Below are 144,179 nucleotides of genomic sequence, written 5' to 3'. Positions count from 1 at the left end.
GCATCTCACTCCAGCTAATTTCGCTCAATGTGATGGTTTCCAGTGGCACCCTTTTCCCAGCCAATGGCATGATTTCATTCTTCTGTGTGGCTAAGCAGCACTCCCCTGTGTATAGACCACATTCTTTGTCCGTTGCTCCATGATACAGACAGCAGGCACAGCTTTGCGTGGATCTCCGCTGTTTGATGACTTCGGTTTCTTTGAGCATACCTCACAGCAATTCCTAAGCCTGAATGAAATGGAATCTGGTGCCATTTCCACAGTGGCCACAGCCATTTACATGTCCCCCAGCAATGTTGTGAGTTTTCTTTTCCCCACACACTCATTGCCAATTGTTACTATGCATCCTTTCCCTTTAGGGAGTGGACAGGGAGGGGATTTTGAGACAGGGTTTCACATAGTATAGCTTGGCCTCAATGAACTCCTGATCACTGGGGGGTCCTCCCCAAGGGCTGGGGTGACAGGTGTGTCCCACTATGACTGATCCTCGTTTATTTGTGCTAGCCAAGGTTGAGATGAAATCTCAAGATAGCCTGAATGTGCACTTCCCTGGTAGCTACAGAAGTTGAACTTTTTTTTTTTTTTCATTTTTCTTATTGGTGATTTGGAATTCTTCATTTCAGAACTGTTTCATCTTTTGCTCATCATTCTTTGAGTGGTTTGAGAGTTTGCTGTTGAATGTGTGCAGCTGCTTGCAGGTTCTACACACTACCTTCCAGATGTGTTACCATCTCTTTGCTCTGGTAACTGCTTCCTTTCATGTAATTCCATTGATTGGGCACTGATCTTATTTTCAGAAAGTCCTATGGCCATATCTTAACATGTAACCTATGTCTTCCTTTATCAATTTTGTGTCAGGTCTTACATTAAGGCCTTTGATGCACTCTGGAATGATTTTTAATCAGGATAAAAGATGGAGAATAGTTTCCCTCTTTGGCAGAGGATAGCTAATTATCCCAATAATACTTGTTAAAGAGCTGTACTTCCTCCAAGGTATGTTTTTTGTTTGTTTGTTTGTTTGGGTTGGGTTGGTTTTTATTCTTTGTTTTTCCTTCTTTGTCAAAAACTAGCTTGCTGTAGCTGTGTAAGCTTGTTTCTGAGTCCACTGTTGTATCAACCTCTGTGTTTTTGTGCCAGTGCCATGCTGATTTGATTAATTCAGCTCTGCAATAAAATCAAAATCAGGTAACTGTGATGCCTTCAGCATGGTTCTTTCTACCTACGACTGCTTTGGATAACTGGGTCTTTTGTACTTCTGTGTGAATTTTGTAGTTGTTTTTTTTTTTTTATATAATTCTATGAAGAATGGAATTAACATTTTGATAGAAACTGAATTCTATAGATCACGTTTATATTATTCCTGTTTTTTCTAAAGTAATTCTGCCAATCTACAGCATTGGATATCTTTCCATCTACTAGAGTCTTCTATTTCTTTCTCTGGTATCCTAAAGTTTTCATTGTGAGGTCTTTAATCTCCTTGGTTAGATTTATTCCCGGGTGTTTGAGGGGTTGTTGGCTTTTTTTTGTTTGTTTGTTTGTTTGTTTGTTTTTGTTTTATATTTGCTAATGATTTGTTTCATTTGTTTCACTGAAAGGTATCTTTTCATGCTATTTCTCGTGTGTTTGTGTACAGAGAAACTCGGTTTATATATGCCTCCCCCCATTAGTGCTGTAGGTGGGGTGGGTGATAGCATGCAGCTTTTTTTTTAATTATAGGCAGCTAATCTGAGTCTTTTAATTGGCACATTGAGACTATTTACACTTAACATTATTATTGAAAGACATTTGTTAACTCCTGTAATTTTGATGTTTTTCTAGTTGGTTAAATTATTGTTTTCTTTTTTTCTCTATTGGTATTTATAGGTTTGCAGGTTTTCTGTTTTCATGAAATTAGCCTTTCCTGAATTCTCATGATCTGTAAACTCTTTTTCCCTCCTCTATGTCTAGGATTCCTTGAAGCTTCTTCCATTCTAGGTTGGTGGTCATGAATTCTTCAATTTGTACATTTCTTAAAATGTCTTTACTTCTACTGATTTTGAAACGTACCTTGGGGGATAAGCAATCTTGGTTGGCAGTTATTTACTTTCAGGGCTTGAAATATATTATCCCATGCTTTCCTGGCTGTGAGAGGCTCTCTTGGGAGTTCTGATGTTGTTCTGACGTATTTCTTTTTAAATGAGTTGCCATTTTTCTCTTCTAACTCTTAATAACATTTCTTTGTTTTGTGCATTGGGGATATCAACTGCAATGTGTCACGAGGAAGTACTGTGGTCAGGTCTGTTTGGGGGCTGGAAAAGCCTCTTGTGGTTGCGTATATATTTCTTTTTACTAGATTTTAGAAATTTTCTGCTGTACTATTATTGAATAGGTTTTCTATGCCTTTTGTATTTATCTCAATTCCTTCCTATTTGCATTTATTTATTTGAATGCCACAGCATGCTTGTAGAGGTCAGAGGACAACTTAAAAGAGTTAGTTGTCTCCTTCTACCATGGAAATCTACTCCTGCAAATCAAATTCACTTCACTAGGCAGCAAAGACCCCTACCTGCTGGGCCTCCTTGTCTCATCAGTGCGAAGCCCTTCATCTACCTCATGGAATCTCAGCTTTTGTCTCAAGCACATCTCAGAGATCTTGTAAGTCAAGGGTTATTTATTTATTTATTTATTTATTTTTCTCTATTGATATTTAAGTAAAGCAGTTTCTCAACATGGTCCTTCACCCCTCATAGTCTTGGTTCTGAAGAGTTAATTTTTGTGCTGTACTTTTCTCTTGTATTTATTTGCTGTATTGTTTTTAATTTCCAACACTTCCATTTGGATTTCCCTTTATAATCTTCATTTCCTTGCTAAGTTGAAAAAGTTCATGTTGCCAGATCTCTAGTCCATGACGCGGATTCCTTCATCAATGTGTCTTTGTCATCAAGGTAGGTTACTCGGTCATCCATGCATGTCACCGACTGTCACCCATGTCCCTGACTGTCACCCATGTCCCCGACTGTCACCCATGTCACCGACTGTCACCCATGTCCCTGACTGTCACCCATGTCCCTGACTGTCACCCATGTCACCCATGTCCCAGTCACCCATGTCACCGACTGTCACCCATGTCACTGTCACCCATGTCACCGACTGTCACCCACGTCCCTGACTCCCTTATCTATGTTGCTGTCCCATGTGTCTTGCTGAGCTTCTCATCCACTTGGCTGAAATTTTCATCCATGTCCCTGTTTTCTTCTACCATTTTCTTTCCTATCCGCTTTTCTGACTTTCTCATCCATAGTCCTGACTTTTTTCTTCAGGTCCTGAGTTTGTTTATTTACTTTTTTTTTTAAAGCCATTTGCTTGTTTGTATTTCTTTTGAAGTCACTGTTAGTTTTTACAAGTAACTTTTGGTTCTTTATCACTTATCCATTTTTCTATATCTTGGAATTCAGCAATTAAGAAAGCGGGGGGGGGGGGGTTGTTGCCTTACTTTTTGTGTTTCTTGAATTCCTGTGTTGCAATTTGTGCATCTGTTGATAAAGATCTCCTCCAGTTTCATTTGGATAATTTTATTGAGGTTCATTTCTCAATGCCACTCAAAAAGGAACCAACAAACTTTAATATTTTTTATGTGTATGGGTGTCTCACCCCCCATACACGTCTATGCGCCTCCCCTACTGTGGAACAACATGGCTAGAACATGGCTGTCCAGTCATCCTTCTCCCCCCCCCCCATCTTCCGGCTGTCCTGTGACTCCCTTTGTGACTCTTCATGTCTCCCACTCTGTCTGGCTTCTATTCTTTGTTAACCCGTCTCTTCTTACTCACTGTGTTACACAGAGATAGCTATTAATCCACCATTTTACCAGCAAGCCCTAAAATAGGAGTTCAATAAAGAAGACAGCAATAGGCAAGGATAGATATAAAACCTTTACTTGGAGCATTCCAGTCTCTTTATTAGCTATCAAAAGACAAAGGGATAATTTAAGGATGCTGTCAGAAACAAGGAACACGCAAAAAGCTAATTCAGAAGAGTTGCTTTCCAGGGTAGAACCTCAAGCTGTATCCAGTGAAGCAGTGTTATGTCAACTCAAACAGCTAAGCAGAAGTAAAAGGAGTAATGGGAATCCTTACCCATTTGTCTCTTACATGTCCATGCTGCTGAACCTTTCAGTAGGTCTAACCTCTGATGGAGTTTTCGGGGTCAGGGAATCATGGCCACTTATCAGAAGGGGCTCACCATAAGCCAGACTTTCCACCTTCACCAGATGGAGTGGGAGTAACAATAGGAAGATTGGGGAAGTGTAGTAACTTGATAAAGTTAACATCTGCTTCGGGCTGGCTGTGGCTAACCTCTACTGTGTGCCCTATAGACATCATCCCATGGGATGCTCACCACCACGCTCCGAAGGAGGGAATCACAGCCCTGTTTTAAAACAGAGGATACCTACTTTAAGAGAAGTTAGTAACTGGGTCACAGAGTGTCGAGCAGAAAGGGAAGTCCAACATATCCTCTCTACCCTTGCAACTCCAAAGCCCGGCTTGAACCTCAAAACATATACCACCTCTGAAAAGCTCCCTCTGGAGGAGGAGGAGGAAGCAGAGCCCCTTGGAGGGTAAAGGTACTTCCATGTACCACCACCTGGTTTGGGAATATATATGTAGTTCTCAGCCATCCTAATGCTTCGATCCTTAAATACAGTTTCTCACGTTGTGGTGACCCCCCCCCAGCCATAAAATTACTTCATTAATTTTTCTTAATTGTAATGTAAATATCTGTGTTTTCTGGTGCTTTTAGACAGTCCCCGTGAAAGGGTCATCCCAACCCCAAAGAGGTCACGACCCACAAGTCGTGCATGCAATATGCATGCAATAGCAATCAGTGGAAACAGATGCTGTGAATTTAAAATCGAGAGGAAGGGATGATGGGGGAGGGTTTGGAGGGAAGAAAGCAAAGGGAGTAACATTACAATTAGAATCTCAAAAACTAAAAACAAGGAAAAGGGAGAAAAAAGAAACGTATAGTGTTACAGTTTAGAGAGGCCGGAGGCCCATGTCGTCACAAACGTCAGTCAGTTTGACCTGTGGCCTATGGTGGAAATGTCTTTATGTGTCTTTTGATGTGACTGTCATTCAGTTCACTTCAACTAGATGTGTAAACCAGAACCATCTAAAACAAATCGAGTCGGCCCCTCTTCATTCAACATAATGAAGCTAGCATGGAACAGCGTAGAACCTAAGCTTTGCTTGCGTCGTTGGCTGTATCCGCTCGCTCATTCTTCCTGGTTCAGGTTTTGTTTCATAAGCTTTTCCTTTGTTGGTGTTTTTACAACTTTCAGAACCAATTTGGCTGCTGGCTTCTAAGGTTAGCAACATCACCCCTTCAGACACCTCTCCTCTGCCTCCGATGAGATCTTTCACTATCTATTCCAAATCACGTTTTTTGCTTATTGTGTAAGTTGCATTCATCACTCTAAAGGGCCTTGAAACCCCTTGACTGCTTTCTTTTATGTGGATCCTGAAATGCATCCATTTCTGTTGCTACAGCCACAGCCCCATGTTCATTACCTGTCAGTTCGAGTTTACTCAAAGTTGCCTGTATAAAACCCAGCCATCTAAAAACTAGCTTACCATAAAGAGAACAAGAGGAGATCAAGGGTCATCAGTCACTCATGTGTTGACACTTAACCATCTACTCATAGTCCCACACAACATGCTTCTCTTGGGAAGGTCCCTGGCACCCTTGGGTTCCTCTCACTTCAGTGGCCAAAAAGGATTCTCCTGCTGCTCCTCTGAGCAAACAAATTTGTTGCTTATTGTAATCAAATTCATGGCATCCTACCTTCACAGTCCCTATCCCAAATACATCCCACAGCAAAGATAACTAAGTTGCAGTTTCAAGTAAAATGAGGAAATATTCATTTCCAAATGGGTGTAAGACCACTAGCTCTGGAAGTAAAACTAAAGAACTGGACAGACTTCGTAATCAGACGGAAGTTGTGTTAGGGCAGGCATGGTAGCCTTTAATTCCAGCACTCAGGGAGTTGGATCTCTGTTTGAGTCCAGGCTGGTCTACCGAGTCTAAGACAGTCAGGTCACATCTCTTTGGCATCAGTAACAGTACTGGGATGGCAGCTTTGTAGGAAGGCTTTTAATTTTAACCGTTACACACACGTGCATATGTGTTTTCTGTAGATTTGTCTTAGGTTTTATTTTGTGTGTATGGCTGTCTCACATGCATGCCTGTATGTGTACTGTACCATGTGTGTACCTCATACCCTTGGAGATCTGAAGAGAGTGATGGATCCCTGGAACCGGAACTACAGATTGTGAGCCACTGTGTGAGGACTAGAACCCAAACTCATCCTGTTCAAGGGCAGCAAGCGGTCTTAACCGCTGGAACCCTCTTTGGCTCGCACGTTTTAAGTGGTCAGATGGAGTTGTGCACCTTGCTATTAGACCACTATTACTCCTATAGTTAACCCTCCTTCCCACACCACAGTTACACAAAACTTCTGTTGTGTTGTTTACACTTTCCTAGGCTCATGACTTCTTCGACTCAGGAAACTTTCCATCCACATTCTAGCTGACTTCTTCAACTTTCTCTTTGTTGAAACTAAAGCTGAAGACTGATCATGTTCTAAGCCAACAAGAAAACTGGATTCTCCTCCTAATGACAAAAGATTCCTAAATTAGCACGGTGCCCAAATAAGCAGAAGTAGGAACGGCTCATGCATGTGTGTTCGTCTGTCTGCCTGTCCGTTTGTTACACATAGATATCATAAGTAATAAAGTCAGAAGGATTAGGGCAGACTCAGGGCTTCTCTTTCTAGAATTGCAGGTACAAACCTCAAAAGTCACAAGAACCCTCAGTTTGGGTTTGAATGAAGTGTGTCTTGAACATTTGGAGGTGCTAATAGATTTAACTTAACAAAACGTTATCACCCACCTTCCAAGATATCTAATATTACATGAATGTGCTGGAAAGAAACCAGAGATGACCCTTATGGGTTGAAATAAAGATGATATGGGGGTTGTTGGATTTGGGTTCTTTTGCATTTTTTTAGTAATTGGGGCATTTTCGGGTCTTGTCACATCTCACAGTAATCACTGTGAACATGGGTTACTCTGCTCTGTGGACTTATTCAGAAAAGGCTGTAAGATAGAAAGCTCACTCAGCAGAAGACTCTGCACTCCCATGTCATTCCATCCCATTCAGAACTTGAAGATCTCTGTTACAGTAATCCAGGTCAGAGTTCCTGCCAGTGATGCCTGGGGTACATGTGCTCCATCCTGGGGTATGTGTGCTCCGTCCTGGGGTACATGTGCTCTCCTGGGGTACATGTAATCTGTCCTGGGGTACATGTGCTCTGTCCTGGGATACATGTGCTCTAACCTAGTGCTCCGTCCTGGGGTACATGTGCTCCGTCCTGGGGTGCATGTGCTCTAACCTAGGGTACATGTGCTCTCCTGGGGTACATGTAATCTGTCCTGGGGTACATGTGCTCCATCCTGGGGTACATTAATCTGTCCTGGGGTACATGTAATCCGTCCTGGGGTACATGTGCTCCGTCCTGGGGTGCATGTGCTCCATCCTGGGGTACATGTGCTCTGTCCTGGGGTGCATGTGCTCCGTCCTGGGGTGCATGTGCTCCGTCCTGGGGTACATGTAATCTGTCCTGGGGTACATGTAATCTGTCCTGGGGTACATGTACTCTGTCCTGGGGTACATGTGCTCCGTGGCCGGGGCTGAATCTGTCCTGGGGTACATGTAATCTGTCCTGGGGTACATGTGCTCTGTCCTGGGGTACATGTGCTCCATCCTGGGGTACATGTGCTCCGTCCTGGGGTACATGTGCTCCGTCCTGGGGTGCATGTGCTCCGTCCTGGGGTGCATGTAATCTGTCCTGGGGTACATGTAATCTGTCCTGGGGTACATGTACTCTGTCCTGGGGTACATGTAATCTGTCCTGGGGTGCATGTGATCTGTCCTGGGGTACATGTGCTCTGATCACCTTTGCTTCTAAGTATGTAATGTGGCAAAGCATGAGATGCACACTCAGTGGATGCACAGAGACTAAAGAATCTCTCTCTCTCCTCTCTCTCTGTTTCTCTAGAAAAGAAACAGGCGAAGTTGTTGCCGAGAACACTATTAGCACTCTGATGCTATGAACTAATGGTTCTCAGAATTGTGTGATTGCTACCGCAAGTAATTTAACATCAGCCATGGCTGAGGCAGGACTGACTAAAAATGACCTTGTGTCCCAAGTCACTGTTTCCCTGGAAACGCTGGAGTAAGACAAATGGGAAACAGTTGTCTTTCCCTCCTTATTGTGGGAAACAAAAAGCTGGGTAAGGGGCTCTGTGCGCTGTCAGACACGCCTCGGGGTTGATGCAAACCATACACGAGGCTGGTAAGGAAGGGACTGTGGCCTCTAGCTCAACGTTACCCCAGTTGCCTGTGGATAGGTGGGGGATAAAATAAGCTATTTCTGAGGAAGCTACAAGGCCTTCCCACGATGGAACAATGCTGTCTTCATGTTGTGATGGAAGCCTGTGTCCTTTGAAAGCTGAGTGCGAGCCATGTTAGATTGGAGCCTGCCGTGTGTGCTGGGTGTAACTAGTCCACAAAACCCATAACCGCAACTGAGTCGCCCCCAACCACAGCTGAGCCGCTACTCATGGCAAACCTCATCTTGCTCTCAAATAACACTCTTAATACAGAGAACAGAAAGTTCAGAAAGAAAAAAGGGGGGGGGCAATCCTCCACCTTTCCAAGGATGAAAAACAAAATGTTTTTCAATGTCCTGGGGTGCCATGACCCTCAGGCAAAACTCCAAGAAGGCAACATATGTCCCAGCAGTCAGATGGATGGAGGGGATTAAAATTAATCCAAGAGGCTCTGTCTGGAGTAGGCACCACACAGTTTAAACTGCATCTCCTAAGAAAGGCCATTTGGGAGAGGAAGTGCCCAGAGTAAAGGCAGGATGAGGGTAATTGCACAACTTGGAAAAGGTCAAAGGGGCATATTCGCTGAAGGTCCCCCTGGACCCCTGAAATGAGGGGAGAAAATCAGATGCGTGCTCACCGAAATTAATAGCCCTTTCAAGTTTTCCTCAATGCCAAATCCTACGGGTTGGGAATAATTTTAAGACGCTTCCCTTCTGAGTGACGGTTCGGCCACTTAAAGATGTTTGGCCAGGGAGTCTGTTGTGTGCTTTAAGACACGAAGAGAGCTTTGCCAGAGCCTAGCCTTCCATGCAGGATTGTGTAGGTAGCATCAAACAAGCATAGTGCTAGCAAGATACCCGGGCCATAAGGGGTCAGCCGAGGGAGGACAGCACCTCCCAAGGCTCCTGCCTGAGTCCTCAGGGCTCTGCCCATCAGATTGACTATTTTCAAAGTCAGTCATTATGGCATATTTTAGTATAGTGAGAGCCCATGGTGGACAAATCAAGTCATGCCTAAATTTCTCTGACATCAGTAACTACGTGTTAGTTACAAGAAGTGCACCATGGGCTCTTTTTCTTCTTGTTTTTCAGGTGTAAACAATCTCCAACGACTCAGTTCTAAGGATAATGGTAACTGGATAGCTTCACAGCTGTACCAACAGGGAACTAAGAAAGATGTCTCTGAAATTCTCATCTTCCCCCAAAGCATCCTAAACTCAGAATATTTAAAGTAGTCTATACATACCACTATTCTTTTTAGTAAATTGATTGTATTTAAACAATTTGCCAAAGCTGCCTAATTTGTTTTTCTCAATATCCCTGTGCTATGATGAAGCAGATATTTCAGAACCACTCAGCACTTAGAAACACAAAGTAATTTTGAAATAATGAGAATACATAAAGTTGTTAGAAGACTTTGAGCAACAACCTGTAGTCTAACTTCTGGCAAAACTATTAGTTACAGAACTTACTAGAATTCATGCCAAATGTTTTTACAGTTCACTTTTACAAAACTTCAGCCAGTTAAAAACCAGAAAAGGTCGTGAAAGATATCTCTTTCCCACAGTAACTCCGAAGTCAGGTAATTAGCGTGTGTGCTATTCATGGTTAAAAATTCAGACTTTAAAAAACACCTGGACATTGCTATGAAGCCCTCAGGTGCAAAGTCTTTCTTAGACAGACTCAAAGTTTAAAAATCCGCATGGCTCAAGAGCAAGTTCAAAAAGCTTCAGTTCCATAAATATAATATTTTAACATCCTGAATTAAATCCAAACCCAAAATGTCGACTCCATCCCTTCATGGCGTTTCTAATAGTTCAATAATGTCTACGGTTTGTTTCAAAATCTAGACCGTGGGTGTTTTGCCCTGCTGAAGTAATCTGCAGATTTGCTGTCAATTCCTCTGGAAGGTGCACACAACTATAGCTGGGAAAGGAAATTAATGACTTCTGTAGAGGATGGAAAAAATGTTTATAATAGGACTTAAGGACAGGAGGTTTGCAATTAAAAATACCATTTAAACACTTTACCTAAATCCAACCAAACTGAAGTGTCAGCACAATCCTATTCGTTAATTTTGACATGATTTACTGCACATAATCCCCTTAGCTCTGCAGCTGACCTCCGAAGCATTCAAACTTCCCGTGGGATCAAAGGGAATAATAAGAAACATGTTCCTACTGTAAAATAAGCAAGTGTGGTGCTGTGTGCAGGCTCGTCAGCACTAACAAAATAAATGTCCAGAGACCTTTCCCACTGACAAACGGACAACTCAGCAGCTTCAAGCAGGTTTTTCCCCAGTTGGAGCCAATCCACTTGCAGTATAGGCTGATAAAGCAGTATTAATCTCCGGCTTTATATCAAGTCTCTGTCACTGGGCTCCATTAATCTCCCCCTGTTATCAAGTGTCTCCGTGGCAGGAAATTATATTTCTAAATTGAATTTTGTTCTGTTTCGATGTAGTAAGAAATATTTCCCAGACTGCTAATAGGACGCATAAAGATTGTGACTCTGACAATGCCGTTAGACAAATAAAAGCTATAAATTAAAGCCACCTTCATTCACTAGCCAGCATAATAGCAAAATAGAGAGCATTGATTACTGGGAAAGAGTAATCAAATAGAAGATTTTAAATGAAAAGTGAGGTAGCAGATGGTTAACTTTTTAATTTACCTTTTTATAGCAAATGCCCATAAAGGTAAAAAGAAAAAAAAAAATCAATCCACCGAGTCTCTTGCTGCTAATAAAACACATATTGATTCTGAGTGCATATGCCCACTCTACAAAATGCTGCACCATGGCTGTACTGCAGGAAATGCAAACAGGTACTGTTGACGAGCTCTTCAGAGAAGACAGTTTTACTGAAAAGGGGTGTCTTTGGGTTAGATTTACTATGCAAGACTGAATACTTACAACCACGAGCAACAAAGAGACTTTACGGGGCAAAGACACACTTTCAGGGCCAGGGCTATTCAGTGAATGGCAGTTCAGACTCTGGAAGAAGTCTCCAAAACAATACTCACCTTTCTTGTTAGTGAACAAATTAGAAACTTCAATAACTGATGATTTGTTTGTTTGGTTTTTTTTTTTTTTTTTTGCATTGATGAAATTTCTTTGTATTGTCTTTCCTCCTTTAGCACAAGTCTTGGTTCTCTCTGACACTAGCAATTTGGAAAAAGTCTCTTCAACGTGCTATTGAAAAGCAGGGTCCCTGACATCCACTTAAAACTTCTATTAGAACTTAAGAAACATGGCACAAAAGACGCTTTTCATTGTACATCAAAGCAAAAGGCTTGGGGAACACATAATTAAGGCTGTCAAGGGATGAGGATGCTCAAAGAGAGGGTGGGAAGGGGCAATCGCAAAGAGTGGAGGAAACAAGTCTTCAGACAGAAGGGAATTCACACCTGCTCACCTTCCCTCTCTGACCAAGAAGAGATAAGATGACATAGATCAAGCCACAGCCTTTCGTTTCACAATCCGAACAAACGTTTCAGACTCGGCATGAGGATGGCAGACTGGAACCCCATGCTGCCGAAGGTTCCAGCAGACTGAACCCACATGCTGCCGAAGGTCCCAGCAGACGGAAGTCCTAGGGGATATTTATATGGGACAAATGAACTATAATAATTTGAAGTTCTGTTTACAAAAAAAAATAAAACTAATACATTGATGGATATTTAAGAAGCTCTTCAAAATGATAAATGGATATTCATTTGAGCTGCACAGCACAATGGAACAGAGCAAGGCACTCTCAGATGGGGTGAAGGTGTCTTCTTGAGACAACTCACAGCAGGAGGAAAAGGAAGTCAAAACTTAACATATACCTACCTGTTCATCCTTTGAAATGGCCTTACCCTCTGCACAAGAAAGACTCTGCTGCATCCCAGAGGAAAGATTATAGGTCATATGCCTTAGGGGCAACCAATCAAGAATGTTTAGAAATCTACAGCCCCTTTTTTTTTCTGGATTTTCCAAGACAGGCGTTTTCTGTGTAGTCCTGGCTGTCCTGGAACTCTCTCTATAGACCAGGTTGGCCTTGAACACACAAAGATGCCTCTGCATCCTGAAGACTGGGATTGAAGACCTGTGCCACCCCAGCCCAGTAAGGACTATTTTTGATAACTTTTTCTGAAACAATTATGACTAGAGAACAGACAATAATATGCCTCTGGGAGAAATGATAGCAAAAAAAAAAAAAAAAAAAAAAGAATGACAATCACATTTTCCATTGTAGTGATATGTGATTTATGATTTATTAAGGCATATCTGAGGATTCAGAAAGCAAAGCCAGCCATAAGCCATAGAAGCCAGGTACACACCTTTAGTACCAGCAGCCAGGAGATGGTGGTACACACCTTTAATCCCAGGACTCAGGATTAAGAGGTAGATAGATAGATCTCTATGAGTCCAATGGCACCCAGATCTACACAAGATTAATCCAGTCCTAAAGAGAAAGATGATCTCAGCACTTGGGATCACACGCCTTTAATCCCAGGACTCAGGATTAAGAGGTAGATAGATAGATCTCTATGAGTCCAATGGCACCCAGATCTACACAAGATTAATCCAGTCCTAAAGAGAAACTGTTCACACAAAGATGATCTCAGCACTTGGGATCACACACCTTTAATCCCAGCATTAGGGAGGTAAGGGCAAAGTCAGTATCAGGCATCCATTCTCCAGCCATGATGGGAATAGGAACCTCCCAGACGGGATAGAGGTAAGAGCTGTCTGGTAGCTTGGCTGTTTTGCTTCCCTGATCTTCACCTTGAACCCCAGTATGTGTCTCTGGATCTTCTGTAATTCATATTGCATTCCTTTACTTTATACTGCAATTTGACAAGGTATTTTGTACAAACAAGACACCAGGTGTCTAACCTCTAGACTCTTTTTTTTTTTTTTTTTTTTTTTTTTTTTTTTTTTTTTTAGGGAACACCAGCCATCTCTTCCAATATGATGTACAAATTGTGGATTTATATCAGGCTATCTTCACTGCCTGAAGGTCTGGTGGGTCCCACATAGAATTCAACTGTGATTCTGAAATCAGGATTCACACAAATCTCAGTCAAACCGAGTCAAGCTGCTTCAATGTTGCTTCGTCTATTACTACACTTGCTGTGACCAATACTCAAAACTGTCTCGTAGTCATGTGCAACTCAATTGTTGTTTGCTAAGAGGGAAGATGCTAAATTACCTAAGTGGGGTGTAAACACAGTGGAAAAGCACCTGCGTCCTGAGAGTTTTAAATGACGTTGGCTGTAGCTCCAGCTTCCGCCACCCTCCAGGCCCCAGGTTTTAAGGTTTTCATAGTTACTACTGGCTGGTCCCTTCAAAAAGGGCCCTTTGAGACAAAAAACACACAGCCACAGACAAACACACACACACACACACACACACACACACACACACACATGCACACGCACGCACACACACCTACCTCCCAAAATACCACTGAGTTTGTTTTGAGGGCCATCTACTGCTGGGCAAAAGGCCTGCCTTTGAGTGTTGTTTGTATACCCAGCAAGTCTCAATTAGAGAAAACTATCTTTTTACTTTGCAAGTTGTTGTCAAGTGGCGATAGCTAAAGACAAGAGTTCCTGTCCTGCCTGGTCCCACAGCCCTTCAGTCCCAAATAAACACACTGAGGCTTATATTAATTATGAACTGTGTGGCCAAAGGCTCAGCCTTCTTATTGGCTAGCTCTCTCTTAATCATTAACCCATTTCTATTAATCTATGTATATCTACATGGTCTTGGCTTACCAGAGAATGCACAGGCATCCTCCTTTCCAGGTGGTTACATGGCTTCTCTCCCACGACTCACCCTCTGCCTTTCCTCTTCCCAGTATTCTCTTACTCTGGTAGTTCCACCTATGATTTCCTGCCCGGCTCCTGACCAATCAGCATTTATTCATCAACTAATAAGAGAAACATATATTCACAGCATACAGAATGGCATCCTCCATCAGACAGCTTCTTGGTTAAGGATGGGAGGTCCTGCACCTTTCTCCATCTCAGGGCTTGGGACCCCGTCTGTCTTGAATCTGTGCCGGCGCTGTTTATGCTACCGTCTCTGTGAGTTCATATGTGCACCAGTCTGGTTGTGTTGTGTCTGGAAGATGCCAGGTCCCAAAGAAACCCAGAGTCTCACTCAGTACCTGTGGGTCCTCCTAGAACTCTCACCCCGCTCACCCCCTATCCTAACCTCTGTAGCCCGGGGCTGGGCATCACTTCCCTTTCCACAGCTCCAGATTCCTATATACACCTGCCATTTCAGTCATGTACTCTTGTGATCCCCAGCAACTCGCGTGGTCCACTTGCTTACTCCTCCTCTATTTCTTTTCTCCCTCTGTCTCCTCTTCAGTCTGGACCCTACCAGATGCCCTTGGCTGTACTCTCCCTCATATCTACAATAGAATCCTTCTCCTCAACTATACCTAGAAGTGGTCATGTCCTCATTTTCATTTAGAAGGCATGATTTCCTTCATTGTTTTTCATTCCCCACTGGCTTATATATTGTGGTATCGTTAATCCCACTGAGTGAAAATAAGACCAGTAATAGAATATTTGAACCAAATCTGTAGCAAGTTTTATTAAATACTGTCCAGGACAATGGACATTGGCAAGGTACATATCCCAGATTCCCAAAATATGGTACCAAATTATATTAGTCAAAAGCTATAGAGGCAAAATCTACAAGGCTATTTACTTCTCAACTTTATCCAGTTAGGAGCAAGCATACATCCTGACATACTTCCTGCCTACATACCTCCCACCTACATGTGACCAAGTACATCTCATGCAATAGGTGCAACCAAGCTTGTTTACAGAAGTGAAAAGACGTGGCTCGTTATCTTTTGTGAATAATAGCCTCAGTAATCTAGGAAGTTATCTGTCCTTGGACAAGTGGGGCTTATAGGTCAGAGGCAATTCTGTGTTATAGACCTTTTGAGCAGAGTAATTAAAGCTTAAAACAAAACTTCAGCCACTGCAGTTTCCAGCAGTTTCCAATGGGTTTTCTGTGTTTCTCTGTGTTTTCTGTATGGGCATATATCTATGCTTGTGTATATGCTTCTCTGCTCTCTCTCTCTCTCTCTCTCTCTCTCTCTCTCTCTCTCTCTCTGTCTCTGTGTGTGTGTGTGTGTGTGTGTGTTGTTCTGATTTATTTGTTCACTAAAGACAGAGATAAAGAAGGTGTGAGGGAATATGGGTGGGGAGGTAAAGAGGAACTGGGTGGAGAAAGGGAGGGGAAAGATGACCAGAATACATACATTTATAACTAAAATAACTTAAAAGTTTCTGTCTTGGTAAAACACATTTATACTTCAAACTATGTTACTTCAAAGATCTCTCGTTGTTCAATGTCTTCAGGTGAAAAAGAGAAGAGCTAGTAACCAACCGTGCTTTGCCTGCCTTTCCCTGGGTCTAAAAATGGTGGCTCGCCCTACTCGCAAGCATCAAGACGAGGACAGGGACAGTTTCTCCAGGAAGGAAGTCTTAAATAAGAACAGTATTGAAAAACTGCAGGCCATGCCAGTGATCCATAAGGAGCTAAAAATACCCAGGGAGCAAATATTCAACCACTTTTTTTTTAAGCAAATAAATAAAATTTTGAGACCAGCCAAGGAAAAAGAGGAAAAAAAAAAAAAAAACCCACAAGGTTCTTTATTAAAAAAGAGCCTATTCTCAAATTTTAAAATATGAGATCTTTAGTAACTTCCAAGTATGACTTCAAATATTGAGAGCACTTCCTCAATAATGGTGCCAGGTTCTGCCTGGGCATGCTTTGCACACCATTCCCCTTGGCGGTCAAATTACCCAGGGTGTTCCTTAATCAGAACCTCACTCTCAAATGACACTAATCAAGCACTTTCCCGCCAGCCTGGCTCCAGAGTTGTGTCAGTCCCAAAATAACACACAGAGACTCTATCAGTTATAAAGCTGTTGGCCAATGGCTAGCGTCTCTTATTGGCTAACTCCGTCTTAAATATTAACCCATTTCTACCAATCTAAGTGTTTCCACGTGGTCTTATCTTACCTTCTCAGGTCTTTGATGAGATTAAAGATTAGAATGTCACAATTATTGTTCTCTCTTCCAAGATAGAAATATTAGGTACAAAACTGAAACTTTGCAGCTAAGAACAACTCTATAGTAATCTCTGTTATGCCTTCACCCTAGGACTAGATGTGTAGTTCTTATCATTTGCTCTTCTTACCTCACTGGCAATAGGTCTTAAGTGTATATATTTTTAATTTTCCCTTTCCTAGAGCATACTTGATATTAAATCTTTTCTTTACACTAAAAGGGGAATTGTAGTGAGATATCCAACCCACCCCAAGCTGTTGCACTGACCATGCCCATTGGGGTATGGGAACAGGTGCGGGTATGACCTGAGGGGGATTAGGTCTGGGATCCAGGACCCCAACTCACTATCTTACTTCCTGGTGAGAGACAGAGAGCATCCAGAAGTATCCTTGGGATGGGAACCTGCATCAGTCATCTGTTTCTGGTGTAAGTGATTTCTCCCTGAATAAACATCCATCAGCCTATCCTTTCCCCGATTCTTATTTACCATGCTTTACACACGCATGGGGGCAAAGAAACAAGGTAAAATGCCCTCCAGATTTGTGTCTACACGACAATGACACGACTATGTTGAAGCAAGTTCAACATAGAATGTCTTGTAGATAAAATAATCCTGAAAACTAAAAACAAGAGACAAGAAGAAGGAATGCCATATTTACCAAATTCAAGAGTCAAAGGAGGATATCGTCAGCAACGTTACAGAAATAAAAAAGATTGTTGAAGACATTATGCTGATAAATTAGATAACTGAGGTAAAATAGCAAAATTCCAAGACCACAAAAAAGAAATAGAAAATTGAAACAGTTTAATCCATTATCATCACGGCAGGAAACATAGCACCATGCAGAAACTGAGAGCCATATGGAGAGAGAGAGAGAGAGAGAGAGAGAGAGAGAGACATACACACACACACACACACAGAGAGAGAGAGAGAGAGAGAGAGAGAGAGAGAGAGAGAGAGAGAGAGAGGCTGACTCTGGGCTTGGCATGGATTTTTGAAGCCTCAAAGCCCACCCACCTCCAGTGACACACTTCCTCTAACAAGGCCACACCTCCTAATCTTTTCATACAGGGCCACTCTCTGTCAAATATACGAGCTTATGGGATCATTCTTACTCAAACCACAATATTCCTCTCCTTGGCACCCATTGGCTTAGAGCCATATCATAATGCGAAAATACATTCAGTTCAACTTCAAAAGTCCCCATAGTCTAGCACAGTCTCAACAATGTTTAAAAGTCCAAAGCTTGGGGCTGGAGAGATGGCTCAGTGGTTAAGAACCCTAGCTGGTCTTCCAGAGGTCCTGACTTCAATTCCCAGAAACCACATGGTGGCTCACAAACATCTGTAATGAGATCTGGTGCCGCCTTCTGGCCTTCAGGGATACATGCAGGCAGAACACTGTATACATAATAAATAAATCTTTTTTTTTTTTTTTTTTTAAGTCCAAAGCTCAAAGTCTCTTCTGAGACTCATCTGTAACTCCCTGTAAAATCAAAATCAAAAAGCAGATAGCATACTACCAATATGCAATGGCACAGGACATATATTATCATTCGAAAGGGCAGCATAGTGAGGAAGTACTGAACCAGAGTCAAACTGAAAACTTACTTTGGCAATGGCAAACTCCAAATTCTGCATCTCCATGTCTGATGTCAAAACACTCTTCAGATCGCCAACTCCTTCCAGCTTTGTTGACTTCAACACACTTCTTTCTCTTGGAAAGGGTCCACACTTAGCCTTCAGCTCTTCATGGGAGGTATCCCATGGGTCTAGCATCTCCAAATTTCATGTTTCACATTCACAGCTTCACACAACGGCCTCTCTAAGCCTCCATGGAGGGGCACCCCGACACAGTCCTGGCCTCGGCATCTTCCCTTATCAGTGGAGAGATTCCATAACTCCTTTCTTGCATCCTTGACTCAGAAGCCAGAGCCATCTGGCCAAATCTATCAAGTTCTTCCGTTTGCTGGGGCTGGAACTTGGTGTTCTTATTCGAGTACTTTTTTTTTTTAACAGCTTTTTTTCTTTCTGCTTCAGCTTTTCACAAGTTGGAAACTTAGCTGGGCAGACTGCTGCCCTGAAGTCATCAGGCTCTTCTTTAAACGTTTTATCTTTGAGCACAGGATGTAGCTCCATGACACCTCTTAGTGCTCCTTTCCTCCGTAAACTGTACATTTTCTAGTTTTCCTTGGTCAACTTGATCCTTTTCCATTACTGCCTACAGAGTTTTAGTCCATTGTCGCCATGGCAGGACATGGTGGCATGCAGGCAGAGACGGTGCTGGAGAAGAAGCTGAGAGTAGAGAAAGTGCTACATCTAGATCCAGCAGGCAACTGAAGATGTTCTGAGACATTGGGCGTGATTTGAGCATATATGAGTTCTCAAAGCAGCCCCTCCACAGGATGAACTTCCTCCAACAAGGTCGCGCCTACTCCAACAAAACCAAACCTCCCAGGATCCCTGGTGAGTAAATATATAAAATGTTCTCTAATCTAGCAATAGATAGTTGTAACTTGAAAAATAAAAGGCCCCAGAGACTGATACTGGAGATTCGAGCTTCAAGCTAAAGACCAGGGAAGCAAAGCAGTTGGCCACTAGCCCTCAGCTCAAGCCCAGACTGAAAGGGCTGATCCATGTACAAACTGTTCACCAAACCTCAAACTGCTATCTCTCCTCAGCATGGCTGGAGAATGTATGCTGAATAAACCTGTTGTGGGAATTCATTCTGCCTATGGCCTTGGGGTACCAGCCATTTGGTGTGGTCTTGTCTGCTATGCGACAACTGGTAATCTGGGAGGGAAACGCTCTCATTCTCTTGCTCTCGCTCACACTTGGCGCAGTCAGAGACCAAGCCATAGAGAGGTGGCCCCGCCGGTACTCCTGACTCTGGCGCAGAACCACGGGACAAAGGAAGCAGGCTCAGTGACGGTGTCTGCTTCGCTCTGTATCTGTGAGTTTGTCTTTTCATTGCACCCTAATACATTTGTTATTATACTTTCGTAGGTTCTCCCATCAGTTGTCATGTAGTTGTCGTGTACCTAGGGCTGGTACCCCAAAACCATAGGCCGAATGAGTTCCCACAACAAACCCCCACAACTGGCTTTTGGTCAAGTGTTTCATCAGAGCAATAGAAACCCTAACTAAGACAGGCTTCAATTTCACTTAACCAGATGTTCTGTGCGGTCTTGTTTAAGAGGATTTAGATTTTTGAGCACTGCTATTTCAATTCCATCAGTGCTACTGTTCCTTATATTAAATTCCTGAAGCCATTCATGAAGGTTAAGAGGAAGATACCTATATGCCAAATACCTTTCATTGTTCATCTCAGAAGACCAGTCCTTTCTGCCCCCAAACTGACATGGTCGACGTTACACAAATACAAAGCACTCATATCACAAATGTTGTAATAACTTAGCACACTGGATGCAAAGGTGTTATCAAAAATAATGTACCCTTGCCTCCTCACACCCTCCATACTGGCTTTCCTTTGGCATCCTTTCCCCAGTGTAGATGCTCCCTCTTGCTATCACAAAACCGCCCCCCTGGATCTTGCTAAGTCAGTTTTGACTTCTCTCCACTGGCTGTAATTTTCACATCAAGGCGTTTCTATAGACTGGACAGAGTTAGAGTTCAGCTTCTTCTAGACAAAGTGTTTAAATTTGACTAGACAGCAGCAATTGCTTTTTAATCTAAGCAAACTGATCTGTCAAAGGCAATCAACTCAAGGAAGTTATTCCAGGAGGATCCTAACGATCCCGGCGAATCACACTGCCCTGGGTGAAACTCAAGCACTGAACTCCTGACATAGCATGTCACAGGTACTTAGAGGAGTAAGTACAGACAGCTGAACTCTGTGTGGACACTCACTCTCCAGCCTCTCACGCGTAGGTTAAAGATCACTGCAGTCAGCCGGTAAAGAAGCTCTCCACAGTGTGAGGTGTTGTCAATTCATGTTTGATGATGTTATAGCAACTAGGTCTCACATCTGCCATGGCTACTGTCAGCGCAGGTGCTGATCTGCTGTATTGCTCATTCCTCTAGAATCTGGAGTTCAGACACGCACAGGGGGTTGCTTTCTGTTCAGATCACTTCCTATCTTTTACACCAAGATCTCCAATGCTTTAGTAACATCTGTTCCAATTTAGAACTTGAGAGTAACCAGAAGTTTCTAAGTGTGTTACCTTGTTTATTATAGCGTAAAGAGGCCGCTGGGTGGTAACACCATTCACAATGGGTATAAGTCACAAGACTGACAAATGGAGTTCTGATCACTTCGAGCTTGGTTTTCCTGAGGCTTTCAGTTGTGTTATTGGGGCTTTTGTTCTAATACTACTGTCACTGGGTTGTGGTTTGGACATTTGTCACCTCCAGAACTTAAACCTTCATCTGCAGTTGCATTAGAGCTGGGAAGTGGGACCTAAAAAGAGGCTTCGGAATTATGAATCTGCTGGTTCCAATATCAGTGCCACAATAAAGACGTGTTCAGGGGGACTGGAGAGATGGCTAACCAATTGGGGACCGTCTTCCAGCTCTTCAGGTGCATGCACTCAATGTGAACATCCCCACATGGAGACACACACAAGCACAATTAGTTTTAAAATAAATCTAGGGGGTCTCGGTAGTTCATCTGCACCCTCCCACTCCTGCATCCTGCAGTGAACAACATCTACCCCTGCACTTTGGAAGTTGAGTGGCCCTTACCACATACCAAACTTGTCGGTGCCTTAATCTTGGAATTACTAGCTCAAGAAACAAATGTCTGTTAAAAGATAATCAAGTATTCTGCATCTTGTACATCAACATCAAACAGAGTAAGATACCACTAGGGGTAGGGAAAATGTTGGTGTTGGAAGTCCTGTCTGTGAGTTAGGAGGTGGTGCTGTCTCCTGCCTTCCCAGAAGCCTAGAAATGAGAGCCAGAATATGAGAGCCAATTAAGAGGCAGCCATGATGAGTGAAGTCTACATGGGGCCTCAGGAGAATGTCCTCTCTGATGGGCCATGAGTTCTTTGATGGGTTCCTTTTATTAACAGTTGGAAGGTGATTTAAGAGAAATAATGCCATGCATTCAATTCTATCAAAGGATGAAGAAAAAGCAGATCACTATCCACAAGGTAAGGCTAAAAGAATGACGATAATAATTAGAATAGCTGATACACTGAACACTTAGTATTTTTCACTAATCTCAATGCATTGTGCATACTTATTTATTGAATTCTCATCATGACTTCATGAAATTGGCACTGTTATTTTGGAGAGAAAAGTAGACAATGGGAATTGGTTAACTTGCCTGCTTATGAATATTAGATAGAAGATTATTCCTACCTGCACAAACTTATTTTTTAACTTGTGTTCTGACTATGATGTGATGATAATGAATAATTTAAAAGGACCTTCTGTTTAAGGAAATGCTCATTTCAGGCAACTTTATAACCTAGAGGCTAATTGAACCTCTTATTGAAAACACCAAAAACTGGGTTAAACTAAAAGGACTTTTTCTTTTTTTCTTTTCTTTCTTTCTTTATTTTTTTTATTTTGTTTATTTTTTTTGTAATGTGTCAATACACTAACAAGAAACTCCATATGGAGTTTGATATCTTTATGACAAAAGCTAGCCACTGGGCAAGAAACTTCCCTTGCCTCGACTGCTGACACTATGCTGTCCAAATTGAACAAGCAAGAAACAAACAAAAGTGATTGCTGAACTTTTCCAAGACAGGGTAGGACAGCCCTTCAGACTATCCTGCTTCATAGAAAAGTCTGGCAAATAGTCCAGGCTGGTAGGCTGAAGATCGATACCCCAATGTTACAGAGGAACCTTGGGTGATTGTCCAGGAAGCCAACCATTTCTGTCATTTCTCACAGTTTTTGGAAAGTAGCTTGCTTGCACTTCCTGCTTAGTCAGGTAATATTATTTCCTTCTCATGTCTCTGAGGAAGACTAGTTATGTAGTTTTCCTTATTAACAAATTCAGAATAGAAACTTAGAAAAGAAATATAAACTATATAAAGTTGAAAGACATCAAAAGATAGGTTTGGGTTGGTTATAGAAGTTAGGATAGAAAGTGGAATTAGGTACAACATTTTGGACTCACCAGGATAGGATAGATAATGGAGTATTTTCTCTGAACTTATCAAATACTAATGAACTGGACATTGCTGATGTACTTATTGCCTGTATATATTGTATATAATTATTGTACTTATTGCACATAGTTTTTCTATGTTAGTTATAACCTTCTCTTTTTATTTTAGACAAAAAAGGGAAATGTTGTGATATTTTGTTTGTGTTCTGACAAATAAAGCTTGCCTGAATATCAGAGGGTGGAGCTAGCCACTAGCTAATCATAGAGGTCTGGAGTTCTGTACAGATAGGAGACAGGAAGTTATGTGGCTGGGTGGAGAGAGGAAGTGATAAGATGGGAGTTGGAGAGGGAGGTGACTCTGTGGCTGGTTCTTTACTTCTCTGATCTTTCAGCTTTTACCCTCTGAGTTTTTATTAAGTCTAATTGGGATCATGCTTCAAGCCCTGGGATGTCACAAGACCCTCTTGGCCTGAGTTTCTCTTGGGAAGACCAAGTCCTCAGAATGACATGGTGGGAATCCCATGGCATCTCATGCACCAGCTTCTGGGGCGCTTTAGCTTACAGCTGACTTCTCCAAGTAGTAAAGGCCCAATGCTTCCCACTGGACTTTTTCTCCAATTTACACAGTAGCCAAACTTGAATTTTCTGGAACGATTTCATCTGAAGAGCAGGAACAAAACTTCTGATAGATTTTGGACCATCACCAGTTTTAGTTGCTGTTTTGGCTTGCACCTGGCCAGATTTGGAGCCCACACTGGAGCAGAACTTGCTGACTTACGAAGAGCAAATTATACCTTTAAAAAGTAAAGTCTACCTAGATAAATTACAGCCCAGGAACAAAACCATAAAACTTTCCCAGCTCAGATCACAGGAAAAATCCAAAAAGTCTGGACATGAACAGACCCAATTACTGGGGGGCGGAGGGGTCTTTTTTGAGGAATGGCACACTCTAGATTGTTCTGTTCCAAGTCTCCATTCCACCTTTATTTTTTATATTTTTATATTTTAAAATTCTAAAACACATTTGCTTCAAGATTAACCAGCTCCAAAGTATCCCCATTTCATCCAGCAGCTTGTGACATTTCATTAAGGGTTAGTAAGAGGGGATGTTCTTGAAGCTTCATTATCCTGAAGAGTCAACATCTCCTTTATTAACACTCACTTTTTGACATGCATGGTGTCTTCTGGATGCCCAGCCTTTGGAAAGCAACCTAGTGTGGCACTGGGTGAGGGTTTCTCAGACAGACTTTTTGGGTTTGAATTTCAGCTCTGTACCTGACGTGTGTCTTCATTAAGCTTGGTCAGTGTGCGCTTTGGTTTCACATCTATAATATGAGTGTTTAAAAGATTTCAATCACATCAACCCACACTCCCATGGACACCTGATTTTTTATAAAGAAGCTAGAAATACACACCAGAAAAAGGAAAGAATCTTCAAAAAATGGTGCTGATCTACCTAGATCTCTGCATGTAGAAGAACCCAAACAGATCCATATCTATTATACACAGAATTAAACTCCAAATAGATCAAAGACCTCAACATCAAACCAGACACACTTACCCTGACAAGAGAAAGTAGGGAATAGCCTTGAACTCATTGGTACAGGACATGATTTTCTGACCAGACTACAGATAGCTCAGGGACTAAGATCAACAATTAATAATAGAACCTCATGAAACTGAAAGCTTCTGTAAGGCAAAGTGCACTGTCAATAGAACAAAGCAGCAGCCTACAAAATCAGAAAAGTTTTTTCCCCAACCCCACCTCTGACAGAGGGCTAATATTAAAAATATATAAAGAATTCAAGAAAGTAGATATCAAAAACCAAATGATCCAATTAAAAACAGATCCAAACAGAGAATTCTCAACAGAGTAAATTCAAACGGTCCAGAAACTCTTAAACAAGTGATCAGCATTCTTAGCCACCACGGAAATGCAAATCAAAACAATGTCAGAATTTCACTTCACACCTGTCAGAATGACTAAGATCAATAACACAAGTAACAGTTTACCTTGGTGAGGGTATGGAACAAGGAAAACACTCCTCCACTGTTGGTGGAAGTGTAAACTTCTACAGCCACTATGGAAAGATGGAAATTGATTTACCTCAAGTCCCAGCTATACCAACCACTCTTTGGCATATATCCAAAGGACACTGAATCAACCACCGGGACACCTGTTCGTCCATGTTTATTGCCAGATCTTGGAAACAACCTAGAATTCCTCAACAGAAGAATGGATTTTTTAAAAACATGGAACAGTTAAAAAAAAAAAAAAATGACATCATTAAATTGGCAGGCAAATGGATGGACCTAGAGAAAATTGTCCTGAGTGAGGTAGCCCAGACCCAGAATGATAAATATCGCATGTATTCACTTATATTAGGATATTAGCCATTAAATAAATAATAACCAAGCTACAATCCACAGACGCAGAGGGGTTAGGCATACAGGATGAGACTATGAGGGGCACATGGATCTCCTTGGGAGGGTTAAGTAGAATAGATTTTATGGGTTGGGATAGTAGAATGGGTAGAGTAGATGGGAGGGGAAGGGAAGATGGGATAGAGAGAGGGGATACGGGGAGAGACAAGTAGAACTGAAGAGCATCTGAATGCTCTTTGGAATCCTCGTGCACTAAAAACATCCTATACTTCATGAAGGCGATCCTAATGAAGCCGCCACATAATGAGGGACACAGAGCCCCCAACCCCCTCCTTGCCCTTCTCTCATCACCAAAAGAAGCTTCCTGTACTGACAATATTGACTGAAAGGGTCCCAGGGAAATCCCCAAACAACCCAACTTGTTGCCAAGAAAACAGGCCGCTCTCCAAAACTGACAACAAGGCCCTAACCCCAGAATCTCCAGAAAGGTTATTATATTCGCTGACAAAGGGGAATCGAAGGGACAGAACTAGAGTGGCTAATGTGCTGAGCCTGACGGGGAGGGATAGTAGTGTAGTACGTGAGTAAATCAAATGTGGAAGAGAAGGACAGCTGTGATAATCAACTGCCATTATTGTTGGCTTTGAGGGCCTAAGGGGACCATGAGCTGAGGAATGTGAGAAGCCAGCAGAAGCCACAAAGGTGGAAAAGATTCCATTCCAGAAAGGGACACAGTCTTGGTGACGCCTAGATTTTAGTCATCTCATACTTCTGAAGTCCACAGCTGATGAGATCATGAATGTGTGTTATTTCAGCCACTAAATTCATGGTGATTTGCTCCTGCAGCAATAAGAAATTAATGTGATGTGCAATTCTCATTTTGCATTTCATTACAAGCTGGCATAGAAGGGTTAGTGATATGGTGTGAATGTAAAATGGCCCCCTACCCTGAAGACTACTTGCAACACTTGGTTCATCTCCGGTGATGTTGTTTGTATAAACTCTATGTCATAGTGTGTAGCTGGAGTTCAGGACTTGGAGCATATATCTTGGCCTGTTTCCTGTCCCTGTTGTACTCGCTGCTCTGTCCAGCTGTGTGCAAGCAGCTTCACGCTCATGTTGGCACAGGTCTGAGCCTCTCCCTCAGCCATGACTGACAGTGGTCTCTCGAACCATATGCCTAAATAATTCTTCCGCCCTAAAATTTCTTCTTGTGGGTGTAATATTAATTCAGCTATGAAATTTCTGAAGCTCACACAGCTAACAAGCCTGCCTCGTGTGTGTGTGTGTGTGTGTGTGTGTGTGTGTGTGTGTGTGAGTGCATGCATACATGCATGTGAGCATGACCACCACGAGGGCTTTGCCTGGGAATCTCTGTTGGGAAAATTGCCCTCCCCACAGCAGCCTGAGCACTGCAAATGCACTGCTGTCTTTGAAATGAGCTGTAGTCTCAAACCAGGAAGTCTGGCCAGCTGTACAAACGCATTCTGTTCCCTACGCACTTTCGTCTCTGATCTTCTAACTTGAGGGCATGGGCAGAGGGCTTTGGGTGCCTCTGCCAGTGCCTCCTCATGAAGAATTCGAAAGAAAAACTTTGAAAACACTTTTCCTACTTGGTCTCAGTCCCTTATAAATCCACTTTTGGAAGCACCATGAATGAAGGCTAGGCATCTGGCTTAGCTCACGAGAACACGGATGGCCACTGGCGGAGCTGCACTGTACAATAGGTCAGCAAGCACCCAAGCCTACGTTAGTCTACCCTCTGCCTTGCACAGCCGCACTGAAGAAGTGAAACCGAGGAAGGCAATGCCATCTCCGCTTTTAGTATCTTACCCCTGATTCTATCCTGTGACTCTGTCTCTGCCTTAGTACCTTTACCGGCCTTTCCTCAATCCATACTCCCCTCTCAAGTACAAACTGGGCAAGTAGGCTGGATCCGACTGCAGCCCCACAGAGTCGGGTTACTACACAAATACCAAGAAAAGTTGATGAGTAAAAAAACAAACAAATCAAGGTCTGTGTATAATTTTTGTGACAGTTGCCACTGCAAATAAGAAGAAAAAGGTCTTTACATAATAATTCTAACTATGTAGTACCCTGTTAGAGTCATTTTAAATTGTGGATCAGATTGAAAGTGTCACTAATAAAGAAAATGAGCGTTATTATAAAAAAAAAAAAAAAATGGGTCACAGGCCATGCAGAAGTCAAGCTGGCGTTGACTAGGATGCTTCCCCCTTGCTGGAAGCTTTTATTACACTGGTGGTGGCTTAGTACACAAGTAGCATGCTTAGTAGGTGGTAAGCAGGCTGCTGGAGGATGGCGAGAAGTCATCAGCAGTCCTCTCCACTACGAACCCTGTCCGTTAGAATAATGACCCATGTGGCAAGAACACACCCTGGCTACAATAGTAGCACATATGTCAGGGGGTAATCAATCATTGTTTGGTTGGATTTAAGGCCCACTTCACAGGAGGAAACACATGCCTGGCACTGTAAGTCTGACCAAGAACCCATGGCTAGGGAGCTCAGAGGGCCCAGGGATGAACCTACTACTTCTACTTTTGCTAAATGGGTACAGGATCAAACTGCCCTCTAAGTTCATATCATTCTCTCGCCATAGATTAATCAAGTTCTCACACCTCATCAGAAAAATTCCTTGTGGTTAACACAATAACTCACAACAGGTCAAAGTGCGGAGTGGTACATTTATATCAGAGCCCCTCTGTCCAAGGTTCAGGGACCATCACAGAAGAGGAGGTAGAAACATTGTAAGAGCCGGAACTCAGGGGAGACTGGAGCTAAACTGCATCTTCCAGACCGGGCATTCATAGCTGCACTCATGCATTCACAGCAGCTGCACCTGCACAGGATCCATGCAAGAACAAGCCGCCCAGCTTCTAGCATGGATGGGGAAAGGGTTTTGGAGGCCCCACCCGTAACTGACGTGCTGTTGACAGTGGGTGGTTCTAAGATGAAGACTCAACTTTTCTTAGTGGGTCATGCTCCATGAGATGGTCCCTCACCCAGAAGTAGGTGGATAGCAGAAGTGATTGTGGCGGGTCTATAAGGACAAAACAAAAGATACCGATACCGAGGTAGGAAAAGGGAGGTGGGAGAGGACCTGAGAGAGAAGTTAGGGAGACAAATAAGAGTAGATATAATCAAAGCATGTATGAAATTCTCAAAAAATAGAACTAGTGGGGTATTTTATATTTGAGAAATCAATGCATTGACATTTGCTTAAAAATTATTATTGTACTTTATTTATTTAGATGGTGGGTCACATGTACCACTTTGTGTATGTGTGTGTATGCATGTGTGTGTGTGGTGTGTATGTGTGGTGTGTGTGTATATGTGGTATGTGTATGTGTGGTGTGTGTGTGTATGGTGTATGTGTGGTATGTCTGTGTGTGTGTGGTGTGTATGTGTGTGTGTATGTGTGTGTGTGTATGAAGGCCAGAGGGAAGCTTGTAGGAGTCAATCTCATCCTTCTACCATGTGAATCAGATCAAACATAGGTTTGGTTTTGGTTGCAAGAGTCTTTTGGTTTAATAGTAGCTGCAATTCTCAATAAGTTCTAAAGTGCTCATTGGATGATTTGATTCTAATTTTACTGTCTTTACCTGTGTGTGGTTTGTATGCCCAGGTGCATGCATATTTACATGTACATAGGCACGTGTGTGCAGGTGCATGTGTGTGTATTGGTGGCCTCTTTGCTCTCTCGCCATCTTTTATATTTGAAGCAGGGTCTCTCACTTGAACTGAGAACTCACCAGTTCAGCTAGTCTGGCTAGCAGCTTCCTTCAGTTTCTTTCTACCTCCCCAGCCTGACATTACAGGCAGACTACTATACCAAAATAGCATATGTGGGCCCTAGGAATCCAGGCCAGAAAAGAGGGCATTGGATCCCCTGGTCCTGGAATGACAACTGCTGTTAGCCACCATGTGGGTGCTGGGAATCAAGCAAAAGTCCTCTGAAAAAGCAGCTGAGCAATTTCTCCAGCCCCTTCAGTAAACAAACACCTCGTGTCTGAACTTGGAAGATACACAGTGGAAGTTACACACCACCCTGAAATGGAAGCCAGATACTAGTCCAAATAGTGAATATTCACTCACTATTTCACACAACACAATTGTGTGAAAAATAATTGGAAAAAAAAAAAAACAAGAAGAGAAACATTTCTAATCCATGTTTTAAGTGAGTTTATGCTTTTGTGTTGGGCCATATCCATAGCCATCCTGAGCTGGGGAGTTGAACACCCCAGAGTCAGAGATATCAGATAAAGGAACCGGAAGAATGAAGTCAGCCTTTACCATGTGAGCAAGGGCAGATTAGGATGAGGTGGCAGCCAGTGGTGATGGAGAGGCAGAACCGTCCCGGCTGAAGGACCAGCAGTCCTGATGAAGTGAATGTTGGCGACAGCATCATGATGGCCACTGTGGGCAGAACTTTGGCATTTGAATATCAACCTTTTTTCTCTATTTCTAGATATCAGGAGACATCTAGGAATACTGTACAAATGCCACCCAAGAGCTCCTCCCCATTCCCGGAGTAACTTCCCATAAAGTCAAACTCCCTCGAGAAAAAGGAGGTGAGGATAAGCCAGCATTTAAGATGGCTACACTGATGCACAGCAACCTCCAAATCAAGACAACTCCATACTATCTGTATTCTCAAGAAATAGCAACTGAGAAACTAATAATTTGCTAATTAAAAATCTGAGAACCATGAAGCTGCCACAGAGTCTTATTTTACCGCATTTATCATTTCCACTTAATGTTTAATCAACAACATTACCAATTTGTTTTTCTCCACATTTAGAGAAAAATTTAAGAATTCGATTAGGCCAGCTATTTGCCTTGGACAATGGGTTTACTCTAACCCCTTCCTCTGCACTCATGCATTAATCTTTAAAGCATATTATTCTTTGATAACTGCACATAAGCATATAATGTGTTTTTGCCATTTTTACAAGTACTGCTCTCTCATACACTCCCATTAAACCCACTTCTCCCTCGCAAGTGTTATGCCCAAATTTTGAACCCCCCAAATCACCAAGAGAGCCAGTCCGATGCAAATTAAAGCCTTTTATTATTTAACAAGTTAACCCCATTTACTGGGGCCCTTCATCCGTCCAGCAGGGTGACTGGCATAAGAAGGACCCCAAGAAACCACGAGGAGGGGAGCTTATTGGGCAGTGTAAGGGGAGTGTCTAGGTGTACGAAACTGTCTCAGGATTGGTGAACTTTAAGGCTCAGGCAACCTGTCCTGTGTTGTCTGGTCAACTGGTTATAGCAACTGGTTATGGCTTACAGGCGGTTGCTATGTTCTACGTGATGCTGTTAGACCACTTTTAACATAATGCATATAAAGCACAGCCAGAGTCCCTCCAGCTAACTTCTGATTGGTTCCTTGCCACATGGCGGGTAACTGATCTCCTAGTGACCAGGGCAGGCCCAGCAAGGTCAGACACGTGCTGAGTCAGAGGCCTACATGTCTTTTCTGCAGCCTGTCATGGCTGCCGAAGCAGGGGTGTGGGTGAGGGTCTGGTCCCTCCACAAGCCCCACCTATTTTCGTATCTTGTGTTTGTTCTGGTTTTTTGTTGTTGTTGTTTTCTTTTTTGTGGCCCTCCGGTTGAGGGTTGCTAGAATGAGACAGATGAGGAGTTACTTCTCGGAGTATGGACAGCTCACCAGCGACTATGCCACTAATAACAATGACTTCCTGTAGAGAGCCACCGGTGCCATTCCCGAAGATGGTGCCGGTTTCCTGTCCATAAGCCAGCAAGGCGCGGATGCGCGATCCACGTCACGGGGTGACCGTTACGAGCGTTGCGGGCTGCAACTGTCAGTAACGGACAAGACTCCTCTGAGCATATATAAGCAGAGCCCTTTTTCCTCCTCGGGGTCTTCCCTCAACTTGCTGTAATGAGCCACGCAATAAACATAGCTGCAGAAGAATCCTGTTGTTGAGTGTTGTTCTTGCAGGCAAGGTGATAGCGCTCGACAACTTCCCTTCTGTCCACCATTGGTGTCAGTAGCTCCTCAGGATGGGGCGGGGTCCCATGAACTGCACTCCTGTCCGTGATGGAAATGCTGACCAGCCCCATATTGTACAGGTTTCCACGGTGCACAGCTTTACACGCTGTTTTGAAATGAAATTTACCAAGTCATGGTTCCTAAACCAGTACTGAATGCACAGGAAGTACTTACTGAAGGGCATTTAGTGGACTGATTTGGGAAGCAAGTGTCTATTTGACTCCCCCTAGGACCACCATGCCTCCCTTTCAGTCCCCTAGACTCGGTCCTCTCAGACAGGCACACACCATTAGTCATCAGGCAGTTCAGACTCATGCTGTTCCAAAACAATGGGTGCCACCAGGCCCTGGAGGGGCCTGCCTATCAATCCAGGCACTTGAGAGGCAGAGGCGGACAGATCTCTGGGTTCAAGGCCAGCCCGGTCTAGAGAGAGAATTCCAAGACAGTTGGAGCTACACAGAGAAACCCTGCCTCAAGAAACCAAAACGAAGAAAAAGCAACACTAGAAGTGTATTGGATGCACAGCACACTTCCAAATACCAATTATGCTTAAAATTGAACATTTTTATAAAGATAATAAAAGTTAATGGCTAGCCATGATCTGTGATCTGACAATACATCTGTTCCTTCTCATCTGGAGATGACAGAATGCCCATCCTGTGTGCTGTTGCATAGCGGGGCAGGAGAAACTTGGTTCTATTAATCAGGATTAACTACCAGCTTGTGGAGTTACAGCCTCTCAACAGGCTTGTTGTACATGGAAGTGGCAGGTGTTTCGTAAAAGTCCTTTTATAAAGCAGCTACGCCAAAAAGAGACAGGGAGGTGTAAGAGGGCACCTGAAGCACTAAGAAGTTAAAAGTCTAGGTTTCAAACTCCAGCTGAGCAGCAAATATATCTGAAACCTTGAGCAAGCTTGTCTGGCTCCAATTTTCTCATTCGTAAAATCAAAGACCAGCAGGCCAGTAGCCACAACCTGAGCCTACTATCTAAAAGATCACCAGGAATAGTCTAACAAAATTCTTCCCACATTAAAACTAACTTCCACCACAGAAGGAAACTGGGAATTCTCTTACTACTGTTAGACCTAAAAGAGAACTGTGTTGCCTAAGCTGTGAAAGCACACAGACGGGAACGTGTTCCATATGAGACAAGAATCCATTATTAAAACAAGCGTGCCTTAAATCTCTCTGAAAATAGATTAATCATTTAATAATGGCAAACATTTAATAATGGCTGATAAAGACAATTATATACGTACACACTCTCCCAGCTGGTAAAATGTGACACTTCAAAGGCTTGGAAGCTAATTTCTGGAAATACCGTCAATGGAGGTGTTTGTTCCCACCAAACCCCCTTCTTTATTTGTATCACATACATCCCACAACCTTCTCTATTATTCCTCTTCCCTTAAGATCTCTTCCTCTGAAGGGACCAGACCATCACCCAGGCCCCTGCTCTAGCAGCCATGACAGGCTGCATTAAAAACCCAGAAAGATGTAGGCCTCTGACTCAGTGCATGCTGCTGAGTTTTCAGCCTTCTGACCTTGCTGTACCTGCTCCAGTCACTAGGAGGTCAGATACACTCCATGTGGCAAGGAACCAATCAGAAGTTAGCTGGAGGGCTCTGGGCATGCTTTATGATAACAATAGCATGCAGCCCATAGCAACCACCCTGGGAGGGCCTAAAGACCATAGCAACCAGTTGACCAATCAACACAGGACGGGCCATCATCCAAGCCCGGAAGTGCACCAATCCTGAAACTGTTGGGACAAGGGCAGACTTGATCTGGGGAAACTAGGTCTGGGGAAGGGGCCCTGGATCGCTCTCCTGCTTGCAGGACTGGGACAGAAGATCATCGGGAGACATCCTTGGGACCAGGAACCTGCTGGTGTTCATCTGTCTCTATTGTAAGTTATTTCTCCCTAAATAAACATCTACTCAGCCTATCTGTTTTTCCTGATCCTTATTAAACCACAATAACTTTGTATGTAGCTCTGTCTGCAGGGCAGTCTAAAGTGGTCTCCTTCCTGAAATGGGTAAAGGCTGTTTAGAAGCTATTTTGGTTCACCATGGAGAGTGCAAGAAAGGCAACATCTTCCCTATGTCTCTCAAGATGGGCTTCATGGGAGGCAGCTGGAAGCTGCCAAGGGCTTGGGTTCTGACAGCCCCATCCTCTCCTCTTGCCTAGTCAGTCAGGCTCTCTCACAGCCCGCTGCAGGCTACTCTTACCTCCACAGCATCCCCACACTCATCATTTCAGCCCTAATAGTCCATACGATCTGTTTTTACCATAAAACCATCACACCCTGTGTAGACTGGATCAACTCAGATACTGCTCACTTTACTCTTGCCAAGAAAGCTCTAGCCTTTCAGGATTATCCCCCGTATCAGTCTCCTGAACATCTTAATGTTTGCATTCACTGACTGCTGAATGGCCTCACGTCTCCTACATCACAGGACTACTATCCAGCTGATAATGATAACTACGTTCCCTTACTCAATCCTGTGATGCTAACCAGTGAATTCCACACTAAGATCATATAAGTCCACTTATGACGGTGACAAAGAGATCAATACCTCTAAGTTTTGGTCAGTCTCTCAGCTTGTGGCCCCACATAGTCTGCACCCTAACCAGACTGACAACAGTACCCTAATTTGGACCCAAACAACAGGACCCCAGCTTTAGAGCTCACCCCTGCTGCAGCACAGGAGAGCTGTGGTCAACTGTGGGGCCAGATTCTTAAAGTACCCCACACAGCAAATACAGAGCTATGAGGACAGCTGCTTCTAGCTCTTTCTGGTACCAACTAGGGCATCATGCAGAGACCACACCAGAGCTGTGGGTCCATGTCCTGGTACTGACAACTGCTGGATTCTAGAATCACAAATAAAAGACAATTACGGTCTCAAAAGCTAGGTCTGTTGTTTTAACAAGGTAGTGAGTGGCCTTCTGTAATTAGAAAAAATAAAAGATTTCAATATTAATTTTAGAGCTACTTATAAGTTTAAAAGAGTTTTAAATGCAATGTTTTCTTATATTAAAAAAATAAAAAATAAACCGGGCAGTGGTGGTGTACATCTTTAATCCCAGAACTTGGGAGGTAGAGGCAGGTGGATCTCTGTGAGTTTGAGGCCAGTCTGGTCTACAGATCAAATTCCAGGACAGCCAGAACTGTTATACAGAGAAACCCTGTGTTGTGAGTGTGTTTCCGCCAACCTGCCTGGTCCCAGTGCTACACCATGCCCAAATAACACAGAGATGCTGTATTAGACAATAAAGCTGTTGGCCTGTTACTAGCTAGCATTTCTTATTGGCTAGCTCTGTCTTAAATATTAACCCACTTTTAACCAATGTAAGTATTTCCACGTGGTCTCATCTTACTGGAGAAAGGGGCTGGCGTTCTGTTCTCCCCGTTCTACATCTTGAATCTCCTCCCTACTACTTCCTCTCTCTTCCTTGTCCCCTGGTCCCGCCTATCTTGCTTTCCTATTGGCCAACAGTGCTTAATTCATTAACCAATACGAGAAACATATTTACAGAATGGCATCTCCCATCAACCTTGTCTTGAAAAAACAAATAAAAATAAAAAAAAAAAATAACAAGATCCCAAATGATACATTTGTTGTGTTCTGAGTTCTAATTTGCTTCTTTTAATGTATCTGTCTCTCTCAAATATCACTGCACAAATACAGTGGCTGCTTACATAAGAAATGTTTCATGTGTCTGTCATTTTATCCAAGATGTCACCAGGTCTTTTACTTGCTTCCCAGTGTCAAGAGTTGTAGACATCAGAAACACATCCACCACCCCATCTGTGTGTGTGTTCCAGCCTCCTCTTCAAGTCAGGCCATAACTACTCATGCTCTTCCTGAGCCAGTGTGACTTTTCCAAAATGCCTGTCCAATGCTCTCTGTCAGAAAGATTCACTTAAACATAGCATTTTAACCATTAAGCAGATTTAAGAAAACACTACACATTTAAATTATAATCTACACATTACATTACCTCTTCAAATGTGCCATCAAGTTTAGATCAAATGATGAAAAGAAATATGATAAATAGATTTCAATTTTATTTTCAATATAAATTAAGGCATAAGAAAAACCGAGACCACACATTATATATACATGAAACTGAGCACAGAAAGATGCAAACAATTCATATAGTGTAAGCTTTAATATATAAATTAGAATGTCACTTTATCCATTGTTAGTCCACCAGTCTAAATTTAACATCATATATATAAAAAGCTAATCAACAACAAAAAATAAAACCCATTGCAATATAGGTGTAGTGTGGGAAAATACATTTTTGTGGCTTTACACAATCTACATTAATCCATTCTATACAGCAGTTTTCCAAAATATAAATGGTACTTTACATGCAATAGGACATACCAGCTGGATGCCCTCATATAATATACAGAAAATACCCTCTAAATGAGACTGGTCCTCAGCAAAGGTGGAATGTAAAAAAAGATTCTGCATTTATACAGTTTCGGGTAAGATTAAAGAAACTTTTTAAAAAAGTCTCTACTTCCGATTAGCATTTTTTAAATGAAGTCTACAATGATTTGATTTTGTATTTTCTAATTATAACACAAACAGGAAAAAAAAAAAAAACAGAGTAGGAAAAGACACAGAGGGGGAAGTCCAACTCTTTAGGAATTTAAACAGGCTCTCCGCTCTGCCTGCGGGCTGCCCTGTGGCTGCGGCGGCCCAGCCCCTAAATGACATCTGCCAGTCTCTCTGCTCCTGCACAGTGTCAGGTGAGCTCTGTGGTCTTCATCACGCCATTGTGTAACCATAGCTGCCACAATGCAGTGCCACTAGGAGTCTGTCCTTGAGAATTTCCTTACTCGGATACTCAGGTAACTTGAGCATATTGATGCTTAAAAGGAAAAAAAAAAAAAAAAAAAAAAACAGAAAAGACTACCATTAAACAGAGCATCTCTGAAATTTCTTGTTTTATCTAGCAGTGAAAACACTGCTCATAATTAACATAAAACCATTCTCTCAAATTTGCATTGAAATTGGAAACCCCTGAAGTGGTATTTAAAAAGAAAAAACTGCTGTAGTGCAGCCACTCTCCGAATGCAAATGTAGTGCATGGAAATAAATGTCAGCTTTAAAAAGTAACGGCGATAACATGAGTAAAAGAGAGGATGCGACTGATATGGCATCTCAACTTCAGTGACACTCTATAGTTTTAGGGGCCTGTGCCTCCCTACCAAATGGCCCCTCCTAACAAAGGAGCAAAACTATGTAACCACTTATTCACGTGTAGTTCCAAAATTCCTTTAGTTACAGCAGAGCGCGCATGGCAGGCAGCCAGGTTCCGGTAGCTCTGCCACCGTCAGGCCCTCCTTTCGCCCCATCTCCTTTGCTGGGGGAGTCACTGAGGCCTTAGACCTTCACTCTACCAGGAACGGCAGCCAACACACGTGGCACAGACCCAGGTTAAGTGCAGACCTCACCCCCCACAGAAGAAGCTTCTTTTTGTTTGGTTGGTTGTTTGTTTTAACAGCAGATGGAGGCCATGGCAGAGCCACTAGTCACAATGCAGGCAGCAACTGACTGCAGGGTACCCAGCCCCAAGTGATAATCTACTGACAACTCCTGCACCTAAGATTCAGGGACTATCAAGGAAGGGGGGCTAGAAAGACCGTAAGAGACAGAGGAACCAGGAAATCTGCTGCGACACCATGCCATACAGCTACAACAAGGAAGCGGGCTGTCGTGAATCTAAAGGACATGGCTGCCTAAACAAGACCCAAACAAGACCAACGACAATTGGCATCCCAAGCAGAGGGGGGAATCTCACAGAGCCCTATGCATAGATGAAGAGCTACAGGCAAGTAATAGCAGCTGAGAAGGAGAATTAAGTCTTCCCCAGGGATGCGTTCCCCGGCTGGTTTTCCAATACCAACAGTCAACCCTAGAAACATACAGAAAATCAATACTGAACAGACCCAGTAGGTTGAAGTCTTCTATATTAATTTATATGTGTATGCAGCAACACTAAAGAGGCTCCATGAATTTGGGAGTAAACAGGAGGTAGTCGGGGGAAACTATGCATTTTATATTTTAATGAAGCAAAAAAAAAAAAATACCTTTTCAGGGATAATGGCATCATCACAAATCAATGCTTTCATTATTTCTTTTTCTCTATTATAGTAAGTATACATAAATTTAACACTAACCATCAAAAAGGAAATACATACAAAAATATGTCATAGTAAAATATACATAAATTTAACACTAACCATCAACAAGGAAATACAGCAATTACCCTTGCTCATTTAAAATTAACAAAAACGTTTCATAATTCACTTGAGTAAGTTACTTTAACTTACCACGTGCTGGAAGTTGGTAAGAGATTTGGAGTATACGGCACAGCAGCAATTGTGAAGTTTTGCAAACCACTTCCACCCATAATATTGGCAAAACCACCATGCGGGACTCTGGAACTAAGAGTTTGTATCATCAGCTATGAGCATGAAAGAAAATCTTAGTCTGATAGACACAAGTTCGGTGTCAGGGTAAGAACATATTCAACTCTGAAGCAATGACAATATCAGCCTGGAATCTGCCAACTCATTCTTGTCTGTTGCTTCACGGCCAGCGGTAAGTGTCCAGGAAGAAACCTCTCTAGGCTTCCATCAGCTAAACTGTACTTTTAACTGGCTACTTGATGCGTTTCCGATAATGTGCTCACTAGTTTTGTGTCCTTTTGGAAGGAGGAATCTCAGCTGAGGAAATGCCCCACCATACTGGCCTGTAGTCAAGCCTGTGGTGCATTTCCTTGATTGAGGGTTAATGTGCAAGGGCCCAGCCTACTGCAGGCGCAGCCACCCTTGGCTGGTGGTACAGGGTGCTGGAAGAAGGCAGGATAAGCAAGCAGTGCTCCTCCATGGCCTGTGCTTCAGTTCCTGCCTCCAGGTTCCGGCACTGACCTCTTCACTGATAGACTCTAAGGTGGACGTGTAAACAAAATAAACCCTTTCCTCTCCAGGTTGCTTGAGGTCATGGTGATTTGTCACAGCAACAGAAACCCTAAGACAAAAGGTTTGCTTTGTGTACCTTCCTATTACACCAAGGCTCTCAAGCATGGCCTATTTTGCATTCGCATCAGTGCAATTTGTATCCACGGGATTAGCAAAACTGCCTGAAAACTCCTAGCTGTTAAATGGGTTGTGGGTGTACGAATGTGGAATGTCCTCCATAAACTCCTGTGTTTAAGTATTTGGTCCCCAGCTGCCATTACTGTTTGGCAGTGTTGTGGACTTTTAGAGCAGTGGATCTCAACCTATGGGTCTTAGGGTTCGCCTAAGACCATCCAAAAACACAGATAATTTACATTACAATTCATAACAGCAGCAAAATTACACTTAAAAAGCAGCAATGAAAATTATGTTTGGGGGCCGCCACCACGTGAGGAACTGTATTAAGGGGTCACTGTTGTTCTTTGGCTGCAGCTAATGCCTATAAAACACAAACACGAGACTCAGGGCCCATGTGGAGTTTATTGAGAGAAGGGAGAAAAAGATGGGGTAGCTGGTGGCCAACTGAAAGCGCGCGCACACGCACGCACGAGAGAGAGAGAGAGAGAGAGAGAGAGAGAGAGAGAGAGAGAGAGAGAGAGAGAGAGAGAGAGAGAGGGGGGGGCTTGGCGCGCTTGCTTTAAAAGGGGGGCTTGTGCATGCATAACTGAGTCCTCTGGCAGCCAGGTAAAGCTTGAGCAGTCAAGTAAGGCTGACTAGCGCTGACACGGCCATGAGCGTCCAACCCATCGTTGGGGGCGGGGGTCAGCTGGCTGCTAGTTGCTAACAGTCACAGCACTAGGAAAGTTGGGAAGGGCTGCTCCAGGAGGCACAGCCTTGCCTGACAAAGTATAAAGTACAGCATGAGGGGGCGGTCTTGGTGTTATAGCTTGGCACTACTTCTGTTCCTGCCCCAGTAACTTCTCTGTTTGCTGGCACGCACTTCTTCCCCACCATGACCGACTGTCTCGCTCCTGGAACTAAGAGACACAATACTTTCTCCTCACATGCTGTAATCCAACGATTTCCTTCTTTGTGAAAAATACCTAGGCACAAAGCATTTTTCCTCTATTGGTTTTCATAGCGAGAAAACAACAACAGATAGTGGCATTCATCTTTCCAGACATGGAGACGAGCAAACATACAATGTCTGGGGTACATGTGTGTGCTCACCCTGTGCCTGTACATGCACAGGTGACTTCAGGCATTTCCTTTATTCTTTGCCACCGTATTTTCTGAGGCGGTGTCTCTCACTGAACCCGAAGCCCATCACTTCCTCTATACTGGCTGCCTTTGCCCACTGGTATTAGGGTTGTGTGTGTGTGCAAGCACACCCAGCTTTTACATGGGTTCTGAGGATCCAAACTCAGGTGCTCACACTTGTATAGCATCTTCCCTGCCCTCAAATATTATTCTTTCTAACTGTTGTGTACAAAATTTAAGACCACAAGAAGGCTAATATTTAATGCATAATACACCAACTACAAATTTTAATCCTGGGTAGACAGCTATAGAAAGTATAATTACAACATATCAAGTCCTATGCATTTTAAAATAAATCATTATTTCAAATTACTCTGTGTATATGTCATGATTAAACAAATTAGTCCTGGAGGGGAAATGTATTGCTGTGGGCTGAAGATGTAGTCAACGGAAGTATACTCCTTCAGAAGACACGAGACTGAGTGTCGTAATTTAAGAAAAGCGGCTCTCCAGAAAAAGACACCATAAGACAGGGTTCAAGCAGAGGGGTTCCTCGCTAGGGAAATGGATCATAAAAAGAGGAAAGGGAAGGGAGGGGACAGCCTCCAGAGACAGGAGCAACAGGGGAGAGGAGAAAGGAAAAGGGGGGAGAGAGAGAGCAGACAGACAGACAGAGAGGGAGAGAGAGGAGGTGGGAGGTGGGAGGTGATGCTCTTAGTGGCTGCAGCTGAGGGCGTATCCTGTCAGAACCCCAAGGACAGGCCAGTACAGATGCCTGAATACTAATACTGTGAGCCCTAGCACTACAAAAATTATGGGAAAAAAATGACTAAATTACAATGACATGCTATAGTACCTCTAGAATAAATTAGAATTTTGGTACACATTTAATGTGTAAACTAAATGTGTACTTTTCTCATCTTTTAATTGTTACCATATAAAGTAACTGGACTTCAATAAGCAATTCCACACATATTTCATTCTATTTTGTTCTTATTTGCCCTCCCCATACTTCTTTCCCTCCACAACCCCCTCCTCCTTGCTCCCATCATTTCCCTCCCACTTCCATGTTACATATAAATTTTATCGCCTTCTCCTTTCCTTCATGGCCAACATACATACATGTTTAATATAATTTAAATCTAGATCCTGCATGAGTGAAGTCATGTAATATTTTCTTTCTAACTCTGATTTGTTTTCTTTCTTTGCAGCTCTGAATAACATTTCACTTTATACACACAAACTTTTTAAACTACTTTTAATGGACATCTAGGATGAGTCAAATGTGACCAGACTTAAAAGGTTTCTGATGTACAAATCACAGCACGCAGGTGGCTATGCATGCTGCTTGAGTTCTTGCTGTTTGGGAGCATAAGACATAACGCAAAAGAAACTTCAGTTCAAGATCAGCCTGAGCAGCATGGTACCAATGTAACCCAGTATAATTTGAAAAATAAAAAAAAAGTTGACAGGCAATAGCTAAAACATTCCTGGGAGGAGAATGAAGATGCACACAGTTTGAGTTTACACGTATTATAGAAGTACAGTCAGGGGTGTTATGACAGACATACAGATCGATAAATAGAACCCAGGGATATGGCAAACATCGTCTAGTCATTTTTTGACAAAAATGCCAAGAGCATGCAAGAGGCTCACAGGAGGCCCTTGTTTTAGCCTCAGCGCTGCACATAACCAGCCACAGCCGTTGAAACCCCAGTTCTCTGGATGTAAAGACAAGAGAATCAGGAAGTTCAAGGTCATCCTTACCTACACTGTGAGTTCAAAGGCAACCTGGTCTCATGGGTTCCATGAGAGCCTGTCTCAATGCCCCCCTCTTAGTCCCCAAAAAAATTCAATGGGGAAAAGTGTTCATTCAAGAAGATATGTTGGGACAGCTGGATTATTTGCTATAATAATTTTAATTGAACTATTACTTATACCTCATAAAAAGATTAGCTAAAGATGGATCAAAGACTTAAACATCATTAAACAAATGGCTAACAACACAACCCAGGCTGTCTGACATTAGCAGGGGGCTGGACTAGCTCCTCCAAAGATACACACATGGCGACAGAAGTTCGGCATCATTAACCATTACAGAAATGAAAATTCAAGCTACAATAAAACATCAGTTCATACTCAATAAGATGATCATTACCCTTTTAAACAAACTATTAGTAAGAATGTGGCGAACTCGCCTGATGGGAGATGTCATTCTGTAAATATGTTTCTCATACTGGTTAATGCATAAAGCACTGTTGGCCAATAGGAAAGCAAGATAGGCGGGACTAGGAGACAAGGAAGAGAGAGGAAATAGTAAGGAGGAGTCAGCCTGTAGAGATTGGAGAGAGCAGACGCTGGCCCCACTCTCCAGTAAGATGAGACCACGTGGAAACACTTAGATTAATAGAAATGGGTTAATACTTAAGACAGAGCTAGCCGATAAGAAACAACTAACTGGCCAACAGCATTATATCAAATACAGAGTCTCTGTGTGTAATTGGGGCTGGCTCCACGGTGGGCTCCGGCAGGGAAAACCTTACTCGTAACACTCACCAGCGACAACACTTCAGTAAGAAACAGTACAACAAGCCTTCAAAATTCTAAACAGAACCACAGAGCAGGGTGGAGCTCAGCTGGAAGAGTGCTTGTTTAGCACGTGTAAAGCTCTGAGTTAGATCCAAGAACTACATAAAACAGATGTGGTGCATGCCTGCATTCCCAGACCTCAGGAGGTGGAGACAGGGAGGTCAGGACTCCAAGGTCACCACCCTAGGATACACTGCTCAAAAAAGGAGGTAGGGCAAATATGGCTCGGAAGTTCCATTCTTAAGCATATATTCAAAAGAATTATAGACAAAGGTTCAAAAGAAATACCTGTACATCCATGTTCACAGACATTCTTTACCGTGGCTAAAATGGAGAAGCAATGCATCCACAGATAAAGATTCAGTTGAGGATCAGAAAAGAAAAACATCAGGAGATGAATGGGAGTTATAATTGTAAGTAATGTACTTAATGAGAAAAGTACACACCTAAAAGCTGTTGAAATAATCACCTTTATAGTCTGCATTTTTCACATTTCACCCACAACTGGAAAATGTCCTTAAGGCTGTCCTATTCGAAGTCAGCAACAGGAAAAACAGCTTACCAGTGTTAAAAAAAAAAAAAAAAAAATCCCTAAACATGACACAGTTTTCATTTCTAGCTGGGAAGGTTTATTGCTATTAAATGCTGTACTGATAAAAATCTCTATCTATGCTTCTTTAGTAAACAAAGAAAAGAAATATTGAAAGGTTCCTGGGCCAAGGCTGGTGGTGCAGGCCTGTAATCCCAGCTCTCTAGAGCCGAAGGCTTGAACTAGAAGGAGCTCAAGTGCAGCCTGGGTGATTGGTGAGACTCTGCTTTAAAATCTAGACTCTCAGCCAGGCCAAGTGTCGCATGCCTTTAATACTGGTACTCAGGAGGCAGAGGCACATGAATACCTATGAGTTAGGAGCCAGCCTGGTCTACACAGTGACTGCCAGACCAGTCAGGACTACACAGACCATCTCAAAAACAACAAGAATTGACTGGTCACGGTGGACAAGGCAGAATCAGGCAGGTGGTCTTAACTCTCCTTACTATCCCTGTTCCAATACCCATCCCACTGCAGACCACCTACAGGGGCTATCCGACCTCTCTGGCTCCACTCCCTGGGAACTCAAGTGAACCTCATGGCATGCATGCCCAGCTTTCCTCCTGCCTGTGGACCATATCAGCACCCTTCGAGGCCATCCCTATTCTTTTCTGCCAGCCCCCACTAACTAGAAATACACTCTACCAGGGACCCTCGGGGGCAACACCAGGCAGGGACTCATAGGCACCACACTATCCTAAGACCCAAGAGGGCAGCAGAAAACAAGGACCAAAACGCCACCCAAAAAAGACAAGAGTAAACACCAAAAGCTACAATCACAGCCCTCCCAAATCCAGATGCCTAAATACCAACATAAAAACACAATCAGAACCAGGCAGGGCAGTATGCCTGAACCAGAACCAACCAACCCTACTATATTTGGACCTGAGAAATGCAATGCAGAGGAAGCACAAGACAAGGACCTCAAAATAGGTGTTATGACTATGTTCAAGGACCCTAAGAGTGAATGAACACCTTCACCAAGTCCCTGAAAACACAAACGATGGAATGAAATGATGCAAACAGTACAAGACATGAAAGAAGACGTAGAATGACTAAAGAAAACCTAAACTCAGGGGAAACTGGAAAGGAGAAACAAACATATCAGAGGTTAGGTGTTACCAGAGGTAAGAGGAGAACCCCAAGTTTTTAAAACAAGGTAGAAGAAATGGATACCTCCGTTGAGCAAAATGTTAACGCTAAAAACCAACACAAAACAAAGAACCCCACACATACACATCAACTGCTTGGCCTTGTCTTATCCCACCATCTCTGAGGTTTTGCCTCAGGGATTTTACCTCTCTTTCATTCTGTATGTCCTATTCTGTGTCTGCCTGGCTGACAGCTGCCAGGCTAGCCCAGGGTGTCTCCCTTTCTCTCATTCTTCCTCGAGCCCAGGTTCCTCCTCCTATGTTATTCTCTCTGCCTGCCAGCCCCGCCATGCCCTCTCCTTTGTAGTTATTGGTCATTCAGCTTTTTATTAGACCAATTAGCTGCCTGCCTTAGATAAGCATAGCTGCCCGCCTTAGATAAATAAGGTAAAAGAGCAACACATCTTTACATAATTACACAAATGCAGTATAAACAAATGTAACAAACACTTACGTAGTTAAAGCAATATTCCACAACACGGATGGGACTAGAAAATATCATCCTGAGTGATGTAATAGACCTCAAAAAATAAATAAGGTACATTTTCGCTTATATGCTGATGTTAGCTTTTGAGTCCTTGTCAATAAGCAGGCTCCATCCATATAACCACAGAAGTTAGGTACAGAGCAGTGGTTTTCAACCTTTGGGTCATGACCCCTTTAGGGTCAAGTGACCCTTTTGCAGGGGTCACCTAAGACAATCTGAAAACACAGATATTTACACTACAATTCACAACAGTAGCAAAATTAGTTCTAAAGCAGCAATGAAAATAATTTTATGGTTGGAGGGTGTCATTACAACATAAAGAACTTCCCTAAACAGTCGCAGCATTAAGAAGGCTGAGAACAACTGGTATAAAGTGAGGGGCTGAAGAGGAGTGGATCTCTGTAGAAATGGGAAATAATGGAATAAACAGCTATGGATGGATGCAGCGGGGGAAAACTAAAACAAAGGGCTATCTGTGGGGTCCTACAGAAACTTTACACAGTGGACGCTTCTTAAAATACACACACACATGAAAGAGATCTAAATGGGATTAAAATAACAAGGAGATAAAGCCCCAACTAGACACCTCTCCTCCAGGTCCACATCTACTCAAGCTGTTGGCCAAAATGGCCCCATGGAAACACCCAAACAACCCAGGCTATTGCCAAGGTTACCGGCTACTCCCCAGAAACCGAGAGCAAGGCCATACTGCCGAAGGCAACACCTACACAACACCTTAAACATGGAGAACTCGAGCTGGTGCCTACATGGAGCCTTCACGCCTACTGACCAGTATCTATGATACCAGACGAGAAGGGTAAACACCAACCATTCTACAAACCCTTGATCTACGATGGTAACCTGCCTGCATGTTATACCAGTGTAATGGTGGCACAAAGGTTGTGGGAGTACCCAGTCACTGATTGGATTTAAGGTTCAATCCATGAGACAGAACTCATGGCCCTACACTGCTCAGGTCACCAACAACCTGAGACTAAATAGGCCATGGATCTAGAAGAAACCCAAATACTACAGTTCTGCTAAATGAAAATACTAATAAAATGACTCATAGTGGCATTCTGCTAAAATTATAGCTCAGTGTCTTATTCAGTCATCATCAGAGAAGCTTCCTCCTACAGAGACGGGAACAATAAGAGAGATCCATTTTGGGACAATGAGCAGAGAGTGAGAGACCCTGGAACACTCTGTCCTAATCATCAAACCCCCTCTTTTAGGGTTTTGGGAACTGGCAAATGAGGAGGCATAAAGATTGTGAGAGTCAGTGAGGATGAAGAGCACCAAGGGAATGAGACACAACAGAGCTTACATAAGCATCAATTCCCAAAGACTGCTGCCTGAATGCAAAGCCTGCACAGGTCTATGGCAGATGGCTTCCCACTGCTGTGGGAGGAAGTAGCTATAATCCCCCATCACAAACCCAGAAGCTACCTTCACTGACAACCACCTGCGAAGGAAAAATTAGTTTTCGCTAATGGAGGCTCACTGCGTATACAAACTACACTTAAGGCGGCAGCAAACAACTTTAATCCCATCCCATAGAAGGTATAGGCAGGGAGTTTGAGGACAGTCTGATCTACATTAAAAAATCTCGATTTTTACATTGATTTACCTTTTAATTAGAACTTATCTGATTCTATTTTCATAAGTATTCTACGGACTTAGAGACAGGTATTTCAACATGATCAGAATTTTTGGTAAAGTCTAAGAGGAAGAAAAAAAGTACATTTCTAGCTTAAAATGGAAAACACTACCCCTATAGTAAGACCTAGGATCTCACGTGAAAGACAAGATAAGGCTGAGATGACCTTCAGATTTACTCAGCCAGGACTCTCAGCAGAGGACTCAACTTAGAATAAATGCTGAAAAGTGGATTCTTCATGCTGGAGGGGAAGCTCGGTCTTGTGTTGTTTCCTGCCCACCCCTTAGCTTCACCTCTTCAGTCACACCCACCACCTAGCTCAAACAGGATTCTCCACATTTCAGATCAGTTAAATTCCAAACAGTTTGGGTTCTAGTAATGCTACTTAGGTGGAATGGACACCGAGTAGTACTGAGTATTACAAACAACAAAAACTCTATATGGAAGCAATTGAAGACATTCCAGTATGAGAGAAACTGAGTGATTTTGTTTTTCTAACCTTCAGGCCTATACCAACCAAACCACAAGGAAATGCAATAACTCATCCAGTGGTACTGTGGCATAAAGCACTAGCAGACATAATAAATGCCAACTCACAAGCTTCACAGCATGGTTTCAAAGGGGAAATGTGGCATCCCCAGCAACTTGCCAGCAGGCAAGAGACCTGCCTACGGGCTCTACCACCACCATCACCACCACCCACTGAATTCTGCCCCCTGCCCAACCCCACCTACATCATCCTCCCCATGGCCAGCCCTCCCTGCAAACTCCAACAGACTCCATAGGCACAGTACAGGCCACACCAGGACAGCAGGACATGCCGGAATGAGGCACCCAAACCCCCACAAACTACTGAACCTCAAGAGCTGACAATCCCCAGAACCCTTGGCAAGGAAACAAAACACCCATCCAACAAAGACAACACAAGAATCAACACCCAGACCTAAATTCTTCCCAGACGGGAAAACGTCAGTTAAGAACGCATTCAACAACAGAAAGGGAATAATGGAACCACCAGAACCCAGTGATCCTGTAACAGTAAGACCTGAACATTCCAACAGAAGCAGAAGAAAGCAACCTTAAAAACAACAACTTGATGAAGACGATAGAAGCTCATAAAGAGGAAATGAAAAATTGCCTTACAAAATCGAGGAAAGACAAGCAAAAAAAAAAAAAAAAAGGAAAAAAAAAATCAATAAATCCCTTAAAGAAATGCAAGAAAAAAACAAACAGGTGAAGGAAATGATTCAAGACTTGAAAACTGAAATACAACTACCAAAAAAAAAAAAAAACCCAAAGGAATTCTGGGAATTGACTATTCTGGGTAACAGGAACTATGGACACACACATCACCAACACACTAAAAGAGATGGAAATGAGAATCTCAGGCTTGACAACACAACAGAGAAAATAGATTCATCATTCAAAGAAAATGTAAAATCAAAGGAATCCCTAGAACAAAACATCAAGGAAAGCCAGGACACCATAAAAAGACCAAACCAAAAAATAATAGGGATAGAAGAAGGAGAATTCTGAACATCAATGCCTCACATACCAGGGCACACACATTTGTAAAAGAAACATTACTACTACCCAGCAGTAAAAAAACAATGACATCATGAAATCTGAAGGCAAATGGATGGAACTAGGAAAAAAAAAAAAAATCATCCTGAGCGAGGTAATCCAGACCTAGAAAGACAAATATGGAATGTACTCACTCATAAGGAGATATTAGGTGTAAAGGAAGGGATATCCAAGCTACAATCCACAGTCCCAGAGAGATTAGGTAACAAGGAAGGCCCAAAGAGGGACAGACAAATGGATTTCCCTGAGAAGGGGAAAGAGAAGAGATCTGGGTAAACAGGAGCGGGTATGTGTGCATGGGGGGAGATGGGGGTGTGCACATGAGGGATGGGGGGGACTGGGAACTGGGAGTCGGATGGAGGGGAAGTATAATGAAAGAGAGGTCTTGATGGGGGAAACCTGAAAAAATTAATTAATCAAATTAAACTTTTAAAAAGGGGAGGGAATGTAAAAATTAAACAACTAACAAAAGTGGTATGTGGAAGTGGCTTATGGTAACATGCTCACTGCCTAAGCATGAGGACCAAAGTCCGGATTCCCAGCACTCACATAAAAGCACATCTGTACTGGTACTGTGGATGTAGAGAGCTGAACCCTGGGCACTCCAGTCACTGCCTCTGGGCTGATCGAGAAAGCATGTGCAAAAATAAGGTAAGAATAATAAAAGAAGGCAGCTGCTGTTGACTTTTGAGAATGTATGTCTGTACAAATAAGTGTACACAGAACACACACACATACACACTACAACACAAACATCTATATACACACACACTTTAAAAAATGTAACCTTGAGAATAAAGGATTTACGTAAAGTACTGATAATTTTCTAACAATAATTTAAGATTTTCAGTTTATAAATTTAAATTCTTTAAAACTCAATTTAAAGTCAAAAGAAAAAAAGATAAACTCACAAAAATACATGCACAACTAATGTCAATATATTAAAAGAATGCTTAACATTGAATTTGTAAATGACTGGAATAATGAGCAAAAATAAAACAGGAACTGAAATTACACAAAAAAAGTGTATACAGTAAGAAAGTTCAAATGAACACACATTGTGTTGATTTAGAAAAAAGTTTGACTGAGTTGTTCTGGCACAGACCTTTAATCCCAGCACTACTCGGGGTAGGGGTGGGGTGGGGTGGGGTGGGGGGCATAAAGTTCAAGCCAGCCAGGTCTACAGAGCAAGTCCCAGTACACAGTGAAACCGTGCCATGAAATAGATAGATGATATATGGATGGATGGATGGATGGATGGATGGATGGATGGATGGATGGATGGATGGATGGATGGATGGATGGAGTGAGTGAGGAGGGAGGAAAGGAAAGAGGAACAGAGGGAGGGAGGGAAATAAGTAAGTTCAATCTTCTGCCTAGCCAAGGGGAAAGTGAATTATATTCTCATTCCCCACCAGCATCAATACTGATACCTTTCTGAAAGGTAAATGAACTGTTACAGACTAAGATAGAGATACATGTTTTCTGTAGTGTAATACTGAGGTAGTTTCTATGTACTCACTGAACAAATTCTTACCATTCAGCTATATCCCCAGTACAACATAATCTTATACCAATTTTCTCTTATGAATTTCACCCTATATAAATAAATAGCTCCAGAAAAATACATGTATTAGAATTCCTTAATTTTTACAGCATTATATGCAAACAAGAAAACTTTACCAATAAAGGTTAAGACCTAAGGAAAGGTAAGCTATAATGGAATAAATCTATAAAAGGAACACTGAAAAATTTTAAAAGTTATGAAACAAGGTTTAAAAAAATTAAAATTTACATATATAGAATAGTAACATAAATATTAACTAGTTATCTTTAGGGATTGAGATTAGAGATGATTGGGTTGTTCATTTTTTTGCATATATATATATATATATATATCATCTAGATTTAAAAATACAATGCTTTTTTATAATTATTTTAAATAAATTATTCAAATCTCTGAATATTTCTTAGCATTCAGAGGCAAAAACAGATTTAACAAGGCAGTCTTTCATATATTTAGTCTATAATCTATTCAACAGCTATGTCTTACTAATTTAATAAAACCTGGTTTGTTTAGCAATTTAATATGAGGTTGGGTCATCTGTGAAGAGGGAACGTCGATTAAGAAAATGCTCCCATCAAACTGGCCTGTAGGCAAGTCTGTGGGATATTTTCTTGACTAACGATTGATGTGGGAGAACACAGCTCACTGTGGGGGGTAGAAATGTAGCTATGGGTTGTATAGAAAAGCAGGCTGAGCAAGCAATGTGGAGAAAATCAGTAAGCAGCACCCTCCATGGCCTGTGCATCGGCTCCTGCCTCTGGGTTCCTGCCCTCTGTGAGTTCCTGTCCTCACTCCCCCCAGTGATGAACTACAATGTAGAAATGTAAACAGAATAAACCCTTTCCTCCCCAACTTGCTTTCTGGTCATGGTATTTTGTCACACAATCAAAACCAAAACTAAGACAGCATGTACAAGAGACATTTTGTACTCGTGTGTGACCACACAAACTGAGTGTCTTTACTGTTAAACCAACCAAAAACATAAAATATATTAAAAATTAAAGTTTCTGAACTATATTAAAGATTTAACACTATTAAAAATGTTTAACACTATTAAAAATGCAAATAATCACTTGTCTAATACCTTAAATATGGACAAAGAGGTAGGAAACACATTCGGAGTATTGATTCTTCATTCTGGTTGTTTTTCCCTGTGATTACTGTCTTGGTCATTGGGAATGAAAATACAATAAATCCTCTCAATGTTGTCATGAAAGCACTTCTTACCTGCCAGTAACAAACTGCAGGAGAAGAACTCGCTCTTCTTGAGTGATGTCTTCCACAACTTCCCAGAACCACTACCAAGAATAACCACAATTCAGCTCACATTTCAGGGCAAGTGTAGACTTATTAGGAACAGAGACCATGCAATATTCATAAAGCACATTTCATTCTCTGAAACTCATTTATCAAAGATGATTTCACACAAGACTTTCGCATGCAATATCCCCCAAAGAAGAATTTATGCAAAATCTTTATTTTTATTAATGGATGTAGATTCCCTTCCAATGGAGCTGAAGAGCTTACAAAATTAAATGGCAAACTTAACTTCATTCTAAGCTCCAGGAGGGGTGTTACCTGAATGACTGGATCTTCTCTTTCATAGCCACTTGTGTATTCTGTATTTTTTATCCAATCACTCACATCAATCTCTGGCATGCCAGAAAGCAGTAGCTCCTTTGGGGGAGAAGAAAAATATTTCCTTAATCTTCTTGGGGAAAAAAACAGTCGCTCCATTTAAATAGTAAATTTGCCTTAATAAGAAACTAATCCCATATAAATCTGGCTTATTTCTGTGACAGTTTCTACATGTCATCAGTAATAATCACTGCATAAGGCAGAACCCTCCATGGTGATATTTCAGATGTGACAAGAGGGGATTGATCGACTTTAATATAATCTAAAACATAAAAAGTGTGGTGCGCGTATATTTATAGTAAACATATGCAACAAAAATTTCTATACACAACAATTTTGTAAGTATTCTCTCTGGTTCACTTTATTTTTTATTTTAGTATTCCTTACAAATATGTTAATTCCACCAGATCATAGTCTCAACATGAAAGTGACAACTAAAGTCTGAATATTAAACAAATGGATAGTTCATCAATAAGTAATCATCTTTTCTATATTAAAAAAAAAATTCAGCCTCATATGAATTCTCTATTTTGGAGTAATTCAGATGTTTTGAAGTCATTTTCCTCCACAGTAATAAAAAAAAAAATCAGTATTTTTGTAGCTTTGTTTGCAGTGGTAAGCATAGATCCTAGGGGCCTTGTACATACAAGGCAAGCACACAAAGCAACATCCTCAGTCCTCCTAAGTATCTGACTGGTTTTCTTCCAAGGTTATCAAACACTGTACAAGCCCAGACAGCCAAGAACAAGTGTTCCAAGGGGAAAGGGAACCAAGGGCCACCTGTGTATCTGAATCAGCTCAGGTTACACAGTTGGAATCCCGACAGTGACAAGAACGTCATTTCTTCAAAGGCATTAGCTAGGGCAGCACATGCGCCAGCAGAACTAACACAAGGCAAGTGTGAGGACTTTCAGGAGTTCTGGAATCTATTCAGTAGGTCAGTGTGTCTCGATTTTCCATGCTTCTATAGGAAACTGGATTTTCTTCACATACTTCAACCAAACAACAAAGTGTAACTGATCATAACAGAAGCAGATATGAGAATATAATGGCTTATTTATTCAGGCTCCACAAATTTACAAAAATGGGGTCACCCTTCTCACTTATTTTGTTCTGTTCTTGGAGTATTTTTCATGTCTAAATGTTATGTTAATAATTAATAAAGCACTTCTCACTTATAATTTAATTCCAAATGCAGCAACTACCCACTGGTGTGACAGCCCACTTAAACAAAGGCTCTTGTGTAAGAGATCATCCCAAGACCACAGGATTTAGAACTGCTGGTATCCACCGGCTCCTGAAACTTTCTCTAGGCTCCTGTCTGCAGACTGGCTCTCTCCCTTACTAACGTCAGGGAAGAGGTTGGCCACTGAGAAGCAGGTAGGCGCACAGGTAAGGAGGTCTCTGTTCCCTACTTCCTTTAGTGCTATAGCTTTGTAGTAGCCCTGTCTCTTAAACTTTAACCAGTACCACAGAGCCACACAAAGGATGGAAATAGAGAATTATAAAAATATATACAAGGTAATGGTAAACACACACACACACACACACACACACACACACTAAAATACAAAAGTAGAGAAGACAAACAAATACAAGCAAAGCCCATCTTAACTCTTTAAGCATTGGGCGAGGAATAGTTTATGTGACCAAGTCACAAATTTCAATGTGGAACACAGCTTCTGCCAACACAGGCCTTTCACAACTTCCATGGCAGAGGCATTAAAAACTTATTTTTCTATTTATGCCACCTTACCACATTCCACATTAAAGAACTGTTAATATGGTTATTGAGCTTGAGAGAAGTAAAACCGCACATCTGCTTACAAATTTCTAAGCATAAATTCTAAACAACAATGCCTCATTAGGTAAATCCCATTCAGTACTCCGAAATTACTTCTGCTTTTATTTTCTATGGTTCTCAGAATGAAACCCCTTCCTTGTATATTTTAGGCAAGCGTTCCAGCAGTAGATTGAAAGTATCTCTGAATTGCATTAAATGGAGTTGTGCTCTAGTGTAACAAGAAAGAACACCTTCTTCCTTACCAATTCATATTCATCAAACAGTTGTATGAGAGAAGGTGGGATGAACATATGAAAACCTTGCAAAAAAGCATTGATCTGAGGCTGAATGGCTCTTGTCATTCGAAGTTCAGTAACAAGCTGGACATACTCCGCCTACAAAAAAAAAAAAACAAGTTTTGTGATGATTACATTTTAAATTTCATGACGTTAAGCTAGTACTGATACAGGTGTTTCTCGTGTAAGTGATAAAGGTTTAGAACTAACTTGGCACCAATACTCGACCTCAGCAGACTCACCAAGCCATCAGGCCCAAATCTTTGCAACTACCCCTACGACTTCTTGCATACCACACATAAGCACTCTCGATCTGGCTCTGTAGTAATGCCACTCTAGCACACCACCAGATTATTGTACATGTCAATCATCCCCATCTGCATCTCTGAACTGATGCTTCTTCACACCACAGGCAGAGTGGACTGAAGATGTACAGATTACATACATTAAAGTCATATTGTTCTTCTCCTTACTGACTTCCCAGGAGTTGAAAATAAAATCCAAATATACTCCCTAGCCTTTAGGGCCATAAATAACCCTGACCTTGGTGCTAACAGCATGCCAGTCCACTCAGCCTATGGCTATTCCCCAAATGCTTAGATCTCAGGGCCTTTAGATATACTTCGTTCCCTAAAACTAAATACCTCATTAGAATACAGTATCTCTGGAGGCAAGGCTTTCTTTACCAGCATATATTCCAAGATGCAAAAGAGGAGCTGCTACCTTATGTTCAATAGTATGTTATAAAACAAATGCATACATCTAGCATTTGTGCATACTTTGAACCTGGGTAATTTTACCATAGCCAGTTCAATTCTGACTTAAAACAGCTTACTTAAAACTGGGCCCACAGCTTTAATCCCAGCAATTCAGAGGCAGAAGTAGGTAGATCTCAGAGTTTGAGGCCAGCCTGGTATACTGAGCACATTCTAGGACAGCCAGGATTACACAGAGAAACCTTGTCTTGAAAAAACCAAAACCCAAACCAAACATATAAAAGTCTATTTTTTTATGTTTTTCTTTTGAAATGGCTCTCATTATGTAGCCTAGCATTGTCTGAAACTTAGAATCCCCCTGCTTCAATTTCCTAAACATTAGAATTATAATGCATTTTATCTTAAAATCACATTTTCCTCATAGGAAGCAGGATCAATTAAAATTCAGCAAGTGATTAAAAAAAAACGTGTTTGGCACAGAATTATCATATGTGTACATAAACTCTATCCGATGTTAGATCACTTACGCCTTTTTAAGAAATGCTTCTAAGTCAGACTTTGTTGAGTTAAAAGCTATGGTGAAAACGCTACCCACGAGTCTCACCCCCAGGGATGAAGAAAGCCTGCTGTGGTGATGGCACAGCTGGATCATCTGGGAAGCGGGACCTGGCTGAGAATGTGTCCATCAGATAGGCATGTCTGTGGAGCATTTTCTTGATTAACAGTAGATGAGGGAGGACCCAGCCACTGTGAGTGAAGCCACTCCTGGGCGGGTGGTCCTGGGTTGTATAAGAAAGCAGGCTGAGCAAGCCCTGGGGAACAAGCCAGCACTATGTGCTCTCTGCATCAGCTGCTGCCTCCAGCATCCTGTGATAAAAGTCAGATGACCCTTTCCTCCCCAAGTTGGTTTTTGGTTTTTGCCTCGCTAGTAGAAAGCAAAGTAGGACACTGGCTTCCCTTTCTGTCTACTATACTGGCACTAATACCATTTTTTTTTTTTTTAAGGCACTAAGCCAATATGTTATATACAACTGCAGACTAGGAATTCTCCATAACCCTGAGGCTACAGAGCTACCACAGTTCATGCCTCACAATTCCCCCACACAGGGAAAACAGCCTCCTGGGGCTGGGTATCCTCCTGGGAGGTGGAACTGTTACCACTTGTATCATCAAAGAGTGAAGGAGGATTGGGAGATGCTCTGGTCCTGAACTTGGAACCATGGGCTCCAAATCCTGAGTGACAAGCCATTGCCTGGACATCCATTCTACCCAAGGGCTAGCTGCACTGAGTCATGGATACAAACATGACTAAAAAGCTTTTGTCTTGCCTAGCACTGACCGAGTTACCCTATAGCTGGCTGAATGGGGTTGCCATGTCCTTGTGAATAAATATCTCTAAATATGAATGAATAAAAACCTCAGCTTTCCCTTTTATTTCCAATTCCTGAACTTGATCTTTTTGTGTAAGTATAAAATATAAGTCTTCACATGACCTGTCAGATCTACATGACCCCAACTGGATGGCATTCCCCTACATATGGAATTGGGGTGGGGGGAATGGGAGGGGAGGGTGGTTAGAGTGCATGTGAGAGGGCAGAGAGGGTAAAAGGGAGGGAAGGAGGGAGGGAGGGATGGAGGGAGGGAAAGATGGAAGGAGGGAGGTTGGGAAGGAGGGAGGGAGAGAGGGAGGGAGGGAGAGGGAATTGGGATCTACATGTAAAATAATAAATTAAATTAAAAAAATGCTTTGACTCCAAAATTTAAGTTCAAGGACAAGTTACTGGGGAAAAGGATTTCTATTTTTGTTTCCACAGAAAATGAAAAGCTGTGGATTCCTTCCAGACTAATGTGGTTTGATCAAGCCGGACAGCCTGAAACAGAGTCACTGGTGATCCTACATCAAAACAGCTGGACAAAGCAGCCTTATGGACTACAGCCAGGATTTCTGCATCTTCTTAGAATCCCCCCTTACCAGCAGGAAGTAGTTTGGAAAGAACGACGCCCAAATTCCCAAATATTGTCTATAAATGTTTGTTTTCATTTAAATGGACTTGGTTATATAATATATATATATATATATATATATATATATATATATATATATAGTTTCCAATTCACAACTATGTAAAGCTAAGAACATATTTTATAAACTACTATCCAAAACAACTAATTTTTGCATTTTCTCACTTAACAAAAATGTTAATAAAATTCTCTATCATAATCCCAATTCAATAGGATAGAATATCAAAGTCAATGAGTTTTGAAATGTGACTACGATTGACGAATAAAAAGCTCAATGCAAGGAATGGGATACTTCTCCTCAAGTTGTAATCCAGCATACCGCTGAGACCGGTTTTCAGTGCAGGCTACTACACTTGCTTTTGATTTAAGTCCCTGTTGCTGGCAACACCGCAAACACTGACCATAGCACATCACATAGGAAGGCTCCTCCTGGCTGGATAGCTTTCATAGAACTAGAAGGCGCGAAGTAGGAGGTGTTCCTGGAGAGTAAGAGTCATCAATAGTCTTTCTCAGCTCTGAACCCCGTGAGTGATAATAACAAGCAGCACAAGGAGCTCTGCTCACCAGTACAATACTAGCATAGATGTCATGGGGGGAAAGCAACCACTTCCTGACAGCAGGTAAGGCCCATTCCACAGGAGAAGGTTAAGACCCACTCCACATTATACTGTAGGTCTGGCAAAGAACTCATGTTGGGAAGCCCTGAGGCCCCAGGAATGAACCTACTACCACTATTTTGCTAAGTGGACACAGAATCAGACTACCCTCTAATTCTGTGTCACTCTCTAGCAGAGATCAGTGCAGTTCTTATACCTCAACAGCTACGTTTCTTGGTTCAGTGGTTGCTGGTTAACACGGGAAGTCACAAATGGTCAAAGAGCAGAGAATGGGTCTAAGTGGAGGGTTCAGCCATAATCGGGCCGCCTATATCACACTCCTCCCCAAGGCTCAGGGGTCACCAGGAAGCAGAAAGATCGTGAGAGGCAGAGGTCAGGGATAATCGCATCAAACCTTTCTTTTAACCTGGCAGGACCGCTGGCTCAGGAATTCAGAGCAGTGGTCCCTAGTACAGATGGGAAGGGTTATGAGCCACGACCCTACCCGAGGAGCTACTGCAAGTTGATGGCTCCTGGGGCTGGGGGAGTGGCGACAATTGTTTTTCTTTAAGGGTATAGCTCCTGACAGGTGGGCCAGACACTACTAGATGGACTCACACTCTGAAGTAAGGGAGGAAATAGGTGACAGAAATAGGTTTTAGTGGGTTATTAAGGAAAGAAAAGAATACAGACAGAGAGGGAGGGAGGGAGGGAGAGGGGAGGGAGAATTGATGAGGGGAAGGGAGGTGGGAATGGATCTTGGAGGAGGAGCAGTAGAAGATATGACCAAAATACACTGCATGAAACTCTCAAAGAGTAAACATACTTTTTAAACATGTGCCAACATCTTTGGGCCTTACAAAATTTCCACATTTTACTAAATGTACAGTCTACAAAATTTCAATAGATGATGTACTGCCGGTTTTGTGTGTCAAAGTGACACAAGCTCGGCATCAGAGAAAAGGAGAGTCAGCTTAAGCAATGCTGCCATCAGACCCAGGTATACGGCGTTTTCTCAATTCGTGATCCACAGGGGAGGGCACAGCCCGTGGTGGCTGGTGCTGTCCCTGGGCTACTGGTCTTGGGTTCTATAAGCAAACAGGCTGAGCAGACTGTGGGAGCAAGCCCATAAGCAACACCCCTCCATGGCCTCTGCATCAGCTGCTCCCTTCAAGGTTCCTGCCCTGTCTGAGCTCCTGTCCCTGACTCCCTTGGTCATGGTGTTTCATCGCAGCAATAGAAACCCTAAGACAGGTACATACAGCAATATAAAATTGTATTGTATTAAATGTCATCGATTTTTAAGTCAAGTTGAAAAACATCTTGTATAGATGATATATAATAATAAAACCAATTAAGTTATATATGTATGTATGTGTGTATTATATATATAAAATAAACAGGTAGTATTTACTGGAACGTGGAAGCACACAAAGTTTAAACACTGAGAATTCTCTTCTGTGTCAGAACACTTTAGTTCAATAAGAAAGGTGTTTGCCACATAAGCTTAGGAACCTGAGTTCAGACCCCTGGAATCCACTGGAATCCAAGAGAAAGACAAACGGAGGGGGGACCTGTAACCCCAACCTTGTGGGGATAACCACAGTGACTCACTGGCCAGACAGTGTAGCCAAAACGGTGAGCTACAGGTTCCCTGAGAGATACTGTCTCAAAAAGTACGCACACAACAAAAACAGTGTGAACTACTCAGACACACAGAGAAAAAGACAGGGTGTTCTCCCAGCCACCCCTCCCTGTTTGAGGGTCTTCCCTGTGTTGCTGCAGGCCTGGCTGAAACCATATGAGGAGGTCAATGCACTCCCACAGAGCCTAACGGTAACGCATGAACCCACACTCCCTTCCACACCTGACAATGTGTCACATAGTAACTGGTGTGCATGTAGGTCACTTTTCAGATCATACCCACTTCTGTGGAGAACTCCTATACATACGGCTGCACCCATGCAGGTGTCCCCAAAGTGTAAGGTTCTAACACAATCGTCACACCAAAACACAAAGTTGCACTGAGTGTCAGTAAATACTGTTTAAATGTCCCTGCCCACAAAGATGAAAGCAACTGTTGGTAAACCCATTGTCAACCCCTGCCCTCCACACGCATGAGCACTGGAGTCATGCTGGTTCACATACACGCATCCATCATATACATACATTCCTAAAGAACACTTTAACATCTTAACTTAAATATACAATAGTGATCATTGTACATATTACCATCATTCAGTTTATATTTCCAATCAATTTTTTTATACTCCAGTAGCCTAACTCCCACAACGAACTAGTGTTCCAGACTGCCTTGCTAACCACCTCATCACAGCACTAGATTGAAACAGTCTTCTAACTTGAGTCTTCAATGTGATATAGTTTAGTTAACATAAGTACTTTCATCTGCAAGCAATGGCATTTCTCTAGCAAGTGGTGGAATAATTTAGCGAGCCTGTCGATTGGGGCCATTTTAAGAATGACTAAGATAAAATGCGAATGCTCACTTTGTTGTTCTGTGTCACGAGAATACTTCCACCCCCAGGCTTCAAAGGCACTTCTTCCATGGCGCCGAACACATCAGTCTCCACAGAAAAAGTCAGCTCTAGACCCAGGTCGCTAATGTCATTATCCAAAATCCATTGCAAATTTTTGGCGTATTCTGGATCAATAGATGCTACATCTTGGTAATTTACAGGAATACCTAAAATAAAATTGCAAAACCAACAGTTACAATACATGGTTCTGACTTTCCTTTACGTATTTAGTGGTAAAATGCTGCCCTCTACAGATACTCTGAAAAATAGCAAAATATCAAATTTGAGCATGTTTTAAATGGATGCTAATTTCTAAATTTAGAAGTCCATTAAATGAAGCTGCTGCTCCTTCTACATTGCTACAATGCAGTGTTTCTTATAAGAGGTTCTATTTAGGAACCTCTTATAAGCTTCAGATTTGACAATTACTTTAGGAACTCACATAAAATGGATGCTTTATATAAACATGTACACACCCAAATGGAAGTGGAAAAGTCTAAAGGTGCCCCTTCTTAAAAAGACATTTTTCTCTCCCTCTAGCTCCCAGATATCTTAGGAACATGTATGGTCTCTAATCAGAACAGCAATTATTTCAATAGAAATGGCAATACTTATCAGTTCTCTATAAAAAGCTGTAAGAAAAGCAATGTAAATGTCTACAAAAGTAGAAAGCCCATACCAAGAATATGCTTGTAGAACGATCGTGTGAAATAAATATTGACCAACTGTCTGTGGTTCAAAGCTAATCCCAAGATCTGTCCAGCAAACCGGAAATAGTTCAAGTGATCAGGGTTGACATAGGAGTTGCTATTGGGCTGAAAAGTTGTCCCTATTGAAATAAATACAAAGTAGTATAATCCATATGCACAAGACAGAACAATCAAATGCAGATAAATTTATCCACACTTAACTCTCAAAGGCCACAGTTATATTATGTAGTTCTTTGTGGAATGTAAAAACAAACAATATTTTTGGACTATAAAAGATAACCATTAACTCATACTTCTCAGGATAATCTGTGTACAGAGAGAAATTTATAAAACATTTCTGATTTGTATCAAAAGAGATCCTGGTAAAATACAGTGAAAGAGCACACATACACATTTTTCTAAGTACTATGGCAGTAGCTATTCAGGTATAATCTCGGGCAAATACTATTTCATTCATCTAGTACTCACTAGATTTTGCAGATTAAGATATACAATATGATGGAAATAGCCACTCTTTAGTAACAGACCTAAACACTGAATGTGATACCTATAAATGCCTACTAATGATCAGAAAATCTGCTACACCTAAAACTCGCCCAATTCTTTCAAAAGACAAATGATCAAGTTTAAACAACTACTAATGAAGTGAAAGTAAAAATAGCTACTGCTAAAAACCACATAACAGTGTGACTCATTTCTATGAACTGTATGGAATGGACAAATTTAGAACAGTCACAGGAACTTAGTGTTACTTGAGACTAGAAGGAGCTGAATCAAAAGTACAGAGTGTCCCCTTGGGCTGATGGAAAGGACGGCTATATTGCACAGCAAATGTACTTAATGCCAGCACGTGATCTACTTTCAAATGGCTTTGATGGTGACTTTTGTATTCTACAACAACAACTAGTACAATGGCAAACTCTGAAGCCACATCTTGACTTTATCGTTTCTTCAATGTTTTTTTTTTTTTTTTTTTTTTTTTCTGGCCATTAATATGGATCACAAATTCACTCATTCATCTAGTAAAATATACAATGAGTTCATGCTTAACACTACTACTCTAGACTCCAAGATAAAACGAAGACTAACTGATAAAACTAATGAAATAGCAGCAAAGAAAAGTGGGTAGGTATTAGGAAATGAAATGTCTAGGCACTTCAAATACTTATTTGGGCAACAGTTCACTTGGTGTTTTTATAGATCTTTGATTTGCCTGTACAATATGGACTAAACTGCTGTAACCTGTCTATAGGTGTGAAATAACAAATTTGGAAAATTGTGGTTGAACGATTTAGTAGGCATATGAAACACATCACTCACTCTGAACTGCTTCTCACAACAGTTTCCTATCATAAGGCAAGATGTGACAACAGTCACAAAGACAGGAACCATAATTCTACAAAATATGCTGAAAGCAATCATATTTTTTACCTTGTTAAGTAACAATGTGTTTGGATTATAGATGTAGCAGCAAAGATTTTGGTGACTCTCCTCGCTTCTCCTACCCCTACATATTCCTTCACTAACAAGTCTCTGAGAAAACTAGGTTATTAAAAAGAATAGATAAAAGAAAATTTTAAAAGTGATATAAGCAAACATCTGCATAAAAGGAATTTTTACTTGAACTACTTAAATCAATAAAAGCTTGTGTTAAACTTAATGTTTAAATATATCTGTAACCCTGCAGCTTCTTAGTTTCAGTATCAAAAACTTAAACTGGGCTGGAGAGATGCTCAGTGGTAAGGAGCCCGTCTGCTCTTCCAGAGGACCAGAGTTCAGTTCCCAGCACCCACATCTGGTAGCTCCCAGCTGCCTGTAAGTCCAGCTCCAGGAAGTATGATGTCTCTGACATCCATGATCATCTGCATCTGCATAAACATATCCATGCACATACACCTATTAAAAATAATTTTTTAAAAATCTAAAACGATTTTAAGCTGGGCAATGGTAGTGTACACCTTTTATCCCAGCACTCAGGAGGCAGAGGCAGGCGGATCTCTGAGTTTGAGGCCAGCCTTTTCTACAGAGCAATTTCTAGGACGGCCAGGGTTAAACAGAGAAGCCCTGTCTCCATAAACAAAGACAAAAACAAACAACAACAAAAAAACTAAAAAATTTTAAAAACTGATTATTTTTCAAACTAATAGATTTATTGAAATATTTTTCAAAAAATAGTGAACATTTTTCAAATAAAAATCTTATTATGTAAGAAAAAAATCTCAAAAATAAAAGTAAGAACATCTAATATTTACTTCACACTCACTTGTGTTTTCATGTATCACCTAACTAAATCTGTATTCTAAACACAGATCATCACCATGACTAATTAGGTGAGGAGTCTGAGGTTCAGAAAAGTTTAGTTCCATACCCAACATTCACAGGAAGAAAAATAATAACAGGGCCGGGATTCACATCTGCTATCATTGCTGAGGCCAAACTTTTAACCACTGAACTACATTGTGTCTCTATCTTATTTTGATAAGAAAATAAAGTTTGTTTTTTTTAACAACACTATAGACATTAGATCTACCTAAACATTCCCCACATCGAGAATTCTTAAATCCCAAATGTAATTCCTTATGACAACCACAAGAAATATTCCACCTGACTTTTATGTTACTACCAGTATGAGCCCCCAAGAGAAGAAGACCCAATCAAGATCTTACTCTGTATGACTACACACACACTGGTATGTCACTGACATAAATGACTCCACATGCCAACTCAACTGACTCAAGAGTAAGACACTGCATAGAAAACAAGTCTACAGTATGTTGACTCTAGCTTTAAAAAAACAAGCCTATATAACTCAACTTCTTTGGTTCAACTCGGCATAAAAATCAAAAACACCAAATTCCCCTCACAGCAAACAATCAGAGGTTACAGAGTTGAAGCAGGCACTTCCACATCCCTAAGTGATTTCCATTACGCCACGTGCCAGAGGTACCGTCCACAAAGGCCTTCTGCCCGCCCCGTGGTCCACCCTGCTGCTTCCCTGAATACTCATTAAACAGGCACTTGCTGCCACTTTGGTGGAGCAGTCAGAAGCTACAAATATTAAGATATTCTCTTCTTCCACAAGCGCAAATATGGGGGGAAATATTTCCAGAAGAAATAAGCAACCAGGCAAAGCATTTGAAAACTGAAATCCCATCCTTACTACAAATATGTCTTCTTTAAGTTAGACAGTTCTCAAGGACACCTCTCAAACCGAGTTGGTAACCACTAGCATTCAGTGTACAGTATCAAATTATATCTTTATATAGCTTGCAAGAACCACCTCCACAAATAGCGGTTCATCTTATATGGTTAGGTATAGGCTTTTTATTTTTAGTTGTGAGCCAAAACTTAATGGCTGAGCCATCTCTCCAGCCAAGGTGCATGCTTTTGAGTTGTCTGACTTGGATCTCTTAAAAGGACTAAAAATAAAGCCGGTATGAATAAATGAATTAAGATGTAACATCACAAATACTAGACTTGGATTGTCATCATTAATAGACTTTTCAACTTGTAAATACAAATAGGGTTAGCAAATTAGCAAATTTTGTTTTCAAATAAAGACTTCTTTAAAGTCCATCTACTACCATTTTATAAAAGAAAATGTTAAGTAGTAATAAGTAACAAATGTTAAAGTTCTAAAGAAGTTTTCAGGGGCTCGAGACAAGCATTTGGCAATGGTTGAGGAGAAGGCTATGTGAGGACAAACTTCTCAACTTCAGTTTTCTCATCTCTGACATGGCACACACACCTAGACAACAGGGCTGTGACAGGAATCAAAGACAACACTCTGACATAGTTTGATGAATATAGCAGTCACAGAAAGGTCTAGACTACTCCACTTACCATCTGCTGACTGGGTAAACAGTGCATAATCAGGATTGACTATCTCATTAGACAGAATATCAAACCACTCACGCACAACACCTTGACCCTGCATTTAAGAAAATAAAGTTTAGCAACAACAGAAATAGACCACACTTAAGAGATTTTTCTTAAATAATACCAAAATTTAAATGGCTCCATTTATCAGGTAAATGTTAAACTTTGCAAGTGTGTTATGATACTTTATGTACCTACCATGCCTTCCTCTCCATGAAATCGGACAGCAATCCCCTGCTTTAGTTTTGCACAATTTGCTTTTGACACAATTTCACAGCTACTCCTAAAAATAGAATCTAAATATGTAGCATTGGTTAATTTCAACATATAAAAACTTATAATAATAACTACTTCATGGCTTATCCATCTATCAGGTCTTTGTTAAACATACCTCTGTGAACCAGGAGGATATCATTTTCATTCACTGGCCTGTGTACCATGTCTGAATCTGGCTGTCCTGAGTGCAAATGTTCATAGAACCATTCACAGCGATCTTTAAATGGCTACCCAAAAAAAAAAAAAAAAAAAAAAAAAGACAGTAAAAATATGTTATCAGTATTTAAACCACCTAATTACCAGATCAAGGAGAAAAATGCAATCATTAATGTTCTAACTTTCAATAAACATTCACAAAGAAGTGATCTTAATTAAAATACCTTGCATAATATATTAATTTCTATGTTTAACAAAAACTGATAAATTACATCAAAGACTAACATTAGATATGTAACATACTCTAAAATTGTTTTAAGCCAAATAATACTTATATGAATACATTTTTATACCCAGAAATTATACTGACTGTTCCGTTTAATTTTTCAAATATTAAACTTCTGAGCTTGAGAAATAGCTGAGTAGTTAGGACATCTAGTTCCTGTAGAGGACCCAAGTTAGATCCCAGAACCCTAGCAGACAGCTCACTCCAGCCCTAGGGATGCTCTTTTGGCTTCTCAGGCACCTGCACTCACAAGCACATAACAACACAGATATGCACACATACACATAATTAAAATATTTTAAGACTTATCTTTTATGCTTAGCTCGTTCTTATTTTTTTCCTTAGGAATTTAGGCAATAGATACAATTTTAGTATCATTCAGCCTTTCCTTCCTTTACCTTAACAGAAAATTAAGAAGTTTTGAAAACTTTACTATATTTACTCATCTGCCAGAGAAAGCAAACTCAAATAAGCTCAAATTTTTATGATTAATCAGAAATTAATATTAAAGATCTAGTATATGCAAATGCTGCAGGGTATGTGAGTATATGAGTAGTAAAATTTTAATTTCAGATGAAAACTACTTGTAGAGTAAAAATGTTGAGGTAATACAGAAAATAATATGGGCACAATACCCAGTTCTCAACAGTGGCAAGCAAAGTTACTAAAGATGGAGAAATTATGCAAAGGATGAGGATTATGCAGGATCACAGTTTGAACAATGGCTTTAAGTTGGGTAGAGCTTGCTCAGGACACGGGAAAACAGGCGCATCAATTAAGGGAGACAAAGAGAAAAGTACACAGGGTATAACTGGGCCCCTTTGGAGATGCAGCAAAGGTCCAGGCATAACTGGAGCTGTATCCCTAACATGCTGAAGGAGGGAAGACCGTGACACAATTAACAGTAGTGAGATCCACATAAAAGATACAGGGACTGAGACAATCAAGTATAGGAGACCTTCAGTCTGGAACCCTACTTCGTTCTGCCTATGCATACATATCCCTACTAAAACTGCTCTTGACAGCCTAGTTCTTCATCTGCAAATAGAATGCACACACACCTCTCTCCAAACAATGCACCAAGAAACCGCAGACCCAACTCAAAATCCCCACCTGTATTGGGCTATATGCACTCCAGTACTGATTTCATTCGGGTGCACTCGTAATGTATCCAGTACAAAATACAGAATAAATCTGGCCTGAGCTAGTTTTGGGCTCATGAGAAGTAACTGTTTCCTCGAGTAAAATTCTCAGGAGAATCCCCTGTTTATCATCTTATGCCTATGTATAATTGGTCATGCATATGATTAAAATCAGTGAAGAGACATGTGAAACAGAAAAAAAATGACTATATGATCTGAACTAATCGTAACAGAGAACTACCCATGCTCCTTAGCAACCAAACTCCGTAAGAGGAAGACGAACAACAAATGAGACTCCTTAGTACTCTCAACTCATGAGGTTCACAGTCAACCTCGACAGCAGACAGCATATCCATCTACAATCAGTCCTGTCACTTGCCTCTAACAAAGGTGACAGCATATCCATCTACAATCAGTCCTGTCACTTGCCTCTAACAAAGGTGACAGCATATCCATCTACAATCAGTCCTGTCACTTGCCTCTAACAAAGGTGTCTTGCCACTCTTGCAAATCCGTGCAGGTTCTTACTGTCAGTTCTTGGGGACCTGTTCCACATTAGCACTCGTGTGGTCACTTGGTCAGAGGACCCAGGGAAAATAAGGTCATCAAGACAGTACAGTCTAAAGGAAGAGTGTACAGGAAGCTCTGGCGGGGTCCTTGTTGCAAGAGGAAAGAGGAACGTAAAAGACAATACTCTTCTTCAGCAAGGGGGAAAGTGAGAATCCAGAGACAGAACTTACTGGCAGACACATGCTGGGGCGACCTTTGCCCCCGACAACTTAATGCTACACTCCTGGAAAGGAACGGTGAAGAGACAATGAGTAAGGTGCTATACATCCCGAATTCAAAATTGCGGCAAGATACAACTTTCAGGGGCTTGGAAAGAAACACCTGACTGTTCTCTTAACTGACCAATCATGAACCAAGCTGCAATGGCAAGAGATGATGCTCTCACTACAGAGTACAAGGAGGATCTGCCTGGCAAGTTCTTCATACAAATCTGAGAAGTGAGAGCAGAGCTCCAGACGGTACAGGAGCACAGAGCCCAAGGTCGAAAGGAATAAGCATCAATACCCAAAGGTTTCAAGACACCATGAAATCGCTTCATTTCAGTTATACTAAATACTCGGTTTCAAGCTAAACTACAATGGTAAGATTCTGAACTAAGTATTGGGTAACATACACTGATTTTATATATAATATATATTACTACCTATAATATACATTACTATGTGAACATCTGTATATATATCTCTACTATTTATAAACAGTGAAATATAAATGTATTTGAATTTTTTCTTTTCTTTTGTTTAAGATAGGTTTCTCTGTAGCTTTGGAAGTTGCCCTGGAATGCGCTCTCTAGACCAGGATGGTCTCGAACTCTGAGATCCCAGAGATCCGCCTGCCTCTGCTTCCTGAGTGCTGGGATAAAAGGCATGAGCCACCAACGCCTGGCTCATATTTGTTTTTTAATCAACCAGACACACAACAGAGTCACTTCAGAAGAGGGAGCCTTAATTGAGCAAATGTCCCAATTGAGCAAATGCCCCAATAAGACTAGGCTGTAGGCAGGAATGTAGGGCATTGTGGGTGGTGCCATCCCGGGTTAGTAGTTCTCAGTTCTATACGAAAGGCTGCAGGAAGCCATGAGGAATAGCATACGCAGCACCCTCCACGGCCTCTGCATCAGCTGCTGCCTCCAGGTCCCTGTTGTTTGAGTTCCTGTCCTGACTTCCCTTAGCAATGTGAAAGTGTAAGCCAAATAAATCTTTCCTTCCCAACTTGCTTTGGTCATGGCACTTGTTTTATCATAGTAATAACAGCCCTAACACTTCCTTTCATAAGTTACTTCCTGTCAGGGTTATTTTCTTGCAACAATAAGAAAAGTAACAATTAATAATTACTAACTACCTTAACTAAAGGACAGCAAACTTCTTCCATTTGTGGTTTCCAGGTGATCAGTGGTTATTAAGGGGAGAGATTTTATTATTTCTGTACAATACAATTAAGGGGAGCTTTTGAAATCGGTCGTCTGTGTGCGTGCGTGCGTGCGTGTATAGCAGGGTAATCTTGTTTTCCTGAAACAAAGTCACTCCTAAGTTACATTTTAAGTTTTAACTACAATGCCCAAGAGAGCCATGAAACACAAATGTCTCTGATTGGCAAGCCAAGGACAGAGCATCCCTGAAATGTTGGAGGCTACAGTTTATGGGAGATAACAAGCCAAGCCAAGGACAGAGCATCCCTGAAATGTTGGAGGCTACTGTTTATGGGAGATAACAAGCCATGGGCTTTTCACTCTCTTGACACAGCTGACACTGGATGTTCTTGATCACATGTGGGCGGGAGGTTCACAGGCAGGAAATACATCAGGATGTATGCTTGTCCCTGATTGGATCTGAAGGGGAAATACTTAAGCTTGTAAACCCCGATTCATGGCCATCTTCTGGAAACTTTAGAGATGGACCTGGCCAGCGCTCATCCACCTGGCCAGTATTTAACTAAAGCATGCTTCGAATTTGGCCTTCAATTGTGGTAGTGGGATTAACAGCAAACAAATGAGAGGTTTTAACATCTCAATCAAAGCTCAGTAGTGTGCGATCAAAATCCACCTTTTAGAACTGTGTCTTTTCACCTATACAACACACTTTCCTATTTCCATGCACTGATCTGCACCGTGGCCAGAATGCTCACCCTCTTTCGTGCACATTAAAATTTCACACATGTTTCAAGTTTTCTAGCGTCACTTAAAAATCTACTTCCTGCTTTGAAATCTCCCCTCACTGCAACCCCAAAAGGAAACTTCTCTCTTAAAAGAACCTAGTAATATAACTACTAACTTGTAGATACATCGATTATTTTCCCTGCTGGATTTAGTTACAATCCTCTCTGAGAGTCTGAAGTTTAGTGATTAAGATCATCATCTCCTCTTCCTCTAGATGACCTCAGTTAGGCTAGCCACATGGGGGCCAATAACTGTCTCTACCTCCAGTTCCAGAGACTCTGCCGCCCTCTACTGGCCTCCAAGTGCACTGTACTCCTGTGGGGTATACACTTGCAAGCAAAAACACTAAAATTATTTTTTTTTCCAAAAATCCCCTTTGAGAAAAAAGGAATTTCTATCTACAATTTATAAGAATATATATACCAGTCTTTAGACTTTATTATTCCTACCAATTGTAATGATCTCCATATTTTACAGATGGCAAAATCAAGATTCCACAGGATAGGAACAGCTCAAATGGCAGAGTGTTGACTTTTAGCCCGTACAACATCACATAAATCGGGTGTGATAAAACATGCCTTATGTTGAGTACTTAGAAGGGGAGGCAGGAGGATCAGAAGTTCAAGGTCCCCCTCAGCTATATAGTGAGTGAGGTTAAGTGAAGCTACCTGAGAACCTATCTCAAAAAGTTCTTAACTACAAAAAAAAAAAAAAAAAAAAAAAAGGATCAAAGTTCAAGGATGTTAAGAAATGTGGTCAAAAATCACATGACTAAAAAGAGCAAAACAAGCTTCTGCTCTTGCATCCACAAAATACAGACAAGTGGAATACATAGGTACAACCCCAACAGGAAAAAGGTTGTCAAACAAAGTCATGTTAAATCATTACCTTTACAATAGTGCTTTAACATGCTATCAATGTGTTTTATAAATTCCTAAAAGGTATAGGTGTTACTTTCTTAACGTATATGGGAATAAAAACCTTTCTTCAAAGCCCTTACAAAACTAAACTAATGAAGAATTAATGTGCCCTGTTGTCTCTGTACACGCCTTTGTACATACTGGGCACTCAATACTTTTCTGGAAGAAGAAAATTTGTTTCTCATACTAAACTAGCATGGAGTTCCATCTTCAGGCAGTAAGTTTAAAGTAAAATACTAACAGAAAATTCAAAATCGGAAAATTAATTGGTTCAGAGATTAAGAGGACCAGGGTTCAATTCCCAGCACCCACATGGCTATCCATAATCGCAGTTTAAAGAGTCTAAAACCCTCTTCTAACATCCACAGGACCATGTATCACATGACACAGACATACAGACTTGCAAAACACCCATATGCACGAAATGATGAAATCACATTTTTTTAAAAAAATAACAGAATTTTGGCTAAGTGGTAGTGGTGATCCCCTTTAATCCCAGCACTCAGGAGGCAAAGGCAAGTGGATCTCTATGAGCTCAAGGCCAACCTGATATACAGAGTGAGTTCCAGGACAGCCAGGACTGTTTTACAGAGAAGACTTTCTAAAAAAAAACAAACAAAACAAAAACAAACAAAAAAACCCAGAATTTTAAAATTAAAAATCATTTATTATATAAAAACTATTTTATTTCACTTTATCAACAAGAAGAAGAAAGTCTGTACCTGTGCTTTTATGATATGCATGAATCTTGACATCAACTCAGGACATTCAAGCAGAAAGTGAAAATGATCAAATATAATTTTGGGATTTCTAAAAGAAAAAGAACAATAATTAGCATTGAATGATTGAATGGAATACAAATTCAGATATAGATAAAGAGAGAGAGAGAAAAGGCTGCCAAGACAGTCTAAAAACATCACAGAAAGACTTACCTATTCACAAAACATTTTAACACTTCATCATGTTTGCAGACAAATTCAATGAAACGAGGAGAAGTCATTCTGGGTGGGGAAAGGGAAAAGCAATCAGAATGCATAGACAGAGTTAATGATATTATATCCAAATCCAATAAAAACATATCAAGTGATTCTAGATCAAAAGAACTTAGATATACATCTTCCTTATCGACTGAGGCTACCTAGTCAGTATTAAAATGAAATACCACAGGTAACTTGCTATTAACAAATGATGTAAAAAAGGGACTTCTGGAAGTTCTAAAATTTTCTGCAGCCCTTTATAAAGTAGCATTCACAAATTTACATGAAAGTAAATGCATATACTTTCACAAAATTTAAATATTTTACTAGGTTTATATTAGTGCAATACGTATTCTAAAACAAAATGAGCACAGAACATTAAAAAACAACTAATTATATTTGTTTTTTATTGAAGTTACAAAATTATTGCAGCTTTTCTTCATCTAGCAAAGGAAAATAATGTGAAGTCAAAACTTTCTTACCCTGGAGGCATCTGACAAGAACAGCACATGTAAAAGGCCTGGATGACAGCACTTAGTCGGTTGGCTGTCATAGCAACAACATCCTGACAGTCTGCACCAGCTTCCGGACTGCCCGCAAGCACATCTGGCGTTGACTGCCCTGTGCCTGGGGACAGGTGTTCACAGCTCCCGGGTCCTGGAGGTTCAAATGGTGAGACGGGAGCGGCTCCCTCATCCTGGCCTTTTTGTTTCAGGAAAATAGAAGTGATATCTGCTGAGTCCTTTCTGTTTTTCATTAATTCTGTGGCTATTAAAACTAACCATTCATCTAATGAGTGCCAAAGCAATTCCAAAGGCTAAAAAGAAGAGAAATGAGCTTGTTAAAGACCATTCTTAAAGTTCATGACTTTTTAAAGAAAAGAGACAAAAACAAAAATCTCTTATCCAGATGGAAACTTATTCTAGACACATTTATCTTCCCAAGACAAATGTAGTAAAATTACACAAATGTTAAATAAATAAATTTCTTCATTTACAGAAAAACTTGTATATTATTCCTCAGAAAAAAGGTAAATAAAATCTAACAAAAATTGATAAGCAATCATTCATTTTCAAATACATATTTTAAACTGCCTATTGCTTTCATAATCCCTCAACATTTATTATCATGTCAATAATTTTCAAACAGATTATTGTTTTAATTTTAGAACCTGAAAATTCCAAAAGAACCTAATGTACTGTTCATGGTGCTTCTTGAAAAGTATTCCATTTTTATATTCCATTTTTATAATATATAACATGTATATATTAAGATATACTTGCACATACAATTCACCTCTAGTAATTAGTACTTTTTAGAATTATTACTTTAGTATGGGTGTTTTGCCTACACCTGTATCTGTGTACCATGTGCATACAAGGCCCAGTGAACCCAGAAGATGCCCTCTGATCCCCTGGGACTAGAGTCACAGATGATTGTGAGCTACCATGTGAGTGCTGGAAATTGAACTGGAATCTTCTACAAGAGCAGCAAGTGCTCTTAACTGCTGAGTCATCTTTCTTGCCCCAATAACCAGTCATTTTTAAGACAAGAAATACAATGACTGAGCTATCAAACTAGAGACCTAGCAGGGCAGAAGATGGCTCAGCAAATTAAGACACTTGCCACCGCACCTGACAACGTGCATTCAATCAACCCCTAGGACATATATGAAGGAGAGAGTTGACTCTGAAAGTTGGCTCTCATCTCTATACACATACCTTGCCACACACACATGGATACATGCACACATGTAAACACACAATTAAAAAAAAAAAAAGTAGTAAAAATTTTTAAATGTATGTTCAACATTAAAAAAAAAAAAAAAAAAAAAAAAAAAAAGACAGACTGGAATACTGTGTGATTCTTTTCCCCAGTACCAGATTATCAAACCCAGGACCTCAAGCATGCTAAGCACACACTTTTCTATTCTGGTAGTCGGAATGCAGAGGCAAGTGGATCTGTGATTTCAAAGCCAGCCTGGTCTACAGAATAAACCTAAGGACAGCCAAGACTACACAGAGAAACCCTGTTGGGTTTTTTGTTTGTTTGTTTGTTTGTTTGTTTGTTTAAAAAAAAACTAACTTTCTCCCAGTGAACATTTAATCTCATTTTGAATACTGAATAATCTGAATAATTACAGACACTACAAATTAGACCAAGGTTTAAAAAAAGAACTCCCCTTAAAAATACCTTACCCAAAAAATTACAACTATGTCATCTTGATTTCAGGAAATATCACGGAAAGAGACTAAACAGCCATATTTGCAACCTCAGAAAATGTTTAAATAGCCTGCTTTGCCAGGAAAATCTTCACAGTATCCATGAATAACAATGCCTTCATCACATCTCCTCTCTCGCTTTTCTTCAGCTTTCTGTAAATCTGAGAATTTGACTTACTGAATTTGCAAATTAACTCATCGCCATTATTTTTCTTTTATACATTAAACAAAAAAAATCAAAATGAAATTAATCATAACTACACTGAACAAAAGCCGAACTCATACCATGCTCAGGGTATGAAGGAGAACAGAGTACCTTCTTTCTGGTCAGATTCATTTTACCTCTGATGAAGCGGAAATGGGTGCCCTCTCACCGACAGAGGGTTTTCAACAGTTAGCCCTTAGGGTTGGAAGGCTTAGAATCCCTGATGCTTAAGAAAGAACCAGGTGACACTAACAGCATGATGTGTCCTCACTGAAAGTATCCTAGGGTTCTGGTCACAATCCAACAGCTTTTCTTCATGACAAAACATTAAACCATCTATACAGTCTTTTTAATCTCTTTATGCCTGCCGGCAAACTACTTAATTTTCCTTCAGAGCTGAACTTCTAAGTACAAGAACAGGGTCCAGTCAAACTGCTCCAACACAAGGAAAGAGTAACTGGCCTCTAAATCAAAGTGATCCTGACAAAAATATTGAAAAGCTAGACAGTGAACAATAGTATTACAGCAAAGAATTTTTTTGAAATATGGAAGAAAAAAGTGAACATTGTGGAAATAACAAATCTCTAACTTAATTAATAACCACAGGCAAACAAACAAGCAAAAAACTAAAATGAAAATAAGTACAGTATTTCAGAACACACATGGTAACTCAGACATCCAACTCCAGTTCCACAGGATCCAACACCCTCTGCTGGACTCCGTGTATACCAGGCATGTGTGGTACACAGATATACATGCAGACAAAGCATCCACACACAAAAAATTATTTTTAAAGAAAAAATAAATCAATGATAATAGGAAATGTCAAGCACTACCAAAATAACTGCTCATTTCATAAACTGAGAAATTACAACCACAAAATTACATTTCTACACACAGCAATACTGATATGACATAATCATGTGATTCACAAACAACCTTAACTGATACACTAAGAATATTACACATTATGTATGACACAGGCATAACCCCAAGCTTACTGAGTCTTTTTTTAATGCCAAGATATGCTGAAGTGAAATCGGAAATTGAAATCTGACGGGAAAGGCAACTTAAATTCACGAATATCTTAGCACTGTCAAATCCTGTTCTCAACTAGATAACGTCAAATGCCACACACACACACACACACACACATACACACACACGCAAGACCTCTAAGCTATAAGCTAAATTACCCAACTTTTCCTTGGCTTCTGAGAATTTTTCAAGTTGCAATTGTATAAAACTACTCACAGGAAGACATCATCAGCACGTGAGAATTCTGTCTTCCCCATGAACACTAGTTCAACAACAAAAACAACATTCGTCCTCACATATTCCAAAGTTGCTAGACACTAGACAAAAACCTCTTCACAGTGGAAGAATGTTATGATTATGATTAACGTAAAGGACTTCTAAAATCAGATAACTACTAATGACCTAAAGAATGTTGCAAGAATGATGTCTTCATGAACCTCAAAAGTGAATTTTATAGTGCAGAAACCTCTTGAGAAAAAGCACCCTTTGAAATCATAAAAGGCATGAAGTGTGTCCAACAGGTAGAACCCTGCTGTACACAAGACATTCCTTTTTGTTGTCACACCTACAAGCCATGGTCTTTTATTAAATATGTAACAAAAAATAATAGCAATATAAGCAGTTAGTTCATTAACTTATAATTTGACATGGATAACAATGACATGTATGCTTGTATAAGGAAAGGAAGCCTAGGGGGCTGGAGCACTGGCTGCTCTTCCCAGATGTCCCGAGTTCAATTCCCAGCAAGCACATGGTGACTTCAAAACCATCTATAATGAGATCTGCTGTCTTCTTCTGTCCTGCAGGCACACATGCAGACAGAACACTGGGTACATAGTAAATGAATCTTTTTGTGTAAAAAAAAAAAAAAAAAAAAAAGTAGTCTTTCTTCTAAAATACAAACACAAAGACATAGCATATTCATAATAAAATTGAACAAAAGTGGATTATTTTTTATTCTAGTGAGACATTAAACTCATCATTTGAGGGGCAGGGCGGGGGCAAGTTCAAGGCCTGCCTGGGCTAGAGAACAAGGAACAGGTCAGTCTGACCAACTTAATGAGATCCTGTCTCCAAGTAAAAAGTAAAACATAAGCTAGGATTAACTCAGTAGGTCACACGCTTACATAGCACAAAGATGGCCCTAGCTTCAACATCTAACACTGTGTAAAATAGGTGAGTGAACCTGAAGGCCAGTGCAATTACTTTAATACTAAATATCTCTATCCTTTAAAAAAAAAATCACTAATCAGATCGATTTATGTGTAAGAAAAATATAAAAACTTAACCAATTAAATCCTAATCATTAGACTGAGATGAAAGGGAAACCATGTGACCAAATCATGAAGCAAAAGTAAATCCTGTCCAGGAGGCTCTGGTTAAGGAATGCATGCTGTGTTGCATCCATCTCTTTGACATCTACCTTCCTAACAAATACTTTCCTCACCTTGAACACCTGGCTTCTTGGAGTTTTATTCCCATTGTAGCCCATATCGATTCCATTACTGGGAGATGACGGGCCGATTCGGAAGACATGACAAAAGACCCTCACAATCCTTAAGAGGCTCTTCATTTGGGCATCATAATTGCTGGATAAGCTGAACATGAAAAAGTTAAAGCGTAAACAGATTAGGTGCAGCCAAACAAATGCATCTTCAAATATTCATTTTAAAGCATATTTAGCCCACTAACCATCTGTTTCATGAATTATCTGTGGTATAATCCCTTACCATTCTAGGAGACAAAGTGCAACAGAAATATATTATTAATATATTACTATACACTATTAACTATTTATTATTTGTGTTACATAAACAGGTTTCTAATTTGTAAGCACCCAGAACATAAACAATGACCACAGCACAAACTGTGAAGAAAATTACCCCCCACAAAATAGACAGTATCTTTGCATACAAACTTTAAGGCAATTTGTTCACTTCTAAAAGTATACCTATAAATTAAACCAATTATTTAGAACTCTGAAGATATTTCACAGAGGAACAATAGTATAAACATTGCATTCTAGATCAACACACAACACAAACGTTTTAACTGAGAGGTTGAAGCGCCATGACTCTATCCATAACTCTATATTCCCTCAGAACTGCAGGATAGTAGGACAAAACAGTCACAACTGTACGCAAATGTTACCAATCATCTGTACCGTGGTCATTACCCAAATAATGGATTGTCCTATAACTACATAAACACAGTAAATCTTCGCCACCATGAAAATCAAAGACCAATTCAGCTAACATTAAACCATACTGAGTATCGCAATAAGATTTTATGTTCAGAAATTAGATTTATTTTGAAACCTCTAACAGCCATCTTTTATTACTGTAAAAAAAAAAAAAAGATTCAAAGCTGCATAAACTTTTCAGCAGAAGAGAACACTTTTGTGCAAACTTACTCATCAAGTTTACTGTGCCTTTGCCACATACATAACCTCTAAAAAGAATTAAGACCTAAACTAGGGGGAGGGAAAATACAGAAAGAAAAAAAAAAAAAACTTTGTAATGAATCATGAAGGAATACTGAAAGGTTCAACAGTGGAATGTTCCCAATTTTTTAAGTCAGAGGTTCACATTCCTGAACTATTTTCTCATGTAGCCCAGGTTGGCCACAAACTACGTAGCTGCGATTACCCTGGGCTCCTAGCCCTGCTACTTCCAGCTCCCAATTGTCCTGGACTGGAAAAAAAAATGTATGACCACGCCCAAGATATGGATTAAATTCCATACACATATACCAAACTTCACATTCACATGCCCCAGGCATCTTGAGAAAGTCTCTTGAACAAGAGCTGATCACCACCTTTTTAAACAAAACAAAGGACAGCCGGTGTGTAGGTTGAATGAGATGCCCCTCACCCAGGCCTTTTGAAAACAAAACAAAGAACAGCCAGTGTGTAGGTTGAATGAGATGCCCCTCGGTCTTGGAATGCTTGGTCTGGAGTTGGAGGCGCTTTGGGGAAGCTGGAAGCTGGAGGGGGCTCTGAGAGTCTAAAGGTGCACCCTTCAGAGCCCGCTCCAGCTCCCTGCTTTCAAGTCAAGGTGTGAGCCCTGAGCTTCGGTTCCAGATGCCGTATCTGCTGCTTGCTGCGGTGTTTTCCTGCCATGATGGACTCCTACCCTCTGTAACCTTAACGCAAATAAACCCTTCTCTAAGTTGCCAAAAATGGGGTGTTTTGTCACAGTTTAGAAAAGTTAACTAACACAGTAAGTCAGCAAAAATTCTGGACACCTCGCCAATGACAAAAGCTATCTAATTATTCAGGGGATGAAGCAAATAGACACCGCTCTCTACCGCTTTCCAGAAATGCTTACCTCAGCAGTTTATGACCATTTGTTGTAGCCACTTCTGCAAGGCTTGTCAGGATCTTTAGGTACTGGCTCTCACTCTGCTGAGACAAGTGCTCCAGAACCTGCCGTAACTGGTTTTGTATCAATTAAAAACAAAGCGATTACACTCTAAGAGACCCGTTAAGTTCTGTCAAAAATAGACGCACACATTAGTTTAATAAATGCCTTGAAGCCAGCTAACTAAAACCAGGAACTTTATACGTATTTTGCTTTACATAAACTTAAGAGCCAATAGAGAAAAACCTTTAAAAAGTATCAGGTTAAAAAGATACACATGGGAAACCAAGTATGCACGTAGAAATTTAATTCTAAACTTCTAATGTTTACAAAGGTTTCCAAGTCTGCAATTCTTCCAAGACTATTCCTATTAAAAACACTAAGCTCGGGCTGGGGATGTAGCTCAGCAGAATTCATTAGATCCTGGGCTCACACCACAGGACCACAAAAATAGCAGGAGCAAGTGGTCATTACATAACCTTCCTCTTTCAAATCCTTTTCCTCTATCCATGAGGATGAGTTATCTTAAGGAAACACCAAAGAACCAGACAGATGATCAGAGGGCCAAATATCAGACAAGATACATTATTATATACAGTTACACCTCAATATTACTGCTAACCAATTCCAATTCATCCTCACTACCCAGAACCTATAGATGCTCAAGGATTTTATATAAGACATAGCAAGACATAGCATATATTAATTCACATTCTCTTACAAACTTAAAATCATCTTCACTTAATTTATCATGCTATGTAAATAGTTGTTAGACCATATTCTTTAGGGAATAAGGACACAAAGAGTCTGTCCAAGCTTAATTATAGTATTTTTGATCAACAATTGATTGATTTTTGGCCACCAAATCCCCACATACCAAGTGCTAACTATAATTCATAGCTACATAATGTACAACAAACTCAAGTTATTAAAACAATTATGACAACAGAATTATTACTATTCATTTACAACCTATTAGCAAACTTATGCTACCATGTTTTCCCGAAGGTCTTCATTCTGTGTCATTTGAACAATAGTCTGGAAAAGCCTTGGGTGATACTGAATTAATACTTCGCATGTCTCTCCATATCCACCCTAAAAACAAGATACACAATTATTCAGGGTTAGAAACAGAGACTTTTGCTCATCACAGCTTTCACAGGCTAAACATGCTTGCACTCTCACTTATGAAACACATGATTGTATTATTTATAATTGCTATCACAAGTGGGCTCATAATAATATATTAAAAGCGTACCTGTACACATAAATCGAGAGGGGTTACTCCATTTTTATCTGGCAAATATTTGGCTCCTCGTAACAGAAGAATCTGTGCCGTGTCTCTCTGACCATGACTGCATAGAAATAGAACCAAATTAAAAACCTAATCTTTAATTTAACTTTTCTCTATGAATGAGATCACTAGTATCCTCTACAGATGCACATCACTTCACAGCAATAAAGACTACACAGATTTCCAGGAAATGGAAACAAACTAAAAACGACCTCATTGTATTTCAACCAAATGGTACTGTATAAAAGTAATTTATAGCCAGTCTGAATGAAACATTCATGTCCAGCTATGAATCCAGTGCCGCAAAGAACAGTTATAACAGGCTTGGTCATTCTGTTGATAATTTATGACAACAGTAACTACCGCACCAAAAATAACCAGCCCTAACTTACAGAATAACATCTAGGGGCTGGAGAGACAGCTCAGCACCAAAAATAACCAGCCCTAACTTAAAGAATAGCATCTAGGGGCTGGAGAGACAGCTCAGCACCAAAACTAACCAGCCCTAACTTAAAGAATAGCATCTAGGGGCTGGAGAGACAGCTCAGCAGTTAGGCTGCTCTTCCAGAGGACCTGTGTTCAATTCTCAGTACCCACATGGAAGCTCACAACTGAGCAAATGCCAATTCCAAGTTCCAACGGATACAATTCCCTCTTCTGCGCTATGCGGGCACAAAGTACATACGTGGCACAGAGACATACATTCAGGCAAAACACCCACATACATAACATAAATAAATAAAATTGTAAATAATAGTAGACAAAACATACCAGAAAAAAGACAGGAGGTCAGTCCTCTGAAAACAACAGTAACTAGCATTATTATTGATGTTCAACAAGAAGAGTCCACTCTGTAGTCCAGGCTGGCCCCGAACTCAGGACAATTCTGTCTCAGCCTCACAGTTGTGGCATAACAGACCTCAAGCAGGAGGCTCAGAAGTCTCTATCACATATCAGTGCTATTAAGCTGGTGGTGCCAAAACATTACACAGGTACTGTAACAGTGGTTAATTCACACTGTCCTATGCTAGGTTGCTTATGCCCAAAAATAGAATCTGAAGGTAACCAAGGTAAGATTAATCTAAGTCAGAAGACAGTGACATCTCTGTAGAATAACTGGTTTTATAAAAGCTATCAAGTTTCAATCACTTTACAAGTGATTAATGTCCAAGTGTTTGATTTTTCCAATTACTCTGTCAACTTTTAACTGTTTTACACTTACTGTATATGTATGTTTTCCCTGAATGTATGTATGTGCCTCGTGCCCTCAGAAGTCAAGAGAAAGGCAGATTCCTTGGAATTGGAGCTACCGATGGCTATTAGTCCCCACGAGGGTGCTGGGGAATGGACACTGGTCCTCTGCAGGAACAAGTGTCCTAAGCTCTTGTGTCATCTCTCCAGGCCCTCCACCGTCATTGCCTAAATAGCAGACCTGTTCAACAACACCAACGGGGGCAGCTGGCTTATCACATGTTCACATTCTACAAATTATACTACAAGCTTTAACTTAGTATTTCATAACCTGATAAACAACCACTAAAGAATGAGTGATACAGAAAAACAAGTAGAAACCTAACACAACTTCCTAGAATATAGCAGATCACAAATAGTATCTTAGTCCTCTGTCTCCAGAGATGTAACTGGAACAGTTCTTTTTTACTATTTTGTTCTTATTTTACACGTCAATCCTAGTTCCTTCTCCCCCCCCATCCTCCTATGCGCCCCCAGACCCCCAATCCCACCCCCATCCCCGTCCCCAGACCCCCAATCCCACCCCCATCCCCAGACCCCCAATCCCACCCCCATCCTCCTATGCCCCCCAGACCCCCAATCCCACCCCCATCCCCGTCCACAGACCCCCAATCCCACCCCCCATCCTCCTATGCCCCCCAGACCCCCAATCCCACCCCCATCCCCTTCCACAGACCCCCAATCCCACCCCCATCCCCGTCCACAGACCTCCCAATCCCACCCCCATCCCCAGACCCCCAATCCCACCCCCCCATCCCCTACGCCCCCCGGCCCCCATCCCACCCCCATCCCCAGACCCCCAATCCCACCCCCATCCCCGTCCACAGACCCCCAATCCCACCCCCCCATCCTCCTATGCCCCCAGACCCCCAATCCCACCCCCATCCCCTTCCACAGACCCCCAATCCCACCCCCATCCTCCTATGCCCCCCAGACCCCCAATCCCACCCCCATCCCCTTCCACAGACCCCCAATCCCACCCCCCATCCTCCTATGCCCCCCAGGCCCCCAATCCCACCCCATCCCCGTCCACAGACCCCCAATCCCACCCCCATCCCCTTCCAGACCCCCAATCCCACCCCCCATTCTCCTATGCCCCCAGGCCCCCAATCCCACCCCCCATCCCACTCCCTAGGGAGGATGAGGCCTGTCAGGAGGGATCATCAAAACCTGTCAAGTCATTTGGGGGAGGGCCTAGCCCTCCCCCGTCTCTAGGCTAAGGGAGTATCCCTCCATGGGGAATGTGCTCCCAAAGTCCTTTTGTGCATCAATACATCCTGGTCCCACTGTCAGAGGTCCCATAGACTGCCCAGGCCTTCTAACTAACACCCATGTTCAGGGGGTCTGGGTCTGTCCTATGCTGGTTTCCCAGCTATCAGTCTGGAGTTCATGAGCTTCCCTTGTTCAGGTCAGCAGTTTCTGTGGGTTTCTCCAGCCTGGTCTTGACCCCTTTGTTCATCACTCCTGCCATGAAGGTCATGAAGGCTCTGCACAGAAAACCCTGCTAGATTGCCACTCTGTTCTAACTACTAAGTCACATCCCTTTCGGTCCAATAACACCTTCATTGTCCATGTTTCAACCGTACCAACACAATGAAGTTGGAAAAAAAAAAAAAAGTCAGGACTTGGAGAACTTCTGTTAGCTCAGAAGAGACAGCCGTCTGGGAAGGTAGGTGACTAAGAAGCCACCCGACTTCTCAATTCTACCAGAACTGAGGCTCCTATGCTTGAGAGCCTTTGGGACTGTGCCCTGCAGGTCTCTGTGTCTGGTGCTTACTTGTGTCCCTTAAAATAGCCTTGAAAAAATAACAAACATAAACACAGTTTTGCCCTCTCAGCCACTCTAGCAAATTATCCAAGCCCCAGGAGCGAGTCCTAGGAAGCCCAGCCGGCAGCCTATTCAGGAACTGCAGATGGTGAGACTTGCGCCAAGTGCCTAAGGTGCAGAACAGTCCAGGGGGACTGAGTCCACACTTGTAGGATCAGACCCTGTCACCCAGGAGATGGGGTAAGACCTCACTTAGAAGACGTTCAAGTGATGGCCACTGCTTAATCAAGTGTTGGCTCCTGGTGGGGAGGAAACTGAGTGTTTTACCCCATGTTCACAGATTAGGTTTCAGCCAATCCATCCAATCATGTTCAAATTAGCCCAAAGCGCTGCTACAGCCACTCAGGTCATCATCCACATTAGCCCGAGAGCTCACTGTGCAGACACAGCTAGCGCACAGCTCTCTGAATCACTTCTGGTTTGAGTACTATCCAGTTTATGAAGTGCTCTCTGTGCAAATCAACTGTGCTTAATCTAATCTAACGTTTCTTCTGAAAAGGTTCACCCACTGTTTCAAGAGGAAATGCAATTGCAATCATTAGTAGATACGTCGATTTGTTTCTTAAAGCCTCCGTCTAAAATTTTGTGTCACATGCAGCAAAACCAATTATTAGCATGAGGGCTGAAGAGGCAGGTTGGGGGCTAAGAATGTATCTAAGCTCAGTTCCCGGTCTGCCTATGTCAGGTGGTTCACAATGACTGCAACTCCAGTGCCGGGGGATCCAATGCCTATGGCACCTGTAGGCACTAGCTCTCAGGTCACACACACACAAACACACACTCTTAAAGTAAAATAAACCTTGGAGCTGGAGAGACCGCTCCACAATTCAGAGCCATTTGCCACTCTTGCAGAAGATCAAGGTTTAGTTCCCAGCACCCACACATTAGCTCACAGCCATCTGTTACTGGAGTTCCAGAGAATCTAATGCTCTCTCTTCTGACCAATGTAAGTACTAGGCGATCACACGATACAAAGACATACAAGCAGACAAAACACACGTACAAAAAATGTAAATCTTTTTGTAAAGAAAATTATAATTTAAAAAAAAAGAACATTAGCATACAAAGAAACAAAATCCCACTACAACATTTTGAGAAAGCTGGATTTCTAAAACTACATAAAGATTACACTTACGATGCAGTGACATTTCATTTCAGAAATGGACTAAAACCAGAAGGAACCGATTATAACATACAAAATGTGAAGAGTACAATTAGTGCTCCAAGTGCCACATATGTAAAACAGCAACACTTTACAACTATCCTGTGACAGGGCCGCAGAGTTGTAACTCCTATGAAGAGTTACAGAAAGAATATTTTAATTTTCGAGACAGGGTCTCACTATGTAGCCCTAAACAGCTGGAATATGCTTTGTAGACCAGGATAGCTTTGAATTAGACATCCGCTTGCCTCTGCCTCCTGATTGCTGAAACTAAAGGCCAGCACCATCATGGCCAGCTAAGAATTATTTTTTTAATTGCCAACTGTTTTTAACAGCTATCTTTATAACTATATCATACTTTATAACTATATCACACACACACACACACAAACACACACACATTCCACTTCATCTTACTTTTTTTTTCCTAATTAAAGTTATCTGTAAATAAAGAAAATATCTGGGAACCTAGAAAGCATAGTACAATAAAGAGCCTGCCTTCAGGGCTGCAGAGATGGCTCAGTGAGTTTTAAAACCTCATGTTGGGCAAGCAGGAGGAACTGATTTCAAATCCCCAGCACCTACGTAAATTGCCAGGCATGCACACCTATAAGCCTACCACTATTTGAGGAGCAGAGACAGGAGAATCACTTGGGCTTATTATTACCATTCTCCTCTGACCTCCACATACGTGCAGTAGCTTACACACACCCTCAGGTGCCACCACACAGAAATAAAGGCACAAAGAGGTGCCTTCAATTGAACAGTTCCGCTACAATGACACATTACTTTTTGTTTCACTTCTTATCTTTTTTTCCAAAGAGATCCAATGCTTACTCAAAGAAAACATAATAGCCAACTTGGCGGTTCATGCCCAAAATGTCAAGTATTTGTCTGAGGTAGAAGGACAGTCATGAGTCCCTGGTCAGGTTTGATTTGGCCATGTGTGGTGAGTCCCGAACCAGCCTGGACTACAACACTCTATCTTTAAAATAAAAATTAAGAATGGCTTAGCTGGCAAAAGGTCTCTGGGCTCGAGATTCCCAGTACCACACCCAAAAGCACACACCTGAGTTTTAAAAAAAAAAAATTGATATAAATACAGCGCAAAAAATAATTTTAAAGCAATCCTTTAAACATTATTGTTGTATTCAGCTCTACATAATAATATAATGTTGCATTAACTTTTAAATTCTGTGTTTTGTATGTAACTAAAAAGTTCTACTCATAAGCACACATTAAACATCGAAATACAAAATATAAGGTAAAAAGAAACACTCTGTTTGCTTTCACTGAAGTAGAGATAGACAGTAAACAGTAAATAATTAGGTAGAAATCACAAAATGCTCTGAAGGCAATACTATGATACAGCAACAGAAATTTGATTAGCAATCTATTTAAACTGGTCAGAACGGGTGCCTCTAAAAAGCAAGTTAATGTCAAGTGTTGTAGTTAGTTCTTTTTGTCAACTTGACACAAGCTAGAGTTATTGGGGATGAAAAGCCTCAATTAAGAAAAAGGCCTCCATCAAATATGCTGTAGACCAGTCTGCAGGGCATCTCCTTAAACTAATGATTGACCTGTGCAGTTCACTGTAGGCAGAGCCAGCCTGGGCTGGTGGTCACAGGGGGCATGTGAAAGCAGGCTGAGCAAGCCATGGAGAGCAAGCCAGTAAGCAATACTCCTCCAATCTCTGACTCAGGTCCTGCCTCCATGTTCCTGCCTTCAATTCTTCAATGTACTGTGTGACACAGCACATGTAAGCCAAATAAACCCTTTCTTTCCCAAGTTGCTTTACTCAGTGTTTTATCACGGCAACAAAAACCGCACCAAGACACCAGGTTTGGCAGGGCAGGTCTATAATCCAAGCACAAGGGAGGCAGAGGTAAGGAGATCACGAGGTTGAGGCCAGCCGGGATCATACTCTTAACTGAAGAAGGGGGTGGGGCTGGAGAGAGAGAGAGAGCCAAGAAACAGTTACAGCGGTGCCATGAAGGAGCAAGCCACACAAAACGCCTAACAAGATACAATGGGCAAAACACCATGCAGAAAAACGCAGTGGACGTTTGTAGTCGGAGAACTCAAAGAGATCCAGCGTGGCTAAAGCTCAGTGAACAGGGCTGAGTAAGCCTCACAGGCCAAAAGAATAACAAAGAAGCACAGAAATGTCCTCAAGGGGCACTAAGTTATCCCCTGCCCGACCCCACCCGTTCCAAAGGTCCCTTTGCTGAGAAAGACACTAAAGGAAAGCAGAGGTAGAGTAGGGGACACTAGATAGACTCCTCAGTGCTCTAAGAGAGATTAGCAACTGAAAAGTTATTTTAAAGAGTCTTCTGAAGGCAAACGTTAAAAAGCTTACTACTAAGAACAGGGTCCAAGCTGAGACTACTACTAAGAAATAATGATCTGACTCCTGCCTTGAATAAGGAGGAGGATAAGGGGCACGAGAAAGACACGAGGAGAAAAAGAAGATGCTGTATTCTGGACATGTTAAAATCTGAGATTTTTATAATAGCATAACTGGCCTGTGCACAATCAAATTGGGAGCTTCAAGGAATATCTAATCTAAAAATAAACAGCTAAGATTAAAATATGGGGAAAATTTTAAAGTAAATGGGTTGGAGAAATGACTCAGCAGTTAAAAGCACTGGTTGCTCTTCCAGAGGAACCAGGTTCAATTCCCAGCACCCGCAATGCTGTCTCCCAACAGTCTGTAACTCCAGCTCCAGGGGACCTGACACCCTCTGCTGGCCTCCAAGGGCACTGAATACACATGGTATATCGATAGATATACCGGCAAAACATACACATAAAAGTCATAAATAAAATGTTCAAAAATTTTAACATAAAAGGAAGAATATTATTCCAGAAACTCAAGCTAATATTTCTCATAAACTGATGTCATCATGGAATTAGCTATCAGCCAATTAATCAAATCATAAAAATTGGACACTACTGAACTCAAATATGAACTAGAATACTAAAACTCAAAAAGCTTTTGTACTTAAAAGCCCCTTGAATATAACAGCTTCATTAAGTTTCATAATTCACATAATTTAAAAATTATGCATATTACATACTTAGGAGAGAGTGTGTGCGCGTGTGTGTATGTGTAACAATAATCAAAGAAAAAGAGGCCATTCATTATGAAAGAGGACAAGTAGGGTTGCATGGGAAGGATAGAAATTATATGATTATAATTTTAAAAAATAATTTACAATACATATATAAAAGAATCACCATGGTGCTTTGGAAATGGCCTCAAATAAAGGGTTTAAAAATATTGGAGAGAAAGCTCAGTACTTAAAAGTATGTACTGTTCTTGCAGAGGACCAGAGTTCAATTTCCAGAATAGGCAGGGCAGTGACAATCACCTCTAACTCGAGCTCCAGGGCATCTGGCGCCCTCTTCTGGCTTCACCAGGCACCTCTAATTACGTGAACCACCATGGATGGACACATAATTAAGACTGATAAAATTAAAGCTAATAGATGATCTATATCAGTCTGATCAAGGTAATAACAAGGAGAAACAAGAAAAAAGCACATCTTTCTGTTGGAAAAAAAACTTCTAGCAAAGTGATATTTAAAGGGGGGGGGGGACTAACGAAATAGCTCAGAGCTTAAGAGTGCTTGCTGCTCTTACAAAGGATGCAGGTTCAATTCACAGCACCTGTATGATAGCTAACAACTGTCTGTGATTTCAGTTCCAGGAGATTGGACACCCTCTTCTGGGCTCCTCAGATACCGAGCATGTACATGAGTACATGCAGGCAAAACACTCATACACATAAAATAAAAAGAAGTAATTTTAAGTGATACAAAACAGGGTAAGAAATTTCTACAATCTCCGTAAAAATCTAAATGAGTGAATATTACAAATGACATATAATTAGCCATATTGACAGACTGAAAATACAGTCAGGCACACCACTTGTACCAGTACTGAATATGTACGTATTTTATCTCTTATCATTACTCAAAAACGGTACAATTATCTGCACAGTATTTATAGTAGGCTTAAGTAATACAGAAATGACTAGGCGATGAAGGAAGATTGCGTATAAACACTTTGGCATTTTACATCAGGAACTTTATTTTAGATTTGGCTGTTCATCAAGGAAGGAAAGTTGTTCTAGAAGCAATCCCCAAGGATACCAAGGGAGAACTATAGGACTACAGAGCAAAAAGAGATCATTGTAGTAGTTTTCTACACTGTTCCTAACTACAAACTACCTCTATGTGGCATATTACAAACACATAGAGGTATATGTGAATGGGAACAAGTGTGTACATATAATTATTTTATTACTCCCTAGGACTTGCTGTGTTGTTAGTGTTGGGTTGGCTTTTTCACTGCCCTGGAGCTGGGGATGACAGAATGACCTCTCGAGTGCCAGGCAAGTCCTCTACAAATCCTTATAAGGAAAATAAATGAACAGGTCAAGAAAAATAACCGAGACAGTAGTGAAAAACCAGAATGCATAACACACACCAAGTCACATTCAACAGTTTATCCCAAGGAAACAGACCTGGGTACTTAATAGGCTGTGGGACTCACTAGATTACTGCTCCAGGCTAAAACTGAAGTAGTCAAGTAAATAAAAACAGCTCCACCAATACGATGAAGGCACTGGCTAGGAAATGGAATGCTGAGCATTACAGCTCACACTTACACTCCCAGCATTATAGAGACGGGGCAAGAGACAGCCAAGAGCTACAGTGTAAGAGTTCAAAACAGCCCTGGGCCACAGGGAGTATCTTATCTCAAAATAGCAATAATGATATTAACAGCAAATGCTTTCTCTCCTGCAGTTAAGTTACAGAGAATTTCTCATGCTCAATGACAGCACGGCATTTGTAGGAGAATAAGAGCCTGAGAGAACACACACAGACATTTGTGTGGAAACACAGTTGAAAGAGGACACTCTTTAAGGGAAGCGTGTCTGAAAACACGACGTTTCATACCTGCAAGCAAAGTACAACGGAGTAGCCCCTGACACGTTCGGCCTGTTGATGTCCGCACCGCTGTCTAGCAAGCACTGCACCGTCTGTGGGGAAAAGGGTTAAATTAAAGCCACACCAGTTAACACAGGCGCAATTCTCCACTCAGGGAGGGTTCTTCCCACAATCTGAAGCTTTAAAAAGAAAATGAATGTACAGTCTCAGGATGTACGGTGGTGAACAAGTCCAACCCTATAAAAAAGCTCACTGACACTCGGGTACCCCATGATCTGTGGGGAACTGCCAACGTGACAAAGCGTGCTTGCTCGGGAGAGCCCTCAACCACAGGACAGTCAACAGTCGTGGGACTACTCAGACTCAAAGGGTGGCTAGTGAAACCACGGAACTGAATTGTTATTTGTAACTGTAATTACTTAAAATTGTATAACACTAGAGCAGTCTGGAGATATTCTAAATTTCATGACTAGGGAAGAGAGGATGCTACTGGTTAGCTAGTGACCAAAGATCAGAATACAGAAAAATATTCCGCCATGTTCAGGCAGCAGTTTCTCTCTCTCTCTCTCTGTCTCTGTCTCTGTCTCTCTCTCTCTCTCTCACACACACACACACACACACACACACACACACACACGCATGCACGCGCGCACCACAGAGCCCAAAATATGGACAGTGTCACTAGATACCTTGGTGTGCAGCTAAGCTAGGCAGTAATAAATTCATCCCATATACAATGTTCCCAGTCAATGACCCTTAGTGGCTTACCACTAAATATGAAATAGACAGCCAGTATGTAAAATACAACTAAAACAAATGTCTAACCTGGAGATAAAAAATCAAATAAAAGCAAAACTCGGAAAAATATAGGAAATAAGGGGAGCCACAAAGGGGAGGAGAGGAGTGACTGGAAAGGTGGTCCACGCCTATAGCCTCAACTCTCAGGAGGCTAACTGGGCTATCCCAAGTATGAGGTCAGCCTGGGCTACAAAGCAAGCTGGTGGTCAGCCTGGGCTACATAGCAAAACCCTGTCTCAAAAAGACAGGATGGATGGAGAGAGGGAGAAGGGAGGAAGATACACTTAGGAGAGAAAGGAAATTTTAACCATGGGACAAGGGTAGGAACCTAGGGAGGAAAAAATTAGAAAATAAGAAGATACACAATTTTAGAGAAGAAATCACAGCCGACTAACATTCAGAAAGATGATGTTTGGGGCCTCAACAAGAAAGGAAAAGGAAATAAATAGAGAATAAGATGTGAAAGGTAGTGAAATGATAGAGAACACAAGGGCGTGGTTCACACAGACACCAGCTGTGCAGCACACAGCCACATCTGGATAATCACCAGGTACCCAGTCTGAACAAATTTAAAGAACTGCAACAAGTAATTAGTTCAGACTAATACTTCATAAATGTAACACTGGAATCATTTCTTAAAGGCTTCAAGTTTTAAATTATTCCAAAGGTCTCTAGTCACTCATGCTAAATACATGGTCAAAATGTACTTGCTGATATTATTTTTCTTGCCTAAAATACTTGTTTCTCAAAAGAAGTAGGAACTGGGGGAACCTCTGCAACCCCCCCAAAAGGAATTAAGACAAAAAAAAAAAAAAAAAAAAAAAAACAGACAATACAGAAACCAAAATTAAAAAAAAAAAAAATGAACACAGAAATGTTCCTGATTATGGAAAAAACAGAATCGGCAGACTGTCTAACAAACTTGTCTTTGTAGGCAACCACACTGTGACATTACAGGGAGGTAAAAGGGGGAACTGCTGATCCACACAAGAAAACTAAGAACCCGGACCCTCAGGGTTCAGCAGGCAGTGTGTGCATGGCACAAACCTAACAACCTGAGCTCAGTGCCCACAACATGTCATACGACACACCACAGACACACCCACAACACATCATACAACACACCACAGACACACCCACAACACCTCATACAACACACCACAGACACACCCACAACACCTCATACAACACACCAGACACACCCACAACACCTCATACAACACACCAGACACACCCACAACACATCATACAACACACCAGACACACACACAACACATCATACAACACACCACACAGACACACACATTATACAACACACCACAGACTTACATAACACATCATACGACACACCAGACACACCCACAACACATCATACAACACACCACAGACGCACTCATAACACATCATACAACACACACACACAACATATCATAAAACACACCACACAGACATACACACAACACATCATACAACACACCACACACACAACATATCATACAACACACAGCCACACACACACACACACACACACAAAAACGTATCATACAACACAGTACTGACACACACATCACCATACAGCACACCACACACACACATCATACAATACACCACAGACAAACCCACAACATATCACACAACACACAGACACACACCCAAAACACATCACACAACACACTACAGACACACACATCATACAGCACACCACACAGACACACACGACACATCAGACAACACACAGACACACAAAGGCAATTACTAACTTGAAGAGTGTTAACTACTTAATCCAATGACAGGCCTTTCTCCAGCTTCCCCCCTAGGGTTCAGGCCAAGAGGTGAAGAGGGTTTAAGAGCCGTGTGATGGAAACCACCAAGAAAGTGTCTTTCAGACACATGAGGACTGATGCTCACATAAACTCAGACACTGGCAGCATTGCAGGCGCCTGCACAGGTTCAAGCCAGATGGGGTCCCAGCCCTGGAGGGGTAGCAGATACAAGCTCCCACCCCTAACCCAGAAGTGTCTCCTGCTGACAACCACTTGCCAAGGAAAATTTAGTTTTCTCCAACGAAGCTTCACTGAGGATATTAACCACTTGAGGATAGACCCCAGGCCCTGCAATAGATGGCCAACACAGAGTGAACTCAATGGTATTTTTACAGACTTTTAATCTCGAATTGCTTTTTGGAGACATTTTTTTTCTTTTTTTCTTTTTGCCTTCCTGAGCTTTTGCTTACAAATTACAGTGTTTTTATAGATCTTGCTTGCGTGTGTGCATGCATGTTTGTCTTTCTTGTGTTTCTATTGTTATTCTTCAATTGCTCGTTTTCTAAAAGAAAGAAGAAAGGAGTGAAGTTGGGTGGGCAGGGAGGTGGGAAGGATCTGGGGGGGGGCGGCTAGGAGAGGGGAACTGTGATCAGAATATATGGACTGCACAAAAAATAATTTTCCAATGGATATATATTCTTTAGTATTTACAACTTCATTCATCAGCAAAAAAAAAGTCACTTATGTATACATTAACATTGCCTTAAGAAAATGTGTAAATTCATAAAGAAACAAGTACCAAAGGCTGAAAAACAGTCATAGCAACTTATTATATGACCAAAGAGAAGCTTAAAACTTGAATTTCACCATTTCAGGTGATCTTGGTTTAAAGGAAAGAGGGTTTAAGGGACTATCATGATTTCTTTAAAAATGTTGGTAAAAGACTTAAAGATAGAGTAGTCATGTATTGGTGCTTGAATTTGCTTCTATTCCAAAATGAATTCTAATATCTGAACAGTGTAGCTCAGTAGTAGCTTTTCCTTTTTAAGTAAGCAAATATAAATTAAGGGAAAACTGAGAATACTGATGGTAAGAGGGGCTCAAAGAAGGAATACATCTGGGAGATGGGATTGTTTTGTTTTGCTTTAAGTGTATGCTTAGTATACACAAGGCCCTAGGTGCATCCCCAGCAGCAAACACTAAAGACTATACTACAGCATCTCCTATACACAAGGCCCTAGGTGCATCCCCAGCAGCAAACACTAAAGACTATGCTACAGCATCTCCTATACACAAGGCCCTAGGTGCATCCCCAGCAGCAAACACTAAAGACTATACTACAGCATCTCCTATACACAAGGCCCTAGGTGCATCACTAAAGATTATACTACAGCATCTCCTATACACAAGGCCCTAGGTGCATCCCCAGCAGCAAACACTAAAGACTATGCTACAGCATCTCCATACAACTTTTTTATATTTAGACAAGCAGGACTGGGGAGGAGATGGCTTAGTGGATAAAAGTGGTTGCTGTGAAATCAAGAAGACATGAGTTCAAATCTCCAGCACTCACATAAGAGTGAGCATAGCCACACATACATGTAAGCCCACACATACCTATCACCCAAGAATGAAGTAGATCCCTGCAGATCACTGGCCAGCCAGCCTAACTGAACTGGTAAGCTTCGAAGTCAATGAAAACTCTCTGCCTCATACAACTAAGGTACAAAGCAGTAAGAGATGGCTTTGCTGGACACCCTCCTCTGGCCTCCACATGAGCACGCATGAGTACACATAAGCATGCACATATGGGTCCCTGCTTTTCTACAACATTTTGACCAAAGCCTCAGCTTTCAGATTTCTACCCCAACAGCTGCATCTGATCTCAAAGCAGGAGTGAGATGGGCAGCAGTTAGTGTCCACCGTATTACAGAAATTATAGATCATGAACAATCTTCCAGAAGATTCAGGTGTGATGAAAGCAAGTACATTGAAAATATGTGTTCAGGGCCTACAGTACTGGCTGATTTTCCAGAGGACCCAGGTTCCATCTCCAGCATTAACATGGCAGCTACAAACATCTCCAAACGTCTTAGTGTGCCAGGCGTGCATGTGGTGCACAGGCATATATGCAGACAGAATGTCCATACAGAAAGAAAAGGTTCACGTGCACTCGAACCTAACAACATCGAAGTTCAAATATAAAAATATGTTACTTATTTATATACATTATAGTTAAAGTACATAATGGTATAATAACTGAATAACCTTAACATGTACTCATCATGTACTTAACATCAATTCACTTAATACTTCTGTAAGATAATCTGTATTCCAAAATGTAATTTGCACTCTACAACACAATAAAACAGAGGTTAAAACCTAAGCCCATCATCAAAACCAGTACCCTATTTTCCAGGAAGCAAAAATTCCAACTTTTTTATGAATTCATATTAACCTATAGTTTTGTTCTTCATAAATTACATGTTACTTACTTTTAAATGTCATCTTGCCATACATAACTTAGAATCCCCTGGGAAGAGCCTCAACTGACTGTTTTTTATCAGGTTGGTCTGTGGGAATGTCTGTGATGGACTGTCTTAAATGCTAATTAATGCAGAAAGGTTCACACTGACTAGTCAAGGCACCATGCATGGGCTGGGACTGTGACAGAGTGAAGAAAGCTGGCTGAGTGACAAGCAAGATGCATTGGTGCATTTCTCTCAGCTCTTGACTGTGGAGAAGGTGTGAGCGGCTCCTCACTGTGGAGATGGTGTGAGCGGCTCCTGACTGTGGAGACGGTGTGAGCGGCTCCTCACTGTGGAGATGGTGTGAACGGCTCTTGACTGTGGAGACGGTGTGAGCGGCTCCTGACTGTGGAGACGGTGTGAGCGGCTCCTGACTGTGGAGATGGTGTGAACGGCTCTTGACTGTGGAGATGGAGTGAGCGGCTCCTCACTGTGGAGAAGGTGTGAGCAGCTCCTCACTGTGGAGATGGAGTGAGCGGCTCCTCACTGTGGAGATGGTGTGAGCGGCTCCTCACTGTGGAGATGGTGTGAGCGGCTCCTCACTGTGGAGATGGTGTGAGTGGCTCTTAACTGTGGAGATAGTGTGAGCGGCTCCTCACGGTGTGAGCGGCTCTTGACTGTGGAGACGGTGTGAGCGGCTCTTGACTATGGAGATGGTGTGAGCCCTATGGAGATGGTGTGGGTGGCTCTTAACTGTGGAGATAGTGTGGCGGCCCCCGGTGTGAGCGGCTCTTGACTGTGGGGATGGTGTGAGCGGCTCTTGATTGTGAAGATGGTGTGAGCAGATGTCTCTAGCTCCTGCTGCCAGGACATCCCTGAAGTAATGAGTACAACCTGGACTCACAAGCTGAATGAATCAGTCACTCACTTCAGCTACTGTTTGTCAGGATGGTTCATCTCAGTAGTATAAGGTAAAAAAAAAAAAAAGGTGCCTATGCACTAGTCCTTACCAGTGTCTATAAAGCAGTCAACTAAGTGCTAATAGTTGCTTATTTGGTTTTTAAATAATGTCATTTCTAAAACCATACACTTTCACAGTGCTTCTGAATTTTCATTTACACTATAAAGCTTACAGGATAAAATTAATTTATCCATAGACTAACATATTCCTTTACTATTTTCAATAAAGTGGTTAGACTAACTTCAAGGAAATCATAGCAAAAAAAGCAAACTTACAACATGAACTGTCAATGTTCCTGTCATATCCTCATATATCCTACAGATATTCATTCCTTTCTTATGTACTTGCCATATCATTGTATGTCCTAAAAAAACATTGACAAAACACACTTGATTAAGGTAGTGACAAATGCTTGTTCTAGCATTTTCTTTTCCATCAGGGTAGTTTTCTTCCTGTTTTAACAAAATTATCCCAATTAATATCCTCAGTATGGATTGGACAAATGGCTCAGTGTTTAAGAACATTTGCTGCTCTTCCAAAAGACCTAAACTCACTTCAAAGCACCCAAACCCAGCAGATATGCAATTGTTAAAGGAGACAGCTTTTAAGGATTCACTTGTAGGTAAAGTTACCTACAGAAAAATAGGGGGAAACTACTTGTTCTAGCAGGAAGGGGAAAAAAATATATAAATAATTATCTGAATGCAAAGAATTCCTCTTCTAATTATTACAGCATTAAAGTAACTGGAAGGCCATCAAACACTAACTTTTTAATCGCTTGCTAATTTCTTTTTCTAAAATATGACAGCTAAAACTCAATCATTCATTCATATATTTATATATATATATGCCATAATAGGAAAAGCAGCAAGAAAGTCAGAGGTAACCTAGTCACAGGATTTCTCTGACTCTCCAGGCACTGCTACTCTGCAGGCAAGACATTTCAATTGTAAAAGGATCTAAGAAGCGCTCATCTCAAAGAAGGCACACCACAGTTCCCTGGTCACATTCCAGTTCCGACAGTTCCTATTGAGCCCTGAAACCTTGCTTCTGAACACACAGCATACACTCTTTGCATTGCACATGCCATAACACCAGCTAACACCATGGCTCAGATTCAAGATAACTGTTATTAACTGAGGTGTTTTTATTGTCACATAAAATTTCCTACTCTTTAGCAAAGACAATATTATCTTATAATAATTCCTTAACATGTCAGGATAAAATTACTGTCTTCGGTATATACTGTCCTAAACTATTTGGTTTTAAAATTTGCTTTTTGGGTTGCTTGTGGTGATATCTTGAGTGTACAAACAAAGCATGTCTGAAGAGCAGAGAATGGAACTTGCCACTTTCCTGCTTTGGTCCAACCAGCCATCTCACTTCCTGTCTCTCTGTACAGAAAGTGTACAGAAAATGTATATGTATACATACATACATACATACATACATACATACATGAGCTGGAGACATACTGAGTGATTAAGATCACTGGCTGCTGCTCTTCCAGGGGTCCCAGGTTTGATTCCTAGCACCCGCATTTTATAAACTCTAGTTTCAGGAGGTCTGACACTTTTTTTCTGCCTTCTCCAGTACTAGGCACATATATGGTGCATAAACATGCATGCAAGCAAAATACCCATACATATAAAAATTTAAACTTAAACACAGGAATATCCTTACAAAGGCTTTGTTTTAAAAAGAGAAAATTAAATGAACTTTGACGTGTGGTAACTTCTGAAATGGCCCTAAACATACTTCTGCCATTTTGTACTATGTATTCATCCAAAACAGCATTCTCAACACTGGACGTAACATCAAAATACTAACTCTGAAAACATGCTGAAGATGCTCTGTATCCTGCAGTATTAAATACCCAGCCAACTGTTAATAAGACAAACTCACCTTAGTGATACAAAATCCTGCCTTCATCTTAATAGACAGTAAAATTATACTTACACCAAAGGATTGTTTTTAAACTTTATTTACTATTTGTTATCAATAAACATTTTCTGTGTATATCTATTTTACATAATGATATAACAGAGGTTGTGTAAAAAATGCTCAGGCTTTTAAAAGAGGTTGCAAATGAAATAATAATAATTAAAAAAAAAAAAACTGCTAGGGACTGGAGAGATGGCTCAATGAATAAATTTCTTGTGAAGCCCAAGTAAAAGGACTCCAGTTGGGATCCCTTGAAGCCCACATCAAAGTGCATAGCAGCCACCTGAATCCCAGCACTCACATGGTAGACATGGGCTTCCCAAGGCAAAGCGACTAGCTAGTCAAGCTAGAACTAGCCTTAGTAGATCCAGATTCAACAAGAGGCCCTGCCTCATAAACAAAATGGGAGACTAACCAAGGAGGATAAGCCAAGCTCACCTTCACATACCCAAACACGTACACACGCACAAACAGGCACACAAGTACCCATGCACTACACACGTGCACACCCTCAAAAAAGAGGCCCTGCTATACGCCATTTTAAATACCAGAGTTATAAGAAAGAAGGGGAAAATGCCATCTTCTGAGATAAGGTCTAACTACGTAGCCCTGGACTCACTATGCAGACCAGGCTGGCCTCAAACTCCAGACCCATTTGCCTCTGCCTCCTGCATGCTGGGATTAAAGGTGTGTGCCACCATGCCCAGCTAAAACCTTTTCATGAAAGTTACATTGTAACGAGGAAAAAGAAACCAAGAGATCAAACAAACAAATCCACAGCATGCTAAGTGGTGGTCAGTGCTACCCAGAAAAATAAACCAGAATTCCCTTTACTTTAGATTATATCTCACCCATACATTTTCAAGTTAATTTAGCAAATATAATTTTCAAAACTATACTGAACTGAAGTCATTGTTTGTGTGTCAAAATTACAGCAGCAAATAGCTAGAGCTCTCTCAGGGACAGAGAGACAGCTTGGTGAATAAAGTTCTGGGCATGCAGCCTAACAGACTGAGTTCAATTCCTAGAACCCATGTAAGGTTGGAAGGAGAATTAATTCCACACTTGTCCTCTGATGATGGTCTCACGCACGCACGCGCACACACACACACACACACACACACACACACACACACACACACACACACACACACACACACACAGTTTTTAAAGTTAGAATTTTTCTGGGTAGTCGATGCATACATGTACCCCAGGAAGCAGAGGCAAGGATCTCTGTGAGTTCAAGGCCAGTCTGGTCCACAAACTGAATTTCTAGATCAGTGAGGCTGACACAGACAGAAACACCTATTCAGCTTGTAGTCCCTGATTGTGCAAACCATAGGTCCCTTCCCCTTATAGAATGAGAAGCTGCTCAGAGGAACATGGGGAAAATAGAAGGATTTCCATATGGGAAAGAATCCTAGAGAAACAACACATTTTTAAGAGATGTTACAACATCTCGTCACGTCACTGAAGGCGGTAATGAGATCACCTGTACCTAACATACTGACAGAATACCAGTCACAGAAATCCAATAAGCTCAGGCCATAGAGGCATAGATACTGAACAGTAAAACTACGCAAACATCTAAGCTGTAAAATTACCACTTACAAAACGAGTAAAACAACCACAGAAGCATCATTTCTATTAGATAGTTCTGATATAATTTACAGCGAAGATAAGTAATTTACATGCTAAGAAAATTGCCAGCTCCATACTCGGTGACAAGTTGCATAGCTTCTTTACAAGCTTGTCCTTCTTTTTAATAATTTTTAAAATATTTTGAAAATTTTTACATTCCAACCAAAGTTCTCCCTCCCACACCTCCTCCTGTCCCCCTACACCCACTCCCCAGGCACCCCCCATCCCCTCCTCCCAACAGGTAAGGGCTCCCATGGGGAGTCAACAAAGTCTGACACATTGAGTTGGATAAAGACCAAACCCCTCCCCCACTGCCTTAAGTTTGAGCATGGCCTCCCCCCATAGAGTGGGAAATTAACAAGCTAGCACATGCACCAGGAATAGATCATGGTCCTACTGCCAGGGGCCCCTCATATAATCCAAGACTCACAACTGTCTCGTGCATATGGAGGGTTCATTCCTTTCCATGGGACAAGTCTGTCCTGTCCTTCTAAATCTACTAAGCTCTTTGACTCTTAACCAACAAACATCATTATTATTCAGTTGTGTAAGAAAACTGTGTCAGGAGGAATTTTTATTAATTGGTCACATTTTCCAGAAGCAGTTAAAGGAGAATCCTAGCATTGGAATAAATAAATAAAAAAAAAAAAAATCACTCAAGCATAACAAAATATATTCTGAAATGTTGGTCCTCCTACCTATATGGCTCAAGGCATAATTGATTAATGTTTTACAAATGCTTCCAATGAAGTCTGCATGGCTATCTGGTAAGGGGGTAAAGCTGGAAGCTGGCTTCCAGGACACCTAACAAGTCTGGAAGTGCGTATCAAACAATCACTATGCTCCCTGATTATAAATCTACCCAGGCAAGGGCTTAGCTATAGCTTGAGAAGCTTCATGTATCAGGTTGTACAAATTTAGGGATTAACATTTATTCTTTTAGAAGTAGAACTTATTTTGAAACAAATTTTGGTTTAGCATTTAATCCTCTTTATAATCTAATATGTACATTTAGACTGACAGGTCATGAGTTTTCTAAATCTAAAATTTTCCAACCAATCATTTATGGCAACTCAACACATTTATAAATCTTCAAGAGCCAATTCCAAAAAGTAAGTTCAGTTTTTGGACAAAAACTCTGAGTGAATTGTATGTTTGTGGGTAGAAAAGAGTCTTACTGTCATTTCTAGTAATGAAATTAATGAACAACAAACAACAACAAATCGAACAATACAGTGAGCCTAGCTTCTTGTATAAAGGAGTCAGACAGTCCTCTCTGGATTGTTCCATAATCATGTCACAGATACTAATGGTGACAGTAGCAATACATATCATTTCTCTAAATGTCCTCCAAAGTGTTCATAACACTGTCCTTACTTTACATCATTACTAGACAGAAACACCACAAGAGAACTACCATAGGGAAGAAAAGTTGACAAAGGCAATATAATGACAATATTTAAATTAATGTTTAAAATAATGAAACTGGTATTACATACTTAATAACGCAATGTAAGAGTTAAAGAAAAAACTCACCTAAAAATTAAATCATAAAGGAGCTGTGCTCATTTCTTCCAGCTGATCATTTTAAATAGGAAAAGAAGATACTTAGAATCATTGTGCCTTATGCTGGAAGAACAAAAGGGGAAATGTTCTGCCTCCAAGCGCTTTTTTCTACTAAGAAGATGAAGGAACTTCTACAGCTACCCCTAGTGAAACAAATACATCTATAGGCAACCATGATAAAGTATACCCGTTTCTGCTCAGAGCTTAGGACCAAACCTGCCCACTGAGCTAACTCCCCAGCCCCAGGCCCAAATTCTTAATCATGAAAAACAATGAATCTGTTTTCCAAGTCTTTTACCCTTTAGAAAGGTAGTATAAATCTGAAAAGGCATTTCTTTTCAAAAAGGTAAGAATACATATTTATTTGTAAACTCCACAAAGCTTTTGAGTTCTTAGGCATTTATTCAAATGTTGTCATCAACACATGAGATTTACTCTAAAATGAAACTAAAGGGCAAATTTCAGTGAATTTTTTTTTATTATTATTTTGTTTTCTTCAATTTGAAATAGCTGGTAAGACTTTTCAAGGATATTTTAATACAGTTTCTTTCCCCTGTCAAGCACACACCTTTAATCCAGAACTTGGGAGGCAGAAGAAGGTGGATCTCTGTGAATTTGAGGTCAGCCTGTTCTACAGTGAGTTCCAGAACAGTCAGGTCTCTCTTGGAAAGCCCAAAAAAAAAAAGGTCATTTTAGTTCACCACCCAAGAATGTTCCTGGGGTGTTAACAGAGCAAGTTAGACCCAATGAACTCAGGTGCACATCGAACCCTCTGAGCACTCAACCATTCAATGCCCACGACTACGAGGACTTCTCCATCACTGTGCAATGTCTGCTTCAGCAAGGAAACCACACGGAATACTGCTACACAGCCTAACTCCCAATAACTTTAGAAGACAATCCTAATTTTTATTACAACTCCCAAGTCTATTTTAAAGCCTCTACTCTGACAGAATGTTAGTCAGAAAGCCACACAAAATAGAAAACAGTATTCTGCCATAATGCTGCATGTTACCAAAATTTGCAAAATGAGAAATTCATGAATTCAAAAATTTTCAAAACAAATACATGCACTTCCTTTAACATCTTCATGGAGGAATTTACCGTTTTGTGCCCATTCTGGCAGGCTACGTGGAGTGCTGTCTGACCCATTGCATCCTCAACATCCACGTCACTGACATGTTGCACAAGGTCATGGAGTAACTCTGTCCTCCCATTCACAGCCAGCCAGTGTATCTGCGAAGTTATTTCATTATTAGCAATTATTTGTGCAGCGGTGTTTCCTTAAAAGTCGGTACGTAAACAAAGCTACTTCTCGGCCGAACACAATATTCAAAAAAGGTACTGTAATAAGTTCTTTCCCACTTTTAAATGAGGGGGGAAAAATGCATCAAGACATTTGCTATCCCACCATGTATAACAAAAATCACGAATTGAAGGACTCAAAACAGTAAGCAGCCTAGGCTCAGATCGCCAAATACTCTGCTTCTTGGATGACGCTGGCCTCTAAACACAGCTGTTGCTAGAGAAAACAGTTAGTACCCTCTTCTTTCCCAGAAGCAAATGGACATTCAAATAAAACACACTTCCTGTAGTTATAAACAGCAAACATATCATACACTAAAAATATGTAAGAATGGTTTCTTAAAAGAACTATAAAATGCACATCACTGAAGGGGAATGTTAACTTCCCAATTAGAAGAATGGAGGAAGCTGGGGAACCAACCTGTTACAGCAGCACTGGGAGGAAAGGGCAGGAAGGCCAGGAAGTGTAGTAAATTGAAGCTAGCCTAATTTACAAGGAACACTCCTTCAGTCACAGCACTGGGAAAGTGGAGGCAGATGGCTCTCTGAGATCCAGGCCAGCCTGGCCTACACAGTGATTTCCAGGACAGCCAGGGCTACACACTGAAACCCTGTCTCAAAAAAAGGGAAAGAAAGAAATCCTCTCTCAAGAAGGACTATTCTAGTTTGCTTTCCTGTTGCTGTAATAAAACACTGACCTAAACTAACTTGTAAGGGAAGGGGTTTATTTGGCTCACAGTTCCATATCACTGAAGGAAGTCAAGACATGGACCCAAGCAGAAACCTGGAGGCAGAAACTCAAGCACAGAGTATGGAGGACTACCGACTACTGGCTTGCTGGTCTACCTTTTCTATACAGCCCGGGTCTATCTGCCCAGGGACAGTACTATCCACAGTGGGCTAGGCCCTCCACATCAATCACTAATCAAGAAAATGCTAGGCCTCATCTGTCCACAAAGAAATCCAGGCAAATGAGGAAAGCTGGGAGCAGCCGGGGTGGTCTTCCCCAGGAAGAGCACAGCAACAGGCAGTCCCATGCCAGTCAGCCCTGGAAACATGCATACAAGTTAACATTCTACGGACTGAAGAGGCGTGTGTATATACACATACATGCATGCAGGTAGGCAGGCAGGCTACGGGTAATGTTGTCTGTGCTGCCTACTTTTTGTCAACTTGACACAAATCAGGATCACCTCACAAGATGGACCCTTGTAAGGAGTACGGTTTTTCCTCCCGACGCCATCTTGTCCCGCCGCCACGGCAGCCCCAATTAATACACTAAGGCTCTGAATTTGATATAATGCTGTTGGCCAGGTACTAGTTTCTTATTGGCTAGCTCTGTCTTAAATATTAACCCATTCCTGTTAATCTAATATTTCCACCGGAGAGCCGGCTGGCGTCCTGTTCTCTCCAGACTCTCCATCTTGACTCCTCCTTACTACTTCCTCTTTCCTCCTTGTCTCCATCAGAGTGGACTGTGGGTGCATCAGAGGAGGCATTTTGCTTCTTCTTTTTTTTTTATTTTAAATTCAAATTTTAAAAATGATGTGTGTATAAACACAGTGTCTACAGAGGCCAGAGACATTGGATCTCTCTGGAGTGGCCTCATGTGCATGCAATAACAATTAGTGAAAACAGAGGCCATACATTAAAAGGGGTACAGAGGGGGATATATGGCAGGGTTTGGAAGGAGGAAGGTAAGAGGGGCAGGGACACCACTGGAGTTAGAGCAAGGGCTCAATGGTGAAGACTGTGTGCTGGTATTACAGAGGACCCAAAGTTGGTTCCCAGCACCCACAGAGCGCCACTCCAGAGAGATCCAATGTCTCTAGCTTCTGTAGACACTGAGAAAAAAAAAACAAAACAAAAACAAAACAGACCCACAGTCCAGTCTGATGGAGGCAATCCTAAATGAGGGTCCTGCTTGCCGTGACTGATTTGTATCAAGTTGACAAAAACTACGCAGCACAGAAACCAATGCCATGGTTCACGTTAAACCCCTGCTTCGTATACACAGGCTCCAAGTTTAATACTCAGAACTAAGCTTAGAGTGGGGAGTCAACATTTTCAGAGGAGATATTACACGCAGGTCTCACTTGACTTCTTTTCCATTACAAATATTAACATACACTTCCCTGTCTTTAAATAAAGAGCAGACTATCTGTCAGCTTTAACACACCCCCACTAAAATAACAGCAAAAGAGCAGTTTTGAATGAGCCTGCCCATCAGACAATGGGGCAGCAGAAGTTATGGAAGCTGGAAAGCATGTACTACATTTTATCTTGCCAGATAATAATTATTGTTGTATCAGAACAAAACACGGAATCCTCAGCAGGTAAGAGCAAAGGCTACATAAGAAGGCATGTGGGGATCTGGAGAGGGGGCTCAAGGTTGAGGGGGCTGGAGGGGGGACCTCAGGAGTGAGGGGATTGGAGGGGGCTGGGGGTGAGGGGGCTGGAGAGGGGCTGGGGGTGAGGGGGCTGGAGAGGGGCTGGGGGTGAGGGGGCTGGAGAGGGCTGGGGGTGAGGGGGCTGGAGAGGGGCTGGGGGTGAGGGGGCTGGAGAGGGGCTGGGGGTGAGGGGGCTGGAGAGGGGCTGGGGGTGAGGGGTTTAGGAGGGGGCTGGGGGTGAGGGGATTGGAGAGGGGCTGGGGGTGAGGGGATTGGAGGGGGCTGGGGGTGAGGGGTTTGAAAGGAGGGGCTGGGATGAGGGGGCTGGAGAGGGGCTGGGGGTGAGGGGATTGGAGAGGGGCTGGGAGCTCAGAGGCTGGGGGCTCTGGGGCTGGAGCTAGGCTAGAGGCTAAAATTACACAATGCTTCTGCAGAGGACCCGGGCTCAGTCCTGAGCACCCACATGGTAACTCTCAAGCAATCCACTTCCAATGATCTAATGCCCTTTTCTGGCCTCCAGAAGGGACCAAACATACAAGCTGATAAAACATTCATACATGTAAAATAAAATAAGTAAATCTTTAACTTTTTTTAAAGAAGGCATGTGACTTCGGCCACAGAACCTCTAAAGGCTCCAGAAATGGTATGGGCATCTTGAAATAGAGGATGGGACTAAACCTCTATAAGCTGAAGATGTGTTTAATATAACTTCAGACTATCAGATTCCTACCACTTATCAACTTTATAAGGACAGAAAAAGCCCCTTATTAATCTGACAAATTATAAAAAAAAAAGTTGAAATATAAGAAATCTGTAAATTACAGACTAAGTACATGTAGGCAAGAACACATACCACACTTTAAAAGGGAGATTAAATACAAGTTTATATCCTAAACAGAAACTCTGGAATGTTCTTCCCTACCAGCACCAGACCTTCCTGATAGTTTCTCTGAGGAAAGTGACTGGCATCGGGTTAGCAGCCTGAGGGAAGGTCCTAGGGCAAATCCCAACCCCTCGCCCTACACTGAAGACTCTCAGAAACAAACAGGAATGCAGATAAGGCTTTTCGCACTACATTCCTCTGCATCTAATTTGAAAGACAACATACTAAAAGGCAAAAGTATAACCTAAAAGGGGAAAAACGGAACTACGAATATCAAAAAACTTATTTTAACACTGAGAGAAAACACACTGAGTGTACCCTTAAAAACTAAAATAGTATACTAATTTTTTAAAAGAAACGTGAAGAAAACTCAGAAATCAATACTGTGTTGGGGACATGCAACCAAAGGAGATTGGAAAGGATATGTTAAAGAAGTCCCCACTAAGTGCACAGGAAGAAATAGAGAAACAATAGAAAAAGTGGTACTTGGCGGAAATTGACCATCTGAGAGGTTTGCTATCCAAAGAGTGAGAGTCAGAGACAGCGGTAAGGAAATGGAGGACATGATTCATGGAAAGCTCTCCTGGGTTGCCATTATACAAGTCCTAGGTTAATTGTTCCTGAGTATTACCAAACAAATGGATAAAACATACAAACAAGACATATTATCATGAAACTTTGCTCAGGACAAAGTACAAAACAAAACAAAATATCAACAGGATTCATATAAAGAATTAAGAAACAAAATGGCACCAAATGTAAAATAGAAAACCAGAAGACAACAAAGAAACACTCTGAAAATAGAGAGAATAATGATGCCCAACCTGGAATTTTACTGTGAATTATCAGTAAAATAACAAACAAATTCAGAGTCATATTCAGTGATGCCAGTGGCAACAAATTTACCACTCAGATTTCCTCAGGGAAGAGAATGAAAATGGAAATCTCTGAAGAGCACGCAGTGAACCTAGAATCCAATCAACTCAGCACACAAGGACAGAAATTCCGGGAAGACATTCCCTTAGGGCAGTATCAAGAACATGAACACGTAGGTGCATTTGAGAAAGATGAATAAAAACAGCAGACGGAGATAGAGACAGAGAGACTGTGTCTCAAAAATACACAGATAGCAAACAGTCTCAAAATGACAACAGATCTCAAAAAAAGTAAATAAAGTTGAGATTTGAAAAGAACTAAAACTATCTCTACTACAGGTTACACTGTCTATGTAGAGAATTCTTATGAATCCAAAAAATAAAAATAAAAACCTAGAACTATGGTAAAAGTTCAGCAAGGTTCTAGGACATAAGTACACACACACACACACACACACACACACACACACACACACACACACACACACATTTGCAGAAGGTCAAAGAGACAGCTTAAAGGGTAAAAACCCTTGCTGCAATAGCTCAAGACCATGAGTTTAGTCCCAAAAGCTACATAGAAAGACAAATATGGTAGTACACATCTATAATCCCAGCACTCCTACGGGAGGCAGAGAAATCTTGTAGCTCACAAGCAAGCTACCCTGGAAAATGCTAGAAAGCAGCAGAAACCAGAAAGGTAGAGGGCAGAAACAGATTCTCAAAAACTGTCCTCTGACCTCTACATGTATGCCATGGTACTTGTGTTCCAATACTCTCACATATACAACACACATAGATGTGTGTACACCAAATACATAAATAATAAATTTTTTATAGTATTTGCAGAAGTCAAAATTAAAAACAGTAGCGCTTAGACCTTCCATGAAGAAAATGAAATCCTTTGTTATATGCTTAACAAGGCACACACAAGGTCCCTGTGCTGAGCCTTTTATAAAATGTTCAGGAAAATGTGCAAAGGATTTGGATTTCTGCATATTACCACAGGTCTACAATACCTCAATATTTTAAAGGTAATTATTAACCATAGAACAAAATGCTATGCAAGTGAAAAAACTATAGTAAATTCTTAGCACAGATATGAATCATATAAAAGTTCAATGACTGTATTGGAATGACATGAAAAGTGTGTTTATGCATGAAGAAATGAATGAAAAGACAGAGAAAAAAAGAATTTTTTTTCCAAATGTTAAGTGGTGATGTCCAAAACCAAAAAGACTGCTACCATGCATTACTTAAATATAGAGACACGTAACTTCTAAATCTACTAACAGAGCTGAAAGGAATTTCCTAAGAAGACAGAAAGCTTGGACAGGGAAACTTAAGGCACAGACAGCCAAGAGATCTTGCAAAATCATTTTAAGTATATGCATCACTATTTTTTTAATAAAAGACTTCAAAATTTTTCTATTCTATCTTCCTTGAAGTTCAGGAATGAAGAAAAGTTGGCAGACACAAAATCATGCAATTAAAATATGATGGAAGTAGACATTTTAGTTTGCCTTAATTTACTATCCTAAAGAAAGAAAGAAAGATATACATCAGTTCTAGGGTTTTCTAACTCTATGGCACATGCCACACCTCTAAGCATTCTGTATTCTGAATGCAAGATTGTCTTATGAGCAGATAATATTGTACTGCTAACATACACAAATCTAGATTCTCACAAGAACTGCAGATTCTGTTCATGATTGGGCCCACTCTATTATAAACCACTAACAGAACACTTCAAATCTCAGGTAAGCTTTCTCTTACGCCACACACTGAAAAAAAAAAAAAAAAAAAAAAATTTAATAAAAGCCAGGCATGGTAGGACACATTTGAAATCCCAGCACATGGGAGCTGAGGCACACCTTCTGCTACATCTTCAAAACAGCTGCTTTATCTCTACTTAAAAAACAAATACTACTCAAATGAATTATAATTATTTCATTAAATTTTTTTGATTTTTATCAGTCCCTTCAAAAGTATACTTATTTTTGCATAGAAAACGATGACAGCAAAACAGATTTTAAAAACTACTGGTTTAATTACAATAAAACAAACCTGAAAGGATATGGATTCGAACAGTGGTTATCTGAGTACAGGGTGCGTGCGTGCGTGTGTGTGCATGTGCATGTGTGTGTGTGTGTGTGTGTGTGTGTGCGTGCGCGTGTATACATACATACAGTGAACTCTCATTCCCTTTGCTACCTAAAGACATATGAAAAATAACTCTTGTAACTCTTGTATAAGGAACTGGTAAAATACAGCTTTGTTTGTTTATTTTTGAATTCTTGAGACAGGGTTTCTCTATGTAATCCTGGCTATCTTGGACCTCACTCTGTAGACCAACCTGGCCTCAAACTTGAACTCACAGATCTCCAACTGCCTCTGCCTCTCAGGTGCTGGGATTAAAGGCATGCACCACCAATGCCCTGCCCAGATGGTAATACACTTTAACCGAAAAACTCCCTTGAAAGTCACTGACAAAAACTACAGGAATAAGGCTTCAAAATGAGTGAAAGTTATCAATCCAGAGAAGAGATGAATATGGCATTATTGCTTTTCTTAGCTGTATACCTAACAAGCACTTTACAGACGTAACGGCAGAAACACTTGTACTATAATTTGTATTAGCAGCATAGTCACCATTATTTTCTAGAGTATTTTTTTAAATCTCAGATAAAATTGATAGTACATACTGCTGTAAGGCCTTCATTATTACAAATGTTGACATCCGCACTGTATTCCAGTAATTTACTCATGCATTTCTTCTGTCTGAAAAGAAAAAAAAGACAGTAGCAGACAATAAGATGAGAAATGAACAAATGACAACTATTTGACTGAAATACAACACACAAATATTAGATTACAACTATCTCTATCCACAACTTCAAACTGCAGCTCCAATATGTAAATAAACACTATTTTGAAATAAAATAGAAAACTGTTTCTAAGACCCAAATGACAGAGTAAAGAAACAATACAATCCGTTTTTCATTTTATTGGGACAAGTTTATCATCCAAACTTCTGAGGAATTTCTACTCTTGACTAAAAAAATCTAATTACTAGAAATTTCTAGCTTTGGCTAAGTAAGTGGAACAATCTTCATTTGAAATATAAGAAGAAATACAACGGACACAACAAAATACCATTGTTGTATCCCTACATTTTTGACTGCAAATGTTTAAAATACTAAGACAAATTATAAACACAAGACCAGGCTGGGAATATAACATGTATAACATGATGATAAAGTATTTGCTTAGCACATTTGAGACCCTGGGTTTGATACCCAGTAAGATTAAAAACAACATAATCAAGAGCATTGGTAAATGTGCCCCTCTCTACCCACACTTTTTTTTTTAAATTGTTATGTGGTAAAATATACCTAAGTAAAATTTGTCATCTTAACCATTTTTGTTTGCTGGATGAATTGACTGACTCTTTGAGACAGGTCTCAAAACACAGCCCTGGCTGGGTGGCCTGCAAATCACCAAGTACACCAGGCTGGCCTCAGACTCAGAGATCTGCCTGCCTCTGCCTCTCAAGTACTAAGGCTAAATAAAGGCATGCCCAGTTCATCTTAACCATTTTTAAGTGTACAGATCTGTAGAGTATTTTAATTATCACAATATTAAGGTTGAAAACTATTCTGTTATCTGTAGATATTATCCACTCATCAGTTGATAGGCATTTGGCTACTTCCATATCTTACAATGTTGATATACATACAATAACAAAAATTTTTTGGAGCCTGCTTGGTTATTTTGAGTATATGTGGACATGAAAAGGCTGGATCATACAGCATGTAAATTTCTGAGACACTACTCATTGTTCTCCACAGCCGCTTTACCATTTTACATTGCCACAGCATGGGTTGCAATTTCTCCACAGCCCCGGACAATGTCTTGTTTTATGGTTGTGCTCTTTGATAGTCCTTTGACAGCTGGTAGTTCATTAGTTATTCATTTCATAACTAGTGAAATAGCATGAATTCTAATTGGTATTAATAAAAAAACAAAATCCCAGAGAGAGATATTGGGGTTAAAGCTGAAGATCAGAGACACAAAGTGGCCAGCCACTATAGAGTTCTTAAATCTACCAATGCTCAGACCAAAGGGACATCCTGTCCTCAGACTGCATCTCCAGACTGCACTGCTCCTCAGACTGCACTGAGCTCCTGTCTCCTCCCACCTCATAGTCCTCTCTTGTGCTGGGATTAAAGGCGTGGGATCCCAAGTGCTGAGATCACCTTTGTGTGAGCTTTGTTTCTCTTTTAGTCTGGACCAATTATGGGTAGTTTGCAGTGGCATTGAATTAACAGAGATTAGTCTGCCTCTGTCTCCCAAGAGCTAGGATTAAAGGTGTGTGCCACCACTGCCTGGCCTCCATGGCTGACTAGTATGACTAGCTTTGCACTCTGATCTTCAGCCAAGCTTTTTTTTTAGGTCATAAACAAAATATCGCCACATGCTTATGCTAATCATCGTCTCATGTACTAAATGAGCTTTGTGTGTCCTTGAAGAGGTGCCTATTCAAACAAGTCTTCTGCGTTTCTGAACTAACTACCCACTTCATCTGTAACTTGATCCATTCCTAAGTACTATCTAATATTTACCCTCAATTCAACTTCATTAATGCCTGCTCAAGATCCCTGTGAGCAAGAGGGAACTGTGTGTTCTCTAAAGATTCATTTTCACACAGCACTCCACTTAGGAGACAGAAAAAACACAGATAACTGATAGATATTCAGTACTGAATTTAGAAGCAATGATATAACCTGTGACATGAGTCATAACATAGTATATCATGTATGTATTGTTTGATGTACACGGTAGTACACCAAACAGTATATGACATATAGAGTATATAACAATTATTTGCTCAATTAGTTCAACAAATTTTTGTGTCATAGATTATATAATTGTTTAATCAAGTCAGTGTCAAACATAGCCAGTTACATAGAAATTCTCAAAAAAACTTTATCAATTGATTGTAAACCTTTACTTTTTTGTTTTAATTTTAGTCTCTTGAAATAAGGTTAAATCTCCTTTAAAAATCTGCATTATACTCAAAGAAATGGAAAATAAACCTGTGAATAAATGAAGTTTACATTTACTCTTACAAATTCTATCTAAACATTGTTTTTAAAGATTTTAGAAATTCATAATAAACATAATCATAAGAAACATATCTGTCAGCTCTACTAAGTGACTAATACCCATTCCCAAGTGACACATATGCAAAACCCCTACATCTCAGACTCAGGGTAAACCACACAACAGGGGCAGAAGGACTACATAAACCAGAAGACCAGAATATGTGCTGTGTGATAGTGTCTTCCATATATAACAAGGGAGTTGCATCCATGACCTATCAACAATATAGTTGTCTAAACAAGACCAGCATAGTGCCAACACCAACTGACATGACAATGTGGACAGGAAATCCCACACAGTCTCACCACAGATGAAGAGCTAACAGAGGGTCACTGCCTGCTAAGAGAGAGAGAGAACCAATCTCCTAAAGAGATGAGCTCCCACACAGACCAAAAGCGATCAGTACTAAACAAACTTACATACAGCAAAGCAAAATTAACTCAGTCAACCTGAGTTTGCTCACAAAACTTCCTTACAGCCTGATCCAGTCCTAGTTACTATTATATACATGTATGAATAATCAAGTAATAATAATGGTTAAAAGATCATGGATTTGGTAAGGATGGGAAAGAGGAGGGACAGGGATGATACAGATATATAGTACTCATGTATGAAATTGACAAAATAAAATTGTTGTGGGATAAGCTTTTTGAATACTGTGAAGCTGTGTCTCTGCCAAGGCACCTTCTGATTGGTTTAATAAAGAGCTGAATGGCCAATAGGCAGGTAGAAAAGGAGAGAAGGGACTTCAAGGCAAACTATAGGAACTCTGGGAAGGAATTAGAGGGGCGGAGATTCACCAGGGAGACATGGAGGAAGTCAAGTGTCCACTACATTGAGGAGTTGGTAAGAAGCCATGTGGCAAAATGAAGACTAACATAAAAGGGTTAATTTAACTTATAAGAGCAAGTTGGGAACAAGCTTAAGCTAAGGACAAGGTTTCATAATTCATAAGTTTCTGTGTCATTATTTGGGAGCTGGCAGTCCAACGAAAGTACGGCTACAATTATTAATTTAAAAAAAATGTTTTAAATGTATGCTTGTGACTGTGTTCATCCAGATGGAGTTCTAAAACCTATTCAGAATCCAATGTGGACCACTGGCATAGCTCCAAAATAAGCAGTCGGGTGGAAATGGGCCAGGGAAATAGAGCCGAAAAAAGCATTTAAGGCAGGCTTGTTGAAGAAAAATAACAATGGGTAATATTCCCCCTTCCAAAAACCAGTTGCAGAAGATACAGGGCAAGACAAAGGGAAAAATCTATCCTACCCTTCTTATTTAATAACCACCGTCACTGCTTCCCACAGTCTGCCGAAACAACCCAACAACTGAGCAGCTCTTCTGCTAAAATTACAGCTAAAAACTGATGCCAGTTTTGCTCTTTACCAACTCGTAATTCGCCCTCTAAATATTTTTAACATCATGTTTCAAACCTGACCGATCTGTAACCTACAAATAACCGGTAACTTCAAAGTCGTTCCTTTTAATTTTTAATATAATTGTGAGTAAAGCTGGATCTCCTACATAAACAGACAACTGTTTTCCTGCCCAGACAATAAATTAAGGAAGCTTATAGTGGCCTACAACATGACACAGAGCCCTATAAAAAGATGAATGGGAATTATATTAGGAAGATGATGGGCATGATGGCTCTCACCTACAATTCTACTACTTAACCTGATGCAGGAGAACTGCTGAAAATTTGAGCCAGCTTGAGCTACAGAGATCTTGTGTTTACGGAGAGGGGGCAATACAAGACAACAGTAATGGTGACAGAAGAAATACAACAGTGAACCGAGAGCAAGAGACACACGCCATCCATCTCACGCTGACAGCTGAAGGAGCAAAATAAACCCAAAAGACAAAATATGACTTACACTTCAGTATGGGCAAATTTGATTTCATTATACAATTATAGCAAAAAAAACAGTTCTGAAACTACTGTTCCACAAGTACTGAATACTCCGTCATTTATCAAACACTCAGTAAGCACTTCCATTCTGAGCAAGGCAGACAGATAGTCAATGAGCAATAAAAGTTAAGGTATTTAAGCACTGAACATCACAAGTTTTCTTGGTAGGCATAAGGAAAGCATCCAAATTAGAGACTAGGTCGTCTGCAACGTTTCATCTTGCTGACTGCTAAGTGAATTATGCATTATCTGCCCTACTTCTGAACCGTCAAAATGTTAACGTTTTTCAATTACTGCTGACAAGAATGATCAAAAGTGCTTTGTATGCTCTACTTACAAGGCCTTTACTGAGTAAGACCTGTACCTCAACAGTGTTTCTAGAAGACCAGGACCATTCTGTCTTCAAGTCTGACACCTACTCCTTGATCCTCACACACTGTGTGTCTAAGAGAACTTTTTCATCACCCCTGTGTACCAGGCTATCTTTTCCCCTGTAGCTGTTCAGAAACACTGTAAGACATGTAACCATTCAAGGAAGATCTCTGCCATTATCCTACCAATATAATTAATGTATCTAGGAGGCAATGAACAATTGGTGACTTTGGATATAACATAATGCAACATATCTAATATACAAATAGCTTCTTAGCTGGTCCTTTGTCACAATCAAATTGGCTCATTCATGATGCGGGGCATATCAAATACACTTTAGATCAAATACTATACCTTTCCTCTACCCAAGGTAGATATAACTATGGTTCATATTATCTTGGTTCAATATATACAACTTATATGAAAAAAACTTGGCCCTAAGTTGATGAGAGGGACAATTGTATCTCCATAGCCATTTCATGAATGTAATTACTTTGATTACATAAAATTTCTGACCAGAACAGAAAATAAAAATATCTGTAAGATTAAAGATGCACAACAAGAAGTAGACTGACAGAAAATTTACAATGTTTGAAAAGGATTTATAAATTTAAATTCATCAAGGCCTAGATCAAAAACTGCTTGTTTTCATTTTAAATTGTATTCCCATCATTTTGGTACCATTCCTTAATCCAACCGAATTTTAATAAGCAAATAAATACCAGTGTGTTCTAGTTCGCTTTCTCCTGCTGTGTTAAAATGCTGACTAATTTGTGGGTGGAAGGGTTTATTTGGATGACATGCGTCAATCACAATCAACCAGTGAGGGAAGTCCGAGCAGGAACCTCAAGGCAAGAACTGAAACAGATTACGGAGGGATGCTGCTCATAGAACCCAGGATCACCTGCACAGCCTGGGCACTTCCCGTGGTGGGGTGGTTCCTCCCACAGCAGTCACTAATTACGAAAATGCCTCACAGCCTTGCCCACAGGCCAATCTGTTTGAAGCAATTTTCTCCCCTGAAGTTCTCTTCTTTCCAAACGACTCTAGCTGTGTCAAGCTGACAGAAAACTAACCGGCACACGGGATAAAGGCAAAGAAATATAACCCCTGACATAACTAGCAGAAAAAGAAAACACCATAAAAAGTAGGGCTTAAAATAGCACACAACAACAATGATATTAATCAATAATGACCAGAATTATCAGGAAGAAGCCAACAACGTATCCAATATGTTTTCACATTTTGGAAATACTAGTATTGTGCTAGTTTTGGTGTTTCCTTTAAACACTTTTACTTAGGAAACTTTTTCACAGCTGTGATGGCTAACCTCGCTGCCAACTCTATAAGGTCTAGAAGCCGGTGAGAAGCCGCTAGGCTTACTTCCGGGGATTATCTTGACTCAGCCGTTGCTATGGAAGATCTGCAGCACTCTGCGACTGAAAGTATGCTTCCGGCGGCCACCACCTTGACTTCCACACCAGGATTAATTAAAACTTCCAGCTGCAAGCAAAGTAGACCCTATCTCCCTTAAATTGCTTATATCATAGCGCTTTATTAGGGCAATGCAAAGGGCTACTAAGATGACAAATAAATGAGACTCAGGGTGGGGATAAAGATCATTGGCTGGACATTGATCTATTGCATACAATCTCCAGCACGGTCAGGAAATAAACTAATACAATAAAGAGTAGCTTTCGTACAGAAAACCATCCTTCACTAGAAAGGTTACTCTCGTATAATTCACTCTCTAACAACTATAAATTGTGCAATATATTAATAACTGAGATCCACTAATAAAATTAAATAGTTTTAGAAATAAGCCAAGGACAGTGGAAAGATTAACAGGGAACGAGACAAGAAAAACACAAAATGGATTGGCCTTATACCAAGTAATAATCATCCTCCATTTACAAGGCAAAAAACTATCAGAAAAATTCAGTAAGTTATTGAATATGTCACCATTTGAAAATTTAATAAATTTAAAGAGAAAAAGTAAGCAAATGTCCTATGATGCCGAACTTAGTGCGGACACCCGATCGGCATAGCGCACTACAGCCCAGAACTCCTGGACTCAAGCAATCCTCCTGTCTCAGCCTCCCGAGTAGCTGGGACTACAGGCGTGCGCCAGTACAGTCCTAAGACTAAAAGAAGTTATAATAATGCATCATTTTTGTAATTTTCCTCACGACAAACGTTGGGAAGAACCAAATGAAGAATTAGTTTCTTGAATGTTTTAGTCAGGACGGATAGTGTGCATCAATAGAACAATGAAGTTTACCCATTTCTAGCAGCCAGATGGAGGGGTGTACAGCCTGAAATGTCTTGATAGTTGGGATTTGCTCCTTTCTTTAACAGAAGAACCAGGCATTCCACGGATCCACAGCTAAAACAATATTAAAAGACAGTTCAGATACATTCAACAACAGCCATTCTAGACAAAAATTTAAAAACAAAATCTATCAAACATTATTTTTAAGGTCCCACTTTACCTACTATTTAACTCATAACAAAAATTAATTATCCTCTGCCTTCAAGATGTTACATTCTACTATAAAAGTCCAAATAAAACAAAATAACAATTAGTTTCTTTCAGAAACTATACAATATTCTTGACTTTCTGGCTTTCTGGGAGCCAGTTAATCATTAGATTCAATCAAGACAGCCAGTTAAGTCCTGAAAGCAAGAGGGATATTGGTCAATCAGTGCCAGGACGTGGATAAAAACAATACTCCCATCCTTGTAAGAGGACTAAAACAACTGAGTCCACAGGCATCCACTGTGCCCTTTTCACTCCTTACAGAGACAAGGGACAGGAAATGCTGGTAACTGCACACTCTACACACATCTAGACAATCCCTACGCCTCACCTAAAACAGGCTATGATCACACGAACATGAGACATGAATGCCACATCACAGCTCACAATTTACCAAGTGATACCCAGCACACCAAGGCTGCCAACTCCCTTCTCTCCCCATAGCTGGAATCCGTCAGGACAGATTCAAGGCTTACACCCTATACACCCACGGTTTAATGACAAATATCTCAGGCTTACTTTGCTGCAATGTGAAGCAAGCTTCTCTTCACCCGACCAAAGGCATAATTGACATCAAATTTTGAATTCGACAGGAGTTCAGAAACAGACCTATACCCCCCCCAAAAAAAAGATAAAAAGAGGAACTGACATGTAAATGGTTAAAAAAACATTTTTAGAACATATTAAATCAAGTCAAGAGCTCTTTACCAAGAGTTATTAATCCCAACAGTTCTCTAACCAAAGAATGACAGTTAATACAGCCCTGTTCAAAAGTCAACAAAGGGAAAGCATGATGGCATAAATTAGAAAGGTTGTATCCTTACCTGTGCTGATCAGCCATGACCATTGGCATCAATGTGTAAACAGCAGTTTCATTATCTGAGTAAAGAACAAAGGGAAAGAGAATTAAAAGTATCTCCTACTTCTGCAACAATGACACAATGACAGCTTTCTAGCTGCACATAAAAAGTGAAGAGACTGGATAAGGGAAGGAAGGTACTGCAGATTTCACAGCACAATTTCTATCTCTCCTGCTGCCTGTAGTTTGTCTACAAACTGAAGACAAAACTGGAGATCTAGTATGTCCTGTAACTTTAAAAAGTGACATTTTATTTCCAAAGAGGTATTTTTTAGACTTGTCTTATTAAGCATAGTTTGATATCTTGACATCGAAGGTTCAGGCAGGATGAAGGCAGATTGGGGTGGGCTAAATAAAGGGTTCTGAGGGCCAACAAATCAGTTCATACATAAATCATTCTTCTCACTAGTACCCCAGTTTTAAGCAGCAGGATGCTAAAAGATGTGTATGTGCGAAACTAATTTTAAAATCTTAAATGTATGCCAGGCATGGTGGCTCTATCCATCATCACAGTAAAGAGGACACAGTGAGCTCCAAGGCGGGCTGCCCTACACAGTGAACCTTTTCTCAAAATACAAAAGCCAGATGAGGGGGGGAGGAGATTTTAAAGGCAGAAATAGGCAGGGTAAAAGAACACATGAGATGTGAAAATAAAAGGAGGAATACTGGGGAGGGACCGGCTTAAGCAGGGAGATGGGAGAGAGGGGATAGGGGAGGGAGAGGTTACCAAAACCAAGTACGTGTAAAGATGAACGAAATAAAACCGGAACAGAATGGAAAGCAGGATCGGGGTGAAGAGCAGCGACCACTCTTGGGAAGAAGCAGAGTTTGGATCCTGGTACCCAGGTCAGGCAGATCACAACTACCTCAGACTCTAGCTCCAAGTGTCTGACCTCTCCTAACCCTCAAGGACACTCGAACACACTTATGCACACAGACACACACTCTCAAGGCATACAAAAATAAATAAACAAATAAAGATCTCCCCCGCTCATGGATAGATAGGATTAACATAGTAAAAATGGCCATCCTACCAAAAGCAATCTACAGATTCCATGCGATCCCCATTAAAATCCCAGCACAATTCTTTACAGACCTACAAAGAATATTCAACTTCATACGGGAGAGGGAAAACAAGATAGTTAAAACAGTCCTGTACAATAAAAGAACTTCTGGGGCTATCACCATCCCTGATTTGAAGCTCTACTACAGAGATACACAGTAATAAAAAACCACATGGTAACGGATTAAAAATAGTCAGGTGGATTACTGGAATCAAATCAAAGACCAAAGACTGAGGCATAATTCCACACACCTATGGACACCAGATTTAAGAAAGAAACCAGGAGTATACAACAGAAAAAAGAAAGCATCTTCAACAAATGGTGTTGGTCTAACTGGATGTTGGCATATAGAAGAATGCAAATAGATCCACATCTATCACCCTGCACAAAATTCAAGTTCAAGTGGATCACAGACCTCAACATAAATCCAGACACACTGAACCTGGCAAAAGAGAGAGTGGGGAACAGCCCTGAACTCATTGGCACAAGAGACAACCGAACACCAATAACACAGACGCTAAGAACTATTATGTTCATAGCAGCTTTCTTCGTAATAATCAGAAAGTGGCAGTCCTGCCTGGTCATAGCTCTCACTGCTAGGAGTCTTAACTAGGGTCGTAGATTCCTGGGAGTTTACAATGCACTAAATTTCTAGCTTGTCCTCAAGATGGCCCACCAATTCCAGCTGTCTCTCCTAGTACTCTCTCCCTCCACCTGATCCCTCCTGTTCTTGTCCTCCTCCCTACCACACCCCCAACCTAGAGACCTAGGATAGACCCACACGGGACCTGGCAAAACAAAACAAAAGCAAAACACAATGAAATGATTCCTAACGATGTTCTGCTACACTCATAGATTGGTACCTAGTCCAATTGTCATCAGAGAGGCTTCATCCAGCAACTGATGGAATCAGATGCAAAGACTCACAGCCAAACATTGGGCTGAGCTCAGGGAACCCTTCGGGAAATTTAGAAGAAGGATTATAGGAGCCAGAGGGGTCTCGGACATTCAAAGAAAGCCCACAGCTAACCTGGGCTCATAAGGGCTCACAGAGATTGAACCTACAACCAGGGAGCCTGCCTGCATAGGACTGACCTAGGCCCTCTGCATGTATGTGACAACTGTGTGGCTTGTTCACCTGTGGGACTCCTACCATCAGGGAAGAAGCTGTCCCTGACTCTTTTGCTGGCTTGTCTTCATTGGGCTGCCTAATCCAGTCTTAATACAAGGGGAGGTGCCAAATCTTACTAGAATTTGATATGCCATGTTTGGCTGGTATCCATGGGAGGCCTCCCCATTTCTCAAGAGAAACCTAGAAGGAGTGGATGGGGGTGGGGCAGAGGGGAGGAAGAGGGGGAGACTGGAAGCAGAGGAGAGAGGGAACTGCAGTTGGGATGTTAAAAATAGCAATAATAATAAACATTTCCTCAACAACAACAAAAAAGAATGCCCTAGACATGATCTACCTGACAGAGCCAAACTAAGATAATTCAAAGATTCATCAAAATTGAAAGACAAACATAAATTCAAGGAGCAAAATGAACAAACTCATTGCAATCAAATGAACATTTGTAACCAAAGAGAAACTGTAAGAAATATGCTATTCTTGCGCAGCAACAAGGGAAAACACTATTTTTAATTGTAATATTCAACTTTCCAAGCACTCAGACAGGTTAAAAAATGGATAAAGTCTTTAAAATGTTGATTATGTAATTAAATCCGGCTCATCTTCTAGGAACAAATCCTAAGGAAGCAGAATACTAAGTCTTAAATAAAAAGCTGCCCCTCATACAGTCAATTAAAAAAAATAAAATTAGATGCAAGTTTTGTTTCATGCATCCTACCAAGTCCTGCCAAATCATTAAACATATTTATGGGTAGACATCTGTGATCCTTTCTAAATGCAAAACAAAACTGTATGCAATATGTAAAGAAAATGTTAACACTGTTTACTCCCGGGAGTGGAATGGAAGATTTTTAATTTTTATTATCAAAATTTTCTACAATTAAAACATACTAATTTATGCAAAATACTGGATACAAGTTAGCAATACAAATAGCAATGTCAACAGGGTACACACAGCCTTTATCAGCTGTCATCAGTAACAGGACATCTGAAAATAAGCAAGAGCAGCCCTTAGTGAAAAGAGTCACGGGTGGACGTAGAGGAAAAGTCGATGCTGAAGTTTACTTACTAAAATTAGAACTATTCTAAATCAACTACTTCATTCTAGAAAAAGTAACAAATACAAAGAGAGAGAGAGGGGGAGAGAGAGAGAGAGAGAGAGAGAGAGAGAGAGAGAGAGAGAGAGAGAGAGAGAGAGAGAGAGAAATAGTTGCCAGAAACTTTCTCTACTCGGAATCACAGAGAATAAAACTTTTCAAAAAAAATAAAAATTATCCCCAAACTCGCCAACTCCACGTTCCTCTCATTACTCACCGCAGCTAACTGGAACAAACTTTTAGAGGAAATGGAATAAAACAAACTCAGCAAGGCATGGTAGGAGAATGCCTGAAGTCCCAATGCTTGGAAGGCTGGGGCTGCTAGCAGGCTCCAAGTTTTCAGCCAGCCTGGGGTACACACATCTCCCAGTGCCATCAAATCGTCTGACTTCACAGGGCCGCAAACAACGTGGCTTCCCCCAACCCGGGTCCCCTTTATCTGGAGTCTTCCAAAGCAAAGGTCCCGCACAGTTCCATTCCTGTGTGTGAACTCAGCCCAGTTCTCACCCAGCCCACTCTACGACCGAGGCGGGCAGGCATGCCTGCTGCACCACCGGCGCCTTAGAAATACCTGCCAGGTGTCGGTCTGGCAGACCTTTGTCTACTGCCGAAACAGAGCGGCGCCCCATATTATTTAAAAAGGAAAAAGATACTGGTCGGACGAGCTCATCTGCAGCAGGAGAGAACACCCAGAGTGCCAGCCGCGCCCGTCCGCGGCGCCGCCGCCGCCGCACCCTTTCCCCGGCGCGGGGCTGCACCCGCGGGCACTTCCGCTCGGACCCAAGTCCAGCCAGCAGCCCGGGGGTGGGGACCCCGCCGCCCGCCGGCGCCCCCCAAGCGCAGCGCGCGTGCCCGGGGCGCCTCACCCTCCGGCAGCTCCACGGTGCGCGCGCGGCGCAGCGAGCGCGTCAGACGGTTGAGCTGCTCCATCGCTCTCTCCATCCTCGGCGCGGCCTCCGCGAAGCCCCCGCCGCGCCCGCGGCCTCCGCGCCCCGCGCCCTACATCCCGACCCTGGCCCCGGCCCGCGGCCGAAGGAGCGAGCTCGCCGCGGCCGGCGATCGGGAACGCGAGGGTGCGACGCCGACGGCAGCAGCCAGCCAGCCAGTCCGCCCGCCGCGGTGGGCAGCGGCAGCCGCCTCCGCCCGCCCGCCCGCTCGCTCGCGCCTTTCCTGCCGCGGCCCCGCTTCCCTCCTGGGCTCGCGAGGCCTTCTGGGAACTGTAGTTCCGGACTACACGCCCCGGCGGAGCCCCGCCTCTACGGCCGCTGAGCCGCCGGCTGTAAAATGGGATACAGCAAGGGGTGGAAACACTTTCTGGGCTTTCTCACATGCTCACGTTCTTCCCTGCAAAGCTCTACGAGAGCTTTGGCCCTCGGTTCCAACACAGCCCAATAAAGCAGATTAGAGGATTGCAGTGGTTGCTAAATCCATCACAACCATGCTAAAATTGGTGCGCTTGTTCAGATAAATGAATGCCTTAAATATAATTCTTACATATGCAAAGTTAGAAGAGTAATAAAACTCAAATTCGGAAGCAAACTTGATGACTTAACACCTTTATTTGTTTCGCTCACTGAGTACATTTCGGAGAAGAGAGGAATGGCTCTATCCTATACCTTATTGTAATCCCTGTGCTTAGTACAGGACATGACCTCAACTCCAAACTTTGAGGAAAATATGAAGGGCAAAAGAAAAAAAGTTTATTTGGTAAAATGCAGTCTCCGTTCCAATGGGAACTACAAAGACTCTGACTTCATGAGGGTACGAAGCCATGGAAAAAGAAATGTCTAAGCACTCGGGAAGCAGAGGCAGATGGACAAGAATTTTTGAGATGGAGGCGGTATGCGTTTTGAGCCCATCATATGTAACCCAAGCTAGCCTTGATCTTGATATGTAGCTGACACTGCTAAGTTCCTGACTCCACTGCCAGATGCAAGGACCTAGCTGCTCACCACCAGGCCTGGCAGACACAAAGTCTAATTTAAAAAAAAAAAAAAAAAAAAGTTTTAATAAAATATAGGCTAGAGCTGGAACACGGGCTGCTCTTCCAGAGAGCTAGATTTGCTTCCATGTGGCAGCACCGGGCCACCTGTGAATCCAGGTCCAGAGGGCTCTGATGCTCTATTCTGGCCTCCACAGGCACTGCATGCAACGGGCACAAACGTGAAACGTGCAGGCAAACGCATAGAAACTTAAAAAAAAAAAAAAGGTTTGGGATATGAGCATGTACTGTTCTTCCAGGGTATGGTTCCCAGCACCCATATCTTCACCTCAAAAGCTCTAGGGAATCTGACATACTTGAGTGCCCATGACCACACGCATAGTCAAAAATAAGACATCATCTTAAAAATAGTTTAAGGAGCTAAAAAGATGGCTTAGTAATTAAGAGCATCGGTAACTGTCGAGCGTTGGTGGCCCACGACTTTAATCCCAGCACTCGAGAGGCAGAGGCAGGTAGATCTCTGTGAGTTCGAGGCCAGCCTGGGCTACAGAGCGAGTGCCAGGCTAGGCTTCAAAGCAATACAAAGTTTCCCTGTCTCGGAAAAAAAAAAGAGAGAGAGAGAGAGAAAAGAGAGAGAGAAAGAGAAAGTATTAGTACCGTTTCCAAGGACCCAGGTTTCTTCTCCAATACCCACATAGTGATTCAACCATCCTATCCTAGTACACTTACAAGAAGCAGAACACTCACACATACAATAAAAGTAATAAATTAAAAATTCCAAAAGGACAAACAATTTGAGCATCTGAAACAAGTTAATGCAGTCTGTGGAAAATATGAGAACGGCTCACACTGCTGAAAATGAACACTCAAGAGAGGAAGTCGAGAGGGGCTGGAGTAAGAGAGACACAAAGGAACTGATTTGCTCAAGTTTCTCTCAAAGAGACCATGCTTCCCCTGCGATGAACTCATCTGTTTAAGAGCCAGTCTTGCCTGCCCACCTAATACATAAAGAGAAATTACTTCTCTGACTTTTGTTAAACTCAAGTGCAGGACGTAAAAACAAAGAAGGTGGCTGGCATGGGTGTTCTTTCCCAGGGCGATTCTAAATTAGTTTCAACCTACAACTGACCCTCACTTACATGTGCCACAGGCTTGAAGCTGACCTGCATCATCTTCACGTGACCAGTTGATTCAGATGAGACAGAAACCTGTCTGGCAAGAACTTTGAAAAAGCCAAGGCTTAAAAGGAACACAAAGGTAATAGACCCACCAGGGCACTGTTCAGACATTGCAACCTGCCCCAAGTGAAAATGTTCTCCCTTCGTTTGTCCTCCTTAAATCACCTAAAACATCAGCTTCCTGAGGTGAGGTCATTAACCTAGCACGATGGCCTATGGCATCATCATCACACACGCAAGCACGCACACATGCACGCACACACACACACTAAAAGGGAAGCAAAAAACGCTCAGTGGTTAAGAGCCCTTGTAGAAAACCTGGCTTCAGTACCCAGCATCTACATGGTGGCTCACAATTACCCATAATTCCAGTTCCAGGGGACCCAGCACACTTTTCTGTACTCTGTAGGCGCCAGACACACAGGCACTGAACATACATGCACGCGGGAAAAATACATACAATGAAAGTGAATTTTAAAAGGAAGATTAATTTAAAGGAAAGCATGTTTGGGGGCCAGGGGTGGCATGGCCCCCACATGAGCACAGTCTGAGCAAACCAGGGAAGGCCACTCTCAAAAGCAAAAAGGTAAGTGGAAGGAATTCCATTGTTATATTAAAGTTAGACCTTCATTACTTATCACCAACAAGATAACAATAGTTCTCTGGGCTCCACATAAGCCACCTCCAAAGTCCTCTGAGCATTAAGCCCAGACCTAGAGTGTGTGAGTAGGGATAGACCCCAAGCCAACCTCACTGTAAGCAATGTCCCCTAAGTTGGTCACTGTTTATTATAGGACTGAGACTTAAAGGAAGAACCTCACAGAGGTATACATTAGTAGTCTCAAATCCTACAGTATACATACTGTGTGTGTCTTCTTGTGACTGGGTTACCTCACTCAGGATGGTTTCTTCTAGTTCCATCCATTTCCCTGTGAATTTCAGGATCCCCATTGTGGTTTTCTGCTGAGTAGTCGTCCATGGTGTAAATGTACCACATTTTCTCAGTTCACTCTTCAAACACGGTATGTACTCACTCATATATGGATTTTAGACATAAAGCAAATGACTACTAGCCTACAATCCACACAGTCAGAAAAGCTATGAAACGAAGAGGACCCTAAGAGAGACGTGCATGGTCCCTGGAGAAGAGGAAAGGGACAAGATCTCCCGAGCAAATTGGGAGCATGGAGGGAGGGGAAGGGAGTTAGGAGAAAGAGGAGAGGAGAAGAGGAGGGGAGAGGTGGGCATGAAGGAGAAGGAAGGCTGAGACAGGGAAAGAATACAGAAGAACAAGAAAAGAGATGCCATAATAGAGGGAGCCATTATAGATTTAAGGAGAAATCTGGCCCTAGGCAAATGCCCAAAGATCTACAACGATGAACCTACCTAATAATCTAAGCAATAGTGGAGAGGCTACCTCTAATGCCCTTCCATGATAATGAGATTGACTACTGCCCTACATACCATCCTAGAGCCTTCATCTAGTAGCTGATGGAAGCAGAAGCAGACACCCACAGCTAAACATTGGGCCAAACTCCTGGAATCCGGTTACAGAGGGGGAGGAGTGATGAGCAAAGAAGTCAAGACCAGGCTGGAGAAACTCACAGAAACAGCTGACCTGAACAAGGGGGAGCTCATACACCCTAGTCTGATAGCTGGGAAACCAGCATAGGACCAACCCAGATTCCCTGAATGTGGGTGTTAGTTAGGAGGACTAGGAAGTCTATGGAGCCTCTAGTAATGGATCAGTATTTACCCCTAGTATAGGAATGGACTTTAGGAGCCCATTCCACACAGAGGGATATTCCCTCAGCCTAGACACATGGGGGAGGGACTAGGCCCTGACCCAAATAATTTGACAGACTTTGAAGACTCCCCATGGAAGGCCTCACCCTCCCTGGGGAGCAGAAAGTTAATGGCCTGGGATTTGGTGGGGGTGATAGGGAAGGATGGGAGGGTGATGTTAAAAAAAAAAAACTTTGTTTTAAATTTAAATTTAAAATAAAAAAACTACAATATAGAGCAGTGCTGTGGAATTGTCCTTTTGTACATCGTGAAGATTTCTCACTCAGATTGCTTTAATAAAAAGCTGATTGCTCAGCAGCCAGGCAAGAATTATAGGCGGGATAGCCAAACTGAGAGAATGACGGGAGAAGAAGGGCAGAGTCAGAGAGACGCCAACCAGCCACTGAGGAAGCATGATGGTAGAAAATGAGGTGACAAGCCATGATCCACAAGGCAAAGCAGGTAAGAAATAAGGGTTCATTTAAACATAAGAGTTAGGCAGTAACAGGCCTGAGTGAGCTATTTGATGAGCATTTATAATTTACATTAAGTCTTTGAGTCGGTTATTTGGGAGCACGCGATCAGATCAGGAAAACTCCACCTACAGAGCAGTCTCCCAACTAGCTCTGCTGAGGTGTATGAATTGTATTGCAATGGGCTTATCACCTCTGTCCAGTTGAGAGTCCAACATTGATAGAAATGCTGTATAATCTGCACAGTTCAAAGCAGTAAACACTAACCAACATAACAAGTGAGTACTACATACATATTATGCACATACTACATACATGTGGCTGTCTCGCTAAATTTTAAATGCATAACTAAAGAAGAAAGAAATTAAAGAAGACATCAGAAGATGGAAAGATATCCCATGCTCAGTAAGGTTAATAGTATGAAAATGGGCATCCTACCAAAATCAAGCTACAGATTCAATATGATCCTCTTCAAACTTCCAGCACTTTAATTTCACATAGAAATACAAAAGCCACAGGATAGCTAAAATAATCCTTAATTATAAAAGAACTGTTGGCAGTATCAGAACCCCCAATTTCAAGTTGTATTACAGAGCTACAGTAATAAAAACAGCACGTTGTTGTCATAAAAAGACACATTGACCAATGTGATCAAACTGAAGATCCAGACATAAATCCACAGACCTATAGACAACTGATTTTTTTTTTATACAAAGAAGCCAAAAATATACACAAGAAAAAGAAAAAAAATAGCATCTTCAACAAATGGTGCTAGTCAAATTGATTGACTGGATGTAAAAGAATGCATAATTATCACCCTACACAAAAATTCAACTCCAAGTATGTTAAGGAGTTCAACATGATGCCAGATACCCTGAATCTGGTGGAGGAGAAAGTGGTGAATGGTCTTCAACATATTGGCAAAGGAAAATGCTTTATGAAGAGGACACTGATAACGCAGGCACTAAGAAAACAATGAACAGTACCAGGCAGGGTGGCACATGCCTTTAATCCTAACACTCAGAAGGCAGAAACAAACAGATCTCCATCCATTGCAGGCTAGTCTGATCTACACTGTGAGTGCCAGGACAGCCAGGGTTGTGAAGAGCGACCCTGTCTTAAAAAACAAAACAAACAAAAAAAGAACAAGCAATTAATAAATAGAACCTCACGAAACTGGAAAACTTCTGAATGACAAAGGATACCATCAGTTTCTGTATGACAAAGGACACCATCATCTGGACAAAATGGAAGGCTATAGGCTATAGAATGGGATTTTTTTTTTTTTTTTTACCAATTACACATCCAGTAGAAGGGTAATACCAATATATATAAATATACATATAAAGAATTATAAAAACTGGACATGGAGAAAACAAATAACACAGTTAAAAATGGGGTACAGAACTAAACAGAGAATTCTCAAAATATGTAACAAAAGCAGCTGAGAAACACTTAAAGAAATGTTCAATATCCTTAGTTAAAGGGGAAATGCAAGTCAAAATTATTGGGAGATTTCATCTTACACCAGTCAGAATGGCCAAGATGAATAAAACAAATGACAGCTTGTAACGAGTACGGTTTTTTCCGCCTGCCGCCCGGTCTTGTCCTGCACCTGCGCCAGCCCCAAATAATAATGCTGGTGAGGTTATGGAATAAGAATATTAACCTCTCAGATATGTAGGTGGTAAAAAAACCTTTTCTCATTCTTTAGGCTGTCTCTCTGTCCAAATGACAGTTTCCTTTATTGATTATGGATCTTAGTCCCGGTGCTAACAATGTTTATTCAAAAAGTCTTTTCCTGTACAATGAGTTCAAGGCTATTCCCTTCTATTGGGTTTAGTGTAACTGGTTTTATGTTGAGATCTTTGATCCACTTGGACTTGAGTTTCATGCAGATTGATAAGTATGAATCTATTTAAACTCTTCTACATGTAAACCTCCAGTTTGACCAGCAACATTATTGAAGATTCCCTCTTTTTCAGTGTATATTTCTGTCTTCTTTAGAAAAAAATCAGATGGCCATAGGTGTGTGGATTTATGTCTGTATCTTCAATTCAATTCCACTGATTGATGTATCTGTTTTGTGCAATAATATCCTGTTTTATTGCTATACCCAGGTAATACAACTTGGAATCAGGAATGGTGAGACCTCCAGTAGTTCTTTTATTATTCAGGATTATTTTAGCTAGCCTTGGTTTTTGCTTCTCCATATAAAGTAGAGAATTGTACTTTCAAGGTGTGTGAAGAAATGTGTTGGAATTTATAGGGATTGCATTGAATCTGTAGATTGCTTTTGGTAGGATGGCAATTTTTACTATGTTAATCCTAATGATCCATGAGCATGGGAAATCTTTCCATCTTCTGATATCTTCTTCAATTCTTTCTTCAAAGACTTGAGGTTTTTATCATACCAGCCTTTCGCTTGCATAGTTAGAGTTACCTCAAGACCTTTTCTATTATTTGAAGCAATTGTGAAAGGTGTTGTTTCCCTCATTTCTTTCTCATTCTGTCATTTGTATATAGAAGCCCTATTTTTTTTTTCTTGGATCCAGACACTTTGCCGAAAGTACTTATCGTCAGCTCCAGGAGTTCCCTGGTGGAATTTTTAGGATCACCTATGTATACCTTCATATTACCTGCACATAAAGATACTTCGAGTTCTTCCTTTCTAATTTTATCTCCTTGGTCCCCTTCAGTTGCTTTATTGCTCTATCCACGACTTCAAGTACTATATTGAAGAGGTATGGAGAGAGTGGAAAGCCTTGTCTTGTTCCTTATTTTAGTGGAATTACTTTGAGTTTCTCACCATTTAATTTTATGTTGACTATAGGCTTGCTGTAATTTGCCTGTATTTATGTTTAGGTATGTTCCTTGTATCCCTGATCTCTTCAAGACTTTAATCATGAAAAGGTATTAGATTTTGTCAGACTTTTTCAACATCAAATGAGATGAATGTTTTTTTTTCCTTCAGTTTGTTTATATGATGGGTTGCATTTACTGATTTTCATATATTGAACCATCCTTGCATGTCTGGGATGAAGCCTACTTCAGCATGGTGGATGATCTTTTTGATGTGTTCTTGGATTGGGTTTGCAAGCATTGTGTTGAGTATATTTGCATCTGTGTTCATAAGGGGAATTGGTCTCTAATACTTTCTTTACTGGGTCATTACGTGGTCTATATATCAGGGTATATGGGACCTCATACAATGATTTGGGTCAATGCTCCATCTATTTCTAAGTTATGCAGTAATGTGGAGTACTAACATTAAATATTATTTGAAAGTCTTTATAATTTTGCTCTAAAACTGTCTGGCCCTGAGGGAGAGGGGAGAGATGGTGGTGGTTGTTGTTTTGGGTTGGGGAACTTTTAATGATTGCTTCTATTTTACTAGGGGTTATAGGTCTATTTAAATTGTTTATCTGCTTTCGATTTAACTTTGATAAGTAGTACCTATTGAGAAAGATACCAATTCTTTTAGATTTTCCAATTTGGTGGAACACAGGTTTTTAATGATTCTCTGGATTTCCTTGTGTCTGTTGCTATAATACCCTGATGTTTCTAATTTTATTCATTTGGATATTCTCTCTGTCTTCTAGTTAGTTTGGATAAAGATTTGTCTATCTATTTGATTTTCTCAAGGAATCAACTCTTCGTTTCATTGATTCTTCTCGAATTGTTTTTATTTGTCTGTTTCTATGTTATTGCTTTATCCCCTGAATTTGATTATTTCTTGCTGTGTATTCCTTTTGGATGCGAGTTCTTCTTTTTGTTCTGAACCTGACAGAAGAGAAAGTAGAGGAACAACCTTGGACAAATTGGCACAGGAAATAACTTTCTGAACAGAACACAAATTCTGAACAGATCAAAAAGTAACAAATGGAACCCCATGAAACTGAAAGCTTCTGTAAAGCAAAGGACACCATCAATAAGACAAAGCAGAAACCAAGAGAGACAGCCACAGGTCTCACTCAACCTCATGGTCAAGCTGTTCCTGAGCAGCAGAGTTTGGGATCCTTTGTTTGCACTGCTGGAGTTCTGCTTCTACTCTCAAAGCCATTATAACATGAGATCTTCAGAATCCCGTTTACTAAGTACCTACTGTGGCCTGTTTGTGCTGGTATATCTTGTGCAGCTGTAATAAGCTCCCTCTTTATGTAATATAAATGCAAACCTATCCAAATTACACCTGACTTTTCCATGGAAACTCTGAAGGCCAGAAGGTTCTGGATAGATATTCTACCAACACTAAGAGACCACGTATGCCAACCCAGACTACTATACCCAGCAAAGCTTTCAATCATTATAGATGGAGAAGCCAATATATTCCATGACAAAACCAGATTTAAACAATGTTTATAACTAATCCAGCCCCACAGAAGGTTCTGGAAGGAAAACTCCAACCCAAGGAAGTCAACTATATCCACAAAAACACAGGCAATAAATAATCCCATTTTACCAATAGCCAAAAGAAAAATTGGGGGAAATCCACACATAATACCACCCAAAACAATCAAGAATTAACAATCAATGGTTCAATGGTCATTAATACCCTCAATGTTAATGGCACTACTCAGCTGAAATATATATATATATATATATATATATATATATATATATATATATATATTCCTGAAATTCCCAGGGAAATGGATGGAACTAGAAGAAACTATCCTGAGTGAGGTAACCCAGTCACAAAAATACAAGCATGATATATACTCACTCATATATGGATTTTAGACACAGAGCAAAGGTTTACCAGCCTAAAATCCACACTGCCAGAAAAGCTAGGAAACAAAGATGACCCTAAGAGAGACATATATGATCTCCCAGAGAAGGGGTAAGGGACAAGATCTCCTGAACAAATTGAGAACATGGGGGGAGAGAGAGGGAGTTAGGAGAAAGAGAAAGGGAGAAGAGGAGGGGAGAGGAGGACATGAGGGAGCAGGAAAATTGAGTCAGGGAAAGAATAGAGGAGAGCAAGAAAAGATATATCATAATAGAGGGATCCATTATAGGTTTTAAGAGAAATCTGGCATTAGGAAAATGTCCAGAGATCTACAGCTAACAATCTAAGCAATCATGGAAAGGCTAACTTAAATGCCCTTCTCTGATAATGAGATTAGTGACTACCTTATATGCCATCGTAAAGCCTTCATCTAGCAGCTGATGGAAGCAGAAGCAGATGTTAGTTAGGAGGACTGGGAAATCAATGGGGCCTCTGGTAGAGGATCAGTATTTATCCCTAGTGTACAAATGGACTTCGGGAGCCTATTCCACATGTGTCTGCCTAGACACATGGAGGAGGGCCTAGGATGTGCTTCAAAATGTGACAGACTTTGAAGATCCCCCATGAAGGTCTCACCCTCCCTGGGGAAGAGAAAGGGGATGGGATGGTGGCTGGGGGGGGGGGACAAGGAGGAGGGGAGGTTGAGGGAACTGGGATCAACATGTAAAACAAGATTGTTTAAAATTTAAATTAAAAATATTATCATAAAAAAGAAATATGGAGAGAGAGAGAGACAGAGAATCTACATTGAATTCTGTGAGAGAGATGCTCCCTAACAGTAGCTCATTCTGATCCTGGTGGAGATGGCCCCAGGCTACAAAAGCTTTCTCTGGAGTAGACAATCAAAAGCCTCTTTGTAAATTGTTTGGATATATAGAAAAAAAAAATATTTGTTCTTAGGAGAAACATAAATAATAGGATGTTTCAGTCTTTCATATATCGATAACAAAAATGCCATGATTTGTGCTAATGTTAAAATCAGTATTGTATCTTCCAAAGTCAGTCTTGTTAGACATAGAATAACATCTATGTAGACACAGATAACATCTACATTCTGGTTCATGGTGACACAGGGTTTCTCTGTGTAACCTAGCTGTCCTAGCACTCAATCTGTAGACTATCAGGCTGGCCTCAAACTCAGAGATCCACCTACCTTGGTGTGCCTGGAACTCTCTATGTAGGCCATGCTTGCAATGAAAGTCTACCCATATTTTTGGCTGCTCCACAATCTACATATGTGGGTTAAATAAAACCCAAGTAATACTCAGAATAAAAACACTGGGCCACAGGGTTGGTTGCTGCATGCTTAGATTGTCTTCAATAAAAGGAGAAATAGAGACCCTGGAGCAGTTTTCAGTAGTCGTAGTGACCTAATGAAACCACAAAGTCCCTGTCTGCTGGTCAGCCTGGGTGTTCTTTTCACTGAGTACAGTTTTTTTTTTTTTTTTGGTTTTTTGTTTGTTCTTAACCCAGCTCTGACTTCTGTGTTTCATGTGGTTATCATCCCCAGTATAGAGACTAGAGGATCCTGGGTAGGAGACAGAAAAACTGGATCAAAGACACATTGACCATGTTTGTCTAAGTGTCTCCTCAGCTCTTACACCAGAACTATGGTCTCCTCCCCTGGCTGGCCCAAGTGCATGATGGGAGAAGAAGAGTTCCATTAGCATCTATCCGGGGGTGGGGGTGGGGTGGGGGGGGTTGTCTAGGGCACAGATCCTAGCAATACACACTCATTCTTCCCTCCCGTCAATTCCCCTTCTCTCCCAGAAAGTGCATGGCTCCAGTGTAGATAGGGGGTGGTAATGTTTGGGGAACTAAACACACTCCCTGACACTTAATTTGAACTGAGGTATCTCAAAGTTTATGAACAAATGTTTGTTTTCTTTCAGATCTCCAGTCTTTGATTTGAGTTTGATTTTGTTGTCATGGTGTCCAGGACCACAGGTATCCTTGAGAGCCTCTTGTTCCTCCCAGGTTTGTGTGCTTTAATTATTTTCTTCAGCCTTTGTCCTGAAATTCACATAGACATAGACATAGACATAGACATAGACATAGACATAGACATAGACATACATACATACATACATACATACATACATATATATATATATATACCATTTTCAGATTGTCAGTGTGTAATACATCTGAAGAGCTGTACGGGTGGCTATCAGGCTATCAGGCTATGTCCACACAAGATATCCATTTATTTACACAAACATTCCTTACAATACCATGCTATTATAAATACTGCAGTAATCTCAAGCCAGGCAGGGGTGGGGCATGGCAAGCCTTTAATCCTAACACGCAGGATGCAGAAGTAGTCAGATCTCTGAGTTTGAGGCCAGCCTGGTCTACAGAGTGAGTTCCAGGACAGCCAGGGCTACAGAGTGAGACCCTGTCTTGAAAAAAAAAAAAAAAATATTAGAATGTAATGCGGTTAAATAAGGATCTGGATAAACAAATAGGCCGAATAGATGTTTATTCAGGGAGAAATAACTTAAAACCTAGACAGATGAACACCAGGAAATTCAACCCGATCCTCTCCTGTCCAAGTCACGCCAGAAAGAGAATGCCTTTCCTGGCCCTCTCCGACTTCCTTCCACAGGTCACTCCGCCCATCGCTCCACCCCCAATGGGCGTGGTCAGTGCCACAGAACTATCTCACTACAAGAATGACCTCATGTGAGGAGACACGGAACAGTGGCAGCAAATGCCACAGGCTTCCACTGGAAACTCCTGTCCCATGCCGGGTGCTTCAAGCGGGACTCGTGTCCCTCTGGAAGTCCTTCAGCTGTGGCAGGCCAGGAGGATAAGAGAGTGGATACCACTGTTGGGAGTTCTAGAAGGCCCTTGAGAGCTTCTGACAGCTTCTAGTGCTGACAGTCAGGCATGTATGAACTTGGCAATGGTGCCAGAAACCCAATGGTCGCTGGAGCCAAGTCACACAAGGTGGCCAGTCTCAAAGTCCCTTTGCTGATGGGATCAGCGCAGAAGCTTGAGGTGCCTGTCTCAGGAGCATGGCTGTGTGCTTCTGGCATCACCTCCAAAGTTCCAGCTTTGTTTGTTTTGTTTGTTTGTGTATTGTTCCAGCAGACATCAGTTTTGCAGAATCTGGGTTCACAACTTAAGATTGGTTAACATATCAGAGCCACCTTGGGGTTTATCAGAGCCACCTTGGGGTTTATCAGAGCCTGCCTTAGGCTTGGCTCATATCAGAGCCACTTTGTGGCTGTCTCCTTATCTTGTCAACATTACATTATTCCAAATCACACCTAGTATGTTCCTGATGATAACTCTATTAACTACTTTCACAGTATTGCACAACTAACCACCACTATCTGTCTCTAGATCCCCAGTCCTCCAGAATGATTTTTGTTTTTGTTTTTGTTTTTTTCTTGAAAGCGTAAAACTCTAGGTAGCTTGGTAGTAGAAAGTTACCCAGCATGAACAAAGCCACTAGTTCAATTCCCAGCACTTAAGTTTTGTTTTGTTTTTGTCATTTTGGCACAAGCCACAAATTAGAGTCATCTGGGCAAGGGAATCTCAATTGAGAAAATGTCTCCATCAGATTAACTACAAGCAAGTCTGTGGGGGAGCACTTTCTTGATTAAGACTGATTAATGATTGATTAATGATTGATGTGGTAGATCCCAGCCCATTTTTGGTGGTGCCACAGCTGGGAAGAAGGCTCTGGGTTGTACAAGAAAGTAATCTGAGCAAGGCTTAAGACTCAAGTCAGGGAACTTTACTCCTCTGTCATTTTGAAAGCAAACTAGAACAAGGATAAAGTTGAACCTCTGCACCCACTAAACAATAATCTCCCCATTTACCTCTACCCCAAGACCCTGACAACTATCATTCTACTCTCCATCTCCATGGCATGTTTCTGAATGGCCATCTAGATCCTTTTTCCTCTTTTATTTTTCCCAGTTACACTTATTGTTATGTGACAGACACTGCTTGCCTTTTTCTTCTGCTGGAATATCAGATAACTGAGTACAGGACTTTACTTACTTTCATTTGTTACTCTGTCCCTAGAACATAACACAGTTCCTGCCAAGTTCAAGAGCACAATAGGTGTTAGAAACAATGAAGTTCAATGGGAAACACACACATTTGCCAATATCCTGATCCAAGGGATAGTCTGTCCCTGATGATGCACAGTCTATCAGTTCTTTGCTAGTTTCTCAACTATCAGTCCTCTACTAGTAAACCATTCTTGGTGTCACCTTATTAAGGCTTCCTGTCTTTTGCCATCACTTCAGCTTTTTAGTTCCCTTTCTCTGACACACCCTGAACAGTGCTTTCTCCGGTTTGTTGATGTCTCGAGACATGTGGACATATTGGCTCTTTCTATCTAGCCATGCTGATTGGTTTTATCTTTCGTGCACAAATCAAATTCCTGGAATAGAGATAAGCTATTTCTCTCCAATTAAAAGCCAATAACAACTCAGTGGTTATTTAATGACTTGATGGTTTCTTATGCCCAGTTCCTTGTACTGGAATGATGATGAAACAAATGTATTGTGCAAATACATAAATTGCATTATAGGAAATGCAATGGCAAGAAGTGAGAGAAGAGCTAATTAGGATATTTATATGAAAGAAAGAAGCAACAGTTCTTTGCTGCTGAGGAGTTTCCTTGGAGATGGTGTAACTAGAGTTTTTTAGGGTAAAAGCCTGGGCTTTTTGTAGCCTTAGGAAGCAGGGATCACATATGCATCTCTGATATGTCAATCAAAGAGACGGGTAATTGTTAAAAAACAGAAAGATTGATTGAATGTGGCCTGGTTGAGAAGAAAGTCAAATAAAGGGGTCCTAAGGCCCTCAGTCTGTTTTGGGGAGTACTGACACAAAGCTGGGTTTAAATAGAGGACGAATTGGAGGGGTGGGGCTAGAAGCGTGTGTAATTGAGCAGTCTTAGCTCAGTTGTGGTCAGGTTATCATTGCTTCAATTCTGGTTCTTCAAAATGGTCCACATTTGAGGGGACCAGTCTCAGGAGATCATTACTTTTACTCTACGATCGGCATCATCATAGATAACTGTCTCATGGAGAAGAAATCTGTCCTATGAGGTTCTTTAGTTGGGGAATCCAAGGTGACTGTGGATTTCAGACAATGACCTAACTCAGTACCTCTGAGCTTGAAGGAGGAAAAGATAGGTTAGACAAACACCCGCTGAGGACGGAGAGTGTGACTGAATGAGTCTAGGGCATGTTTCTGCTGTAGCTGAAAATAGGGTAAGGATAGTGAGCCTGCTTTAGTTTCTGTGGTGAAAATCAGGTTCCTAAAATAGCAAAGACTCCTACTGTGCAGAGTTAACTCCAATGGAAGGGAGTTCAGATGCTGGCATTATATGTAAATACTGGAGAGTTCTGTTGCTGCAAAGGGGCACCGTGACCAAAGCAACTCTTATAAAGGAAAGCATTTAATTGGACCTTGTTTACAGTTTCAAAAGTTTAGTCACGGCAGGAAGCAGGGAGAAACGCAGGTAGACATGGTGTTGGAGAAGGAGCTGAAAGTTCTACATTAGGATCCACGGGCAGCAGGAAGAGAGAAACACGGGGCCTGGCTTGAGCTTCTGAAACCATCAAGCCCCACCCCCACTGACACACTTCCCCCAACAAGGCCACACCCACTCCAATAAAAGAAGTGCCACTCCCTAGTGGCCAAGCATTCAGATCTATGAGCCTAAAGGGGCTATTCCCATTAAAGCCAGCACATGCTTGTCTCACATGCCATCCCAGCCTGTGTAGTTATCTTTCATCCTCACCTGAAAGACTCGGCTCATCTCTAGGTGAAGTACGGTCCATCTTTTCATGTTCTCAGAGAATTCATCCTACACACATACCCTGCAAGTCAATTCACCTGACTATTTATTGTCTGTGCCCCTTGCTAAGAGATGTCCTTAGGATAGGACTTTGTCATCTCTACACCTCACTACCTGAATATTCAATAAATATTTGACGATGGAATAAACACTATCTGAACACAAAACATGGACGGATTTCATTGGTCAGATAAAATAGACTGTAAGACCACCTAATGGGACCATTCTGTGGATTCAGAGAAAGATTTTGGGGGAATCAAACTGTCAAGGCTGTCTCTCTGATGGCAGGAACAGCAGTCAGGTGGGAAGCAGTCAGATTTTATATGACAGTCAGCAGGTGGCTCTGTGAGCTGATTCCAGAGGCTCTGGTTAACTGGGAGCTAGATGTTTAAGGTAGATGACCATTGGAAGAAATTCATATTTTAGTTTTTCTTTGTTTTTCACTACAGGGGATTCCACCTATGACCTTCCTTACACAAGAATACATCATTGAACTACATCACCTGAATGAAATATTATTTAATTTAAATAACTGTTTGATTTTAGATTTTATTTATTTATTTGAGACAGTATTTCACTTAATAACCTTCACTGGCCTTGAACTTACTATGTAAATCAAGCTGGCTTTGAACTTGCAGAAACCTGCCTGCCTCTGCCTCCTGAGTCCTGGGATTGAAAGTGTGTGCCACTACACTAGGTGGTAATGAGTATTTTAAACAAAGGAAGTAAAGGTTCATGTTTTGTTAACATTCATATCTCTGAACCAAAATAAGTTTAGAAATCAAGAGACAGAAAACATTATGAAAATAATCTTATAATGAATAAAAACATATGTTTTGTCATTTACACATAAAGTTTAATTCCTGTTTGTAAAGCTCTACAAGAGTAATGTATGCTGAAGGATGGAAAGTTAGGTGTGCAGGCTCTGTCATCACAACATAAGAGATAGTAGTAATAAAGAGATGTGGCACATTTACTTAATGTAAATCTTGCATGACACGAGAGTCTTCAGAAATGAAGGTGGGAAACGCAGGGAAAATTGAGTATTTTTATAAATCATCATGCAGAAGATTGTAGGACAAAATAGTATTATCTAGTGGCAGCAAGCCTCACAGGACCTGTGTGTCAGATTCCTTGTCTAAGCACAGCTTTCTGGTTAGAGAATTCTTGTATGTATGTCTGCTTTAGGGAATAGAAGTTGAAAAACAGCCTTCCTGTCATTGCAGTTTATTTCATCTTAAAATACTCAGTAGGGTCAGATAAGGTGACACATGCCTTTAATCCCAATACTTGGGAGGCAGAGGCAGGTGGATCTCTGTGAATTACATGGTCTACAGAGTGAGTTTCACAGCTAAGCAACGAAGGGTGTCTCAGCCAGGGTTTCCACTGCTGTGATAAACACAGCTGCAATCAAAGCAGCTGAGGAGGAAAGGGTTTATTTGGCTTACATGTCCACACTGTAGTCATCACCAAAGTAAGTCAGGGCAGGAACTCAAGCAGGGCAGGAACCCAAAGGCAGGAGCTGATGCAGAGACCATGGAGGGGTGCTGCTTACTGACTCGCTCCCCATGGCTTGCTCAGTCTGCTTCCTTATCCAGGACCACCAGCTCAGGGATGGTAGCACCCACAATGGGCCAGGCCCTCCCCCACCAATCACTACTTAAGAAAATGCCCTAGAGGCTTGTGTACAGCCTAATCTTGTGGTGGCATTTTCTTGACTGAGGCTCTCTCCTCTCCAATGACTCTAGCTAGCTTTTGTCCAGTTGACGTAAAACTACCCAGCACACAGAGCGAACATTAAGCCCCGCTCCCCTCAGTCCCTGTTCTTGCTGCTTCAGTGATGGACTATGTGAGGACATGTAAGCCAAACAAAACTTTTCCTCTTCAAGTGGCTTCTGGCCACTTGAATGGAAATCACTTCAATGGAAATCAAACTAAGATCGTTTTGTTTCCTTGGGTTTTAAAAGTTGATTTTAAAAAATTGAAATCTTATATGCATGCCTGGTGCCAGCAGGAGTCAGAAGAGGGTGTTGGATCCCCTGGAACTGAAATTACAGATGATTGTGATCCACCATATGGTCGCTAGAAACCAAACCCAGGTCCTCTGCAAGGACAGCAAGTGCTCCTAACTGTAGAGCCACCTCTCTAGTCCTGTGTTCTCATTTTTTTGAATCAAGGTCTCATTATATAATCTCTGCTAGTCTAGAACTCAGTATGTAGACCACGATGACCTTGGGTTCTGGATTGTCCTCCTAAATTCAGGGATTATATGCATGTATCGTCATGACCAGCTTTAAAACTTTTTTTTTTTTATGTTTTCCCAGTATGCCTCAGTGACTGACTGTGTGACCACACAGACTTTTTCACCCAAAACTGAAAACTGTTTTCTCCCCTCCTGTAATTTCTCTTTAGATCATATTTTCTCCAAGATGGGAGCTATTTTGTGCACAGATTCTGATCTATCTAATATTCTCAACAACTTCTTTATTTAAAGTATTGCTGGACATGGTAATTCAGGCCTATAGTCACAAGCTTTGGGGCCCAGGAAGTTTGAGTCATGCCTGGATGATGTAGCAAGACCTTCTTTAGGTGCTGGGGGTGGGGAGCTTGTTAACTACTTTAAGATTATATCTGTCTCCATAATCCACAACTGTTAAAATTCTGTGCACGTGCTACTGGAGACAGTGCTCAGCGGTTAAGATCACTGGCTACTCTGGCAGAGGACGCAGGTTCCATTCCCAGCACCCACATGGCAGCTCACAACCATCTGTAACTCCAGTTACACACACAGCCACATGCAGGCACACACACACACCTGCACACAATTTAAAAATGATAAATTACATCTTTTAAAAAGTCTCTACAAAGGTTCGAGATATGGATCAGTAGTTAAGATCACTGGCTCTTCTGGCAGAGGACCTGGGTTCAGCGTCCAACACCCTCATAGTGGCTAATGTTTGTCTGCAGTTCCAGTTTCAGAGGACTGGGCACCCTCTTCTGGTCTCCAGGGGTTTTCAGTGTGAAGATCGCAGTAACTCAGGGTTGAGGAGATGGCATAGTGATTAAGAGTACTGCTGTTCTTGTAGAGGACCCAGGTTCAATTCCCAGACTCACATAGTGTCTCATATCTGTCTCTAACTCCATCGAGTTCCAGGAAATCCAGGCACCAGACAGGCATGTGATGCACAGACATACATGCAGACAAACCACCAATACATAAAAAATAAAAACAAATAGTAAGTCCAACATTTTTTTGAGGGAGTAGAAAAGAAAACTTTGAGGAAAAAGGCCTCAAAGTTATATCTTTATTCAATGTTTTTTTTTTCAAGTTTTGGTTCTAGATTTACAATGCTGTTTATGTCCCATGTGTGGCAGAACAGGGCTAGAAGGCCTTGACCATGAACTGGACCAAAGGAATGTGAACACTTCAAAGAAAAAGCAGCCAGTCAACCAACCAACAAAAGCAGGTAGTAGTGATTCAGGACCTTGGACAGAGACACGTGCAGGCGCACTGCCTATTTCCCAGTAGGGAAAGCATCTGTCAATGCCTGTAGCAGTGACTGGAACCAAACATTTGCACCTTTAGAAAGTCAACTGCAGAGACCAATATGGCACCTATGGGACTGAGATAGAAGAACGCTCAAGGCTGTAAAGGAACGGACAAGTTAAAACAAATAATGAGCATAACATTAGCCAAGTGTAGATAAAGCCGAAGAGGGGAGGCACAGAGCTGAGGAGAACTTCCAGACTGAGGAGAAAGCATGCAGGTCCTCACACAGTGCATAGGTGGGAAGGTCTTCCTCCCTTAGGGCTGAGTTCAGCTTAAATAGTTTAAATTCCCAAGCGCACAGTGCATCCCATGACAATGAAACCGAGGTTGAAGACTATGATCTGTGTGGACAAGGATGAGCTGGCAGATTTTCAGGGCTCCGGTGAGTGAACAGTGCTGGACAGATGCTACTGAAAACACCTGTGGCCTCGGGCCCCAGGCTCCCTTTGGTCTTGATGTATGGAAACAGGTGCCTTAACTCACCATCAATTATTTTGCACTATTCCAGAGGAGATAAAGAAAAAACAGATAATGAAACCATGTGTGGAGGCATAAGCCTACCAATCCAGCGCTTGGGAAACCAAGTCAGGGGGTTCACAAGTTCAAGGCCAGGCTTGGCTGTGGGTTGTATAATGGGATCCCCATGTCAAAAATAAACTTTAGACAGTAGGAGGCATGAAACAAAGCAATAACTCAGTAGTTAAGACTCATTGTCCTTTTTAGAAGACTTCAATTCAGCTCAAAAGCCACTTGTAATTCTAGCTTCTGCTGGCCTCTACCATACCGGAACACATGTGGCATATACCCACACATACCGAATAAATAGAAATGAAACAAAAGTTAGCAATTCAAGGTAAGAAAAGTCGAGCATGGGAACCCTGATGAGTGAAGGCAAGGCTATGTCTCCTCTCCTTAGCTATTTCACATTCCTTCTTTTTTTTTTTTTAACCCCTCAAGAGTCATGTGAGGAGAATTCTAAGTGTCTGTGAGAGAGCACTCCAAGAAAACAAGGCAAGAAGAGTCTTGTGACCGGTTTCTTCAAAACACAGAATTGTTCTTGAAAAGTATTTTCATGCTCCCTCCGGGTGTAGCAGATAGGAATGAGTTTTGTTTTGTTTTGTTTTGTTTTGTTTTCAGATTACTCTTTATTGCTTGATGTGGGTATTCAATTAAATGCTTAAATTATCCCTTTTTTTTTTCAATTAAATGCTTAAATTATCCTTTTTTTGCCCCTGAGGAAAAAGCATGTTGCTACCACCTGTAGCTTATCCATTTATGATTGCAGGCACCTTGAACTCGTAAGGACTTTACTCATGTGGCGTTTCTTAGCCATCAGAATGTAAACTGTCTGAGGCTCTGAATGAAGTTGGCTATTGCTGGAGACTTTGGCATTCTTCATTTACCAGCTCCATCCTCCCAGGTCCCATGGCCCTTAGACAGAAAAATACCATCTCTCACCCAGGACAAGAAGGGAATCTACACAATCTCATGTATATGTGTGAATAAACATTTTTATAAGAAACAGTCCAAGAGCACTGGCCAGCTGGGGTGGTCACTTTGTGCACCTTAGCACTTGGGAGACAAAGGCAGGTCTCTGGGAGTCAGAGGTCAGCCAGGTCTATGTAGTGAGTTCCAGGCTAGCCAGAGCTATGTAGTGAGATCCTGTCTCAAAAATAATCAGCACCTTTTTTTCTTTTTCATAGAGTATGAATTAAGAAACTGCAAAGTCAAGTTCACCAAGTTAGCAAAGATACAAGATGTGAGACTTTGTGCCAGCTTCATTTTTCAGCATTACTGAGATGGGTCATAAATACTAATGCTATGGTACTACAGTAACACTCCATGGACCTCTGTGATGGATCTTGCTATGGTGCAATCAGATGAGACATCTCGCCAGCCCTTCATTATTTTTGTTAATTGTCTTATAGTGCTACAATTAAATCCAAGATGTCTCACATGCCAAACACTCTTAAGATACAATCTTCAATGTGCCCCCCCTTTTTAGCAGTAACTTAAAATACAAGCCTAATCCTTAATGAATGATTTCTTTGAAAATAGACATTAGCAAGGGGCGGAGCCTGCGGAGCAAGATGGCAGCCACCAGGCCCTTGTCCCTAACGGCTGCGGCATTCAGGGTGGTCATTCCCTGGCCGCGGGGCAGGCTCCTCACATCTTCTCCCGGGCTTTTGACCCGGTGGGAAGCCATGTCCTCCATTCCAGAGGCTGGCGAGGGACAGATGCGCCTCACAGACAGCTGCGTCCAGAGGCTTCTGGAAATCACCGAAGGGTCAGAATTCCTCAGGCTGCAGGTGGAGGGAGGTGGATGCTCCGGATTCCAATACAAATTTTCACTGGATACAGTTATTAACCCTGACGACAGGGTATTTGAACAGGGCGGGGCGAGAGTGGTGGTTGACTCTGATAGATTGGCCTTCGTGAAAGGGGCCCAGGTGGACTTCAGCCAAGAACTTATCGAAGCTCATTTCAAGGTTGCTCCTGTGGGTCATCCTTCTCTATCAAAATCTGACACAATGACAGATGATCCTTGTACCAGTATGAAAAAACTGGAATAGTAGAATTCTATAGGTTTCTTTCTTATCATGTCTCGTTCTCGTTTTATTTAATTTAATCCGGGAGTGTTTTGTTCTACCACTATTGATTATGGAACAGGAAACTTGTAGTCTTGGCCACAGTACAAATGTTAAGGCCAAGTCCAAATGCTGTGACCTCAATTTTAATCACTGGGTGGAACCCAGTATAATTTGTGGCACCTCCAAATCTCCAAAATTTGGAGTTAACATCTCTACCTTCAGAGTTGTTTGTATATATGTGTATAGCTATGTATAAAGCATCATCTTAAACTGTTCCTTACTGTATTTTCACTTAGGATCACAGTTTGAGTAGCTAGAACACCAGTAACCAGAATCAATGAGAACGGCAAATGGAATATTCTTTTTTCCTTCCTCCCTTCCTTTTTTCCATCCTTCCTTCCTCCCTCCCTCCCTCTCTCCCTCCCTCTCTCCCTCTCTCCCTCCCTTCCTCCCTCTCTTCCTCCCTCCCTTCCTCCCTCCCTCCATTCCTCCCTCCCTCCCTTCCTCCCTCTCTCTCTTCCTCCCTCCCTTCCTCCCTCCCTCCCTTCCTCCCTCCCTCCCTTCCTCCCTCTCTCTCTTCCTCCCTCCCTCCCTTCCTCCCTCCCTCCCTCCCTCTCTCCCTCTCTTCCTCCCTCTCTTCCTCCCTCCCTCTCTTCCTCCCTCCCTCTCTTCCTCCCTCCCTCCCTCTCTTCCTCCCTCTCTCCCTCCCTTCCTTCCTCCCTCTCTTCCTCCCTCCCTCCCTTCCTCCCTCCCTCTCTTCCTCCCTCCCTCCCTCTCTTCCTCCCTCCCTCCCTCTCTTCCTCCCTCCCTCCCTCGCTTCCTTCCTTCCTCCCTCCTTCCTTTCAACAGAGTCTTATAGGTAGCCCTAGTTCTGAACTCTCAATTTCCCTGCCTCAGCCTCTTAGATATATTACTACCAAACCTGGTTTTGGTTTGTCCCTTTTTCTTCGTCACTTTTCTCTTTCTTTTTTTATTTTTTGTGGTTGCACCCTCCCCCCGCCCCCCCCCCACACTCTTTGGACCCAGGGCATTGTACCTGCTAGGCAAGCACTCTAGCACCACGGTTCTCCTATCAGTCACACTGGAGTCACATATCAGATATCCTGCATAGCAAATATTTACATTATGATTAATAACAGAAGCAAAATTGCAGGTATAAAGTAGCAAAGAAAGTAATGTTCTGATTGGTGTGTCACCACAGCATGAGGAGTTATGTTAAAGAACCGCAGCATTCGGAAGGGTGGGAACCACAGTTCCAGCACTTGGATTATATTTATCTGGAGACAGAGTCTCCCTCTGTAGTTCAGGCAGGCCTTGAACTTTCAGTCCCCCAGTCTTGGTATCCCAATTAGTTGGGATGACAGGCCTGTGTCACCAGCCCAGCTTTATTGAACTCTTTGAATGTGAGGGATTTATTCTTGTGTCCTATGAAGCCCATTTTCCACTTAATGATATTACAGGGAAAATATGTTATATTGTCTTACTCGTGAATCTGCTTGGTTTTATAAAAACAAGAGATTTTCCCTCAGCACCCCCCCCCAAACAAATTTGGCCAGACCCCTGTTGATATCTGAATTACTTGAAAAATAGCCTTTCTATTCCATGCCTATAGAGGTTGTTTCTATAGTCTGTGACCATTTAGTATTTGAATTCATGTTCAATATATTGCTTTACCTACCTTATTATATAAAATATCTTTGGTTTTATGCATAAAGGAAGTGGTTCCTTCATTATTTGTAGCTAATAGAAAGGACTTTCTTTTCAAGAATGGATTAAGTATAATATGACTAGTAAAATTAAAAAAAAAAAAAAAAAGAAAATAGACATTAGCTACATTTAGGCCATAAAACCTTGTGATGATATTTTGTTTATGAGTTGTTAAAGCTTGCCTAAAGATCAGAGTGCAAAGCTAGCCACAGCCATAGAGGTTAGACAGTAGTGGCACACACCTTTAACCCCAGCACTCAGGAAACAGATGGACCTCTGTGGGTTCAAGGCCACCCAGGACTACATGAGGGTGAATCTGTCTAAAAGAGAAGCAGAGCTCACACCTTTGATCCAGCCCTTGGGATGACTCCCTTAATCCCAGCATTGGGAGGTCAGGGCAGGAGTACTATGGCTGGGCGAGAGAGTATGAGGTGGGAGGAGATGGGAATGTATTTCAGTCTCAGTGAATCTCAGGAGCAGCGCTGTCTGGAGATGCAACCAGAGGCTCAACGGATCGCCCCTTCGTCTGAGCATTGGTAAAGGTGAGAACTCTAGTGGCCGGCTGCTTTGCTTCTCTGGTCTTCAACTTTAACCCCAATATCTGTGTCTGGACTTTTATTATTCGTGCTATAAGACCTAATTTGCAAATTCCTGCAAGGAAAAAGTTTAGAAGAAAGTTAGAATTATTTGGCCCAAGGAAGTGTTGGGATGAGAGCCTATCACTAGAACCAGGGCTACAGCAAGCTTCCTAAAGGCACAGTACACCTTTCTCTCCAAGGTCCTACTGCCTACATTTGGACTGACATGTAGAGCCCCTTTCTCCATTGGGAAAGCAGCTGGCTTGTGTATTCTGAGTATAATATACCCAGGGGCAAGCAGAAAACTAAAAGTGGGGTTTTCACCACGCTTTTGACTTCCCTTCTGCCAGAGCAAGTTAAGCAGCAAATCAAGAAACAGAATCTTTCCTTCTATACCATGCGACAGAAATAGGTATGTGCTTATTTGTATACACTTATGTATAAGAAATAGGCTTTCACATATAATAATGAGTATGTAAGATATATATTACATACACAAAAATACATAGTCCCTTTGTCCTGTCCACAGGTCCTACTTTTGCAATTTATTTATTTATTTTATGTAAACGAGTGTTTCACCTGCATGTATGTGTGGTTGCGGGGGTTTTAGTCCAGCCATGGAAAGCTGAGCTGAGGAAAGGTAAGTGTGCTGCCCACTGGTCCGTCCCAGCCTCCAAGATTCCAGGAGATAATCAGATGCAGCAGGGAGTCTAGTCAAGCAGGAACTCATTTAATGTCCCATATCAGGCATCTTTTATTTAATTTATTTTTTATATAATGCTGTTGGCCAGTTACTAGTTTCTTTCTTTCTTTCTTCCTTTCTTTCTTTCTTTCTTTCTTTCTTTCTTTCTTTCTTTCTTTCTTTCTTTTCTTTTGGCCAACAGTGCTTTATTCATTAACCAGTATGAGAAACATATTTACAGAATGACATCTCCCATCATCTCCTCTTTTCTGTCTAAATAGAAAGAAGGGTTTTAACCTTAACAAAGCAAAATATATAACACAACACTTATCAAGTAAGAATCACAGTTAACAACATTTAGCAAGTTTTGAAGAAAATATTCCATCATCTATCTTATCTTTGTGTGTATAAAGTCCTATATGTAACTTATCTTTAATCCTAACTAAGGAAAACTATAGCCATAACTATTTATCTTCAACTCCCTCAAAGACCACAGAAGGATAATCTATAAACTCTAGAATGTCAGAAACAACTCACTGTCTGGTCAGTCACCCAAAGTTCTTTTGCAATGTTTTATTTTCAGCCTATAGGCCATAGTGTGTCTGGCAGACTCTTCAGTAAAGGTGGAAACTGAACTGTCCACCTGTATTGGCAGTTTGTCAGTCACTTTTCTCTGTGTCCAGCAGACTGTCTGGAAGACTTTCCCATGAAGCAGGAACTCTGAAGCAATGTCCATCTTGTATCATCTGTCCCTTTCCTGTGGGTCCATATCAGGCATCTTTTAAAGGAAAGAACTGCAGAGTGGGAAAACAGCCAGCCAATGGTTTTAAAGGTCAGTCTATCAGGCGCCTAGGTGCCCTTATGCTTTACCTAGTGATCACGAGCTGTTCATGCAGTGATCTCATCTGGTTCAATCTAGGCAACCAATCATCTTTTTTTTTTTTTTTTTTTTTTTTTTTTTTGTAAACAACTCAGGACTCCCCCTCTTGACTTCTCCTCTACGCCATCTTTGACTGGCTCATGTGCCCTACATATGGTTACCATGCTTATATAGTCCCCGAGGCAGTCAGAAGAAGCTATCAGATCCCATGGAACTGGAGTTACAGATGGAGTTACGTATACACCATGTGGGTACCGAAAATCAAACCCAGGCCCTCTAACTACTGAGCCATCTCTTCCGCCTAAGGTCCTACTTTTGTGGAGCAAAGTTTTCACTTATTAGAAAAGACAGCGAAGGGTCCTACTGTGTACAAGTCATGGTAACAAACTCTATTATGCATATTGTCAAATCAAAGCTCTCTGAAACTCTGAATTCTGGGGGAGACAATATCTGCCTTATACTCAGGAGACCTCCACACAGCCCAGTGGTGTACACAGTAGAGGGTCCCAACCTCGGGGACGCCAATGGGCCATGTGGAGTTTGACCTGGCCCTCACTTCACTCAAACAGCTAAAGGAT

At 41.3% G+C, this 144,179-nt stretch overlaps 1 protein-coding gene and 1 pseudogene across 1 annotated transcript; one reads left to right on the top strand and one right to left on the bottom strand.

Annotated features, from left to right (window-relative positions):
• Positions 1–35,083: 35,083 nt before the first annotated feature.
• On the bottom strand, positions 35,084–118,757 carry Hace1 (HECT domain and ankyrin repeat containing E3 ubiquitin protein ligase 1). The gene is made up of 25 exons (XM_051206164.1): positions 118,654–118,757; positions 118,477–118,620; positions 114,289–114,343; positions 113,984–114,073; positions 113,207–113,311; positions 106,181–106,256; positions 99,130–99,261; positions 86,894–86,976; positions 77,650–77,746; positions 77,385–77,486; positions 76,359–76,465; positions 74,477–74,627; positions 70,047–70,381; positions 69,520–69,588; positions 69,310–69,397; positions 63,474–63,585; positions 63,281–63,378; positions 63,047–63,134; positions 59,173–59,322; positions 58,464–58,660; positions 52,590–52,721; positions 50,484–50,582; positions 50,133–50,203; positions 37,389–37,502; positions 35,084–35,923 (listed from the first exon to the last, which is right to left on the bottom strand). The coding sequence occupies exons 2-25, from the start codon at positions 118,550–118,552 to the stop codon at positions 35,821–35,823; spliced, it is 2,730 nt and encodes a 909-aa protein (XP_051062121.1). The 5' UTR covers positions 118,553–118,620; positions 118,654–118,757; the 3' UTR covers positions 35,084–35,820.
• Positions 118,758–139,233: 20,476 nt separating this feature from the next.
• Positions 139,234–139,778, top strand: LOC127237774 (iron-sulfur cluster assembly 2 homolog, mitochondrial-like; annotated as a pseudogene).
• Positions 139,779–144,179: the final 4,401 nt, after the last annotated feature.

Source organism: Phodopus roborovskii, unplaced genomic scaffold, assembly GCF_943737965.1.
Source record: "Phodopus roborovskii unplaced genomic scaffold, PHOROB, whole genome shotgun sequence".
Lineage (NCBI taxonomy): Eukaryota > Metazoa > Chordata > Mammalia > Rodentia > Cricetidae > Phodopus > Phodopus roborovskii.
The sequence above is the reverse complement of the archived record's forward strand: the minus strand, read 5'-3'. Positions and strand labels throughout refer to the sequence as shown.

Bases quoted from the DNA above. Each gene is read 5' to 3' on its own strand.
- Hace1 (XM_051206164.1), bottom strand. From the start codon at position 118,552: ATGGAGAGAGCGATGGAGCAGCTCAACCGTCTGACGCGCTCGCTGCGC. The intron at 86,977-99,129 runs GTAAATTCCTCC...TTTTCCCCACAG, and splicing joins GCCAGAATGGGCACAAAACG to ACGGTGCAGTGCTTGCTAGA. The intron at 59,323-63,046 runs GTAAGTGGAGTA...TTATTTCAATAG, and splicing joins GTTTACCCAGTCAGCAGATG to GGACAACTTTTCAGCCCAAT.